This window comes from Mobula birostris, chromosome 6 (assembly GCF_030028105.1).
Source record: "Mobula birostris isolate sMobBir1 chromosome 6, sMobBir1.hap1, whole genome shotgun sequence".
NCBI lineage: Eukaryota > Metazoa > Chordata > Chondrichthyes > Myliobatiformes > Myliobatidae > Mobula > Mobula birostris.
The window spans coordinates 103233722-103377900 of record NC_092375.1 but is presented as its reverse complement, the minus strand read 5'-3'; the positions used below and the strand labels follow the sequence as shown (position 1 = coordinate 103377900).

Sequence of the window (144179 nt, the reverse complement as noted above, 5' to 3'; positions counted from 1 at the left end):
AAATTTGAGGAAGGACACTCTTGCTAATGAGGGAGTGCAGCGGAGGTTCACGCAGTTAATTTCCAGGATGGTGGGACTGTCATATGTTGAAAGATTGAAGCGACTGGGCTTGTATACACTAGAATTTAGAAGGATGAGAGGGGATCTGATTGAAACATATAAGATTATTAAGGGATTGGACACGCTAGAGGCAGGAAACATGTTCCTGATGTTGGGGGAGTCCAAAACCAGAGAGCACAATTTGAGAATAAGGGGTAGGCCATTTAGAACGGAGTTGAGAAAAATCTTTTTCACCCAGAGAGTTGTGGATCTGTGGAATGCTCTGCCTCAGAAGGTCGTGGAGGCCAATTCTCTGGATGCTTTCAAGAAAGAGTTAGATAGAGCTCTTAATGATAGCGGAGTCAAGGGATATTGGGAGAAGGCAGGAACAGGATACTGATTGTGGATGATCAGCCATGATCACAGTGAATCGCAGTGCTGGCTTGAAGGGCCGGATGGCCTACTTCTGCACCTATTGTCTATAACTTAGCAGGTCAGGCAGCATCTATGGAAATTAATAAACAGTTGACGTTTTGGGCCAAGATTTTCTTCAGGGCTGAAAAGGAAGGGGGAAGATGCCAGAATAAAATGCCAGGGGGAGGGGGGGTGGGAAGATGGGAAGGAGGATAGCCAGAAGATGAAGGGTGAAGCTAGGTAGGTTGGAAAGATAAAGGGCTGGCGAAGAAGGAATCTGATAGGAGAAGAGAGTGGATGATAGGAGACAGGGAAGGGGGAGGTGAGAGGCAGGTGAGGAGAGGAAAGAGGCCAGAGTGGGGAATAGAAGAGAGGAGGAGAGGGAATTTTTTTTTAAACCGGAAGGGGAAATCATTATCCATGCCAACAGGTTAGATGGAATAGACCCAGGTATTGCCCCTTCACCCTGAGGGTGACCTCATCTTGGCACAAGAGGAACTCAGGGACCAACATGTTGGAACTGGAATGGGAATCAGAACTAAGATATTCAGTCACTGGGAAGCTCCACTTTTGTCAGATGAAGTGGATGTGCTCGACAGAGGGGTCCCTCAATTTATGACAGGCCCACTAACGTAGAGGACCGGACACATGAGACAACCCCAGCAGATTCGAAGGTGCAATGTTGCATCACCCTGGAAGGACTGTTTGGGGCCCTATAGGGAAATGAGGGAGGTGTAACACTTTAGCTGCTTGCAGGGATAAGTGTCAGGAGGAAGTCCAATGGGGTGGAACAGATGGACAAGGGAATCATGGAGGGAATGTTCCCTGTGAAAAGTGCAGGGTGGGGGAAGGTAAAGGGTAACGATATTTTTAATGGTAGGATCCTTTAGGAGCTGACGGAAGTTGTGGAAGATGATGTGTTGGATGTGGAGGCTCACGGGATGCTAAGTAAGGACAAGTAAGGTTAAGGTGGCAGGAAGATGGGGTGAGTGGGTGTTTAGGAAATGGAGGAGATGTGGTTGAGGGCAGCATCAATAGTGGAGGAAAGGGAAGCCCCGTTCTGTGAAGGAAATGGACATCTCTGATGTCGTGGAAAGGAAAGGTGCATCCTAGGAACAGATCTGGCAGAGGCAAAGAAATTGAGAAAAGGGAATAGCATTTTTACAGGAGACAGAGTGGAAAGAGGTATCGTCAAGATAATTGTGGCAGAGCAGGAGTTGTGGAGCATTCCCAGGGAAAGCCTGGACATGGACTATCCTACGTAGCCAACCAAGAGGCAAGCATAGCTGGAGCCCAGTAACTGCCCATGATTACCCACAGAGTATGGAGAAAGTGTGAGGAGCCGAAGAAAAAATTGTTGAGGGTGAGGACTTGTTTTGCCAGATGGAGGAGGGTGGAAGGGAACTGAGTGGTTGGTTCTTTTATTGAGAAAGAAGCAGAGAGCTTTAAGGCCTTCTTGATGGGGGATAGAGTGTATAAGGACTAGACATCATGGTGAAGATGAGGCAGTTAGGGCCAGGGAACTGAAAGTTACTGAGGAGATTGAGAGCTTGAGAAGTGTTGCAGGTGTAGATGGGAAAGGACTGAACCAAGGGGATAGAAAGGAGTCAAGGTATAAGGACACAGAATCAATAGGACAGGAGCAGGCAGAGACAATAGGCCTACCCGGTCAGTTGGATTTATAGATCTTGGGTAGGAGGTGGAAGCCAGCAGTGTGGGGTAGGGAAACAATGAGTTTGCTGGCAGTGGATGGGAGCTGATGAGGTCAGTGATGGTGTCAGACAGTTTTCTGATGTTCCGGATTGGTGCCCTCTTCAAGGGGTAGGTACGAGGAGAAATCTGAGAGTTGCCACCTGGCCTCAGCAAGGTAGAGGTCAGTGCACCACACCATAACAGTAACATCTTTTGTCTGTAAGTTTGATGGTAAAACAGCAAGGCCTTCCCTGATAATGCTCCACAATGCTTCCTCCGCTACATAGACGACTGCATCCGTGCTGCTTCATACATGCATGCTGAGCTTATCAATTTCATCAACTTTGCCTCTAACTTCCACTCTGCCCTTAATTCACGTGGCCCATTTCTGATACCTCCCTCCCCTTTCTCAATCTCTGTCTCTATTTCTGGAGACAAACTGTCAAAAAGAATCTTTTATAAACATACCATTTCACACAGTTATCTTGACTGTATCTCTTCCCACCCTGTCTCCTGTACAAATGCCGTTCCCTTTGCTCAGTACCTTCGCCTCCATTGCATCTGTTCCCAGGATGTGGCTTTCCTTTCCAGGACATCAGAGATGTCATCCTTCGTCAGAGAAGGATAGGATAGCTACACTCAATTAAGGATTCTGTTATATTGTTATTCATGCTCATTATTGATTCCTATTTATTTATTTCTGCATTTGCACAGTTTGTTTACAGTTTATAGTTCCTGATAGTTACAGTTTATAGTTACTGGTCTACAGATTTGTTAAGTATGCCTGCACAAAAAGAGTCTCAGGGTCGTATATGCTCTAATAATAAATTTTACTTTGAACTTCGATCTAGGTTTCCCTTCCTGCAACTTCGATGCTGCCCTCACCCACATCTCCTCCATTTCCTGAACATCGGAACTCACCCCATCTTCCCACCGCCTACCACCCCACGAGCCTCCACATTGAGCACATCATCCTCCGCAACTTCCGCCACTTCCAAAGGGATCCCACCACTGAACGTATCTTTACCTCCCCCATCTCACCCTGGTTTCTGCATGATTTGCTTCCTCCGTGATTCCCTTGTCCATTCATCCCTACCCGCTGTACTTGTCCCTGCAAGCGGCCTAAATGTTACACCTGCCCATTCATCTCCTCCCTCACCTCCATTCAGGGCCCCAAACAGTCCTTCCAGGTGAGGCACACTTCACCTGTAAATCTGCTGGGCTCATCTATTGTGTCCGGTGCTCCCGATGTGGCCCCCTCTACCTTGGTGAGACTTGTCGTAAATTGAGGGATCACTTCATCGAGCACCTCCACTCCATCCATCAAAAGCTGAATTTGCCAGTGGCCAAACATTTTAACTCTGATTCTCATTCACAATCTGACATGTTGGTCCATGGCCTCCTCTTATGCCATGATGAGGCCACCTTCAGGGTGGAGGAGCAACACCTTATATTCCGTCTGGGTAGCCTCCAACATGGTGGTGTGAATATTGATTTCTCCTTCCTGGTAAAAATGTTTCCCTCCTCTATTCCCCACTTTGGCCTTTAACCTCTTCTCACCTGCCTATCGCCTCCCCACCTCGTCTCCCCTGAGTCCCATCTTCCTTCTCCTCTCTCCTCTCCTAACAGATTCCTTCCTCTCCAACCCTTTATCTTTCCCACCCACCTGGCTTCACCTATCACCACTCACTATCCTCCCTCCCCTCCCCACACCTTTAATTCTGGTGTCTTCCCCTTTCTTTTCAGTCCTGATAAAGAGTCTCAGCCCAAAACATCAATTGTTTATTCCATAGATGCCGCCTGACCAGCTGAGTTCCTCTAGCATTTTATGTGTGTTGCAGTAAGGTAAATGGTTATTGTAAATAGTCCTGTGATTAAGTAGGTGGGTTGCTGGGCAGTGTAGCTTGTTGGGCCAGAAGGGTCTGTTCTGCACTGTATCTCTAAACAAATAATAGAAAATAGAGGCAGCAGTAATGTTCAGACAGACAGACAGACTCCGTGAAGGCAGCACCTGCAGTACTACGCTTTAAAAAAAGATAAATTGCTGCAAGCAACTCCACAGGTCAGACATCAACACCTGCATTCTGTCTGCCAGCTATCTGCAGGTCCTGACTTGCAGCTTTTTTAATTCTCCTTCCCATTTCCAAACCAATCTGTCTGTCCTCAGCCTCCTCCACTGTCAGGGTGAGGCCAAGTGCAAACAAGAGAAAGGGCAGCTCATATTCCACATGGGTGGCCTACAACCTGAAGGTACGGACACTGCAATCTCCAATTACAGATAACTTAGTCCTTGTCTATTTCTCTTCTTCCAATCTACCCAGATCTTCCTGCACACAACAATCGTTGCTTTTTCCCACCCCCTTGCCCACTTTATCCACCTGCCCACTACCTTTCCCAGTGGGTACCCCTCTTCTCATTATTCCCATCTGCCCACATCACCTCCCTTATTTGATTCCATGCTCCACCTTCCTCTCCTATTACATTATCTGTAGAACTTTGTTACCTCTACCTGCTCCAATGCCATGTTTAAGTTTGCTGACAACACCACTATCGTTGGCCAAATTAAAGGAGCTGACGAATAAGCATGTAGGAGGGAGATTGAAAAGCTAGCTGAAAGGTGCCTCAACAAGCTCTCACTCATTTGCAGCAAAACCAAAGAGCTGATCATTGACTACAGGTGGAGGAAACGAGAAGTCCATGAACCAGACCTCATCAAGAGGATCAGAGGTAAGAGAGGATCATTAACTTTAAATTCCATCACCCAGGCCATGCTCTCTTCTCACTGCCGCCATCAGGAAGGAGGTACAGGAGCCTCAGGACCCACACCACCAGGCTCAGGAACAGTTATTACCCCTCAACCATTAGCCTTTTGAAGCAGAGGGAATAAATTCACTCAACTTCACTCACCCCTACACTGAACTGTTTCCACAAACTACCAACTCACTTTCAAGGACTCTTCATCTCTTGTTCTCGATATTTATAGCTTATTTATTTATTTGCTTGTTTTCATTTGTATTTGCACATTGGCCATTTGTCATTTTGGATTCTATTGTGTTTCTTTGTATGTACTGAGAATGTCTGTAAGAAAATTAATCTCAGGTTATATATAGTGACATACGTGTACTTTCATAATAAATTTACTTTGAACCTATCACCTCTAAACCTCTGGTGCTATTTTGACCCTTCCATACCTCAAAAGACTCCATGTGCCAAATAATTCCTCCTCACCTGGATCTTACTCTCACACCCAGTGCAGCCTCCTGTATATCGGAGAGACCTGATGCAGATTGAGTGACCATTTCGCTGAGCACTTACACTCAGTCAGTCAGAAAAAGCTGAACCTCTCTGTACCCACCCACTTCAGTTCCACTTCCCATTGCCATTCTGACACGTCAGTACATGGCTTCCTCTACTGTCACGATGAGGCCACACTTAGGTTGTCAGATCAACTCCTTGTATTCCATTAGGGTAGCCTCCAACCTGATGGCATGAACATCAGTTTCTTGAATTTCCGGTTATTTCCCCATTACATTTACTTCACAATTCCCCATTCTTGTTTCCTTCTCTCACCACCTCCCTCTAGTGCTCCTCTCCATCCCTTTCTTCCATGGACTTCTGCCCTCATCTCCCCCACCTCCAGCCCTTTATCTCTTTCACCAATTAACTTCCCAGCTCTTTACTTCACCCCCTCCCCAGTTTCACCCATCACCTGCCACCTTGTACTTCTTCCTCCCCTCCCCCCCACCTTCATACACAGACTTTTCCTCTTCCTTTCTAGTCCAGAAGGGTCTCATCCTGTAATATTGACTGGTCACTCTTTTCCATAGAAGCTGCCTGGCTTGCTGAGTTCCTCCAGTGTTTTGTGAACGTTGCTTTGTATTTCCAACACCTGGAAATTTGTGATCTTACTTGCCAGCTCTTCCCCATCCCAAATCAAGGGTCTCAACCAGAAAGGTCAATGGCCCATTTCTCTCCACAGATGCTGCCTGGCACAGTAGTTCCTTTTTTTTCTACTCCTGATTCCATTATTTGCAGTCTCTTGTGTCTGCATTATAGAATTACATTTACTTCAGTACTATCGAGTCCTTGAAAGACACAGTGTCTTTGGGAGTACAGTTTCATCAATAGAGAAGGTGCCGAGGAGATTTACCAGGATGCTTAAACACAAGGAAATTTGCAGATGCTGGAATTTCAAGCAACACATATAAAAGTTGCTGGTGAACGCAGCAGCACATATAAAAGTTGCCACCACTAAGCACATCTTTCCCTCCCTCCCTCCCTCTCTCTGCTTTCTGCAGGGATTGCTCCCTACATGACTCCCTTGCCCATTCGTCCCCCCCCATCCCTCCCCACCGATCTTCCTCCTGGCACTTATCCTTGTAAACAGAACAAGTGCTACACATGCCCTTACACTTCCTCCCTCACCACCATTCAGGGCCCCAGACAGTCCTTCCAGGTGAGGCGACACTTCACCTGTGAGTCGGCTGGGGTGATATACTGCGTCCGGTGCTCCCAATGCGGCCTTCTATATATTGGCGAGACCTGACACAGACTGGGAGATCGTTTTGCTAAACACCTACGCTCTGTCCGCCAGAAAAAGCAGGATCTCCCAGTGGCCACACATTTTAATTCCACATCCCATTCCCATTCTGATATGTCTATCCACGACCTCCTCTACTGTGAAGATGAAGCCACACTCAGGTTGGAAGAACAACACCTTATATTCCGTCTGGGTAGCCTCCAACCTGATGGCATGAACATTGACTTCTCAAACTTCCGCTAATGCCCCACCTCCCCCTTGTACCCCATCCGTTATTTATTTATGTACACACATTCTGTTTCTCTCACACGAGGAAATCTGCAGATGCTGGAATTTAAAGCAACACACATAAAAGTTGCTGGTGAACGCAGCAGGCCAGGCAGCATCTCTAGAAAGAGGTACAGTCAACGTTTTGGGCCAAGACCCTTTGCAGGACTAACTGAAAGAAGAGCTAGTAAGAGATCTGAAAGTGGGAGAGGGAGGGGGAGACCCAAAATGATAGGAGAAGACAGGAGGGGGAGGGATGGAGCCAAGAGCTGGACAGTTGATTGGCAAAAGGGATATGAGAGGATCATGGGACAGGAGGCCCAGGGAGCCCTGGCCCCCACTGCTTTATTTTCACCATGGATGTCCAGTCCCTATATACTTCCATCCCCCATCAGGAAGGTCTCAAAGCTCTACGCTTCTTTTTGGCATCCAGACCTCACCAGTTCCCCTCTACCACCACTCTGCTCCGTCTAGCGGAATTAGTCCTTACTCTTAATAATTTCTCCTTTGGCTTCTCCCACTTCCTCCAAACTAAAGGTGTAGCCATGGGCACCCGTATGGGTCCTAGCTATGCCTGCCTTTTCGTTGGCTTTGTGGAACAATCTACATTCCAAACCTATTCTGGTATCTGTCCCCTACTTTTCCTTCGCTACATCGACGATTGCATTGGCGCTGCTTCCTGCACGCATGCTAAGCTCGTTGACTTCATTAATTTTGCCTCCAACTTTCACCCCACCCTCAAGTTTACTTGCTCCATTTTCAACATCTCCATCCCCTTTCTAGATCTTTCTGTCTCTATCTCTGGAGACAGCTTATCTACTGATGTCTACTATAAGCCTACTGACTCTCACAGCTATCTGAACTATTCTTCTTCTCACCCTGTCTCTTGCAAAGATGCCATCCCCTTCTCGCAATTCCCTCCGTCTCCGCCGCATCTGCTCTCAGGATGAGGCTTTTCATTCCAGGACGAGGGAGATGTCCCCCTTTTTTAAAGAAAGGAGCTTCCTTTTCCCTTCCTCCACCATCAACTCTGCTCTCAAACGCATCTCCCCCATTTCATGCACATCTGCTCTCACTCTATCCTCCCGCCACCCCACTGGGAATAGGGTTCCCCTTGTCCTCACCTACCACCCCACCAGCCTCCGGGTCCAACATATTATTCTCCGTAACTTCCGCCACCTCCAATGGGATCCCACCACTAAGCATGTCTTTCTCTCCACCCCCCCCCCCGCTTTCCGCAGGGATCACTCCCTACGTGACTCCCTTGTCCATCTGTCCCCCCCCCCATCCCTCCCCACCGATCTTCCTCCTGGCACTTATCCTTGTAAGTGGACAAGTGCTACACATGCCCTTACACTTCCTCCCTCACCATCATTCAGGGCCCCAGACAGTCCTTCCAGGTGAGGCAACACTTTACCTGTGAGTCGGCTGGGGTGATATACAGTGTCCAGTGCTCCCGATGTGGCCGTCTATACATTGGCGAGACCCGGCGCAGACTGGGAGATCATTTCGCTGAACACCTACGCTCTGTCCGCCAGAGATAGCAGGATCTCCCAATGGCCACACATTTTAATTCCACATCCCATTCTGATACGTCTATCCATGGCCTCCTCTACTGTAAAGATGAAGCCACACTCAGGTTGGAGGAACAACACCTTATATTCCGTCTGGGTAGCCTCCAACCTGATGGCATGAACATTGACTTCTCAAACTTCCGCTAATGCCCCACCTCCTCCTCGTACCCCATCCGTTATTTATTTATACACACACATTCTTTTTCTCTCTCTCCTTTTTCTCCCTCTGTCCCCATCACTATACCCCTTGCCAATCCTCTGGGCTTCCCCCCTCCCCCTTTTCTCTCTCCCTGGGCCTCCTGTCCCATGATCCTCTCATATCCCTTTTGCCAATCACCTGTCCAGCTCTTGGCTCCATCCCTCCCCCTTCTGTCTTCTCCTATCATTTCGGATCTCCTCCTCCCCCCTTCAAATCTCTTACTAGCTCTTCTTTCAGTTAGTCCTGACGAAGGGTCTCAGCCTGAAACATCGATTGTACCTCTTCCTTGAGATGCTGCTTGGCCTGCTGCGTTCACCAGCAACTTTTATCTGTGTTGTTTACCAGGATGCTGCCTAGATTAGAAAGCATGTCTTCTGAGGATAGGTTAAGCGAGCTAGGGCTTTTCTCCTTCGAAAAGAGGAGGATGAGAGGTGACTTGACAGAGGTGTACAAGATAAGAAGCATAGAATGAGTGGACAGCTGGAGACGTTTCCCCAGGGCCAATATGAGGGGGCATAATTTTAAGGTGATTGGAGTATAGGGGAATGGTATGTTTTGTTTATACACAGAGAGTGGTAGGTGCAATCTACTCCCATGTCTTATCGGATATGGGGAGAAGGCTGGAAAATGGGGTTGAGAGGGATAATAAATCAGCAGTGATAGAATGGTGGAGCAGACTCGATGGGCCAAATGGCCTAATTATGCTACTACACCTTATGGAACCTGCTGCCTGGAGCAGTAGTAGAGGCAGATACATTAAGTACATTTAAAATACACTTAGATAGGCACATGGATGTAAGAAAAATGGACAGCGATGTTGTTGGGAAGGGCCAATACCTGAGAATCGGTTGAACATTTCAAACTGTGATTGAGACTTTCATTAAGCAGGGGTAAATTTACATTTATGGTCTTAAAATTAGAGCCAAGTTCCCAGGGTCCTTGTTACTTATTTATTTACTAGGGAGGGGCAAGCATCATTAATAAGGCCAGTATTTACTGCCCGTTTCTAACTGCCAAGGAGTGGAAAATGAGCCAACTGTTTCAACCATTGCGGTCTGTGTGCTGTAGGTACTCCCAGAAATTGGTTCTGTAGGAAAATCCCAGATTCAGACCAAATGATGCTGAATGGTTAAAATATATATAAAAAGTGTTTATCAAGATCAAATTTTCTTGCTCCAACACCACCTCCCCCAGGCATGCCCCAGAAACAAATCTGCCTACAGACATTAGAAATTACTGCTTGAATAGAGAATCAACTTCTGAAGGTTTGCAAATTATCAGGATGGTTATCAAAGGGACTTATTCTAGCTAGTTCCGCAGGGATCTGTACTGGGACCTCTGCAGTTTGTGATGTATAAGAATGACCTGGATGAAAATGTAGATGGCTGGGTAAGCAGGTTTGCAGATGATACAAAGATTGGTGGTGTTATGGATAACGTAGAAGACAAGCAAAAATATATCAGGATATAGATCAATTGCAAATACAGGTGGAGAAATGGAAGATGGAGTTTTAACTCTTTAAATGTGAAGTGTGGCACCTTGGTAGGACAGGTTTGGGTGAGGTGAAGTATCTGCTAAGTTTCTCTTTTTGTTCTTAATTCTTTATTCCTCATCTGTTAGGACATAGTAGTGTACAGAGAATGGCTCCAAGGGCAGGAATGTTATGGGGAGGTTGTATAAGACATTGGTGAGGCCAAATTTGGAGTATTGTGTACAGTTCTGGTCACCTAACTATAGGAAGGATATCAGTAAGATTCAAAGAGTGCAGAGAAGATTTACTAGGATGTTGCTGGGCCTTCAGGAATTGAGTTACAGGGAAAGATTGAACAGGTTAGGACTTTATTCCTTGGAGCTTAGAAGAATGAGGGGAGATTTGATAAGAGATTTACAAAATTATGAGGGGTATAGAGAAAGTAAATGTGAATAGGCTCTTTGCACTTAGATTAGGAGAGATAAATACAAGAGGACAACACACATCAAAGTTGCTGGTGAACGCAGCAGGCCAGGCAGCATCTATAGGAAGAGGTGCAGTCAACGTTTCAGGCCGAGACCCTTCGTCAGGACTAACTGAAGGACTAACTCCTTCAGTTAGTCCTGACGAAGGGTCTCGGCCTGAAACGTCGACTGCACCTCTTCCTACAGATGCTGCCTGGCCTGCTGCGTTCACTAGCAACTTTGATGTGTGTTGCTTGAATTTCCAGCATCTGCAGAATTCCTGTTAAATACAAGAGGACATGGCTTTAGGGTGAAAGGGGAAAGGTTTAGGGGGAACATCTTCACTCAGAGAGTGGTGGGAGTGTGGAACAAGCTGCCATCTGACATGGTAAATGTGGGCTCACTCTTAAGTTTTAAGAATAAATTGGGCAGGTACATGGATGGGAGAGGTCTGGAGGGTTAGGGACTGGATGCAGGTCAATAGGACTAGCAGAATAATGTTTTGGCACAGACTAGAAGGGCCAAATGGTCTGTTCACTGTGCTGTAGTGTTCTATGATTTTGTGCCATGCATGAGATGTGGGAGAACTCCAGTCTCCTGGATAAACACATCTGCACCAGGTGAACTGAGCAGCAGCTCAATGACCTTCGGCTCATGTGGGAGACTGAGGAGGTGATAGACAGGTGCTACAGGGAGGCAGTCACTCCTAGGTTGCAGGAAACAGGTAACTGGGTGACTGTCAGGAAAAGGGAAATGCACAGCCAGTGCAGAGTACACCTGTGGCCATTCCCCACAATAATAAGTATACAACTTTAGGTAGTATTGAGGGAGACAACCTACTGGGGGTAGCGGAGAGCCGCAGTGACCAGGTCTCTGGCACTGAGTCTAGTACTGTGGCTCAGAAGAACAGGGAGGTGACAGGAGATTCCATAGTCAGAGAAACAGAGATGAGATTCTGCAGGTACAAGAGTGACCCCGGGGGGTATGTTGACTCCCAGGTGCCAGGGATATCTTGGATTGGGTCATTGGCATTCTAAAATGGAAGAGTGAGCAGCCAGAAGTCTTGGTACGTATTGGCACCAATGACAAAGGGAGAGGAAGAGAGGAGGTCCTGAAGAGAGATTTGGGGGAGCTAGGTAGAAAGCTGAATAACAGAACCTCCAGGATAAGTAATCTCTGGATTGCTGCCCGTGCCATGAGCCAGTGAGGGTAAGAATAGGATGATCTGGCAGATGAATGTGTGGCTGATGAACTGGTGTAGGGGGCAGGGGTTCAGATTCATGGATCATTGGGATCTACTCTGGGGAAGGTACGACCTATACAAAAGAAACGGATTATACCTGAATCCGAGAGGGACCAACATCGTTGTAAGCAGGTTCGCCAGTTGTTTGGAGGGTATAAGCTAATTTGGCAGGGGGATGGGAACCGGAGTGATAGGGCTGAGGATGAGGTTGTTGCTTTACAAACAGAGGCAGTGTGTAGTGAGACTCCTAACAAGGAGAGGCCGATAATCGCGCAAAAATCGCAGTCAACAGGATGAGTTGCAATGTAAAAGGTAAACATAATCAAAAAGGGTGAATACAGGACTGAAGGTGTTACACTTGAATAGATTCAGACTACGAAACAAGGTATATGAACTAGTAGCACAGTTACAAATTGGCACGTATGACGTTGGGGGCATCACTGAATCATGGCTGAAAGATGAGTGTAGCTGGGAGCTTCATGTCCAAGGATACACATTGTATCGAAAGGACAGGCAAGTAGGTAGGTAGAGGAGTTGGTGTGGCTCTTGTTGGTTAAAAATGAAATCAAATCATTAGAAAGAGGTGACATAGGGACAGAAGGTGTTGAATCGTTGTGAGTAGAGCTAAGGAACCGCAAGGGTAAAAAGACCCTGATGGGAGTTATATACAGACCCCCAAACAGTAGTATAGATGTGGTCTACAAGTTACAACAGGAGATAGAAGTAGTATGCCGAAAGGGCAATGTTACAATAGTCATGGGGGACTTCATTACGCAGGTAGATTGGGAAAATCAGGTTGGTGCCGGATCCCGGGGGTGGGGGGGGGAGTTTCTAGAATGTCTATGGGATGGCTTTTTAGAGAAGCTCGTGGTTGAGCCTACTAGGAGATCAGCTATTCTGGATTGGGTGTTGTGTAAAGAGCCAAAATTGATTAGAGAGTTTAAGGTAAAGGAACCTTTAGGGACAATGATCATAATATAATTGAATTCACTCTGCAATTTGAGAAGGAGAAGCTAAAGTCAGATGTATCAGTAGCTGATTGGAGAGAAGCCAAAATTGTTTGGGAAAGAACACTGACAGGGATGACAGCAGAGCAGCAATGGCTGGAATTTCTGGAAGCAATTCAGAAGGCACAAGATATATACATCCTAAAGGGGAAGAAGTATTCTAAAGGCAAGATGACACAAACATGGCTAATGAGAAGTCAAAGCCAACATCAAAACCAAAAGAGAGTGCATATAATAGAGCAAAAATTAGTGGGAAGTTGGAGGATTGGTAAGCTTTTAAAAACCACCAGAAAGGAATTTAGAAGTTGTAAAGAAGAAAAAGAAGGAATACAAGGGCAAGCAAGCCAATAATATTAAAGAGGATACCATGAGTTTCTTCAGATACATAAAGTGTAAAAGAGAGGCGAGAGTGGATATTGGATCACTGGAAAACAATGCTGGGGAGATAGTAATGGAGGACAAGGAAATGGCAGACAAACTGAATAAGTATTTTGTATCATTCTTCACTGAGGAAGACGCTAGCATTATGCCAGAAGTTCAAGAGTGTCAGGGGGCAGAAGGGTGAGAAGTTGCCAGTACTAGGGAGAAGGTTCTAGGGAAACTGAAAGGTCTGAAGGTAGACAAGTCTCCTGGACCAGATGGTAAAATCCCCAAGTTTCTGAAAGAGGTGGCTGAAGAGATTGTGGAGGCATTAGTAATGATCTTTAAAGAACCAATTGATCCTGGCATGGTTCCAGAGGTCTGGAAAATTGCAAATGTCACTCCACTCTTCAAGAAGGAAGAGAGGCAGAAGAAAGGAAATTAAAGGCCAGTTAGTCTGACCCAGTGGTTGGGAAGACGTTGGAGTCAATCGTTAAGGATGAGGTTTCGGGGTACTTGGAGGCACATGATAAAACAGGCCAAAGTCAGCATGTTTTTTTCAAGGGAAAATCTTGCCTGACAAACCTTGGAATTCTTTTAAGAAATAACAAGCGGATAGACAAAGGAGAATTGGCGGATGTTGTGTACTTAGATTTTCTGAAGGCCCTTGACAAGGTGTCACACATAAGGCTGCTTAACAAGCTACAAGCCCATGATATTGCAGGAAAGATTCTAGCACGGATAAAGCAGTAGCTGATTGGCAGGAGGCAAAAAGTAGGAATAAAAGGAACCTTTTCTGGTTAACTGCCAGTGACTAGGGGTGTTCCACAGAGGTCGATGTTGGGACTGATTCTTTTAAAGTTATATGTCAACTACTTGGATGATGGAATTGATGGTTTTGTAGGAAAGTTTGCGGACGATACAAAGATAAGTGGAAGGGCAAGTAGTTTTGAGGAAATAGAGGCGCTACAGAAGGTCTTAGGTAAGAAGAATGGGCAAAGAAGTGGCAGATGGAATAGTGTTGAGAAGTGTCTGGTTATGCACTTTGGTCAAAGAAATAAAATGGTACATTATTTTCCAAATAGAGAGAAAATTAAAAATTTTGAGATGGAAAGGAACTTGGGAGCCCTTATGCAGGATTCCCTAAAGGTTAATTGCAGATTGAGTCAGTGGTGAGGAAGGCAAATGTGATATAAACATTCATTTCAAGAGGACTAGAATATGAAAGCAAGGATGTAATGTTGAGATTTTATAAAGCACTGGCAAGGCCTTAATTTGAAGTACTGTGAGCATTTGGGGCCCCTCCCCCTCTAAGAAAGGATGTGTTAACATTGGAGAAAGTTTAAAGGAGGCTTGCAAAGATGATTCCGGAATTTAAGGGCTTGTCATATAAAGATATTAAGAGCATATGATGGCTCTAGGCTTGTATTCATTGAAATTCAGAAGAATGAGGGGTGACTTCATTGAAACCCATTGAACAGTGAAGAGACTCGATAGAGTGAATATGGAGAGGATGTTTCTGAAGGTGGGGGAGTCCAGGACCAGAGATCACAGCCTCAGAATAGAGGGGCATCATTTTAGAATGATGATGAAGAGGAATTTCTTTAGCCAGAGAGTGGTGAATCTGTGGAATCTGTTGTCACGGGTGTCTGTGCAGGTGAAGTCATTGGATATACTTAAGGCAGTGGTTGATAGATTCTTGACTGGTCAGGGTGTGAAGGGATACGGGAAGGCAGGAGATTGGAGCTTAGGCCATAACAGTATAAGACCATTAAAATGTAGGAGCTCCCTGAAAGCGAATACACATTGATAGGGTGGTTAAGAAGACATATGAAATGCTTGTCTTTATTAGTCGAGGTATTGAGTTCAAGAGTCAGGAAGTTATACTGTGGTTTTATAAAGTTCTAGTTTGGTCACATCTGGAGTACTGCATGCAGTTCTGGTCGCCCCATTATAGGAAGGATGTCAAGGCTTTGGAGAGGGTGCATGAAAGGTTTACCAGGACATTGCCTAGATTAGAGGCATTGTGCTATAACGAGAAGTTGGACAAACTTGGGTTGTTTTCTCTGGAGCAATTGAGGCAGAGGGGAGATTGGTAGAGGTTTATAAGATTATGAGACATAAATAGAGTAGACAGGTGACATCTTTTTCTAAGGGTTGACATTTCTAAACCCAGAGGGCATGGATTTAAGGTGAAAGGGAGTCATTTCAAAGGGGATGTGAAGGTTCTTCAGATATCTTCAACTAAGACAATATTTTAATAATAATATTAAAACTATGGGAGAGAAAGGTTAAGTCTGATTAATATATTCATTGATGTGTATGAAGGTAATATTAAAAAGAAACTGATAACCAGGTTTTACTTGATTTTGCAATCTAACAGGGGTCTCTCCACAATGTACGTTAAATCAAAATGGGAGAAAGAAGCCAACATAAAATTGACAGAAGATGATTGGTTAAACATATGCAGAACACGTTTGACTACTTCAAGCTCAGGTCCATGGAGGGAATTCACCTGGAATAATACCTGAATATTTTTCATAATGCCAAAAATAATGAAGTTACAAAGTAACAGACCTGAACAAGGTCAATGTTGGAGAAAGTGTGATAATATGTTGGCTGATCATTTTCATATTTTCTGGGAGTGTCCAAAGATTTTGTCTTATTGGTTAGATGTGGTATCAGAGATAAGGTCAATAATCAGCCCAGAGATTAATTTTGACTTTAATGTTATTTATTTGGGTAATGTACCAAATGGGCTCAAAAAACATGAAAGATATTTGTTACAAATACTACTAGCAGCCAGTAAGAAAGCGATTACCAGGAAATGGCTAAGCAAAGAGTCTCCTACAGTCCAGGAATGGATAGAAATAGTTCAAGAAATTTACATTATGGAACAATTGACTTTCTCTTTGAGACATGCCACTAAAAAATTTGAAAGATACTGGGAAAATTGAACATTTTATTTGAGCCTGAAATGACTTCTTCACTGTACATTTATTTGGTTCGAAGAACTTTGTTTTATTTCTCCTTATGAGGGAACCTGCAGAATGGACTTTAGAGTTATGGATCTTAAGTTCCCCTCAGACTTTGAAGGACAGTTATGGACATAAGAGTTTGGTTAACCTTGATACAGCAATGTAACCCATTTCACTATTCATTTTTTCTATTATAAGATATGGATTTTACTTCACCTATGATGACCCTGTCTGTCTATTTGTTTTTATCCTGTTATTGGCAAAACAATAAAAATAAGGTTTAAAAACAAGATGTGAAGGGCTTGTATTTTCTAATACACATTTGCAATTTTTTAATTTCTTCATGCACTTTAGGAAGGGCATTTCCAAGCTGAATACTTTACAACAAAGATGATCTGAAGTGGGAGGGAGAGGAGCCAGAGGTCGTGGTACATATAGGTACCAACGACATAGGTAGAAAAAGGGGAGAGGTCCTGAAAGGAGAATATAGGGAGTTAGGAAGGGAGTTAAGAAAAAGGACCACAAAGGTAGTAATCTCGGGATTACTGCCTGTGCCACGCAACAGTGAGAGTAGGAATGCAATGAGGTGGAGGATAAATGTGTGGCTGAAGGATTGAAGCAGGGGGCAGGGATTCAAGTTTTTGGATCATTGGGACCGCTTTTGGCGCAGGTGTGACCTGTACAAAAAGGATGGGTTGCACTTGAATCCTAGGGGGACCAATATCCTGGCAGGGAGATTTGCGAAGGCTACTGAGGTGACTTTAAACTAGAATGGTTGGGGGGTGGGAATCAAATTGAAGAAACTAGGAGAGAGGAGGTTAGTTCACAAATAGAGAAAGCTAGTAGACAGTGTGTGAGGGAGGATAGGCAGGGAACAGAGATCGGGAGCACTCAGACCAAAGATGTAGGGGAGAAGGAAGAAAAAGATAACAAAGTTGTTTGCTCCATTAAGGATAAACAGAGAGTAAGAGGTGGAGAGTTTCTTAAATGCATCTATTTTAATGCTAGGAGCATTGTAAGAAAGGTGGATGAGCTGAGCATGGTTTGATACTTGGAAATATGATGTTGCAGCTATTAGTGAAACATGGTTGCAGGAGGGGTGGCAACTAAATATTCCAGGATTTCGTTGCTTCAGGTGTGATAGAATGGGAGGGGCAAGAGGGGGAGGTGTTGCTTTGCTTGTCAGAGAAAATATAACAGCGGTGCTCTGGCAGGATAGATTAGTGGACTCGTCTAGGGAGGCTATTTGGGTGGAATTGAGGAATGGGAAAGGTGTAATGATGCTTATAGGGGTGTATTATAGACCACCTAATGGGCACCGAGAACTGGAGGAGCAAATTTGTAAGGAGATAGCAGATATTTGTGGTAAGCACAAGGTTCTAATTGTGGGAGATTTTAATTTTCCACACATAGACTGGGAAGCCCATTCTGTAAAAGGGCTGGATGGTTTGGAATTTGTCAAATGTGTGCAAGATAGTTTTTTGCAGCAATGCATAGAGGTACCAACTAGAGAAGGGGCAGTGTTGGATCTCCTGTTAGGGAATGAGATAGGGCAGGTGACAGAGGTATGTGTTGGGGAGCACTTCGGGTCCAGTGATCACAATAGCATTAGTTTCAATATAATTATGGAGAAGGATAGGAATGGACCCAGGGTTGAGATTTTTGATTGGACACAGGCTATTGGAGAAAGATTGGAGAAACTTGGAGGAGATGGGAAAGGACTTAGAAGGAGTGGATTGGGATAATTTGTTTTATGGGAAGGATGTAATAAGAGAAATGGAGGTGATTTAAAGGTGAAATTTTGAGGGTACAGGATCTTTATGTTCCTGTTAGGTTGAAAGGAAAGGTTAAAAGTCTGAGAGAGCCATGGTTTTCAAGGGATATTGGAAACTTGGTTCGGAAAAAGAGAGGGATCTACAACAAATATAGGCAGCTTGGAGTTAAGGAGGTGCTCGAGGAGTGTAAAAAGAATCTTAAGAAAGAAATTAGAAAAGTTAAAAGAAGATACGAGGCTGCTTTGGTAAGTAAGGTGAAAATAAATCCAAATAGCAAAAGGATAGTGAAGGATAAAATTGGTCCCTTAAAGAATCAGAGTGGATGGCTATATGCGGAGTCAAAAGAGATGGGGGAGATTTTGAATAATTTCTTTTCTTTGGTATTCATTAAGGAGAAGGATATCGAATCGTGTAAGGTAAAGGAAACAAGAAGGGTAGTTATGACGATTAAAGAAGAGGAAGTACTGGTGCTTCTAAGGAATATAAAAGTGGATAAGTCTCCAGGTCCGGTCAAGATATTCCCTAGGACCTTGAGGGAAGTTAGTGTGAAAATAGCAAGGGCTCTGACCGAAATATTTCAAATGTCAATAGAAACGGGGATAGTGCCGGAGGATTGGCGTATTGCTCGTGGTTCCATTGTTTAAAAAGGGTCCTAAGAGTAAACCTAGCAATTATCAGCCTGTGAGTTTAACGTCAGTGGTGGGTAAGTTGATGGAAAGTATTCTTAGAGATGGTATATATAATTATCTGGCCAGGCAGGGTCTGATTAGGAACAGTCAACATGGATTTGTGCGTGGAAGGTCATGTTTGACAAATCTTATTGAATTTTTTGATGAGGTTACTAGGAAAGTTGACGAGGGTAAAGCAGTGGATGTTATCTATATGGACTTCAGTAAGGCCTTTGACAAGGTTCCACATGGAAGGTTAGTTAGGAAGGTTCAATCATTAGGCATTAATATCGAAGTAGTAAAATGGATTCAGCAGTGGCTGGGTGGGAGACGCCAGAGAGTAGTGGTGGATAACTGTGTGTCAGATTGGAGGACGGTGTGTAGCGGTGTGCCTCAGGGATCTGTACTGGGTCCAATGTTGTTTATCATATATGTTAGGTGGGAGGAGAGAAAGCAGCGCGCTGCACGTGTGCAGCCCTCCGGTGAAAAATGATATCTTATCCGTTAAATAGGGGCCGTGGACAATTCTGAATTGATGGAGACGAACGTGAAAGCACAGAGGAACATCTGGAGAAATTTCTGAAATGCCAGTTCGCTGCTGTTGTTACTGTCTGGTTGGGAATCTTCCGGAGGGAAGGCATCAAAATCCCCGGCTTTGCCTGCTGTTGGCGACCGAGATTGAGGTTGAATCTTTCAGACAGAGATGGTGCTCAGTACTCGGTGTCGGAGAGCTGATCGGCAGCTCGAAGTTCTCGGATGACTCCGAGTCGGACTGTGGTCAGCATGGCAGGAAGAGTTTTTCTTCCTTCTCCCATCTGCGTGAGATGTGGGACATTTGAGAGACTTTGAACTTTTTACTGTGCTCATGGACTTCTTCATCAAGCTAAGGTATTGTTGCACTGTTGTAACTATATGTTATAATTATGTGGTTTTGTTAGTTTTTTCAGTCTTGGTCTGTCCTGTGTTTTGTGATACCACACCGGAGGAAATATTGTATCATTTCTTAATGCATGCATTACGAAATGACAATAAAAGAGGACTGCATGTCTTCATAATCTAAATCTAAATATTAATGATCTGGATGATGGGGTGGTAAATTGGATGGGTAAGTATGCAGATGATACTAAGATGGGTGGCGTTGTGGATAATGAAGTAGGTTTTCAAAGCTTGCAGAGAGATTTAGGCCAGTTAGAAGAGTGGGCTGAAAAATGGCAGATGGAGTTTAATGCTGAAAAATATGAGGTGCTACATTTTGGTAGGACTAATCAAAATAGGACATGCATGGTAAATGGTAGGGCATTGAAGAATGCTGTAGAACAGAGGGATCGAGGAATAATGGTGCATAGTTCCCTGAAGGTGGAATCTCATGTGGATAGGGTGAAGAAAGCTTTTGGTATGCTGGCCATTATTAATCAGAGCATTGAGTATAGGAGTTGGGATGTAATGTTGAAATTGTATAAGGCACTGGTGAGGTCAAATTTGGAGTATTGTGTACAGTTCTGGTCACCGAATTATAGGAAAGATGTCAATAAAATTGAGAGAGTACAGAGGAGGTTTACTAAAATGTTGCCTGGGTTTCATCTCCTAAGTTACAGAGAAAGGTTGAACAAGTTAGGTCTTTATTCTTTGGAGCGTAGAAGGTTGAGGGGGGATTTGATAGAGGTATTTAAAATTATGAGGGGGATAGATAGAGTTGACGTGGATAGGCTTTTTCCATTGAGAGTGGAGGAAACTCAAACAAGAGGACATGAATTGAGAGTTAAAGTACAAAAGTTTAGGGGTAACATGAGGGGGAACTTCTTTACTCAGAGAGTGGTAGCTGTGTGGAACAAGCTTCCAGCAGAAGTGGTTGAGGCAGGTTCGATGTTGTTGTTTAAAGTTAAATTGGATAGTTATATGGACAGGAAAGGAATGGAGGGTTATGGGCTGAGTGCAGGTCGGTGGGACTAGGTGAAAGTAAGAGTTCAGCACAGACTAGAAGGGCCGAGATGGCCTGTTTCCATGCTGTAATTGTTATATGGTTATATGACCTGATAATGGTGCTAGTAGTGGATTTCATATACTGGCTGCCTTTGTCCTGCTTTGTGTTTGAGGTCACAGCTTCATGAAACATATTCATTGTTCAAAGTAAATATATTATTAAAGTACATACATGTCACCATACCCTGAGATTTTTGCTGGCATTCACAGTAAATACAAATAAACAATAGAATCAATGAAAGACTGCACACAAAGACAGAGTAACAGTCAATGGGCAGAAGTAAACAAAAAGTGCAAATACAAAAAGAAAAACAAAATAATAAAAAAATTAATAAAAATTGAGAACACGAGTTGTAGAGCCCTTAGAAGGGAGCTCATAGGTTGTGGAATCAGTTCAGAGAAATGAAGTTATCCATTTCTGGTTCAGAAGCCTGATGGGATAATAACTGCTCCTGAACCTGGTGGCATGTTCCTGAGCCTAAGGCTCCTGTACCTCTCTCCCGATGGCAGCAGCGAGAAGAAAGAATGACCTGGATGCTAGAGGTCCCTGATGACATCTTCCTGCAACAGCACTCCTTGAAGATGTGCTCAATGGTGGTAAGGACTTTTCCTGTGATGTACTGAGCTTTATCCACTACCTTTTGCAGGCTTTTTCATTCAGTATAAAATCATGCATGATATGTGGGAGTGAGACATCACCTCCTACTTCTCCATATAAGGTATGTGGAAATCCTGAGTACTTATTTCCAAAAAAATGATAATGGTTGAGGGTCAATTGAAAATTTCAACAAGATTGGTAGAAATTTGTTAGGAAGTTACTAAGGTTTAAATTTAACACCCACCTTAAAGTGTGGGTTGAAATGTTAAAAAGTAGTTGAGGAGATCAAGAAAATTTCATAAAAACTTTCTATTCATTGCATTTACTGGTGAAGGTGGCAAGGACACTCATTTCTGGAGTCTTGGAAAGCGAGTTCAATACACACGGAACAGTCCAGCAGAGTCCAGGTCCTTCAGCCCACAATGTGCCAATCTTTCAATCTACACTAAAATTGATCTTCCCTCCTGCACAGACCTTCTGTTTTCTTCCATCCATGTGCTGGGGTTGGAGGACTGACCGATTGTGTGGCTGGGTGAGAGGAAGGTGAAGGGCTTGTTTTGCAGCTGTTTTGTTGCTGCTATCCTGTTGAACACTATCGGCATGCTTTGCTAGTGCCAGTGACACTTGCAGACTGCCCTGCGGCATATCCTTAGGTTGTGTTGAATGTTTAAACGATGCATTTTCTGTATGTTCACAGTACGTTTCAATGTAGGTGTGATAAATCAATGAATCTGAATCTAAAGGCAGAGATTTGGTATGTCAAAGACTCCAGCAACTTTCTACAGATGTACAGTGGACAGCATTTTGACTGGCTGGTATGGAGGTGCCGATACACAGAATCAGAAGAGGCTGCAGAGCGTTGCAGATTCAGTGAGCTGCAACAAGGGCACAACCCTGAAGGATATCTTCAGAAGGTGGTACCACAAGATGGCGGTGTCCTTCACTAAGGACCCTCATCACCTAGGATGTGGCCTCTCCTCATCGCTAGCATCAGGGATGAGGTACAGGAGCCTGAAGACCCACACTCAACACTTTAGAAACAGCTTTCCTTCTACGATCAGATTTCTGAACGGTCCATGACAACTGTGCTGATATGACATGTAAGAACGTGATTGGAGAGAGTTCTAAGCATGCGCAGGAATGATAGAAAGATCAAGAAACAAGGTATTGTAAAAACGTTGTGGTTGAAGTTAAATAAAAGTTCTATTTCTTCCAGAAGATGGTTCTTTATTAGTAACCCACGGTACGTATGAATATAAAAAACACCACATGATGTCAGAAGTTGGTCCGGAAGAATAATATGTTTCCTAACATGGGAAAATCAAACATAATTTTCTGAAAAAACAAAGAGTTTGAACTGTTTTGGTGTTGCTAACAGTTTTACAAATGGAAGTTTTACAGCCTCCATCCGACACTTCAATTGACGTAGCTGAGAACTGGAGAAAATTTAAGCAACATTTTGAATTGTATTTATCGGCGATCAATGCGGATCGAAAACCAGAAAAAACGAAAGCTGCACTTCTATTCCACGTAATAGGTGATGACGCAATTGAGGTATATAATCATTTTATTTTTGAAAATGGAGATAATTTAAAGTTAAAATCGATATACAAATAAGCATTTTGTGTATCGAAGCGAAATGTGATATACAAGTAGCATAGGTTTTCTACATGTACGCAGAGAGCTGGTGAAACTACTAATCAATATGTTACTGAGTTGAGACACTGGAGTAAAACATGCGAGTTTGGACAACTGACAGACTCTCTCATTAAAGACAGAATTGTTTGTGGCATTCTGGATAAAGGTCGGAGAGAAAGACTGTTAAGAGAACAAGACTTAGACTTGGAAAAAGCTTTATGCTCTGCAAAGCTTCAGAAACTGTGACGTCACAGGCTAAAGAACTTTTCATTCAGAACTGCAACATAGATGCTGTGAGGAAGCACAAGCATATTAGAAAAAATAATAAAACGACAACAAAAACGACAGAGAGCAAGACGTCATACGAGAGAAAAAAAAGCTATGTGATTGCTGAGGGTGGCAGCATCAGCCAAACCAGTGTCTAGCGTATAGGAAAATGTGCAACGACTGTGGTAAGAGTAATCATTTTTCACGCTGTTGCAGAAGTAGAAAGAAAATAAAACAAGTAAATGCAGTGCTCGAAAATGAACTTGAGGAGTTTTATATAGATGTGCTTTGTGAAAACAAAGTAAGAATGACTGGACTATTCTATTGCAAGTGAATCAAAACAATATTCTGTTTAAACTTGATACTGGAGCACAAGTAAATGTTCTTGCAGAATCTGAGTTTAATGCATTAAAGCTAAGACCAAAGTTACATGAGACAAATATAAAAGTGACTGGGTATTCAGGTGCAGACATTCCAGTTAAAGGAACATGTGTGGCAAAAGTATCACACAAGAATATTGTGCACACGCTTTCATTTGTGGTGGTGCCAAGGAATGTACAGTCAATTCTGGGTTTATCTGCCTGTGAGAGACTGAATTTGGTGAAAAGAGATTAGTCCTGGACAGTGACACAGCGTCAGAATATAGTGACTTGATGAAAGAGTATGAGGACTTGTTCAAGGGCTTGGTTGTCTTCCAGAAGAGCACACGATTAAAACTGACAACACAGTGCAACCTGTAGTGCATCCATATAGAAAAGTGCCTTTTGCATTATGTCATCAACTGAAAATAGAGCTTGACAGAATGGAACGGCAAGAGTCACAAAACAAAAAATTGATGAACCTGTTGAATGGGTCAATTCGCTTGTCATCGTTGATAAGTAAAATGGAAAACTAAGGATTTGCTTAGATCCAAGAGACTTGAATCGAGCCATTAAAAGAGAGCATTTCAAATTGCCTACTCGTGAAGAAATTATGTCACAGTTTGCTAATGCAAAGTACTTTAGTAAATTAGATGTATCCCCTGGATTCTGGTAACTTAAACTAGATGAACCGAGTTCAAAGTTGTGTACCTTTAACACTCCTTTTGCCAGATACTGTTTTCTTCGGCTTCCATTTGGAATTGCATCAGCTGCTGAAGTGTACCGTAAAACCATTCACATGTTATATGAGCACATTGAGGACAAGTCTTTGAGGCAACACGCAAGGCAAAGCTGAAGTTGAGTAAAGACAAATGTCAGCTAGGAGTGTCTGAACTTACCTTTGTGGGTGATATCATCAGCAATCAGGGTGTGCGTCCTGATCCATTGAAGGTTTCTGCTATTGAGAACGTGCCAAGACCGCAATGTAAAAAGGATGTTCAAAGGTTCATGGGAATGGTCAACTACATGGAAAAATCCATACCCAATCTTTCGGAAAGCTTGCTCCATTGAGGCAGCTAACAGAAAAGAACATCGAATGAAGCTGGAATCATGAACAGAAGAAGGCATGGCAAAATCTCAAGAAAGCACTCACTAAAGAACCTGTCTTGAAATTTTATGATGCTGACAGACCCATCAAAATCTCATATGATGCATCTCAAGCAGGCTTAGGGGCAGTATTACTCCAGAAACATGATAAGGAATGGCCACCATGGCATAGGCATCTGGGTCATTATCTGATCCAGAAACAAGGTATGCCCACACTGAAAAGGAATTGCTCAGCATTATGTTTGCTTATGAGAGATTTCATCAGTTTGTGTCAGGGCAATCTATTGATGTTGAAACTGATCATAAGCCTCTGTTTGCACTGTTTCACAAACCTTTAAGTGACTGTCCTTTGCGAATTCAGCAAATGATGATCAAATTGCAAAGATATGTATTGAATGTGTCATACACACCTGGAAAATTCATGTACACGGCTGACACACTTTCCACAGCTGTGGATCCAACAACAAAAGACAGCCGTAGGGACACTGTTGATGTTCATGCATTTGTTGATATGATCACAGAGACTGTACCTGTTTCTGCTGAAAAGTTGGAATTGCTGCATCTTGAGACAGAGAAGGACAAAATTCTCAGTCAGGTTATACAAGTGGTGATGGACGGAGGGCCAGATAATAAGCATGATGGTACCTTAGAAGTACAAGGATATTGGAACCACAGATCAGAACTTTCTGTTGTGATGGGATATTGTACAAAGGTAGCAGAATTGTGATTCCTAAAAGTCTCCAAAAAGAAATGCTTGGGAAAATTCATGAAGACCACTTAGGTATTAAAAAATGTAAGAGAAGGGAGCGGGAAGTGATGTTTTGGCCCAGGATGAATCAAGAAATTGCAGAATTGGTGTCTTCTTGTCAAATATGCCTTAAATACCAACCTAGCAACCCTAAGGAGCCACTGCATCCACATCCTAGTCCTCCGAGACCTTATCAGAGGGTAGGCATTGATCTTTTTGTAACTGACAACAAAGATTATCTATTAATAACAGATTACTACTCATTGTATCCTGAAGTGTGTGGTCTGAGCAGAACAACAGCAGAGATTGCAATTACATGCATGAAATCAGTTTTTTCCAGACATGGTGTACCTGATGAAGTTTTCACAGACAATGGTCCACAATTCACTGGTGAATGCATGAGACATTTTGCTCATGAATGGGGCTTTGTTCAATCAACATCTAGTCCATTTTTCCCTCAGTCCAATGGGTTAGTTGAGAAGTCGGTAGGGAATTATCAAGAAACTGATGCACAAAGCAAAAGATAGTGGAGGTGATTTTTATAAAGCTTTGTTATAGCCTATCGCAGTACTCCACTTGAATGTGGATTTTCACCTGCTCAGCTCTTGATGGGACGCCATTTGAGATCCAATCTGCCAATAGATGAGAGCCTTCCGAGAACAGAGGGAGGTGAACAAGTGAAAAGATGGAAAGATGAACACAAAGCAAAGCAGAAAATATACTTTGACAGATGTTCTCGTCCATTACCTGAACTGCACCAAGAAGATGAAGTAAGGATACAAGACAAAATGAACACATGGACACAGAAAGCTACACTGCTTGAAGAAGTACTTGAAAGGTTGGAGGTGTTGTGAATAGTGTGGAGGGCTGTCAACAGTGTGGAGGGCTGTCAGAGGTTACAGCGGGACACTGATAGGATGCAAAACCTGGCTGAGAAGTGGCAGATGGAGTTCAACCCAGATAAGCGTGAAGTGGTTCATTTTTGTAGGTCAAATATGATGGCCGAATATAGTATTAACGGTAAGACTCTTGGCAGTCTGGAGGATCAGAGGGATCTTGGGGTCCGAGTCCATAGGACACTCAAAGCAGCTGCACAGGTTGACTCTCTGGTTAAGAAGGCATATAGTGTATTGGCCTTCATCAACTGAATTGGAATTGAATTTAGGAGTCGAGAGGCAATGTTACAGTTATATAGGACCCTGGTCAGACCCCACTTGGAGTACTATGCTCAGTTCTGGTCGCCTCACTACAGGAAGGATGTGGAAGCCATAGAAAGGGTGCAGAGGAGATTTACAAGGATGTTGCCTGGATTGAGGAGCATGCCTTATGAGAACAGGTTGAGTGAACCCGGCCTTTTCACCTTGGAGAGACAAAGGATGAGAGGTGACCTGACAGAGGTGTATAAAATGATGAGAGGCGTTGATCGTGTAGATAGTCAGAGGCTTTTTCCCAGGGCTGAAATGGTTGCCACAAGAGGACACAGGTTTAAGGTGCTGGGGAGTAGGTACAGAGGAGATGTCAGGGGTAAGATTTTTTACTCAGAGTGCGTGGAATGGGCTGCTGGCAACAGTGGTGGAGGCGGATGCAATAGGGTCTTTTAAGAGACTTTTAGATAGGTACATGGAGCTTAGTAAAAAGTAAACAGCATCTCCTGTTCCAGCCTCTCAGAGTTATTTACCACAGAAACAGTCTCCTTGGCTTATCCATAACGACCAAGGTATCTCCAACTCTTTGATCAGCCTCAAATGACCTAACCTCACAGGACCATCTCCTTTTCCAAACCTATCACTTTGTGACAACTAAAAAAGGTCACCAATTGCCCAAATTGCCCAACAGTGCACATGGGTGCTGTGCCAGGGACAGAGCTGATCATCACGCAGAGGATCTATAATCTCTCCCTCACCCTTGCTGTGGTTCCTGCATGTTTCAAAACCATTGTACCAATCCCAAAACAGTCAGTCATCGGTAACATGCCTCAGCGACCACAGACCAGCTGTATTCACCACCATGGCCGCCGTGCCAGGAGAGACTGGTTATGTCCCTCATTAACATCGCCATCCCTGCTACTCTACAAGGCCAACAGATCGACCGAAGATGCCATCTCCTTCGGTCTCCACATTCTACTGGACACCTGGAGCATAAGGGACTCCTACACCAGAATGCTTTTTAATTGACTACAGTTCTGCCTTCAACACCATACTCCCCACAAGTTAACCATTAAACTACACAGTCTGAGACTCAACACACCAATTTGCAACTGGATTCTGGACTTTCTTACTGATCACACCCAGACAGTCAGACTAGGCAGGAGCACATCAATCTCCCCGACCCTACTCATTTTCACTCTTACTCATCCAACTCCATCCTCAAATCTGCAGAATTATCCACAATGACTGGATAATTACACATAACAACAGAACAGCATCCAGAGAGGAGGTGCAGAAACTGGCTGAATGTTGTAATAACCATAACCTTTCACTCAACATCAGAACAAAGAAATAATTATTGGTTTCTGGAAATCAAGAAGGTATGAACAAGTTCCACTACTCACAAGTGGTGTAGTAGTGGAAAGGGTCTCCAGTTTTAAGTTCTTGGGAGTGAACATCACAGAAGAGTCCTCTTGGACCACCAACACCTCCTTGATAGCAGGGAAGGCTCAGCAGCGCCTGTAGTACCATAGGGGTTTGTAGTACACACTTCAGATTTTAAAGATTTATTTGTCACATGTACATTGAAACATATAGTGAAATGTGTCGTTGTTTACAATGAGCTGGAGGTAGCCCACAAGATTCGCCATGCTTCAAGCACCAACATACCACGCCTACAATTCACTAAGACTATACGACAGGAGCAGAATTATGCTGTTCAGCCCCTCCATTCTGAAATATGGGAGAAAATCAGAGCACCCGAAGGAAATCCACAGGGTAATGATGACAACATACAAACTTCCTTACCGGCAGCAGGGACCAAATCTCAGTCAGAGATCGTTACTGCTGTAAAGTGATTGCGCGAACCGCTACGCCACTGTGCTGTCCACTGATGTACCAAAGCGGTGTGCAATACAATGCAGTGCACATTGCCCTCATCACAGTAACACAGTCGGCATGGATTACCCACCTGGTTTTCTTCACTGTGATGTTGCTGCTGAGCTTTTCAAGCCGATATTCCCCAGTGTCGTGATTTACAATGAGAATACACTCTTTGAGGTATGGTCTCTTTGAGCCCTTAAATACTGACATGGGTGGTGTTGATCCCTGTCCAAACAAAAAAATCAGAAATTCTGGTTTGAAAAGCAAAGGAAATTAAGGCCAGTGTTGATATGCATTATGGCCTGGACAGCACTGCTTAAAAGGGTTTTGGTTTCATGGTCACAGGTACTGAGGAATGTCAAAAGCTGGTCTTGCACTCTGTTCATAAGATCAAATCATTACACAGTGCATTGAAGTATAATAAGGTAAAACAATAACAATGTACAATAAGGTGTAAAAGGTAACACAAAAAGTGCTGTGCAGGTAAACAACAAAATACTAGATCATAATAAGGTAGATTGTGAGGTCAAGAGCTCATCTTATCATACAAGAGGTCTGCTCACGAGTCTGATAACAGTGGGTTAGAAGCTATCCTTGAGCCTGGTGGTAAGTGCTTTCAGACTTTTGTATCTTCTGCCTGATGGGAGAGGGGAGAGGAGAAAATTTTCAGTGAGGGGACTTTGATAATGCTGGCTGCTTTATAAGGCAGCGTGAAGTATAGACAGAGTCCATAGAGGGAAGGCTCGTTTCCAAATACACTGAGTTGTGTCCATGACTCTCTGCAGTTTCAGCGGTGGCTTTACTAAAAAGGATTTGATCTATATACTTGGAGACACAAGAGACTGTTGATGCCTTAACCTGGACCGTGAAATAAACAAACTGCTGGAGGAACTCAGCGGGTCAGGTAGCATCTGTGAAGGCTAGTGCTTCAGGTCAAGACTCTGATGCAGGGACTCAATTCAAAACGTCAACCATTCTTCTGCTCTGCAGTTGCTACCTGACCAGAGTCCCTCCAACAGCTTGTTTTCTGCTGCAAACTGTACCCTTAAAGGAAAAAATTAATTCCAAGGCTATCAGGAAAAAATACAGCAGCAAGATTAAGCTGATAACAGAAAGACCATAGACAGATATGATGGGCTAATTATTGTAGCATCCTGGAAAGCCACGAATTAGCTGTAACTCACTATATAAACTCTCAGATTGGTCACAAGATTCCAGATTCAAGTAAACCTCCGCAAACTCTTTCATAAAGATCATTTCAGTGCATCCCTGTAGGAGTGTTACACTGTTAGAGATGCTGTTTTGCCATAAGACCATAAGTCACAGGAACAGAACTGGGCTATTCAGCCCATCGCATCTGCTCTGCCATCCCATCATGGCTGATTTATTATCTCTCTCATACCTCATTCTCCTACCTTCACCCTGTAGACCTCTGATGCCTGGACTAATCAAGAAACTATCAACCTCCACTTTAAATATATAGAAACATAGAAAACCTACAGCACAATACAGGTCCTTCAGCCCACAATGCTGTGCCAAACATGTACTTACTTTAGAAATTACCTCAGGTTACCCGTTGCCCTCTATTTTTCTAAGCTCCATGTACCTATCCAGGAGCCTCTTAAACGACCCTATTGTACTGTGTGTGTGTGTGTGTGTGTGTGTGTGTGTGTGTGTGTGTGTGTGTGTGTGTGTATATTATACATATTTACACACACATTGCATTTGCCTTCCTTACCACCAACTCACTCTGCAAGTTAACCTTTAGGAAATCTTGCAAGAGATCTCCTAAGTCATTTTGCACCTCTGATTTTTGAATTTTCTCCCCAGTTAGAAAATAATTTATGCCTTTATTCTTTCTATCAAAGTGCACAATACACTTTCCCACACTATATTCCATCTTTCACTTCTTTGCCCATTCTCCCAATCTAAGTCTTTCTGCAGACTCCCTGCTTCCTCAACACCATCTGCCCCTCCACCTAGAATTGCTGTATCATCCACAAATTTGGCCACAAAGCCACCAATTCCATCATCCAAATCATTGACATAATACGTGAAAAGATGTGGTCCCAACACCAAACCTTTCAAAGCACCACTAGTCACCGGCAGCCAACCAGAAAATCAGATCAGAATCTTTATTCTCTTTATTTCCACTCTTTGCCTCCTGCCAGTCAGCCAATCTGCTATCAATGCTAATATTTTTCCTGTAATACCATGGGCTCTTACTTTGAGTAGCTTCATGTGCAGCAACTTCTCAAAGGCCTTCTGAAAATCCAAGTAAACAACATCCACTGACTCTCCTTTGTCTATCCTGCTTTTTATTTCCTCAAACAATTCCAACAAATTTGTCAGGCAAGAAATCTTGCCTATTTTAGCATGTGCCAAGCATCTCAAAACCTCATCCTTAATAATGGACTCCAACATCTTCCAACCACTGAAGTCAGGCTAACTGGCCTATAATTTCCTTTGTTCTGCCTCCCTCCTTTCTTAAAGAGTGCAGTGACATTTGCAATTTTCCCATCCTCCAGAACCATTATGGAATCTAGTGATTCTTGAAAGGTCTAATGCCTCCACAATCTCTTCAGCTTCCTCTTTCAGAAACCTGGGGTGTAAACCTTTCAGCTTCTCAAGCAGGTTCTCCTTAGTAATCACTGCTACACTCACTTCTGCCCCGTCATTTCCCAGCAGTCCAATATCATTCTTGCCTCTTGTACTCTTCTTTTTAAATATCTGAAAACTTTTGGCATCCTCTTTTATATTATTATTTTCACATCAGGCTCTGTCTGCTCTCACTGTTAAATGTCAAAACAGTTACTGTGAAGGGCAGGGAAATCAATTCCTAGTCTCTCTCAACATTATTAAAACATTTTTAAAATTATTGACACCCATAAGAAATTGACCGCACAAATTGACTGCTATGTTTTCTACACTGCAAAAGTGACCACAACAGTATTTTGAGACACACTGGTGGGATGTTCAAGATATTCAATAAGTGCAAGTCCTTTTCCAGGAGGTTCACAAGGGTTTTGAAAATAAGGAGGATAATTATAGGGAGAATGTCAGGGGTATGTATGTATGTAAGTATGTATTTATTTATACATACATACATAATCAGAGAGTGGTAGGTGCATGGAATGCCCTGGTGGTGGTGGAGGCAGATACATTAGGGACATTTAAGAAATGTTTATATTAGCACATGGATAATAGAAAAATGGAGGTGGGGGAAGAGAGGGTTAACAGGTCAGTGCAACTTCATGGGCCGAAGGTCCTGTACTGTGCTGTAATGTCCTATGCTTTAAAATGAAATCAAAGTTGTTTGCCAAATGCAGTCAGAGGAAATCTTTCCTTTGTATCCTGTAATGTACCTACACTAGCCATTTATCCATTGTCCATCCTATGTACTGTCTGAATTCCAAATGGAAGTGTATCAAGTTCCATGCTCATATTTGCAGCCATCTCAAGAAACTTAGCCATCTAGTCGTCTACATTTGTTCAAGTTCTTACCTCTATGTTTGGCAAGGTGATCGTGATTTGTTCCCCTTTGCCCACTTCAAGGTCTCCTTCACATGTTGTGTCAATGGATGCTGGCTTGAAATCATCTGAAACAAAGAACTGGAGCCATTACATAATGACAAAAGATCCTGTCAAACTACAGTGTTGCGTATTAAGTGGCTCTGTGGTGGACACCATTGACTGCCTGTTGAGAAACAAAACCATGCACCTTTGAGGAACCCAAATGTGACACAGCACCTAAATACCAAAGTTGGTCAAACTCAGTGAAGGTGCCTGGACTCTTCAGTCCTTAGGATGAAGGTTTACAAAAAGAGTAAATGCAGATAGAAAACCTGTAACACATCAGCCTCTCATTATCCCACCTCAATTATATTTATTTCTCACATGTACATGTACTACTGGATCATTTTTCTCAGTAAATAAATTAACAAGTGTAATGCTTTTTGTGTTATTTATTTAATTGGGTTCTCATCTAGTTTTAGGACTTACATGAAGATCTGATCACATTTTGGGTCATATTTATGCAGAAATAGAGAAAATTCTACAAGATTCACAAACTTTCTAGCACCACTGTAAGCACTGAGGTGAGTGAAGTTATCTTCAATGATTCAGGTGCCTGATGGCTATAAGGTAATAAATGTTCCTGAATCTGGTGGTGTGGGATCTCAGACTCTTGTACATAGCTAAGTCTGAGCTTTTCCTGATTGGTGGCCTGATTCCCATTCCCAGACCCAGACCCAGCAATCCGAGTTCAATCTGACCTCAAAGTTCTCTGTGAGGAGTCTGCACGTTCTCCCTGCGTTTCCTCCCATGGTCTAACGATGTGTGAGTTGTCGGCTAACTGTGGACTGGAAATTGGCAGAATCTGGAAGAAGTGAAAGGGAGTATGGGGTGGTGGGGGGGGGGAGGTACAAACTGGGATTAGAGTAGGGTTAGTATGAGTGAATACTGGTTGGCACTGAATCAATGGATCATGCAGTCTGTTTCTCTGCTGGATGTCAGGACTCTGAGGAGGAAGGTACAAACACCTTACAGTGACAGACTTGAACCTGAGTCACTGGGTTGTGCTATGCTACATTGTAAAGAATGAGCAACTTCAAGTTCCTGGGTGTCAACGTCTGTGAAGATCTATCCTGGGCCCAATATATTGATGCAATTAGTAAGAACCACATCAGCAGCTATTAGGAGTTTGTAGAGATCTATTATGTCACCAAAGACTCCAGCAAATTTCTACAGATATACCATGGAGATCATTCTAACTGGTTGAATTGCCATCTGTTATGGGAGGGGCCACTGCATAGGATTGGAAAAAGCAACAGGGTTGTAAACTACGCCAACTCCATCACTGACACAAGTCTCCCTACGATCAAGAACATCTTCAAAGGGCGATGCCTCAGAAAGTCAGCATCCGTCATTCAGGACCCCCACCACCCAGGACCTACCCTCTTCGCGTTACTACCATCAGAAAGGAGGTACAGGAATTTGAAATCAAACACTCAACATTTCAGGAACAGCTCCTACCCTTACACCAAAAGATTTCTGAATGGACAATGAACCCAACGAACCTCTCTATTTTTCATTACTTATTAAATTTGAGATATTATATAAAATAAATTTCACAATATATGTTAGTGATAATAAACCAATTCTGATGTTACTGTGCCACCTTTATAACAAGCTTGGTTCGAGAGGACGCCAGAGCTGACCTCCAAACTCCAATGCCCCAATCTGTAATAGCACCACGCTAACCGCTACACTACCATGATGATTGTTATCGATGCACAACAGAAAGCATCACATCTTAATATAATCTTGGCCTTGTATTTCAAGTCCCTCTGTTTCTGAACACTCTTTTGAAGCAAACAGTCCATTGTTTATGTCATCTCAAAAATGCAGCACTTTTCTTCTTAAAGATTAGCTTTATTTGTCAGGTGTACATCAAAACATGAAGTGAAATGAGTCACTTGTGTCAACAACCAACACAGCCCAAAGTTGTGCTGGGGGCATCCCATAACTGCCAGCATGCTTCCAGCGCCAAAATAGCCTGCCCACAACCCACTAACCTTACCTGGAATATGGGAGGAAACCAGAGCACCCAGAGTAAACCCATGAAGTTGTGGGGAGAGCATACAAAACCCTTACAGATAGCTGAGAGAATTGAAACCCAATCGGTGATCATTGGCACCGTACAGCAATTTCATCAACCGCCAATATGCACCTCCTATCAACTGAAGACTCATATCCAGGCTTGGAAATATAATCACTACTCCTTCATTATTACTAGGTTAAGTTTGACCCAACAGCACAATGGGACGAACTTCCATAACGGTTCAAGGCTATAGCTTGGCAAATTAGTAATTGCTAGGAAATGCTGGACTTGTTAGCAACAAAATAAGCAAATAAAGGAAATGAATTGCCAAGAGTGCCCGGAGCCAGCAAATGTAAAACTTACACCCAAAACAGGCAACTCAATATTAATTTCCCCACCTTCGAAATCATCAACAGAAGGCTAATTTGAAATTATAGAAAACAAAGTTGCTGGCATTCAGCTAAAATTGGTGAAATGCAAATAATCCCCAAGATGAATAGTGTGAAACTTCCAGATGGACAAACCCAGCTCACTTTTGAGAATGAAACCAAGGTCCTCACCCAACCGATTCTATTTATTACTAAATATCAAAGCCGTGTAGTTGACCTTATACAATGATACCAACCACACGATCAGCAGGTTGCCTACTGTAACACATTCTCCATCATCTTCCCTGACCCCTCCTGCACAATCATTAAATGAGATAAGCATTTCCAGTTAATTAGTCACAAACAGAAAAGTTGACCCTTTAGTCCACTGAATCCAAGCTACACTAATCCTATCTTTTTTGAAAATTCTACCCACATTGCCATCGATTCCTTTCCCTGCATTCGCTCACACTCAAAGGCCAGAAATCGGGAGTACATGCCAACAGGAGACATGACAGCCAGTCAGTCGACACATCTGGAGTTCAGGGTCCCAACATTGGCTAATGTAGTGATCAATACCAAAGATTGGACAGTAACAAAAGTTATCCAATGCCAGAGATTCTATAGACACCAGTAATCTCCTCAATCTCCCCTTCATCCTCCCATTACTCCTGCTCAATCTCCCTTCCATCCTCCACCCCCTCCTCCTCAAAACCCCTCATCCTTCACACCCTCAGCACCCTTCCATCCCCCAACCACTCAACACCCTTCTATCCACTTCTCATTACCCCTCCAACCTCTTCACCACTCCATCCTCCACCATTCTTGAGCAACACACATAAAATGCTGGTGGAACTCAGCAAGTCAGGTAGCATCCATGAAGCCATGAAAGGGAATAAACAGTCAACATTCCAGGATGAAACCCACATCAAGACCCTCACTCTTCGCAGCCATTTCTTACCAAACATCTACTTTTCAGGAGAATGCAAAGGATCTTATGAAGCTTATACAGAATGAAAATTATAACCACTACCGTAGCCAACATTCGTTCTTCAACTTACAATACTAAAACGAAAGCTACAACCAGGTTTAGGGACTTGGAGTGAGCAAACTGGCATTTCAACTGAACACATTCCAAGTTACCAATTACCATTGGGAAAACTGAAAGGGCCTGAGACTATAAAAGGCAACAAGTAAATATATATTTCTTTACTTACCAAATCACCCAAACGCAGACAAAATCCAACACACATTCTTCTCCTGCCCTTCCAAATTTCCCCTTACCCATGTTCTCTACCAACTGTCAACTCCTATCCATACCTCCCCAAAACCGCATTCACACCTACCCTCCCTATCACTTCACCCCATCACTCTCATCCACTCATACCCATCCCCTGTATGATCTCAATACACAGATCTGATAAAAAAGCAGGCCTACAAAACAAAGTATTTCACTGTAGCTTGAAAGATTTTCCCATTCTGCCCCTCCACCATACCATCCTCCTCCAGTTCCATCTCCCTTCCTACCTCCTCCTCCATCTCTACTCCTTCCTCCACCTCAAACATCTCCATCTCACCATCTCCCTCCTCCTCCACCTCCCTACCATCGCCTTCCTCAATCTCCAACTCCCCTCCTTCCTCCTCCTCAAACTTCATTGCCCTCCTTCCTACCCCATCTCCAACTCACCTGTTATTTCCGCATCCATCTCCCCTGTTCTGTGTCTGCATCTTTACCTTCCATTCCTCCTACACCCTCATCTCCACACCATGCTCTTTCTCCTTGATCTCCCTTCCCTCCTTGTCCTCCATCTCTGTCCCTACTCCATCTCCATCCACACCTTCCACTTCCTCCAACTCCATCCATCAACTCTCCTCCACCGTCTCCGACCCCCTCCGTCCTCCTCCACCGTCTCCGACCCCCACCGTCCTCCTCCGTCTCCAACCCCCTCCGTCCTCCTCCACCGTCTCCATCTCCCCTCTCCGTCCTCCTCCACCGACTCCGACCCCCTCCGTCCTATTCCACCGTCTCCATCCCCCCCTCCGTCCTCCTCCACCATCTCCCCCTCCGTCTCCAACCACCTCTGTCCTCCTCCTCCGTCTCTATCCCCCCATCTCCAACCACCTCTGTCCTCCTCCTCCGTCTCCATCACCCTCCGTCCTCCTCCACCGTCTCCATCTCCCCTCCATCCTCCTCCACCATCTCCCCTCCGTCCTCCTCCACTGTCTCCATCTCCCCTCCCTCCTGCTCCACTATCTCCATCTCCCCTCCGTCCTCCTCCACCGTCTCCCCCTCCGTCTCCAACCACCTCTGTCATCCTCCTCCGTCTCCATCACCCTCCGTCCTCCACTGTCTCCATCTCCCCTCTGTCCTCCTCCACCGTCTCCATCTCCCCTCCGTCCTCCTCCACCGTCTCTGACCCCCTCCGTCCGCCACCACCGTCTCCATCCCCCTCCGTCCTCCTCCACCATCTCCATCCCCTCCGTCCTCCTCCACCGTCTCCATCCCCCTCCATCCTCCTCCACCGTCTCCATCCCCTCCGTCCTCCTCCACTGTCTCCATCCCCTCCGTCCTCCTCCACCGTCTCCATCTCCCCTCCGTCCTCCTCCACCGTCTCCGACCCCCTCCGTCCTCTTCCACCGTCTCCATCTCCCTCCATCCTCCTCCACCGTCTCCAACCCCCCTCCGTCCTCCACAGTCTCCGACCCCCCCCGTCCTCCTCCACCGTCTCCATCCCCCTCCGTCCTCCTCCACCGTCTCCATCCCCTTCCGTCCTCCTCCACCATCTCCGACCCCCTCTGTCCTCCTCCTCCGTCTTTATCCACCCTCCGTCCTCCTCCACCGTCTCCATCCCCCCTCCGTCCTCCTCCTCCGTCTCCATCCCCTTCCGTCCTCCTCCTCCGTCTCCGACCCCCTCCGTCGTCCTCCACCGTCTCCATCTCCCCTCCGTCCTCCTCCTCCGTCTCCATCCCCCTCCACCGTCTCCATCACCCCTCCATCCCCCTCCTCCGTCTCCATCCCTCCCTCCATCTCCGTCCTCCTCCACCGTCTCCATCTCCTTCTGTCCTCCTCCTCCATCTCCAACGCCGTCCGTCCTCCTCCACCGTCTCCATCCTCCTCCGTCTCCAAACCCCCTCCGTGCTCCTCCGTCTCCAACCCCCCTCCGTGCTCCTCCTCCATCTCCATCCCCTTCCATCCACCTCCACCGTCTCCGACCCCCTCCGTCCTCCTCCTCCGTCTTTATCCACCCTCCGTCCTCCTCCTCCGTCTCTATCCACCCTCTGTCCTTCTCCTCCTCCATCTCCATCCACCCTCCGTCCTCCTCCACCGTCTCCATCTCCCCTCCGTCCTCCTCCACTGTCTGCATTGCCCCTCCATCCTCCTCCACCGTCTCCATCTCCTTCTGTCCTCCTCCTCCGTCTCCAACGCCCTCCGTCCTCCACCACTGCCTCCCACCACCTCTGTCCTCCTCCACCGTCTCCATCGCCCCTCCACCGTCTCCATCTCTCCTCCATCCTCCTCCACCGTCTGCATCGCCCCTCCGTCCTCAACAGTCTCCGACCGCATCCGTCCTCCTCCATTTCCGTCTCTCCTCCATCTTCCTCCTCCATCTCCCCTCCATCCTCCTCCATCGTCTCGCCTCCGTCCCCCTCCTCCGTCTCCCCTCCATCCTCCTCCTCCACCGTCTCCCCTCCGTCCTCCTCCTCTATCTCCCCTCCATCCCCCTCCTCCATCTCCCCTCCGTCCCCCTCCTTCACCGTCTCCCCTCCGTCCTCCTCCTCCACCATCTCCCCTCCATCCCTCTCCTCCTCCATTTCCATCTCCCCTCCGTCACCCTCCTCCACCGTCTCCCCTCCATCCTCCTCCTCCACCATCTCCCCTCCATCCCTCTCCTCCTCCATTTCCATTTCCCCTCCATCCCCCTCCTCCACTGTCTCCCCTCCGCCCTCCTCCTCCACCATCTCCCCTCCATCCCTCATTTCCTCCATTTCCATCTCCCCTCCATCCCTCACCTCCTCCATTTCCATCTACCGCCATCCCCCTCCTCCTCCATTTCCATCTCCCCTCCGTCCCCCTCCTCCACCATCTCCCCTCCGTCCTCCCTCTCATCTGTCTTGCTTTACCTCCACTTCAGTCTCTCCATTCTCCTCCTCAGTCTCCGTCTCCCTTCTGTCATCCTCCTCCTCCATTTCCATCTCCCCTCTGTCCTCCTCCACCGTCTCCCCTCTGTCCCCCTCCTCCGTCTCCCCTCCGTTCCCCGTCCCACTGTCTCCCCTTTGTCCACATCCTCAACTGTCCTGCTTTACCTCCACCTCAGTCTCTCCATTCTCCTCCTCCATCTGTCTCCCCTCCGTCCTCCTCCGTCTACGTCTCCCCCCATCCCCTTCCTCCATGTCTCCACCCATCCCCCTCCTCCACCGTCTCCCCTCCGTCCTCCCTCTCATCTGTCTTGCTTTACCTCCACTTCAGTCTCTCCATTCTCCTCCTCAGTCTCCGTCTCCCTTCCGTCGTCCTCCTCCTCCTTCTCCCCTCCATCCACCTCCTCCGTCTCCCCTCCATTCTCCTCCTCCTCCGTCTCCCCTCTGATCCCTCCCCATCCTCCTTCTCCCCTCCATCCTCCTCCTCCTTCTCCCCTCCATCCTCCTCCTCCGTCTCCCCTCCATCCTCCTCCTCCTCCATCTCCCCTCCGACCTCCTCCTCCTCTGTCTCCCCTCTGGCCTCCTCAATACCCATCTCCCCTCCATCCATCTCCCATTCTCTACCCCTTCTTCCTGAATTGCCCCCTCCATCCTCCATTCCCTCTCCATCCCTTCCTCATCAATCCCCCATCCTCCTCCACAACCCCTGCTCTATCCTCCTCCTAGACTCCATCATCCTCCTCAGACCCCCATCCATCCTCATCCTCAATCCCCATCCATCCTCATCCTCAAACCCCCAACCGTCCATCCTCCACAGACCCCCATCCGTCCATCCTCCACAGACCCCCATCCGTTCATCCTCCTCGGACCCCCATCCGTTCATCCTCCTCGGACCCCCATCCGTCCATCCTCCTCGGACCCCCATCCGTCCATCCTCCTCGGACCCCCATCCGTCCATCCTCCTCGGACCCCCATCCGTCCATCCTCCTCGGACCCCCATCCGTCCATCCTCCTCGGACCCCCATCCATCCATCCCTCCTCCTCCACAGACCCCCATCCGTCCTCCTCCTCAGACCCCATCCGTCCTCCTCCTCAGTGCCCCATCCGTCCTCCTCCTCAGTGCCCCATCCGTCCTCCTCAACGTCTCCAACATTCCCCTCGTCCTTTGCCCTCTCCATCCTCAACCTCCTGTCAATCCCCCTCCATCCTCCAATCCTCTCCACAGTACACCCTTCCTCCTCAATCCCCCATCCATTTCCCTCCTCCTCAATCTGCCGTCCGTTGTCCTTTTCCATCCCCACTCTAGCGTCCTCCTCCATCCCGCCTCCAGCCTCCTCCATCCCCCTCCTCTTTGCCCTCTCCATCCTAAACCGCCTATCATCCTCATCCTCTATTGGTCTCCAACCTTATCCCCAAACCCACTTCCATCCTCCTCGTCAATCCCTCAACTAACCTCATTCTCCCTCTTAATCCCCGCTCCATGCTCCTCAGTCCCCCTGCATTCTCCCTCGTAATTCCATTCCATCCTCACTCTTTGCCTCCTTCTCCCCCCATTCACCGGCACTCACACTTCCTAAACCACTTACACCGGATGGTGTGGAAGCCGCACTTGGGTTGTTTGTCAAAGCTGCCGCCCAACTTTAAAACGTGCTCCTTGGTGTCGAACTGAGGGAGAGCTCCTCCATTCATCCTCAAAGCAGCCCGTCGCCCAGCGTCAGCATCAACCCAATCTCCAACGCTCAACTTCAGGGGCGCCGCTCAACCAAACTTTACGGCTCACGAGGGTGGAGACAATAACATGAACCCCGCCCACTTTTCTTTGACTTTTAATTTGCTACTGCTGGCGAATGAAGTTAAGCGGTCCATCTGACTGTCGTTTAATTGGTTTGCTCGGCTGTCCATCAAAGCACGATTGTCAGGGCGATTTTTAATTTTGGTTATGCCTCATTAACGCAGCTCTGCGGTGACGTCATGGGAGGGGGGTTGGGCTTGGGCGGGTTAGGACTCTCCCCCAAATTATTGTGGCAATATTCAATGAAGATCTTAATATGAATAAAAAGTTATTTCACAGTTTTTCAATAGGAATTCACTTTAATTCTTTCATTGATATGAAAGAGAAAATGTTGTTGTTTTGAAGAAACATTTAAGAGCCTAAGACGTTCAGCAGCACTTTTATGGTAATAGTAACAGTTGGAATAAAAGAAATAGGGACCGAAATAGACTTTAAGTATGGATCACATCCCAATAAGATCAAGACTGCTCCTCCATCCCTGCTCCACTGTCATAAGCTTTCCTCTATTTCTCAATTATCTATTCACCTTGCTCTTTTACTGACTTCATCAACTGATTGTGGAGATTACTAGCAAGGCTGGATAGCCTCACAGATGTTTTTAAAACACTGCTGGTCGAGGCAAGTGATGAGTAGGTCCCTGACGTACTTCAGAGATTTTAATGTCTGCCTTCAGGATATTAGGGAGTGAGTCACTCAATCTTAGACCTGTACTGTTGTCACAATATTTATCTGGCTGAAGCAGATGGATTTCTGGTCAATAGCACAGAATATTGCTGGTGGTGGGGGGGGGGGTTCAATTATGGTAATGTAATGCTCACAGAAAACAAACATCCCTTTTGGACCAACTCATTCACGCCAACCAAGGTGCCTATAGTCATATTTTATTGATCCCAGGGGAAACTGGTTTTTGTTACAGTTGCACCATAAATAATAAATAGTAATAGAACCATAAATAGTTAAATAGTAACATGTAAATTATGCCAGTAAATTATGAAATAAGACCAGGACCAGCCTATTGGCTCAAGGTGTCTGACCCTCCAAGGGAGGAGTTGTAATGTTTGATGGCCACAGGCAAGAATGACTTCCTATGACGCTCTGTGCTGCATCTCGGTGGAATGAGTCTCTGGCTGAATGTACTCCTGTGCCCACCCAGTACATTATGTAGTGGATGGGAGACACTGACCAAGATGGCATGCAACTTGGACAGCATCCTCTTTTCAGACACCACCGTGAGAGGGTCCAGTTTCATCCCCACAACATCACTGGCCTTACGAATGAGTTTGTTGATCCTGTTGGTGTCTGCTACCCTCAACCTGCTGCCCCAGCACACAACAGCAAATATGATAGCACTGGCCACCACAGACTCATAGAACATCCTCAGCATCGTCCGGCAGATGTTAAAGGACCTCAGTCTCCTCAGGAAATAGAGATGACACTGACCCTTCTTGTAGACAGCCTCAGTGTTCTTTGACCTGTCCAGTTTATTGTCAATTCGTATCCCCAGGTATTTGTAATCCTCCACCATGTCCACACTGACCCCCCGGATGGAAACAGGGGTCACCGGTACCTCAGCTCTCCTCAGGTCTACCACCAGCTGCTTAGTCTTTTTCACATTAAGCTGCAGATAATTCTGCTCACACCATGTGACAAAGTTTCCTACCGTAGCCCTGTACTCAACCTCATCTCCCTTGCTGATGCATCCAACTATGGCAGAGTCATCCCAAAACTTCTGAAGATGACAAGACTCCAGTTAGATAGATATTTACTTTACTGGTCCCAAAGGAAATTACAGTGTCACAGTAGCATTACAAGTGCCAAGTATAAATATTAGAAGAGAAGTAGAAAAGATAAAAAATAAGTTACCACGAACAGTCCAACAGGAGGGGATCTTCACTTCCCTGGCTATAGGTTCCCTCATTATAGAGCCTGAAGGCGGAGGGTAAGAATGACCTCATATAGTGCTCTTTGGAGCAGCGCAGTTGTCTTAGTATATTACTAAAAGTGCCAAGATGGCATGGAGAGGGTCAGAAACATTGTCCAGAATTACCAGGGTTTTCTGCAGGGTCCTTTGTTCTACAACAGCCTTCAGTGTGTCCAGTTTGACCCCTATAACAGAGCGAACTTTTCTAATCAGTATACTAAACCTGTTGGTATCACCCACGTTGATGCCATTGCCCCAGTACACCACCACAAAGAAGATTGTACTGGTGACACAGACTGATAGAACATGTGAAGGAGAGGGCTGCATTTTGCAAAGGACCTCAGTCTCCTCAGCTTCTGTGTTGGTGCTCTACTCAAGTCTGTCATCCAGGTGCATCTCCAGGTACTTGTAGGTCCTCACCACATTCACATCCTCACCATCAATAGTAACAGGGAGCAATGCAGGCTTAGTCTTCCTAAAGTCCATCACCATCTCCTTTGTCTTACTGATGTTGAGCTGCAGATGATTCAGCTTGCACCATTTGACAAAGTCCTCCACCAGGGTTGTGTATTCACTCTCCCTTCATATACCCAGTTATTGCTGAGTCATGTCTTCAGACATGACTCAGTGTTGTATCTAAAGTCCGAGGTATACAAGGTAAACAGGACAGGAGCCAATACAGTCCCCTGTGGGGCCCAGTGTTGCTTATAGCCATGTCTGACACACAGCTCTGAAGCCACACAAACTGTGGTCTGCCAGTGAGGTAGCCCATTATCCAGGATACAACGGAAATGCCAACCTCCATTGAATGGAGCTTTTCCTCCAGCAATGAGGGCTGTATGGTATTGAAGGCACTTGAGAAATCAAAAAAAAAAAGCCCTCTTAGTGCTGCCTTGCTTATCCAAATGGGAGTAGGCTCTGTTCAGCAGGTAGATGACAGCATCGTCAACTCCAATGTGCTCCTGGTAGGCAAACTGCAGGGTATCAAGGGCTGATCTGACCAGAGGTCAGAGACTCACATTGAAAATATGATGGAGAACTCCACACTGCTGCTCAGCACACTCCTTCAGGACCTTGCAGTTCACACCACCCGGTCCCAATGCATCGTCGTGTGAGTTTCCCCAGAGCCCTTCTCACCTGCTCAGTAGTGAAGGTGAGTCTGCATTGGGACTAATGTTAATGGCAGATGTCTCCCCCTTCTTTTTCTGTCCTAAAGAAGGGTCCTGGCCTGAGATGTCAACTGTTTATTCATTTCCTTAGCTGCTGTCTGACCCGCTGGGTTCCTCCAGCATTTTGTGTGTGTTATTTTGGAGTACCAGCATCTGCAGACTCTCTCATGTTCATATTAAGGGTGGATTGGGTCACTATTATTGGAAATAGGGGAGAATTGTTGAGGGTGGACAATGGTCCTGCTGCAGAATTTCAACCCAAAACATCCACAAATGTTGCTCATCCTGCTTAGTTCCTCTCGCAGATGCTAAAAATGACCAATACCAGGCATTGGCTGGAATGAATGTTGCTTGTTTCTCTGATGCTCTCAGGGCAAATGACATGTCTGTTCTGATCCTAAATATGGGTGTCTCCTACTTCCATATCTCACATTAAAGATTATTTACTTCTAAATACACCAACACACAATCTCACAGTTTAAAGTGTTATATAAATCAACGGATTTACAAGAGCCTAAAGTATTAATTAAATTATAAATGAATAATTATTGAATTGAATTGACTTTATTACTTAAACCCTTCATATACATGAGTAAAAATGTGTACGTTACGTCTCCCTCTAAATGTGCAATGTATAGTAATTCATAAATACAACAGGACAGTCACTATAACATAGAAATACAATTGTATCAGCGTGAGTTCATCAGTCTGATGCCCTGGTGGAAGAAGCTGTCCCGGAGCCTGTTGGTCCTGGCTTTTATGCTGCGGTATCGTTTCCGGATGGTAACCGCTGGAACAGTTTGTGGTTGGGGTGACTCGGGTACCCAATGATCCTTCGGGCCCTTTCTACACACCTGTCTCTGTAAATTATATAAATTTTGCAAGTCGAGAGGACAAAATGAACTGGAAAGATACAAATGCGTTACAAAATTTAAACCTAATAGTAGTATAATTAATGATTTTAAAAGTTGATCATAGAAGCGACCAAAGTGGGAAAAAATAATCGTAGATGGCAATTTCGGTAGCTATTTTAACAAAATGTCTTTAAAATTGAATTCGTTGTTTCGAAATTGATTTAGTTGTTTTAGTCAATAATGCGTATAAATGATTGTGTGGGTATAATAAGGAAAAGTGTACGTTTTGTTGGTGTTATTGAGGACAGGGCAGAATCTTTGCCGAAAGTGCGGCTGCAGAGCTGAGAAGCCTTCGTTGCCATGGAAACTGCAAGCCTCTGCGGCCTAGTGAACGATGGCGATCCGTGGCGACGGCAACTTGGCGTTGGGAGCGGGTGTGAGATCAGGATCGGGATCGCAACGAACTAACCGGTAAGCCAAGGCGAGGATTCGCCTATTCCAGCGGCGTGGCGCATGTATTTACCAGCGAGGATCTCCAGCTCGCCTGGCCCAGGAAAGCCTGTGGTGAGGTACCCACCGACTTACCCCGCGGGAAGTGGGGCTCCCCCCGGCAGCGTCCCCGGGAAGTGCCAGTTAAGCTCCAGCCAGAGACTTTAGGCTCAAGATTTTTTTGTGTGTAGAGCGCCTTTTTTGTATAGGAGCAGAGCTATTTGATCGCCTCCAATAAAAATGATCACCCATCCCGCATCCACTAGGGTGGCCTCAGTTAATGGTTTCTAATGATGCGTGTATCTGAAGCGGAGGACGCTTGGGGGACAGCTCATAGAGATTTGTAAGATTATGAGAGGAATAGAGAGAGGGGATAGCCAGTGTTCCCAAGTTTGAAATGTTTTATACCAGAGGTATTTAAGGTGAGAACAGGTAAATTTAAATGGGATGTGTTGGGCAAATTTTTGCCGTGGTGGGTGCCTGCATGCGCTGCCTGTGATGGTGGTGGAGGCGAATACGATAGAAATGTTCGAGAGGATCTTAGACGGGCACATAGCTGTGCAGGAAATGGAAGGGTATGGACATAGTATCGGTAGAAAGGATTAGTTTAGTTGGTCATTTTAATACTTAATTTTTGGTACAATATTGTGAGCCAAAAGGACTGCTCGTATGCTGTTCTGTTCTATGTTCTAGTGAGCTGTGCATTCAGAATCATTGAATATTTTCAAAGCATGGAATAACATTCATCCTGACGAAGGGTCTCGGCCTGAAACGTCGACTGTACCTCTTCCTAGAGATGCTGCCTGGCCTGCTGCGTTCACCAGCAACTTTTATGTGTGTTGCTTGAATTTCCAGCATCTGCAGAATTCCTGTTGTTTGCATATAAATTACATGTTGAGAAGTAATAAGGAGAGCTCCAGGAAACTGATCCCGAGGCAGGACTGCATCAGCCATGATAATGTTGAATGGTGTACAGGCTGGAGTGTCCATTTGGCCTACTTTTATGTTTTAGCCCACTGACTTTGAGACTGCTGCTCATGAAAGGTGATCCACGAATCCTGGTAGAATTAAGAAATCTGAAAAAAATTACATAGTTCAACTGCAATTTGTTAGTAAAATGTTTACAAGAAGTGAATGCAGTGTTCTAAGTTAAAAATAAATTTATTATCAAAGTACATATATATCGTCATATACTACTCTGAAATTAGTTTCCTTCCTTCCAGGCATTCACAGTAGAACAAAGAAATACAATGAAAATCAATGACACACAAGACTGACAAACGGTTGATGTCCTCTTGCACAATTTGTGCAGACACAAAAATAATAATAAATAAATAAATAAGACTGATAACTTGAGTTGTAGATTTCTTGAAAGTGAGTCCATAGGTTGCTGAATCAGTTCAGCATTGAGGTGAGTGAAGTTACTTCGGGGTCCTGATGGTTGAAGGGTAATAACAGTTCCTGAATCAGGTGGTGTGGGTCCTAAGGCTTCTGTTCTTCCTCCTGACGGTAGCAGCGAGAAGAGAGCATGGCCTAAATGGTGGGGGTCCGATGATGGAGACTGCTTTCCTATGACAGCATTCCTTGTATTGTCTAATGTAATCCCATTGTCAAACATTCAATACAAGAAGTGTGTGACTTTATTCTTCAACCAAAATAATTCTCTTGCAAATACTCTGCTGGAGGAACTCAGTGGGTCGAGCAACATCTATGAAGGGAAAGGAATTGTCAACTTTTGGGGTGAAAACACTGCATGTACAGACTTGTGTTTTCAAATAATTCTTTTACATTGGAAAAATATTTTGTTATTATGATGTGAATACTAGATTAAATTTATCAAACTGTCCTCTTCTGTGCTTTATGATCAGGGCCAGTTTGGATCAAGATTCAGAAGTGAATTCAGAAGTTTATAACTTGGCAGCCGAAGTTGCAGATTGTCCAGATAATAAGATTCCTGTGCTGCTGCTAAAGCTAAAAGGTGAGAAAGAAATGCCTTAGGACAAAATCAAGGACCCACAAGCATTCCTGTATCTTTTTCTTCTCTTCAGTGTGAGCTAACTCCAGCTGGAGTAATGTGCAACATAAAAAAAACACTAGAGGAGCTCAGTGGGTCAGACAGCATCTGTGGAAGCAAATGGACAGTTCATGTACTATGAGCTGAGCTGAGCTGTCTTGCTCTCCCAAATGCTAACTATTTCAATTCTCCTCCTTGTTCCCATACTGACGTCTGTTCTTAGCCTCTAATGCCTAGTTGGGGCTAACCACAAACTAGAGGAACAGCACCTTGTGTCACCTGACCTTTAACAGCATAAACTTATTTTTTCCATTAAGGGCTTGCTTTCCTTTGTGTGCCCTTATTGCTTGCTGTAACTGGAGTTCAGCATTCTGTAGTAGTGCAGTCACTTGTGTTGAGTATAATGTCCTCCTGAGGGGTTGCCTATTGGGTCTTCAGGCGGACGTTGAACCACATATTCTGGTATCACCACAGGACTTAATCCGGGATGTTAAGAGTGGTTTCCCTTAATGGAGAATGCCTGTGTGCGACTTTGTATATACCGAGTGTTAGTTGCTAATTAGTGCTGATATCCAGATATATTTTAGGTTTTATTTAGAGATGCAGCACAGTAACAGGCCCCTTCCAGTCCAACGAGCCCATGTGACCAATTAACCTACTAACCTGTACATCTTTGGAATGTGGGAGGTAACCAGAGTAAACCCACGTGGTCAAGGGGAGATAGCCAAGTTGTCCATGATGCATGGTAATAGAAGTTGTAACTCAAAGGCAAAATACTGGAATGCTGGAAATCTGAAATGAAATAGAAAATTTGAAAAATGCTCAAATCAGGGAGAATCTTTTGAAAGGAAACTCATATCATTTCAGGTCAGTGATCTAATTAACTTGTAAATGATAGGGTCCAATGATCCTAGGTCTTCTCCCCTTTACCACTGAGGTAGATAGTTCTCCTTATACACAAAATCTACATACATTTGCAGAATCACACATTGTTCACTTTTAGAGATTAATTATCTTCATTTGTTACAAGTAATCGAAGCACACAATGAAATCTGTCATTTACGTCAACAACCAGCACAGTCTGAAGATGTGCTGGGGCAGTCCACAAGTGTCACCATGCTTCCGGCGCTAATAAGGCATGCACAAAACTTACAAACCCTAACCAGTACGTCTTTGGATTATGGATGGAAACTGGAACATCAAGATCGCTGGCACAGTAAAGTGTTACGCTAACCACTGTACTGTCGTGCCACTCCACCTCCTGCCACCCCACCCCATACCACACATGTTGCATTGTTAATAGAACATAGAATAGTACAGCACAGTAACAGGCCCTTCAGCCCACAATGTTGTGCCGACCCTCAAACCCTGCCTCCCATACAGCCCCCCTCCTTAAATTCCTCCATATACCTGTCTAGTAGTCTCTTAAATTTCACTAGTGTATCTGCCTCCACCACTGACTCAGGCAGTGTATTCCACGCACCAACCACTCTCTGAGTAAAAAACCTTCCTTTAATATCCCCCTTGAACTTCCCACCCCTTACCTTAAAGCCATGTCCTCTTGTATTGAGCTGTGGTGCCCTGGGGAAGAGGCGCTGGCTGTCCACTCTACCTATTCCTCTTAATATCTTGTATACCTCTATCATGTCTCCTCTCATCCTCCTTCTCTCCAAAGAGTAAAGCCCTAGCTCCCTTAATCTCTGATCATAATCCATACTCTCTAAACCAGGCAGCATCCTGGTAAATCTCCTCTGTATCCTTTCCAATGCTTCCACATCCTTCCTATAATGAAGCGACCAGAACTGGACACAGTACTCCAAGTATGGCCTAACCAGAGTTTTATAGAGCTGCATCATTACCTCACGACTCTTAAACTCTATCCCTCGACTTATGAAAGCTAACACCCCATAAGCTTTCTTAACTACCCTATCTACCAGTGAGGCAACTTTCAGGGATCTGTGGACATGTACCCTGAGATCCCTCTGCTCCTCCACACTACCACATATCCTGCCATTTACTTTGTACTCTGCCTTGGAGTTTGTCTTTCCAAAGTGTACCACCTCACAGTTCTCCGGGTTGAACTCCGTCTGCCGCTTCTCAGCCCACTTCTGTATCCTATCAATGTCTCTTTGCAATCTTCAGCAATCCTCTACACTATCCACACCACCACCAACCTTTGTGTTGTCTGCAAACTTGCCAACCCACCTTTCTACCCCCACATCCAGGTCACTAATAAAAATCACGAAAAGTAGAGGTCCCAGAACAGATCCTTGTGGGACACCACTAGTCACAACCCTCCAATCTGAATATACTCCCTCTACCACGACCTCTGCTTTCTGCAGGCAAGCCAATTCTGAATCCACCTGGCCAAACTTCCCTGGATCCCATGCCTTCTGACTTTCTGAATAAGCCTACCATGTGGAACCTTGTCAAATGCCTTACTAAAATCCATGTCTGAAGCTATGTCCCCACTAAGTTCCTCTGTAGCCTTTCCCCTCTTTCTAAGTAACAAATCTCAGATACTGCTCTGCTCTTTCCAGTTTTGGCCTCTTGCTTGTCCTTGATTTTTTGCTACTCCAGACATGCCTTCCCTGTTGAATCCTTCATCTCTGACATTCTACCTTTCTCATATTTTGAAATGGAAGAAAAAAGACTTTCATTTGTACGTGCCTTTCATAGCCTGGAATCATCCCAGATTGCTTCCAGCTATTAAGGTTCATTACATTTCTAATGTAGGAAACACAATGCCCCATTTGTTCACAACAGGCTTACAAGGCTGCCTTGTGCATCAAAGACCAGATAAACCTGTTTTTGTAATGTTTATTTAGGGTAAACATTTGCCAGGACCCCAGGGGAAAACATCTTTGCTTTGCTTCTAAACACTGCCATGAGTTTGTTTATATACACCTAAGAGATGCAGTATTTCTTCTCTAAGACAGTATCTCCAGCACACTTTCAGAACTATACTAAAGTGTCTAACTCTTGAGTATTGGGCATGAGCATTGTCCACTGAGCCACAGGAAGCATCTGCAAATTCATTCAGTGACTCGACATTCCTTATACTTAAATATAGGTATAGACTTGACTGATCCATGAAGAAATCCAAAATATAGGTACTTAATTTTATTAAATTGGCAATAATCTGAATCCACTAAAATCAAATGGTAGTTACTTTTTAAATTGAAAATAGTTCATAGTGGGTCTGCACAGTTATGATAATATATTTTCTGCATGAAACCAACCTTCGCTATGCCACAGAGAACAAGTGGCATCTGCAAAACGAGACATAACAACCAAAAGTGGCCACTGAATATATGCTCATGGTCTGGTGCTGTAGCTCATCCAATAGAAGTTTTGATGTGTTTATGCATTCAGAAATGCTCTCCTGTACACCACTGTTGTAATGCATGGTTATTTGAGTTACTGGTGTCTTCCTGTCACTTAAGCCAGTCTGGCTCTCCTCTGACCTCTCTCATCAACAAGGTGTTTTCATCCACAGAACTGCCGCTCACTGGATGTTTTTTGTACCATTCTGTGTAAACTCTAGAAACTGGTATGCATGAAAATCCCAGGAGATCAACAGTTTCTGAGATACTCAACCACCCCGTCTGGCACCAATGATCATTCCACGGTCAATCACTTAGATTACATTTCACCCCATTCTGATGTTTGGCCTGAATAATGATGGCACCTCTTGATCATGTCTGCATGTTTTTATGCATTAAGTGGCTGATTAGATATTTGCATTAACATACAACTATACGTAATAAAATGTCCACTGAGTATATATTGTAGCATATTTGAGATTTCATTCCTGATGCGGCTTTAACTATTTTTCTTTTACCTTGCCACATATTTTACAGAAATCTTAAAAGAACCTCCCTTAGGAAGCAAAGAGTTAAAGAAGTTGAAGGAGGACATTTATTATTATGACCTAATTCAGTATTGCATACTAGTGCTTACACAAGACTACCGCAACATCCCAGGGAACTGGTTCACAGCTGTACAGCTGGCAGAGATACTCAGGTAAAGATCAGGGGTCTAATTTCTGTGACTGGTATTCAGCTTTGTTGCTATTGTGGTTCAACTAAGAAGTACTTTGTCTGTTATTGCACATTGCCATGAAAAGTATTTGGAAGAATTACACATTAAATAATGAAGACCGTAAAGACTTAGAAATAGAATTAGAATATTCTGCCCATTGAGTCTGCTCCACCATTCGAAACTTTCCCTCTCAACCCTATTCTCCTACCTTCTCCCTGTAATGTTTGATAACCTTACTAATGAGGAACTAATCAGCCTCTGCTTTAAATATACCCAATGACATGGCCTCCACAGCTGTCTGTGGCGATGAGTTCCACAGATTCTCCACCCTCTGGCTAAAGAAATTCCTCCTCATCTTTATTCTATAGTGATATCCTTCTATTATCTGGGGCTGTGCCCTCTGGTCCTAGACTCTCCCACTGCTACAATAAGCAGCCCACAGGAACTGTTCATGAATCAGAATCAGGTTTATTATCATCGGCATGCGATGTGAAATTTGTTAGCTTAGCAGCTGCTCAATGCAGTACATAATCTTGCAGAGACAGAAAAAAATAGTAATAATAAATAAAATAAAACAATAATAAACAAGTAAATTACACATATTAAATAGGTTATTAAAAATGTGCAAAAACAGAAATACTGTATATTAAAAAAGTGTAGTAGTGTCCAAAGCTTCAAAGTCCATTCAGGAATCGGATGGCAGAGGGGAAGAAGCTGTTCCTGAATCGCTGAGTGTGTGCTTTCAGGCTTCTGTACCTCCTACCTGATAACACTGAGAAAAGGGCATGCCCTGGGTGCTGGAGGTCCTCAATAATGGACGCTGCCTTTCTGAGACACCACTCCCTAAAGATGTCCTGGGTACTTTGTAGGCTAGTGCCCAAAATGGAGCTGACTAAATTTACAACCTTCTGCAGCTTCTTTCAGTCCTGTGCAGTAGCCCCTCCATATCAGACAGTGATGCAGCCTGTCCGAATGCTCTCCACAGTACATCTATAGAAGTTTTTGAGTGTATTTGTTGACATGCCAAATCGCTTCAAACTCCTAATAAAGTATAGCCACTGTCTTGCCTTCTTTATGACTACATCAGTGTGTTGGGACCAGGTTAGAGCCTCAGAGATCTTGACACCCAGGAACTTGAAACTGCTCACTCTCTCCGCTTCTGATCCCTGTATGAGGATTGGTATGTGTTCCTTCGTCTTACCCTTCCTGAAGTCCACAATCAGCTCTTTCGTCTTACTGATACTGAGTGCCAGGTTGTTGCTGCGGCACCATTACACTAGTTGGCATATCCCGCTCCTGTACGCCCTCTCGTCACCACCTGCGATTCTACCAACAATGGTTGTTTCATCAGCAAATTTATAGATGGTATTTGAACTATGCCTAGCCACACAGTCATGTGTATACGGAGAGCAGAGCATTGGGCTAGGCACATACCTCTGAGGTGCGCCAGTGTTGATCGTCAGCGAGGAGGATATGTTATCGCCAATCCGCATAGACTATGGACTCCGGTTAGGAAGTCGAGGATCCAATTACAGAGGGAGGTACAGAGGCCTATGTTCTGCAACTTCTCAATCAGGATTGTGGGAATGATGGTATTAAATGCTGAGTTATAGTCAATGAACAGCATCCTGACGTAGGTCTTTGTGTTGTCTTGGTGATCTAAGGTCGTGTGGAGAGCCATGGAGATTGTGTCTGCTGTTGACCTATTGTGACAATAGGCAAATTGCAATGGGTCCAAGTCCTCGTTGAGGCAGGAGTTCAGTCTAGTCACAACCAACCTCAAAGCATTTCATCACTGTCGATATGAGTGCTACCGGGTGGTGCAATTGGGAACTATTTTATTTTAAAATTAAGGCATTTATATAGTCTCGGATTGGCTCTTCAGCGGACTGAAAACTATAAACAAATTAGATTCCATAATCACTACACTGCAAGAAACTTTTCCCCATGTCAGAGGTTGGATAAAACTATAAGATGTAGGTTTATGGTAAGGGGGAAGAGATTCATAGGTAATATGCTGGGGATCTCCTTCACCCAGATAGTGGTATGTAGCTGGAGCATGCCTCAGAGAGTGTATAAATATGGTCACTTGAATTCCTCATCCCACTCCCACTCTGAATTATTTGTCCATGACTTCCTTTACTGCAACAGTGGAACCCAACACAAACTTGAAAAACAGGTCCTCATTTTTGTTACAGCCCCTTGTATTGAAATCTACGGCTTTAGGCAATTTGATTCTTTTTCCTTTTTTAGCTACTGGGAATGGAGCACTTGCCCAGCCTGGCCCACTGCTCTTGTCCTTGTGTTCTGTATTTCACAATCCCCACATTACTTTGTCCAGATCCAGATGAAGGATCTTGTACTCAGCATTCAGGTTCAATCTTCCAAAGTTTATCAGCTCATACTTCCCCAGATTGAACTCCATCTGCCACTTCTCTGCACCCTGATTATATCTTGTTGTAACACAAATGCTGGAGAAACTCAACAGATCCAGCAGCATCTATGGAAATGAGCAAACAGTCATCAGGGTCTCAGTCTGAAATATCGACTGTTTATTCATTTCCAGAGGTGCTGCCTGACCTGGGTTCCTCTAGCATTTTGTGTGTGATGCTCTGGATTTCAAGCACCTCTTGTGTTTATATCCTGTTGTAAACTATGACAATCTTATTATTATCAACAATACCACAAACCTTGGTGTTATCTGCAAAGTTGCTCCTTCACCCTTCCACTTTCTTTTCCAAGTCACTTATAAAAATTCAGAAAAGTAGGGCTCCCAGAAAAGATACCTGTGGAACACACCCCACCTACTAGCACCTTCTGTAGGAAAGCCAGTTCTGAATCCTTGCAGTAGGTTTCCATGTCTCATGACTGGATTGCCTCTAATCCCTATGGAGAATAGTTTTATTCTGCATAAGAATGTGAAAAGTTACGGCAGGTAGATGCGAATGTGATGAAGAGCAGACGAAGAGCAAAGGAACCTACTTTGCTCCTAATTGTCTTTTGCACGTTGGTTGTTCCACCCTCTTGGTTGTGTGCAGTTTTTCATTGATTGTATTTCGTTTCTTTATATTTATTGTGAATGCCTGCAAGAAAATATATGTACTTTGATAATAAATTTACGTTGATCATTGAACTTCTTGAAGAGGCATAGATCGAATGGACAGCCAGAGACTTCTTCCCAGGCCTGAAATGACTAATACAAAGGGGCATAATTTTACGGTGTTGTGAAAAATGTATAGGGAGGATGTCAGAGGCAAGTGTTTTACAGAGAATAGTAGGTGTATGGAATGCACTGCTAGGGATGGTGGTAGAGGCAGATACATTAGCGACATAAAAGGAGCACTGAGATAGGCTCCTAACTCATGATAGGATGGATGAGAGCAGAGTAGAGGGCTATACGGGAGGAAGGGGTTAGATTGATATTGCAGTAGATTAAAGGGTTGTCACATTAATGTGGGCCAAAGGGCCTGTACCGTTCTATGTTCTATAATGAAATCAACCATATGATCTCTGAATGAAATGTCTTTCTTTGTTAAGTTTCCTTTCACTATCAGCCTGGAACCTGCTCAAGGGTTCTTAAACCAAGCTATGAAAAATATAATGTATTTTGTTTAACAATCATGAATAATGGAATTGAATTGATTTGAATTGACTTTATTTCTTACATCCTTCACATACATAAGGAGTAAAAATGCTTACGCTACATCTCCGGCTAAGTGTGCAATGTGCAATTTATAGTAATTTGTAATAGATAGTATGTACAACAGCACAGTCAATATAGCATAGAAATAAAATTGTATCAGTGTGAATTAATCAGTCTGATGGCCTGGTGGAAGAAGCAGTCCCGGAGCCTGTTTGTCCTGGCTTTTATGTTGAGGTACTGTTTCTGTATGTTAGCAGCTGGAATAGTTTGTGGTTGGGATGACTCAGGTCCCCAGTGATCCTTCGAACACTTTTTACACACCTTTTACTGTAAACGCCCTGAATAGTGGGAAGTTCACAAAAACAGATGCGCTGGGCTGTCTGCACCAAACCCTGCAGTTCTGCCATTGAGGGAAGTACAGTTCCTGCACCAGGCAGTGATGCAGCCAGTCAAGATGCTCTCAATTGTGTCCCTGTAGAAAGTCCTCAGGATCTGGGGACTCATGTCAAACTTCTTCAACCACCTGAGGTGGAAGAGGGGCTGTTGTGTTTTTTTCACCACACAGCTGGTATGTACAGACTAAGTGAGGCCCCTTGGTGATGTGTATACCAAGGAAACTGTTCACCCTCTCAACTCCAGATCCATTGATGTCAATAGGTGTGAGCCTGTCTCTGTTCCTCCTGCAGTCCACAACCAGCTCCTTTGTTTTTGTGACGTTGAGGGAGAGGTTGTTTTCTTGACACCACTGTGTCAGGATGATGACTTCTCTATAGCTGCCTCGTTATTATTTGAGTTAAGGCCAATCAATGTAGTATCTTCGGCAAATTTAATTAGCAGATTGGAGCTGTGGGTGGCGACACAGTCATGGGTATACAAAGGGTAAAGGAGGAGGCTTAGGACATAGCCCTGAGGGACACCTGTGTTGAGGGACAGAGGGGCAGAGGTGAGGGAGCCAACTTGTACAGCTTGCTGGCAATCTGACAGGACGTCCAGGATCCAGCTGCACAAGGCAGGGTGAAGGCTTCTTGTCAAGGCTGGAGGGAATTATGGTGTTGAATGCTGAATTGTAGTCTAAGAACAGCATTCTCACATAAACATCCTTCTTCTCCAGATGTGTAAGGACGGTGTGTAGAGCTGTGGCTATTACATCATCTGTCGATTGGATGTGTCGGTAGGTGAATTGCAGGGGATCCAGTGTGGGTGGTTGCAAGCTGCAGATGTCGTCCTTGACCAGCCTCACAAAGCATTTGCTTATTATTGAGGTGAGTGTGACAGGACACCAGTCGTTCAGAGATGTTACCTTGGTCTTTTTAGGTACAAGGACAATGATGGATGTTTTGAAGCAGGAGGGCACTCTACACTGGGAGAGGGAGAGATTAAAAATGTCTGTAAACACACCTGCCAGTTGTGCCGCACACATCCTGAGTACCTGCCCTGGGACGCTGTCCTGTCCCTCAGCCTTGCAGCTGTCCACTCGTTGGAAACACCTGCATACTTCAGCCTCAGAGATGACCAAGGTGCAGGTCTCTTCGGTGGCTCTCCTCAGGGGCTCCGTGTTGGCGATATTAAACTGAGCGTAAAAATGATTTAACTCATCTGGGACAGAAGCAGCAATGTTGAAACTTTATAAAGCACTGGTGAGGGCTCACTTGGAGTATTGTGAGCAGTTTTGGGCCCCATATCTTAGAAAGGATGTGCTGGAACTGGAGAGGGTTCGAGGGAGGTTCATGAATGATTCCAGGATTGAGCAGCTTGTCATATAAAGAATGTCTGATGGCTCTGGGCCTGCATTCACTAGAATTCAGAAGGAGGAGAGATGACCTAATTGAAACCTATCAAATGGTGAAAACTTTGATAGAGTGGATGTGGAGAGTATGTTTCCTGTAGTATGAGAGTCTTAAGTCCTGAAGGCACCTCCTCAGAATAGAGGGGCATCCTTTTGGAACTGAGATGAGAAAGAATTTCTTCAGCCAGAAGGTGGTGCATCTGTGGAATCCTTTGTCACAGGCAGCTGTGGCGGCCAAGTCTTTTTGTATATTTAAGGCATAGGTTGATAGATTCTTGCTTGGTCAGGGCAAGAAGGGATATGGGGAGAAGGCAGGAGATTGGGGCTGAGAGGAAAATTGGATCAGCCTTGATGAAATGATGGAGCAGACTCAATGGGCCAAATGGCCTAATTCTGCTCCTATACTTTATGGTCCTATGGTCATGGGCGATCTTCTCCCTCTGCACTATCCCCATATTTCCTGATTCTTTACATATCCTCAACCTCTATTCTGAACAAACTGAATGAATAAGCCACCATCGACTTCTAAGATTCCTACCCTCTTTGTGAAGAATGCTGTCATAGATTCACACAGCAAAGAAACAGGACCTTCAGCCCAACTCATCGACAATTGCTTTTAAACATCTTCTCTGCATCCGCCGTGTCAAGCCCAATAAGAATTTAAATAAGATCACCTTTCTTTTTTTTAAATCTTAAAAGAATATAAGCCAAGAGCACTTCATCTCTCATATGCCAAACCTGCATCCCTGCAATGAGACTAGTGAATCTTTGCTGCACTCCCTCTGTAGATGAATTTCCTTTTCTTTTTTATTTCCTTTTTACTTAAGGAATAAAAAAAACTGCACAATTCTCCAGACTGCAGTCTTATAAGAATCCCAAGTAATTGTAGTAGATTCTCTTCATTCCAGCACTCAAATGGTCCTGTAATAAGGTAAAAGCAACATTAACTCTCCTCTTCCTCTTCCCACCCTGTCACTTGTAAAAATGCCATCCCCTTCTTTCAGTTCCTCAATCTTTGCTGCATCTGCTCTCATAGTGGGGCTTTTCGTTCCAGAACTAATGAAATGTCCTCCTTCAAAGAAAGGGGCTTCCCTCCCTCCACCATCAACACAGCCTTCACCCACATATCTTTTATTTCGAGCATGTCTGCCCTTACCCCATCCGCCCACTGCTACACCAGGGATAGGGTTCTTCTTGTCCTCATCTATCAGGTGTAGCACATAATTCTCTGTAACTTCCACCATCTCCAACAGGACCCCATCACCAAGCACATCTTTCCCTCGCCTCCCCCTCCCCATTTTCCACTTTCCACTTTCCACTGGGTTCAATCCCTACCCAACTCCCTTGTCCATACATCCCTCCCCACTGATCTCCCTCCTGGTACTTACCCTTGCAAGCAAAACAAGTGCCCCTACACCTCCACCCTCACCGCCATTCAAAGTCCCAAACAGTCCTTCCAGGTGAGACAACACCTATGAGTTCATTGGGGCCATCTACTGTATTTAGTGCTCCTTGTGTGGCCTCCTGTGTATTGGTGAGACCTGACTTAGATTGGGTGACCTCTTTGCCGAGCACCTACCCTCTGCTTGCCTACTGGGATCTCCCAGTAGCCACCAATTTCAATTCTACTTCTCATTCCCATTCTGACGTGTCAGTCCATGGCACGATGAGGCCACATTCAGGTTGGAGGAGCAACACCTTATATTATGTCTGGGTAGCCTCCAACCTGATGGCATGAACATTGATTTCTTGAACTTCCACAATTGCACCTTCACCATTCCCCGTTTCCCTCTCACACCTTATCTCCTTACCTGCCCATCACCTCCCTCCTTCCCTTTCTTCCATGGTCTATCTCCTATCGGATTCCCTCCCCACCGTTTCACCTATCACCTACCACCTTGTACTTCTTCCACCCCTCTCTCAACCTTTTTACTCTTACTTCCAATCTTTCTTTCCAGTCTTGAAGAAGGGTCTCAGCCCGAAACATCGACTGTTTACTCTTTTCCATAGATGCTCCCTGGCCTGCTGAGTTCCTCCAGCATTTTGTGTGGGTTGCTTGGATTTCCAGCATCTACCAGTTTTCTCGTGTTTGTGATTAACTGTCCTGTTTCAATGAGGATCAGCACTCATGGGGTTTTTTTGCTGCTTATAAAGATAATTCAGTTAAGTGCCTCAAACTTATTTATTTGATTTATATTATTGCTTGGATCCCTTGAATGGATTTGCAAGCCTTAGATTCAACTCTGGTACCTCAGGATGCTGGAGGAACTCAGTAGGTCAGGCAGTGTGTATGGAGAGTCAGCGTTTCCCAGCGAGACTCTTCATCAGGACCTTCATTATTGCTGTCTGAGTTACTGAGTTCCTCCAGTATTTCGTTTGTGTTATTCTGAATTTCCATAATCTGCAGAATGTCTTGCGTGTAAGATTGAACTGTAGCCTCGTAGTTAACTAATATTCTTTGCCATCAGAAACTCCATTTGTGGATACCAGTTATTCTATGCATAACACCTTTGGTTAGATATAGCACCCAAATAAGTTGACCACCATGACTAAAGATCCTTTGTAGTGATACATCACATGGGAAATCTAAATATTTTTGATTGAATGTGTTATAGGGTGAAATATGTCTACTGGAATATTTTGAGGTTTACTGACTTAACAGTAATTTGAATTGCTTTCCCTTAGCACTGCCTGTGTGGGTCTGGATCCAAAGGATGATGCAGAAGAATTTTACAACAAAGTGTTACCATCAGGCACAGACAATCTAATGTTGCTGGCACGGCGTCTACAGGCTCGCTTCCTCAAAGCTGACGAGGTGATTCTATATAGCTTCTATCTGCCTGCTCCATTTACATCATTTGATATGTTTATCTCACTGCACCTTAAGCTAAAAGCACAGTTTTTGATGCCAGTTTCAATATTTTGCATTCAAATGTAAGCATGTACAAATTCTACATGTGCAGAAATTTATTGTTTTAACCACTTAAGGCTTCTGCATACCTCTACATTTTTTGTTGCAAATTTTACAAGTCCTTAGAAGTTGAATTTTCCAATTAGCCCTGCAGTATTTACCCGGACACAAGCCTTTAGTTCAGTTTAGCTTATGCACCATTTTAAGAACTTCAATTTCTCAACCACACTTTGTGTCGTGTCATTTTTTGGGGTTATGATGAACGCATGCTCTCTGCAGCTGTGTTAGTTCCTCCTTGGCAGTACCTATTGTTTCATACACTCAGTGGTCACTTTATTAGGTATACCTGTACACCTGTTTGTTAATGCAAAATTCTAATCAGCCAATCACCTGTCAGTAATGCAACACATAAAAGCATGCAGACAGCTGTTGTTCAGACCAAGCATCAGAATGGGGAAGAAATATGACATAAGTGATTTCAATAATGGAATGATTGTTGGTGCCTTATGGGATGGTTTGGGTATCTCAGAAACTGCTGATCTCGTGGGATTTTCATGCACAGCAGTCTCTAGAGTTTACAGAGAATTGTGTGCAAAACAAAAAAAGATCCAGTAAGCGGCAACTTTGGGTGTAAACACCTTGTTAATGAGAGAAGTCAGGGAAGAGTGTCCAAACTGGTTCAAGCTGACAGGAAGATGACAGTAATTCAAATAACCACGTGTTGCAACAGTGGTGTACAAAGAGCATCTCTGAACGTACAACAAGTCAAATCATGAAGTGGATGGGCTACAGCAGCAGAAGACCACACTGGGTTCCACTCCTGTACCTACTAATTTTTATAAATGCTTCAGGGTTTCCAGCAGAATTGCTCACAGGACTTTTGTCATCTGGCATTTAACAATGTGACTCCAAGAGATGCTTTTTCAACCAGCACTCTCCTGCTATAACTTCATATTTTCGGTGGCCTATCTCTAATCCTAGCCTTAGTTACTCCATCTACTCCCTGGAGTTATGACTGAATTTACCTAACCCATCGTTATTTCATTTTCTCCTTATCATGTCACTTGTAACACAATGGCATAGCGATTAGCACCAGTAATCACTGATTGGAGTTCAATTGCCGCCACTGTCTGTAAGGATATTATACGTTCTTCCTGTGACTGAGTGGGGTTCCTCCGGGTGGCCTAGTTTCCTCCCACATTCCGAAGATATACGGTTAGGACATGCTATATTGGCACTGGAAGCTTGGTGGTGCTTGCTGGTTGCCCCAACACAATCCTTGGACTGTGCTGGTTATTGACACAAATGACACATTTTTCACTGTATGTTTCAATGTACATGTGACAAATAAAGCTAATCTTTAAATGCAGTTTTGAATGGAATAATTGAAAAGCTTCAAAAATCAATCCTTGTTTTGGGTAGGTTACTATGCACACCACTGGGGAAAAAATATTTCACCGAACGTGACCTGGGGATGCCAATGAAACGTTATATTGTGATGTGAAGTATACTGCACATCCACTCAGTTTTCTTACTCCCTACAACAATGATAATTTTCCATATTAAATAAAGCATTTATTGACCATGTTGTTCTTCAGCTCCTAGATTCCTGATGATGCCCTTGAGAAATCGAGTAGGTTGATCTGGCCTGCCCATGGGGTTGGGCTGCATTATTTCCCCATTTGACTACACTGAACGTAGAACATCAAACAGTACTGCTCAGGAACAGGCCCTTCAGCCCACAATGTCTGTGCCAAACACCATTCCAAATTAAACTAAATCTCTTCTCCTACGCATGATCCGTATCACAAAGTTGCTCCTCAGCCCCCATTCTGCTCACTGTACACCCATGACTGTGTGGCCAAATTCTGCTCTCATTCCATCTACAAGTTTGTAGATGATACCACCATAGTGGGCCATACCTCAAATAACAAGTACAAGAAGGAGATAGAGATCTTGGTAACATGCTGTCATGACAAGAACCTTTGCCTCAATGTCAGGCAAATAAGAGCTGCGCATTATCTTCAAAGGGTGACAGTGCACATGCTGTGCTTACATCTACAATGTTGAGTTTGAGATCTTTGAAAGCTTCAAGTTCAGCACATCACAGAAACAAACCTGCCTTCCATGAACTCTTATCTACGCTTTTCGCTGAGGCAGTAAAAGCAGCCAGCATAATGAAAGACCCCACCCACCCTAGGCATACTCCTTTCTCCCCTCTTCTATCGGGCAGAAGATGGAAAAGCCTGAAAGCATGTGCCTCCAGGCTCAAAGGCAGCTTCTACCCTGCTGCTATAAGACATTAAGTGGTTTCCTGGTATGATAAAGATATATTGGACTCTTGACCTCACGATCTGCCTCATTAAGATCTTGCATCTCATTGTTTACCTGCATTTCACTTGCACTAAAGCTGTTACACTGTTGTTTTACCTTGTTCTAGCTCAGAGCACTGTGTAATGAATTGATTGGTATGAACAGTGTGCAGGACAAGCTTTTTACTGTATCTCGGTAAATGTAGTAATAATAAACCAATTGCAATTCCAATATCCTCTGTTCCCGGCATATTCATGTCTCTATCAAATAGCCTCTTAAGAGTCATATTCTATCTGCTTTCACGATTACCCCTAGCAGGCCATTCCAGGCACCTACCACTCTGTGTGGAAAGGAAAATTTGCCCCATACATCTCCTATAAATTCACTCACCCTTGTCTTAATTGCATGCCCCACAATATTAACATTTCATGGAAGAAAGGTTCTGGCAGTTTACCCTATCAATGCCTCTCACAAAGTTATAAACTTTCCCTCAGCCTTAGACACTCCAGAGAAATCAGTCAGAGTTTATCCAATCTGCCCCTATAGTTTATAGTCTTTTATCCAGGCAGAATCCTTTTTAAACCTCTTCCATACTCTTCTCAAATCTTCCACATCTTTCCTATATTTACACACAATACTCCAAAAACAGCGTGATCAAAGTTCTATATAGATGCAGCATGATTTCCTTATACTAAGAGTTAGTACCTTAACCATGAAAGCAAGCATCAATAAGCTATCTACTTGCATGACTACTTTCAGGGAGCTAGGAACTTGGATCCCAAATCCCTCTGTTCATCACGCTGGATGTCAAAGACTTTCAATTGTACAAGTACCAGCAGCCAATAAAACTTAAAAAGTTGAGTCTCAACTGTCACATCCAATCAATGTCAACATTACAAATACTACATGTAAATAAAATGTATTTAATGAATGAATGGAATTTTTTTAAACACTTAAAAATACTGCAACACTTTTTCTGTTTCAAGGATGATGATAAACAAGATTTTCTGTGCTATTTCCACAATGTGACAGACTCCCTTTGCCTGCTTCTGAGTGGCCACATTCAGTTGATTCAGCATGGTAAGTACCATAATGGAGAATAATGTCAGAAGGTACAGAGAGGAGCGTAGTCGGATAAAAACACAGTGAGCCAAAGGAGGAGTTAGGAAGGGAGACCAAATAGCTTTGATTCAAGTTGATTTTTATGAAGAGGCTTAAAGCAGAAGAGGTAGAAAAGGGTAACAAAACAAGGAGATGCATAGTCATGGAGAGATACAGCATGGAAATAGGCCCACCAAGTCTGCTCCAACCATTTATGCTAATCCTACATTAAAGTAAAATTTATTATCAGAGTACATACACGTCACCACATACAACCCTGAGATTCTTTTTCCTACAGGCATATTCAGCAAATTTATAGAACAGTAACTATAAACAGGATCAATGAAAGAGCAAGAGTATAGAAGACAACAAACTGTGCAAATGCAAATATAAATAAATAGCAATAAATAACGAAAGCATGGAATAACAAGAGAAGGAGTTCTTAAGTGAGATCATTGGTTGTGGGAACACCAGAAATAGAATGAGTGTGGTTATCCTCTTTGGTTCAGGAGCCTGATGGTTGAGGGGTAGAAACTGCTCTTGAACCTGGTGGTGAGAGTCCTAAGGCATATGTTTCTTCTACCCGATGACAGCAGCAAGAAAGAAGCATGGCCTGGGTGGTGAGGATGCTGCCTTTCTATGACAACATTTCATGTAGATGTGCTCAGTAGCTGGGAGGGGTTTACCCATGATGTACTGGGCTGAATCCACTACCTTTTGTAGGATTTTCCACTCAAAGGCATTGGTGTTCCCATACCAGGCCGTAATGCAGCCAGTCAGCACACTTTCCACACACATCTCTGGAAGTTTGCCGAGGTTTTTGATGACATGCTGAATTTCCTCAGACTCATAAGGAAGTAGAGGCTCTGTCATGTTTTCTTTGCGATTACTTTTACGTGATGGGATCAGGAGAGGTCCTCTCAGATTCAGTAGGTTTCAATCAGATCCCCACGCATTCTTCTAAATTCCAGTGAGTACAGGCCCAGAGCTGCCCAACACTCCTCATATGCTGACCCCTTCATTCCCAGAATCATCCTTGTGAACCTCCTTTGGACTCTCTCCAATGACAACACATTCCTTTTGAGAAAAGGGGCCCAAAACTGTTGACAATACTCCAAATGCGGCCTGATTAGTGTCTTATAAAACTTCAGCATTATCTCCTTGCTTTTATGTTCTATTCCCCTTGAAATAAATGCCAGTATTGCATTTGCCTTCTTTACCACAGACTCAGCCTGTAAATTAACCTTCTGGAAGTCTTGCACAAGGACTCCCAAGTCCCTTTGCACCTCTGATGTTTGAATTTTTTCCCATTTAAATAATAGTCTTTTACCAAAATGCATTATCATACATTTCCTAACACTGTATTCCATTTCCCACTTTTTTGCCCATTCTTCCAATTTGTCTAAGTTCTGCTGCAATCGCATTGCTTCCTGAGCACTATCTACCCCTCCACCTATCTTTGTACCATCTGCAAACTTTGCCACAAAGCCATCAATTCCACTATCTAAATCATTAACAGACAATGTGAAAAGTACAGTCTCAATACTGACCCCTGAGGAACACCACTAGTCACTGGCAGCCAACTAGAAAAGGCCTCCTTTATTCCCACTCGCTGCCTCCTGCCCATCAGCCATTCCTCTATCTATGCCAGTATATTTCCTGTAACACCATAGGATGTTATCTTGTTAAGCAGCCTCACGTGAGGCACCTTATCAAATGCCTTCTGAAATCTAAGTAAGTCACATGCACAGCCTCTGCTTTGTCCACTCTGCTTATTACTTGCTTGAAGAATTCCATAAGATTTGTCAGGCAAGATTTCCCTTTACAAAAACCATGCTGACCTTGACTTATTGTGTCATTCGTCTTCAAGTATCCCGAAGCCTTGCCCTTAATATGGACTATGGACTCCAAATAGTACCACTGAGGTTAGGCTAAAGGCTGATAATTTCCCCTCTTTTGTCTTCTTCCCTTCTGAAAGAGTGGAGTGACATTTGCAATTTTCCAGTCCTCTGGGGCCATGTCAGAATCAAGTGATTCTTGAAAGATCATGACCAATGCATCCATTATCTCTTCAGCAACGTCATTCAGGACTCTGCGATGTAGTCCACCTTAAGAACTTTCAGTTTGCCTAGCACCTTTTTCTTTGTAATAGCAATGGCACTCACTCCTGCTCCTTGACACTCACAGACCTCTGACATACAGCTAGTGTTTTCTACAGTCAGTGGGTGCCGTCCCGAATCCGGGGTTGGCGGCTATGCATCTTCATCTTCTTTGATCTTACAACAACACCAAGTACAGCCTGTCCTCCAGCTTGTTCTCGCCGGCCGCCTTGGCACCGCCTGCTGCTGCCCCCGCCGAACTGGAGGCCGTGTCGGCCTCCAGCCATGGCCGCTTCTTCGAGCTCGGCCCTTCCTTAGGCGAGGCCTTGGGCAGGTCCAGGCACACGGTGCAGCGCCCAAGTTCATCGTGTTTCTTCTAACTAAGCGCATAGCATACGATTCGTAGATATGTGGTGAGGCTTTAATCTCTTCCACGGAAGATGGCCATTGGCTTACAAGGAGCTCATCTGCCCTTTGTCAGGTCTTGTTTTTTTTAGGCCTGCTGGGTGTCCTCACACCCTCTTCACCAGTCCGGTGGGGGAGCCGGCCCAAGTCGCCAACCACAGTAAAAACAGAAACAAAGTACTTATTAAGTTCATCTCTTTGTCCCCCAATACTACCTCACTAGCATCATTTTCCAGTGGTCCAGTATCAACTCTCACCTCCCTTTTACTCTTTATATTACTTATAGTATCCTCCTTCATATTATCAGCTAGTTTGCCCTCAAATTTCATCTTTTCCCTTCTTATAGCTATTTTTGTTGCCTTTTGTTGGATTTTAAAAACTTCTCAATCATCCGACTTCCCACTTACTTTTGCTCACTTATATGCCCTTCCTTGGCTTTTATGCAGTCCTTAACTTCCCTTGTCAGCCATGGTTGCCTAGCCCTGCCATCTGAGAACAACTTCTGTGGAACATATCTATCCTGCATATCTAACATATCTATTATGAACTATTCCCATAAACTTCAGCCTGTCTCTGTGCTGCAGTCACCCCCGCTAGTATCCTCCTCCAATCCACCTGGGCAAACTCTTCTTTGATGCCTCTGTAATTCTCTTTATTCCATTGTGATACAGATACATGTGACTTATGCTTTACCCTCTCAAATTGCAGTATGAATTCAATCATTTTATGATCATTGCCTCCTAAAGATTTCTTTACGTTAAGCTGACTAATAAAATCTGGGTTATTATACAACACCCAATCTGAGATAGCCTTACCCCTAGTAGGCTCACACACAAGCTGCTCTAAAAAGCCATTTCATAGGCATTCAACAAATTCCCTCTCTTGTGATCCAACACCAACCTGAATTGTCCCCTTACATATTGAAATCCTCCATTACTATTGTGTCAATACCCTTATTACATGCCTTTTCCAGTTCTCTTTGCAATCTCAACCCTACATCTCGGCTACTATTTGGAAGCTTAAATATGATTCTCATAATTTTTTTTTACTTTTGCAGTTTCTTAACCCCACCCACAAAACATTCTCTGATCCTATGTCACCTCTTTCTAAAGATTTAATTCCATCTCTTGCCAATAGAACCACACCACTTTCCTGCCTGTCCTTTAGATACAAAGTACATCCTTTGATGTTAAACTCCCAACAATGGCCTTTTTTCAGCCACAACTCAGTGACGCTCACAATGTCATACTGACCAATTTCTAATTGTGCCACGAGTTCATTCACCTTATTCTGAATGCCACAAGGATTTAAATACAGCACCTTCAGTTCTGCGTTCTTCGCCCGTATGAATTTTGCCTCTGTGGTGCAACTTAACTCTTTGCTCTGTCTGCAGTTGTACTCTAGCATTGGCTTGTCCTACCTTACATTCATGTTACATATTACATTATCTACTTGTAAACCTGCTTGTTCATCCGCAGCACTATCTTACTGGTTCCCAACCCCCTGCAATATTAGTTTAAACCACCCCCACAGCTCTAGCAAACTGGCCCGCAAGGGTATTAGTTCCCCTTGGATTCAAGTGCAACCTGTCCCTTTTGTACAGGTCACTGCTGCCCCAGAACAGGTCCCAATTTCCAGAAATATGAATCCCTGTCCCCTGCTCCAATTCTTCAGACACACATTTATCTGCCACCTCATTCTATTCCTATCCTCACTGTTGCGTGGCACAGGCCGCAATATCAAGATTACTACACTTGAGATCCTGCTTCCTTCCTAACTCCCTGTATTCTGTTCTCAGGACCTCCTCCCTTTTTCTACCTACGTATCGTTGGTACCAATACGTACTGCAACTTCTGTCTGCTCACCCTCCCTTTTCAGGATATTGTGGGCATGTTCAGAAACATCACAGACCCTGGAACCTGGGAGGCAAACTACCATCCGTGTTTCCATTTCGCATCCACAGTCACCTGATTGTCCCCCTAACTATAGAGTTCCCTATCACTGCTGCCATCCTCTTTAGTTTCCTGCCCTTCTGAGCCACAGGGCCAGACTTAGTGCAAAAGGCGCAGCCACTGAAAATGGAATACATTGTTGAGGGGGGGCGGCCACAGGGGGTGCTCTCCACTATCTGACGTTCTCCCTTCCCTCTCCTGACAGTCATCCATTTATCTGTCTTCCTGTCTAGCTCCCGTCTATCACTTCTTCACTTTCCCAATTTATTATCCCTATCAAACCTATTCTCCTGCCTTCTCCCCATAACCTTTGACACTAATCCAGAATATACCAATCTCCACTTTAAATAAACCCAATGATGGCCTCCACAGCCATCTGCGGCAATGAATTCCATAGATTCAACACCCTCTGACTGAAGAAATTTCTCCTCTTCCTTGTTGTAAGGGACATCTTTGTATTCTGAGCTGTGTCCTCTGGTCCTTAACTACCCCATTATAGAAATTATCCTCTCTACGTCTGCTCTATCTAGACCTCTCAATATTTGATACATCCACTTGTGATGATGTAATGGGTACTTGCATAACAGGATGTATTTAAGGGGGATATCACATAATTGTCCTTTTGGGGAACATTGTCAGATTTTTGGAAGCTGTACACATTGGGTGCTCTGAGGGTCAATACCAGAAGGAATTAAAATGGTGAATTTTTACAGTCACATGTTATGGACAAGTGACTGTTTATTAGAACCAAGAAGTTATAGAACAAGAATTGGGAAGCTTTGTTGACAATGTATATATTCTCTGGCTAACAGTGTGCATCAGATTTACGTAGCTCACTCCATTTATAAGATCCTGCAAGCTGCTGAAATAGAAAGTAACACATACAGAATTAGCTGGCTGCTGGTCTTTTAAAAATACCAAGGAATGTATGAAGGGAGAAAATATTCCTAGAAAGGCAAATAAAGAAGTAAAAGAATGGACTTAACATTTAAAATACCCCTTAATAATGCCTCCAAGTCTCTCACTGTGAATTATGTAGTTTTCGAGTTAAGTCACTCCTGATAATTTGGGAAACTTGAAGCCATATTGTGCACTCTGAGGTCATTCAAACACCACTGTAATTATCATCTTTTTTTTTATTAATGCTAAGAGATAGATGTTGCTCAGGAAGCCAAGGATACCTCCAGTGCTTTTCAATTTAGTGCCAAGATTAGGCTTTGGCTTAAAAGTCAACTGAAACTTAGTACATCCAGCAAGGCAGCACTTTTCTCCAAGCTCAAGGCTCTGGGGTTGGATTTGAACACATGGCCTTTTATCTCTGAGATGCAGGTGCTATGCACAAAACCATCGGAAACTGTCAAACTGTTTTAAAAATAGATAAATAGCCTAATTTTAATAACTCGTTTTCACTACAGATGGCTGTGCACCTGTGAAACATGAAACTTTTGTTCTAACATCCTGTCCCCATCTCTAATATCAGTCATCATCTGCAGCCCTTTCTTGTCTCCATTTATCACCTCCCAGCATCTGTTGCTATCGCCACCTGACTCCAGCTGCCAATCAACTCCTTCTCATCTGGTTCCACCTATCACATGCCAGCTTTTGCCCCACCCATCCTTCTCACCTCTTTATACTGGCTATGTCCCCTCTACTCTCTCAATTCAGATGAAGGGACTATTGGATGCATTGAGTCCCTCTAGCAGCTTGCCTTTTACTGTAATAATCAACTACCCTTAACGTAAGATGGCTAGGTTTGCAGATTTTTGGATTCTACGTAGAATTTGTCTGACTCTACCCTTGTTAGAGCCATTGGGTAATGCCATTTCAGGGATTTCAAGAATTGAAGAGGCAATGTGCCACCTAGTTCTTCATCTGCACCACCACTATTCCCTCCAATCCTCTGCTCCTCTTTACAGACACATAGTTGGTGCAAACCATTGGTTCATTGGGTAAGGACAAGGTTAATAAGTACTTCACTAGTAAAGGTGTCAAAGGCTACATGGATAAATCAGGAGAATGGGGATGAGAGGGATATTAAATCAGCTGTGTTGGAATGGCAGAGCAGACTTAATGGGCCAAATGACCTAATTCTGCTCCTATGTTTTATGGTCTTATGTTATGCTTATTTTCAGCAGATCTATTTGTTAATGGTAATGATGCACCTGTTTCTGAAGCCAATGCTTTTTAAAAAACCTTTGCATTTTATCAGTCTTTTAAGCAAGTTATTTTTGTACAATTTTTGTACAAAAGAGAATTGCAAACATAGCACTGATAGTTGAGACGTGTTTAAAAAGAGCAGTTGGGGATGTCCCATTGATTCTGATAGACCAGTAAGTCATTTTTATTTAATTCTCACAAGCACCACATTAAACATGGTAGAGCTCAAATTAATTTTAAACAATTTTGATTAAAATTAAAGTCTGTATGTAGTTTACTTCTCACAGATTAGAAACAATGATAGATATATTAGAAAGTCACCAATCACCTTGGAATTAACTGGTTCCATGAACCTACAAATCTGTCGATATCCAACTAAAGGTCAGAATTGAATTAATCGCATCTTTGAAATACCTATGTTGGAGTCTATATCTGATGATCAAGTTAACAGGGGAAATGAGTCCAGATTTTGACAGATCTCATCTTAATTATGACAACTAATTCTAAACTGATAGAGAAATCAATAGTTTTGTTGATAGAGAGAGGTGTATAATTATTTATCCAGCCAACGCGGACATTATTCGAAGCCAGTTTTGTTTTCAGAACTTAGCCGCATTTTGATGGCCCCAGACACAATTTATTAGACAAGGTTGTTTGTCATATATATTAATGATCTGGATGATGGGGTGGTAAATTGGATTAGTAAGTATGCAGTTGATACTAAGATAGGTAGCGCTGTGGATAATGAAGAAGGTTTTCAAAGCTTGCAGAGAGATTTAGGTCAGTTAGAAGAGTGGGCTGAAAGATGGCAGATGGAGTTTAATGCTGATAAATGTGAGGTGCTACATTTTGGTCGGACTAATCAAAATAGGACATACATGGTAAATGGTAGGGCATTGAAGAATGCAGTAGAACAGAGGGATCTAGGAATAATGGTGCATAGTTCCCTGAAGGTGGAATCTCATGTGGATAGGGTGGTGAAGAAAGCTTTTGGTATGCTGGCCTTTATAAATCAGAGCATTGAGTATAGGAGTTGAGATGTAATGTTGAAATTGTATAAGGCATTGGTGAGGCCAAATTTGGAGTATTGTGTACAGTTCTGGTCACCGAATTGTAGGAAAGATGTCAATAAAATTGAGAGAGTACAGAGGAGATTTACGAAAATGTTGCCTAGGTTTCATCTCCCTAAGTTACAGAGAAAGGTTGAACAAGTTGGGTCTTTATTCTTTGGAGTGTAGAAGATTGAGGGGGGACTTGATAGAGGTATTTAAAATTATGAGGGGGATAGATAGAGTTGACGTGGATAGGCTTTTTCCGTTGAGAGTGGGGGAGATTCAAACAAGAGGACATGAGTTGAGAGTTAAAGAGCAAAAGTTTAGGGGTAACATGAGGGGGAACTTCTTTACTCAGAGAGTGGTAGCTGTGTGGAACAAGCTTCCAGCAGAAGTGATTGAGGCAGGTTCGATGTTGTCGTTTAATTTAAATTGGATAGATATATGGACAGGAAAGGAATGGAGGGTTATGGGCTAAGTGCAGGTCGGTGGGACTAGTTAAGAGTAAGAGTTTGGCACGGACTAGAAGGGCCGAGATGGCCTGTTTCCGTGCTGTAATTGTTGTATGGTTATATGGTTATAAGGTGTTAAACCAAGGTCCAGTCTGCACTTTCAAGTAAATATAGAAGATTCCATGGTACTACTTTGATGATCTAGGTATAGATTTATCCCTAAAATTCATGTGGGCAGCATGGTAGTGTTACAGTGCCAGCGCTCAGTAATCAGGGTTAAATTACAACCTGTCTGTAAGGAGTTTGTATATTCTCCCTGTGACTGTGTGGGTTTCCTGCAGGTGGTCCGTTTCCCCCCTATGGTTAGGGTTATTAAGTAGTCGGCATGGTATGTTGGTGCCAAAAGCATGGCGACACTTGCAAGCCCTAGCACTGTCCTCACTGATTTTATTTGACCAGTGAACGCATTTCAATGTACATCTGACAAATACAGCTAGACTTTAAAAGAAAATAACTTAAAAACGTAATTGTTTAATTATCAAATAGGATCTTGCTATGAATGAATATGCAGTTGTAATTCCAATATGCCACATTAACCAATTTTATAAACACCTTCAATGACTGAAAAGTTCTTTAGTTTGTGCAGAGACAATGAAAGAGTCTTTCTTTATGGTATTGGAAGAGCAACAATTGAAGTCAACTACAGATGGGTTTCATTTGTAGTCTATTTAGACATGTTTCTTTGCAGTATGTGAAAAAAATCCCTGAAACATTGGTGATAGCAATATTAAATAGTGAATTATACACTCCTAAAGGCTGTTTTGAGTGATATAGTAGATTGCAAAGCATGACCCAAGATGATATTTTCATTAGACATAGGAGCTGATTTAGGCCATTCAAATCATTGAGTCTGCTCCACCATCATGGCTGATTTATTATCCCTCTCATACCCATTCTCCTGCTTTCTCCCCATAACCTTTGATACCCTTACTAATAAAGAACCTATCAGCCTCCACTTTAAATATTTCCCAATGAATTTGCCTCCACACCCATCTATGACGATGAATTCCAAGTGACTCTTCACTTGTGAGTCGGCTGGGGTGATATACTACGTCTGGTGCTCCCGATGTGGCCTTCTATATATTGGTGAGGCAGACTGGGAAATCATTTCGCTGAACACCTACGCTCTGTCCGCCAGAGAAAGCAGGATCTCCCAGTGGCCACACATTTTAATTCCATGTCCCAATCCCATTCTGATATGTCTATCCACAGCCTCCTCTACTGTAAAGATGAAGCCACACTCAGGTTGGAGGAACAACACCTTATATTCCGTCTGGGTAGCCTCCAACCTGATGGCATGAACATTGACTTCTCAAACTTCCACTAATGCCCCACCTCCCCCTTGTACCCCATCCGTTATTTATTTATATACACACATTCTTTTTCTCTCCTTTTTCTCCCTCTGTCCCTCTCACTATACCCCTTGCCCATCCTCTGGGTTCCCCCCCACCTTTCCTTCTCCCTGGGCCTCCTGTCCCATGATCTTCTCATATCCCTTTTGCCAATCAACTGTCCAGCTCTTGGCTCCATCCCTCCCGCTCCTGTCTTCTCCTATCATCTTGGATCTCCCCCTCCCCCTCTCAAATCTCTTACTAGCTCTTCTTTCAGTTAGTCCTGACGAAGGGTCTCGGCCCGAAACGTGGACTGTACCTCTTCCTAGAGATGCTGCCTGGCCTGCTGCGTTCACCAGCAACTTTTATGTGGAATGCTCATCTCTTGCACATTTTGTTACCTATGGAAGTTTGGGAATAAGCCATAACCTGCATTTCCATTTCCCTCATTTCTTATTGTCTCTACTTTCTACATCCTGTGGTACTGGAGACGGCAAGGAGCAGTTGTGCTGCTTTTAACAACAAAGGATTGCAGAATTATTACAACACGGGAAACCACTTGACCAAAATTGATGGCAGTTCCCTTCATCAATCCTATTCTACTGCTCTTTCTCTAAAATGCCTAAGTGTGAGTGTGTTATGATTATGTTCTTTGTAAATATCTCCATTGCTTTTTATTGAACAGGAGAAGCCCATTGATGAAGTGAATAAGATTTGAAAGGAAGTACAGGATTCTGCTCTACCATGGAGCACATTTGCAAGGAGCATGCCACAAGAAAGCAACATCCATCATTAATGACCCCCACCATCCAGGCCATGCTCTCTTCTCACTGCTGCCAATGAGTAGGAGGTACAAGAGCCTTAGGTCACACCCCACCAGGCTCAGAAACAATAATTACCCTTCAATTCTTCAGACTCATGACCCATTGTGGATGACTTCACTCACCTCAACTATGAACTGATTCCACAACTAACAGATTCACTTTCTAGGACTCATGTTCTCAGTTCTATTTATTTCTCTCTTTACCTCTTTGATTGTTTGTTTTTGTAGTTTTTTGTATGTGCACATATTATCTTCTTTTGCGAATTGGCAGTCTCTGTGTGTAGTTCTTCATTGATTATATTGTACTTCTTTGTTCTATTGTGAATGCCTGCAAGGAAATGAATCTCAGGGTAATATATGGTAACATATACGTACTTTGATAATAAATTTACTCTGAACCTTGAGGCTTGCAGTCTTGCTACAGTTGTTTCACAACAGAAACTAATTTCTCAGTAACATGAGCAAGGGAAGAGTAGTAACTCATTTCAGTGGATCAATTAGTTCATAAATGTAACCTAGCAATTCAGAATCTCCTCACGTACTCCCAGTTTCTCACTTCATCACCCTCCGCCACCTATTCACCGTCCCCCTCATCTGGTCTCATCTTTCACCTGCCAACTTGTACTTCTTTCGCTCCTCCCACCTTCTAATTCTGGCTTCTTCCCTCTTCCTTTCCAGTCCTGATGAAAGGTCTCAGTACAAAACATAGAAGGTTCATTCCCCTCCATAGATGGTACCTGACCTACTGAATTCCTCCAGCATTTATGTGTTTTGCTCTGGATCTCCAGTATCTGCCGAATCCCTTGTGTTTATTCTCCGCAAGTACTCCCATTAGATATGAGATGGAAGAAAGCTCAGATCTTTTTTAAAGTTTTGTTTATTTCTCCTACAAAACACAAAATGTTGGAGGAACTCAGCAGGCCAGGCAACATCGAAGGGTCTTGACCCAAAATGTCGACTGTACTCTTTTCCATAGATATTGCCTGGCCTGCTGAGTTCCTCCAGCATTTTGTGTGCGTTACTTGGAGTTCCTGCATCTGCAGATTTTCTCTTATTTCGCCTATCTTTTGTATTCCCTGGTTCCAGAAGTGGTCATTTTCCTGACTGTCATATTGTTACAGAGCATGGACAACTTCTAATGATCACAGTTTACAAATTGTGTGTTTCAACTAGCTCTATGCCACCTCTAGTGGAGAACCACAAGAACTTCTGTTTCCAAAAGATTCTGGAAATTTGAATTACAAAAGGTATCCTGGGGAGAGAGACCAGAAGGCATGGAGACAGAATTAGATCATTTGGCCCATTGATTCTGCTCCACTATTAGATTATGGCTGATTTATTTCCCCCTTTTAACCCCATTCTCCTACTTTCTTCCCATAACTTATGATGCTCTTAATAATCAAAACCTATCAGAAAAGCACTGATATAACACTTAACATCATTGACCTTCCATCGGAACTTTTATTTCTGTTGCTTTCCTGAGTACTTCTGTGTATGTTACAGCAGGGGACCTTTCAGAGCCAAAGTTGAGTTTATTGTCATATGCACAAGAACATTCAAGAACATGCAATGATAAACTTCAACGCGAGGAATTCTGCACATGCTGGAAATTCAAGCAACACACATAAAAGTTGCTGGTGAACGCAGCAGGCCAGGCAGCATCTCTGGGAAGAGGTACAGTTGACATTTCGGGCTGAGACCCTTCGTCGAAGGAAGAGCTAGTAAGAGATTTGAAAGTGGGTGGGGGAGGGATGGAGCCAAGAGCTGGACAAGTGATTGGCAAAAGGGATATGAGAGGATCCTGGGAAAGGAGGCCCAGGGAGAAGGAAAAGGGGGAGGGGGGAAACCCAGAGGATGGGCAAGGGGTATAGTCAGAGGGACAGAGGGAGAAAAAGGAGAGAGAGAGAGAAAGAATGTGTGTATATAAATAAATAATGGATGGGGTATGAGGGGAGGTGGGGCATTCGCAGAAGTTAGAGAAGTCAATGTTCATGCCATCAGGTTGGAGGCTACCCAGACGGAATGTAAGGTGTTGTTCCTCCAACCTGAGTGTGGCTTCATCTTTACAGTAGAGGAGGCCGTGGATAGACATATCAGAATGGGAATGGGATGTGGAATTAAAATGTGTGGCCACTGGGAGATCCTGCTTTCTCTGGTGGACAGAGCGTAGGTGTTCAGCAAAACGATCTCCCAGTCTGCGTCAGGTCTCGCCAATATATAGAAGGCCACATGGGGAGCACCGGACGCAGTATATCATCCCAGCCGACTCACAGGTGAAGTGTCGCCTCACCTGGAAGGACTGTCTGGGGCCCTGAATGGTGGTGAGGGAGGAAGTGTAAGGGCATGTGTAGCACTTGTTCCGCTTACAAGGATAAATGCCAGGAGGGAGATCAGTGGGGAGGGATGGGGGGGACGAATGGACAAGGGAGTTGCGTAGGGAGTGATTCCTGCGGAAGGCAGAGAGATGGGGGGAGGGAAAGATGTGCTTAGTGGTGGGATCCCGTTGGAGGTGGTGGAAGTTACGGAAAATAATATGTTGGACCTGGAGGCTGGTGGGATGGTAGATGAGGACCAGGGGAACCCTATTCCTAGTGGGGTGGCGGGAGGATGGAGTGAGAGCAAATGTGCGTGAAATGGGGGAGATGCGTTTGAGAGCAGAGTTGATGGTGTAGGAAGGAAAGCCCCTTTCTTTAAAAAAGGAGGACATCTCCCTTGACCTGGAATGAAAAGCCTCATCCTGAGAGCAGATGCGGCGGAGATGGAGGAATTGCGAGAAGGGGATGGCATTTTTGCAAGAGACGGGGTGAGAAAGAGGAATAGTCCAGATAACTGTGAGAGTCAGTAGGCTTATAGTAGACATCAGTAGATAAGCTGTCTCCAGAGATACAGACAGAAAGATCTAGAAAAGGAATGGAGGTGTCGGAAATGGACCAGGTAAACTTGAGGGCAGGGTGAAAGTTGGAGGCAAAGTTAATGAAGTGAACGAGCTCAGCATGCGTGCAGGATTCAGCGCCAATGCAGTCGTCGATGTAAGCGACTTATCCTTGTAAGCGGAACAAGTGCTACACATGCCCTTACACTTCCTCCCTCACCACCATTCAGGGCCCCAGACAGTCCTTCCAGGTGAGGCGACGCTTCACCTGTGAGTCGGCTGGGGTGATATACTGCATCCGGTGCTCCCGATGTGGCCTTCTATATATTGGCGAGACCTGACGCAGACTGGGAGATCGTTTTGCTGTATGCCAATGCTCTATCCACCAGAGAGAGCAGGGTCTCCCGGTGGCCACACATTTTAATTCCACATCCCATTCCCATTCTGATATGTCTATCCACGGCCTCCTCTACTGTAAAGATGAAGCCACATTCAGGTTGGAGGAACAACACCTTATATTCCGTCTGGGTAGCCTCCAACCTGATGGCATGAACATTGACTTCTCTAACTTCTGCTAATACCCCAACTCCCCTCGTACCCCATCCATTATTTATTTATATACACACATTCTTTCTCTCTCTCTCTCCTTTTTCTCCCTCTGTCCCTCTGACTATACCCCTTGCCCATCCTCTGGGTTTCCCCCCCTCCCCCTTTTCCTTCTCCCTGGGCCTCCTGTCCCATGATCCTCTTATATCCCTTTTGCCTATCACCCGTCCAGCTCTTGGCTCCATCCCTCCACCTCCTGTCTTCTCCTATCATTTTGGATCTCCCCCTCCCCCTCCCACTTTCAAATCTCTTACTCACTCTTCCTTCAGTTAGTCCTGACGAAGGGTCTCGGCCTGAAACGTCAACTGTACCGCTTCCTAGAGATGCTGCCTGGCCTGCTGCGTTCACCAGCAACTTTGATGTGTGTTGCAATAAAAAACTTACTTGTAGCAAAATTACCTCAGCAGCATTCACACAAAAAATATAAATTAAGCATAAATTATACACAATTTTTACAAGAAATATCACAATTAAAACAAAAGGGGGAATAAAGTGAGAAGCTTAGAGGGGACAGGTTGAAAAGGTAAAGGGCTGAAGAAGAAGGAATCTGATAGGAGCCGAGAGTGAACTATGGGACGAAGGGAAGGAGGAGGGAAATCATAGGGAGGTGAAGAAAAGAAAAAGAGTAAGAGGGGAGCTAGAATGTCCAATGGAAAAAGTGAAGGGAGAGGGGGGAGAAATTACTGCAAGTTAGAGAAATCGATGTTTGTTATTCTTCCTGCCAAAGTGGATATATTTCCAATTGCACAGAAACTTTCTTTCCAAATATTTCTTCATTTTTAAACAGTTGTTACCAGCCATTGAACGCTTCCAGTAGCATCAGCTACATTCCTCCAACCCATCTATTGCTATAGATCAAGAATTCTGTATTCCAGCAGAGCAGTCCGGTGGCAAAACTAGTCGCTGTCACACTGCTCCAGAGACCCAGGTTCAATGCTGACCTTGGGTGGTGGGTGGGTGTGTGTGTGTGTGTGTGTGTGTGTGTGTGTGTGTGTGTGTGTGTGTGTGTGTGTGTGTGTGTGTGTGTGTGTGTGTGTGTGTGTGTGAAGTTGCACATTGTCCTTGTGATTCCTGTCCCCCCCCACCCAAAGGGTTTTCTCTAGGTGCTGTAGTTTCCTCCACAGATGTGCTGTTTGGATGGTTAATTAGCTACTTTAAATTGGCCTTAGTGTGTTAATGAATAGTAAAATCTGAAGGGAGCTGACAAGAATGTGGGGAGAATGAAATGAGATTTGCATCAGATAGGCATAGTGTACGTACCAGTGAATGGGTGCTTGATGGTCACAGTGGACTTAGTAAACTGAAAGGCCTTGTTACTATGCTGTATGATTCTGAGCTCTAAGAACAGTTGACAGCAGGTATCTGAGCCTTTGTTAAATATCTGCTTATGAGATTGTAAACGCTGAACAAATGAAGTCCCAAAGCTGAAATTGACTGTCTCTTTAGTGTTACTGGACAGCACAGCAGGAAAGGATTCCTAAGATCATAGCAGTTTAAACAAAAAATGCAATCCTGTTTAAACCAATAGTACATTTTTATTTGCCTATTCACCTATTCCAAACTGACCTGTTTCATTTATTCCATTAGCATTAAAAGACATTTTTATAAAAATATTTTGTACTGTATTTATATTAGAGCTTTCAAAATGCCCCACAAATGGTATATTAAATTGCATATCAAACTGTAGTAAGGTAAATGATCAGATATTGATGATGTTGTTTAGGGAATAAACATTAGCCAGAATAAGAGAAGAATTATTGCTTGTTGAGAAATATCCCATGGTAAGTTACAGACTCCTGAATAAGATCATAAGACATAGGAGCAGAATTAATCCATCCTATCATGTCTGATTTATTATCCCTCTCAACCCCATTGTCCTGCCTTCGCCCCATAACCTTTAATGCCTTACTAATGAAGAACCTATCAACCTCTGCTTTAAATATATCCAGTGACCTGCCTCCACAGCTGTCTGTGACAGTGAATTTCCGCAGATTCACCACCTCTAAAAGAAATCCCTCCTCATCTCTGTTCTAAAGAGATGTCCTTGCATTCTGAGGCTGTGCCCTCTGTCCCAGATTTCCCATGTGTTGGGAACATCCTCTCCACGTCCATTCTATCTAGGCCTTTCAATATTTGGTTGGTTTCAATGAGATTTTCCTCCTCATTCTTCTGAACTCCGTTGAGTACAGGCCCAGAGCCATCAAGCACTCCTCATAGATTAACCCTTTTATTCCGAGAATCATGCACTGAACCTCCTCTGGGCCCTCTCCAATCCCAGCACATCTTTTCTTAAATATGGGGCTCAAAACAGCTCACAGCATTCCAATGCAGTCTGACCTTTGCCTTATAAAGGGAACGTCGACTCAGACCATGAGAGGCCTGCATTGGGCATTTTCATGCCTTATAAGGCACAGATTGGAAGTCTTTGTGGGGCACCACTCCTCGCACAGACTAGAGCAATGAGTGATTAAGTGCCTTGCTCAAGGGCACAAACATGCTGCCACAGCTGAGGCTCAAACTAGCGACCTTGAGATAACTAGACAAACGCCTTGACCACTTGGCCACGTGCCTTATAAAGCCTCAGCATTACATCCTTGAATTTATATTCTAGCCCTCTCAAAATTAATACTAACATTGCATTTGCCTTTCCTATACTGAAACAAACGTAATTCATGTTTTAAAAGTTATACATGTACCAAAAAATTGTATAATGTTGGGGTCTAGAGGATAAATGGAAAAATATAAATTGCAGTTTCTCAGATATAAGACATAACTGCTATTCACAGAAGTTGAGGTTACATGGTTCTGCTAGGTGACATTAATAATTAATTTATCCTTTTCAATACAGTCTTTCAGTCTGATCACCTCCTACAATTGTTGCTCACTGATGACGTGGAAACTGCGACTATTATGGTGTCTGTCCTGCTCGTTATTCTTCAACTGAACAGGTAAAATGCTTTGAACTGTCATGTAAAGTCGAAATATTATATGGCTGCCTAATTAAAAGCAAAGTAATGTATGCCCTCTGAAAATTTGTATTGTTTTCCATTTTTAACCATTGAAATTTGCTATTTTAACATCATAATTATCCACATCAGTGAAAAGCAAATTAAAATTAACTACCAGTGAAGTAACACACAGCAAAGTTGCTGGTAAACGCAGCAGGCCAGGCAGCATCTATTGGAAGAGTTTCAGTCGACGTTTCAGGCCGAGACCCTTCGTCAGGAAGAGTTAGTCCTGACGAAGGGTCTCGGCCTGAAACGTCGACTGAAACTCTTCCAATAGATGCTGCCTGGCCTGCTGCGTTTACCAGCAACTTTGGTGTGTGTTGCTTGAATTTCCAGCATCTGCAGAGTTCCTGTTGTTACGTTTTTTCAAAATTCACTACTGCGAAGCCTCTTGCGGTGATGCCTACACCAAAGAAGTTTAGATCCTCTCTTCGACGGGAGTTCAGTGAAACCATCTCTCACTGCTCCCCATCTGTAATTTCTTCGGCTCGTCAACTTTTCGACCACATTTTGACTCAGACTCACTATCACAGCCATATATCCTTTCTTGGAACGTGCCTCCATCGCCAACTTACTCCAGTTGGCTTCAGGATGCGTTTCTGAGCCTCTCAATTTGGCCCTTCTGAGGATCCCAGGTACTCACATTTTATTGACTCTGCCTCTCGCCGCTTCTCCCGTCAGGCTCTGAAAGCGACTCTCTCCGCCATGAGGAGGTACTTGGTGTCCCTATCCTAGACCCTTCCACACCTTCGGGACACTTTCTTCGCCGTCTGTAATGGTCCTACCCGTTATTTCATCCTCCGTCGGATTCACGCCTGCAATCGTCGTTTTTTTTGACTTTGTCATGTTAGGCAAAGATCCTACATCTACGGACTCCAGAGCCTGCCGGCCCTGACGCTAGCAGGCACGAACTTCAGACTGTGGCTCCTGCCACTGATCTCACCGGCTCCAACACCCCAGGGCATATTCAAAACCCGGACTCCAGCAACGACCATGGACACCTTCACAGCGATTGCGCAACCACCAACTGCGACTCCAGCCTTGAACTCCAGGCCGGGTCTTTACGTGCTGCTGTTGTGACTCCCGTCTCCCCTTCCCCCATCACCACTCTACAACCCCGTCTCCTTCAGATCCCATCGTCAGCTCCTGGGTCCTCAGAGGCTCCATCTTCCTCTCACCCCAACCCTCCCCTCTCCACTGACACCCCCAGCCTCCCCCCTCCCCCCTCTGATCCCAGCTGTCATCCATGCCAGGTCTTTACTATCCCCTCTGACCTTCAACTGTCGGAGGCAGAACGCTGTGTCCTCAGTAAGGGCCTCACCTTTCTCCCCCTTCGCCCACACCTCAATGAGTTCCGTGTTCGCCACGATGCGGAACTCTTGTTCCGCCGTCTCCGTCTCCGAGTTTACTTCTTCGGCAAGGACTCTTCCACCCCCACCGATAACCCCTTCTCCCATCTTCAACCCTCCTCTTCTTCATGGACACCCTGCTCTGGTCTTCTGCTCCCACTTTCAAATCTCTTTCTAACTCTTCCTTCAGTTAGTCCTGACGAAGGGTCTCGGCCTGAAACGTCGACTGAAACTCTTCCAATAGATGCTGCTTGGCCTGCTGCGTTTACCAGCAACTTTGATGTGTGTTGCCTGAATTTCCAGCATCTGCAGAATTCCTGTTGTTACCAGTGAAGTAAATGGATTGTCCCTTTTGTTGCACATTTAAGTAAATTACTTATTTGCATTAAAATTTTTAAAAATTGTGATTTATAAATTTCAGAACTCCTCAAATCAAATTAATTTTCAACTAAAGCAATAATAAATATCAGTAATAAATATTTACAATCACAACAAGAATATTACCAGGTGTCCTGTGTAAGCTAACAGGTCCTGTGCAAGAACTCCATAATTCTTTCCTTGGACCGTTGAGAGAGATTTGCGTTTTCAGAGTTGACATTTTTTTGTTGATTGATTTAAAACAAAGCTTCATTTACTCTCCCAGATAGACATAGCAGACTTCTAAGAAGAGTACAAAGTTGTTCTGTTATTCTGACAAATATTTATCCTTCAGTTTGGTAGATTATCTGGTCATGTCACATTGTTTTTTGTAGAAGTTTGCTGTACAAAAATAGGCTGCTGCATTTTTATTGGGAAGCTTTTAGAAAACATGTTTCCATAAGACATAGGAGCAGAATTAGGCCATCTGGCCCATTGAGTCTACTCTACCATTCCATTTTGGCTGATTTATTATCCCTATTAATGCCATTCTCCTGCCTTCCCTCCCCCTGCCCCATAACCATTGACACCCTTACTAATCAAGATCCTATCAACTTCCACTTTAAATATACCAATGACTTGATTTCCACAGCCGTCTGTGGCAATGAATTCCACGGATTCACCACCCTCTGGCTAAAGAAATTCCTTCTCATCTCTGTTCTAAAGGGACATCCTTCTATTTTGAAGCTGTGCCCTCTGGTCCTAGACTCCCACACTGTAGGAAACATCCTCTCCATATCCATTTTATCTAGGCCTTTCAATATTTGTTAGGTTTCAATGAGATTCCCCCTCATTCTTCTAAACTCCATTGAGTAAAGGCCCAGAACTATCAAATGTTTCTTATAGTTAACCCTTTCATTCTTGGGAGCACTCTTGTGAACCTCCTCTGGAACCTCTCCAATGCCACCACATTCTTTTTTAGATAAGGGTCCCAAAACTTATCTAAGGTAAGTGGATAAAGTGCTCTGACACATCCTGAAGTTGTAGGAGATTCATTTAAGTGTAGATTTTATTTTATTTTTAGTTTCAGTATATGAACGTACACGAGGAAATGCAGACAAGCCCCTGAACACTTGTGCTGATTGCGTTGCTGCTTTTATATGCTCCTTTACAATTGTAGTCCTTGGAAAAGTCAAAAGATTGTAGAAATTTTAATTTAAAAGTTAATGGAAATTATTATCTTAGGTTAGAGATTACTGGTGAACATGATTATTCTAATTCATCTTTTGCCATAAACACAAGAGATTCTGCAGATGCTGGAGGAGCTCACCAAGTCAGGCAGTACCTTTGGAGAGGAATATGGTTTTACCCTAGAATTACAAGAAAGCACACAAATATAACAATTGAGATGAAATCCATTGTTGTGCAAAGTGATCAAACTGTTGCTATTCTGAGGTAGCCATTAAGGTCATGCGTGATGGTTCAAGAACCAAGTGGTTGAAGGGAGGTAGCTATTCTTGGACCTGGTTTTGTGGGACTTTATTTTTCTGTATCTCCTGTCTGACAGTAGCTACAAGAAGTTAGCATGATCTGGATGGTTGGGATCTTTGGTGATGGATATTGCCTTCTTGAAGCAGCACTTCACTTAGATACTCCCAGTGGTGGGGAGAGATGTGCCAGTGATGTATTGGGCTGAGTCCACTAACCTCTGTAGCTTCTTGCATTCTTGTGCATTCATATTGCCATACCAGACCATTATGCAACCAGTCAGGATACTTTCAACAGTACATTTGTAGAAATTTGTTTAGAGTATTCAATGATGTGTTGAACATCCTTAACCTTCTAAGAAAGTAAAGATGCTGCCGGATCTTCCTTGTGATCACATCAATGTACTGGGTCATCCAATATGTTAATGTCCAGGAATTTAAAGATGTTGACAATCTCCATCACTGATCTACCAATGTAGACAGGCACACTCTGTTCACCCTCCTTCCCCTTCCTGAAGCCAACAATTAGTTTTATCCTTAGATGTATTAGTTATTAGGCACAGACAACAAGTAATGAGCCTGTGCCTCCCAGTTACACCCACATGACCATTAACTTGCCAACTTATATATCTTTGCAATGTGGGTGGAAACTGGAGCACTCAGAGGAAACCTTAGTTTTACTTATATTGAGTGAGGGGTTGTTGTAGTAGAACCACTCAACCAGGTGCACTATCTCACTCCTGTACGCTGACTCATTGTCCAATAACAGTGGTTATTGTGAATTTGTGTATGAGCTTGGAGCTGTGGTCAGCTATTCAGTCATCTGTGTATATGGAGTAGAGCAGGGGCTAAGCACATAGCTTTGAGCTGCACTTGCATTGATGATCTGTGAGGTGGAGATGTTGTCACCAGTCCTTACTGATTGCGGTCTGTCAGTGAGGAAGTCAAGGATCCTTTAGCAGAGCGAGGTAAGCACAGGTCTTGATAATGAGTTTGAATAGGGCAGTTGTGTTGAATATCGAGCTGTAGTCAATAAACAGAAACTTGGGCTCTGTGTTCCCCCCTGTCTAAAAGGTCCAGAGCAGATTGAAGAGTCAGATAAATCACCTCTACCGTTGACCTGTTGTGATGGTAGGCAGAGTGAAGTGACCCAGGTCCCTTCTGAGCCAGGCTGTGCTTTATGAGTGAAATTGGGTAGTAACTGTTGCAGCTGAGCCCAGTTCTTTTCTCATCTGATATCCATTGCTGTGCAGTTTCTACTAAATCATTTGATAGTGTTCAGGGGATGGAAGTCTGGCAAGTTTTTCCTTTATAAAGCAAAGATGAAGAGATCAATACAAGATTCAAGATTGTTTAATGTCATTTCCAGAAGGCAAATGTAAAGAAGAATGAAATAATTGTTATTCTGGATCCAATGCAGCTCAAAAAACCCAAATAAGATAAACACAATAATTAGCAACATAATAAATGTAAATATAAATATATAAGATCTTATATATGTAGACTTATGGAGAAGAGGAGTTTGGTGGGTAATATAATGGACGAGTTGACGGCGCTAGCCAGGAGTCAGAGAACATTTCGGGGGAGCAGTGTTATGTGTTTTACTGAAACGTGGCTGCACGAGGACATACCCGACCAGAACTTTTCCATGGAGGGCTTTCAGACCGTTCGGGCTGACCAGAGGTGCGCTGAGAGTGGTAAGCGTAAAGGAGTTGGGGGCTTGCTGTTCTGGTTAACAACGGATGGTGCAATCCTGGTCATATTACAATCAAGGAACGTGTTTGTAGCCCAGATATTGAACTTCTTGCTTTTGGACTCCGGCCATATTCCACCGAGATACAACACCGGGTGTCATGGGAGGTTGTTCCTGCCTGTGGCCATCAAACTTTGCAGCTTCTCCCGTGGAGGGTCAGACACCCTGAGCCAGTAGGCTGATCCCGGACTTATTTCCAACTGGCATAGTTTGCATATTGTTGTTTGATTGTTTGTGGTTTTTGTATTGCTATATTTATGCTCTATTCTTGGTTGGTGCAGCTGTAACGAAATTCCATTTCCCTTGGGATCAATAGAGTATGTCTATCTATCTATCTATTGATTGTATGCCCATAAAGTGATGCTTGGGCACAGGACTGACTCTGACAGGAAGTGAGTAAGTACTGGTGGTGGGAGGTATGGTGGAGTGGGTTAGTGGGTGGAGGTACTGATGAGCTTTACTGCTTTGGGAAGGTAACTGTTTTTGGGTCCAGTTTCTTTTTGAACTGTTCCACTGCCTCTGTTGCAGTTAGAGTCATAGAGCATGCAGCACAGAAATAGACCCTTTGGCCCATCAACCTGCACCTGGACCATAGCCCTCCATACCACTCTCTCCCATATATGGGTGCCTCTGTAGTGTAATGGTTAGTTCAATGCCATTACAGTTTGAGGCTTGGAAGAATTCCAGCATCCTCTTTAAGGAGTCTCTGTACATCTTTCCCCATGGAATGCGTGGGTTTTACCTGGGTGCTGCGGTTTGTTCCCTCAGTCCAAAGATGTACCGGGTAGGTTAACTGCTCATTGTAAGTTGTCTGTGATTAGGTTAGAGTTAAATCCGGGTTGTTGGGGATTGCTGAGAGAGTGCAGCTCAAAGGGCTGGAAGGCCCTTTTCTGCGCTGTATCTCTAAATAAATAGACAGACAGATAAACTTCTCTTGAATGTTGAAAATGAATCAGCATCCACCACTTTCGCTGGCAGCTCATTCCACACTCACATCACTCTCTGAGTGAAGAAATGTTTCCCTCCCCTTAAATATTTCACCTTTCATCCTTAGCCCATGACTTCTAGTTCTAGTCTCACCCAACCTCAGTGCTAAAAGCCTGCTTGCATTTGCCCCATCCATACCCCTCATAATTGTGTATACCTCTATCAAATCTTATCTCATTCTCCTATGCTCCAGTTGAGATGGGTTATCACTAGGCACCCAGATAATAATCACTGAATTCTGATAATCACTTGCCTTTCAGAACAATATTGCTCACTGTGGAAGAGAGGAACATTCGATTAATCCTGGATGAAATAATTTACAAGCTATTTGAAAGCACCAATCCAGTTATAGGAAGGGCGTCTATTAAAGTCATGCTGTTGATAGTGGAATCTCATCCTCCTACCTTACAAATGCTCCATACTTCCTACAAAGGTATGAGTATTAATTATTATATGTTGTTCCTGATATCCAGCTATTCCATGGAAAAGATAAAGCAGCTTAATTTATTTAAAAAAGGTGATGGAACTTTCAGAATTTTTTGCATAGTAACAGTAGTGCATATTGTTGGTATGTGCTAAATATGTTTGCCATATTCAATAAGAAATGGATAACCCTGTGCTGGGGTTAATTTGATTTAAATTAAGCCATGATAGTGTTCCCATTACAAATCATGGTGTCGGAGTTTGGAGTTCAATTCTGGCGCCATCTGTAAGCAGTCTGTATGTTCTACCAGTGATCACATGGATTTCCTCCGGGTGCTCCGGTTTCCTCCCACAATCCAAAGACATAGCAGTTAGTAGATTATTTGGTCATTGTAAATTGTCTTGTCATTAGGCTAGTGTTAAATAGGTGGGTTGCTGGCTAGCATGCCTCATTGGGCTGCAAGAGCTTGTATCTCTGAATTTAATAAAATTTCAAAAAAATTGGTATTCACTTATCTCATCTGTAATGATACCACATATATCCTGACTCACCCTCCTCGCTAAAGCAAAAGTCCTGATCCATGCTTTCAATACAACCATGTTTTAACATTTCTTTCCAGTACTCTCCTTCCCAGCCACTAGCAGGTCTTTTCTATAAATATCTTATTCAATACTTGATCATTTGAGTAACAACAATTGAGTGCACAACCGCTTTCTGCCTCGACCTGTGAAGCTGTCTTTCCCAACAGACTGAAGTTGAATAGCACCCACCAGAAAGAATTAATTGAAGCACCAGACAAGTCAAAATATATATTTTTCCAAGACTTGTGCTCGTTCTTTAGGTGGCTAAAGAGGAATACAGGAGAGAGCTGGAGAATGAGCTTCGGCAGAGTAGCACGTGGGAGGTGTGAAGAACATCACTGACTTCACTCAGCCGAAATGTAGAACATCAGAGTGCAGCCGTGAATGAGCTAATGAGTTAAACCAATACTCTTAATAGGTTTGTTAATTGCCCTCCTGTTCACACCCCCCTCAGCACACCAGTCCAGGTGCCAAAGCACCCAATGCTCCTTCAGTGTCCTCCCCCTGCCCCCCTCCAGTTCAACATGTGGATGAACAACACAGGCTACCACTCTCTACATCCCTTCCTGCACCTACTATCCGCACCTCCAGATACCAACTGCTATTGTCCTGATCTTCACCTCTCCCAGCCTCCACCTTCCACCTTCCACAACCTTCCCAGTCATCATGGACTCGCCTTCATGACTGAGCAGGTGAGTAGGGCTCTGGGGAAACTCAAACACGGCAAAGCATTGGGACCGGATGGTGTGGACCCCAAGGTCCTGAAGGAGCGTGCTGAGCAGCTGTGTGGAGTTCTTCACCGCATTTTCAATCTGAGTCTCAGCCCAGAAAGGGTCCCGACAGTGTGGAAAACATCATCAGTGGTCCCGGTACCCAAGAAAGACCAACCAAACGTCTTCAATGACTCAAACACGAGGAAAACTGCAGATGCTGGAAATTCAAGCCACACACATCAAAGTTGCTGGTGAACTCAGCAGGCCAGGCAGCATCTCTAGGAAGAGGTACAGTCGAAGTTTCAGGCCGAGACCCTTCGTCAGGACTAACTGAAGGAAGAGTTAGTAAGAGATTTGAAAGTGGGAAGGGGAGGGGGAGATCCAAAATGATAGGAGAAGACAGGAGGGGGAGAGATGGAGCCAAGAGCTGGACAGTTGATTGGCAAAGGGGATATGAGAGGATCATGGGACAGGAGGTCCGGGAAGAAAGACAATGGGGGGGGGGAGGAAACCCAGAGGATGGGCAAGGGGTATAGTCAGAGGGACAGAGGGAGAAAAAGAAGAGAGAGAGAAAGAATGTATGTATATAAATAAATAACGGATGGGGTACGAGGGGGAGGTGGGGCATTAGCGGAAGTTTGAGAAGTCAATGTTCATGCCATCAGGTTGGAGGCTACCCAGACGGAATATAAGGTGTTGTTCCTCCAGCCTGAGTGTGGCTTCATCTTTATAGTAGAGGAGGCCGTGGATAGACATATCAGAATGGGAATGGGATGTGGAATTAAAATGTGTGGCCACTGGGAGATCCTGTTTTCTCTGGCGGACAGAGCATAGGTGTTCAGCGAAACGATCTCCCAGTCTACGTCGGGTCTCTCCAATATATGGAAGGCCACATCAGAAGTACTGGACGCAGTATATCGCCCCAGCCGACTCACAGGTGAAGTGTCGCCTCACCTGAAAGGACTGTCTGGGGCCCTGAATGGTGGTAAGGGAGGAAGTGTAAGGGCATGTGTAGCACTTGACTGTACCTCTTCCTAGAGATGCTGCCTGGCCTGCTGCGTTCACCAGCAACTTTGATATGTGTGTCTTCAATGACTACTGTCCAGTGGCCCTGACCTCACACATCATGAAGACTTCAGAGAGGCTGGTCCTGGCTCACCTCCAACCCCTGGTCAAATCAGCCCTCGATCCCCTGCAGTTTGCCTACCAGGGGCACATTGGAGTCGATGATGCTAATATCTACCTGCTGAATAGAGCCTACTCCCATTTGGATAATCAGGGCAGCACTAAGAGGATCATGCTTTTTGATGTCTTAAGTGCTTTCAATACCATACAGTCCTCGTTGCTGAGGGGAAAAGCTCTGTTCAATGCAGATTGGCATTTCCATTGTATCCTGGATAATGAACTACCTGACTGGCAGACCACAGCTTTTGTGGCTTCAGAGCTGTGTGTCAGACATGGCTATAAGCAGCACTGGGCTCTACAGGGGACTGTATTGGCTCCCTTCCTGTTTACCCTGTGTACCTCAGATCTTAGATACAACACTGAGTCATATCATCTGCAGAAATTCTCTGATGACTCAGTAATAGTTGGGTGTATAAAGGGAGGACAGAAAGATGAATACAGGGCCCTGGTGGAGGACTTTGTTGAATGGTGCAAGCTGAATCATCTGCAGCTCAACATCAGTAAGACAAAGGAGATGGACTTTAGGAAGATTAAGCATACATTGTTCTCTGTTACTATGAATGGTGAGGATGTGGATGTGGTGAGGATCTACAAGTACCTGGGGGTACACCTGAATGACAGACTTGAGTGGAGCACCAACATAGAGGCTGTGTACAAATAGGGCCAGAGTTGCCTCGACTTCCTGAGGAGACTGAGGTTCTTTGGAGTATGCAGACCTTTCCTTCACATGACCTACCAATCTGTTGTCACCAGTACAATCTTCTATGCGGTGGTATGCTGGGGCCATGGCAGCAACATGGGTGATGCCAACAAGCTCAATAAAATGATTATGGAAGTCAAACTGGACACACCAGAGGCTGTGGTAGAACAAGACCCCAAAGAAAATCCTGCCAATTCTGGACAATGTTTCTCACCCTCTGCATGCCATAGTGGCTGAACAGAGGAGCTCTTTTGGTAATAGACTGAGACAGCTGTGCTGTTCCAAAGAGTGTCATCTGAGGTCATTCTTACTCTCAGCCATAAGGTTCTATAATAAACAAGAGAAAATCTGCAGATGCTGGAAATCCAAGCAACACGCACAAAATACTGGAGGAACTCAGCAGGCCAGTCAGCATTTATGGAAAAGAGCACGCTTGACTTTTCAGGCCGAGACCCTTCAGCGGGACTGGAGGAAAAAAAAGATGAGGAGTGGGATTAAAAGGTGGGGGAGGGGAGGGAGAAACACAATGGGATAAGTGAAACCGGGAGGGGGAGGGTGAAGTAAAGAGCTGTGAAAGAGATACAGGGCTGGAGAAGGGGCTGTCTAATAGGAGAGGACAGACGGACATGGAAGAAAGAAAAGCGGGGAGGAGAACCAGAGAGAGGTGATGAGCAGGCAAGGAGATAAAGTGAGAGAGGCAAAAGGGGATAGGGAATGGAGAGGTTGAGGGATAGGGATATTACCAGAAGTTTGAGAAATTGATGTTCATGCCACCAGGTTGGAGGCTACCCAGACAGAATATAAGGTGTTGTAATGGAATATAAGGCCCCCTCCTGTTAGACTGTTTAAGGTAAATTATTTTTTATTTATTCTTCTTAATTCTCTTATAGTATTATATATCTGTGCACTTGTAATGCTACAGTGACACTGTAATTTCTTTTTGGAATCAATAAAGTATTTATCTATCTATTTTCGTTCTACCTGGGGAGAATGCAGCCACACTTACTCTGAACAACCCTTCACAAAACCCCTAGCAGCATTTTACCTGAAGTTTTGCAAGTGGTTCCTTGTCAGATAGTGCTCCAAACCTATCTATATTAAGGTACTTTTTTTCACTGGCTACATTACTTTTGGATGTCCTGGGGTCATGAAACTGGCTATTAATTTTCTTTTTTCCAAGAAGATGTGTAGCAGCATTTACTCAGCTCTTGGAATTCCCACAAATTCTTCAAGAGAAATTATCTCACTAGGGTGACTTTCTATTGGAAATCTCACCTAAATTTAAAATCTTCCCCTACCTCTACCAGCAGATCTGGAAAGTTACAAGTCCTTTGAACTCCTACAGCATAGTACAAGCCTTTCGGCCCACAATGTTGTGCCAACATTTTAACCTCCTACTCTTAAGATAAATCTAACCCTTCCCTCCTACATTGTCCTCCATTCTTCTATCATCCATGTGCCTATCTAAGAGTTTCTTAAATGTCTCTTACGTACCTGTCTCTCCCACCACCCCTGGCACTGTGTACCATGCACGCACCACTCTGTTTAAACAACCTATCTCTGGCTCTCCCTTTACTTTCCTCCAATTATCTTCAAAATATGCTTCCTAGTATAAGCCATCTCTTCCCGGGGAAAAGTTCTCTGGCTATTCACTCAATCGATGCCTCTTATCATCTTGTTCGTCTCTGTCAAGTCATCTCTCATCTCCTTCACTCCCAAGAGAAAAGCCCTAGCTTGCTCAATCTATCCTCATAAGACATGCTTTCTAATCCTAGTAAATCTCCACTGTGTCCTCTCTAAAGCTTCTACATCCTACATCTGGTGTAGGAAACTGTTAACTATTTGATGCCGGGAGAAATGGCAGTCTTTTGAGAGTGTTTCTTAAGTTTATTTAGATTTTTTTTATTGAACATAAATCTTAACCCAGCTTTGCCATACTTGGAGATACTGCTTATTTTAGTAAATTTGAATCTGGAATTTGTCATGTACAGCTTGGGAAGCATCTCATCAGCTACTGGCAGGCAGAAGTTGAGGAGGGCTGCATCTTGGCAATGAACATTTTTGTGACAAACAGCAAACAAATCTCTTATGCAATTATTACAATTGAATCTGGGAGAAGAAAAGACTATCTTCCTAACTACTTTCCTGGAGACAAACTTTGCTTTCCTTACTCCTTGCCAATATTGCTTTTCCGGTGGCCTGAGTCTTTTCCAATCCTGTCCAGGAAAATTAGTTCCTTTTCTTCTGGGATTGGGGCCAGGATTTTTTTTCAAGGACAGTGCAAAAGTCTTCTTTGGCTTGTATCCATAGTTTCCATCATTGGACATATGTTCAGATGATCACAGCATGCTGGTTCCACAGCAGAATGAGCAAGAGGGTGATTGATTTTCATGTCACCAAGATGCCAAATTGTCCATTCCTAATAAAAAAAAAATCACCCTAAATAGACAAATGTTCCTTTCCTGCTTTGTCCTAAAGGTTGTTAGAACATAGAACATAGAACACTACAGCACAGTACAGCCCTTCAGCCCACACTGACCTATTAACCTAAGATCAAGCTGACCCTTCCCTACTACATAGCCCCTCATTTTTCTATCATCTGTGTGTCTATCTAACAGTTTCTTAAATGCCCTTAATGTATCTGCTTCTCCCAGCTCTGGCAGGATGTTCCACACACTCCCACTCTCTGTGTAAACAGCTTACATCTGTCATTCCCCCTTTCCTCCAATTTCCTTAAAATCATACCCCTAGTATTAGCCCTGGTATTTGTGTTCTTTGAGCTGGCCTGCTCCTGCTCCTCATATCTCATTCAGATGGCAATGTCGATGACAAAGCAATGTTTTCCCAGACTATGAAAGTGAATTCAGTCCTATCACTTTTGGGGCTGCAAACGAATATCCAACTTTCCAGGCCCTGGACCTCATGAGGAAATTTGGAAATTGATTTGTTATTGTCACATGTACCGAAGTATAGTGAAAAACTATGTTTCCATGCAGATTGTTTCATTGTAGTGGTTTATTGAGGTAATATAATAATAGAATGCAGAAGAAAGTGATACAGTTACAGAGAAAGTGCCATGCAGACAGACAATAAGGTGTAAGACCATGATGAGGTAGACTGTGAGGTCAAGATTCCATCTTATCATACTAGGAGGTCTGTGTAGTAATTTTATAACAGCAGTGTAGAAGTTAACTATATGTGAATTCGTTTTAGATAGGATTGTCAAGATGAGCTGACATAGACTTGAACTGAGGATCTTGGTCTGGTGGTAAGAGATGAAGATCCAAGATAACTCAAGACCTTGCTCTGTACAAATAGGACCATGTGGTCATTAACTCACGTGCTCAAAAGTGGACAGGAACAGACACGTCATCCCATACACACTCTTGCCTACAAAATGGGTGCGATCATGCACCGTCATCCAAATCCACCTTCTCCTCACCTTTGACCTTCCTCCCCATCCCTGTGACTCTTTCCCTTCCCCATTTAACCTTCTCCCACCCTTCTCATTTCCATCCCTCTCTCTTCTGTACTCAACTATATGGCTCCCTCCCCTTATCCCCTCACTTTTCTCTCTTTCTCACAGTAGTGAAGTGTCAGGCTAATTTATGATCTAGTCTCTGGAATGGATCTTGAACTTGCAAGCTTCTGACTCAGGAGAGAACACCAGTAATAGATGCATGAATAAAGAAACAAGAAAGAGGTTCTTAAAATAGTATAAGCTCATGTTTACAAAAGGCACAAATTGCATTGTGAATGGGAACAGAAAATAGTGACATTTAAAAGAATTATCTTTACTTAAGTAATCTTCTTTTGTATGCACCACTACCTAACCTTGAGATGTATTGAAATTATAAGCCAATTTGTATGCAAAGGGAATTGCTTTAGTATAGGGAAGGTAACAGAATTTCTAATTTCCTGCATTATGATACACATATTTAAAAATAATTCAAAAGAAGGTAACTGCTTCTTCTAACTAGCACTTAGTGCCATTACAAAGAAGGTACAACAGAGCCCCTCTTTGTACCCCTACTAGAAGATTGCACAGATTTGGCATATCATCTAAAACTTTGTGAAACTTCTATAGGTGCACAGTGGAGAGTATCCTGACTGGTTGCATCACTGTCTGGTATGGAAAGACCAATGCTCAATAACAGAAACACAACAAAAGTGGTGGATACAGCCCAGGCAAACCCCCACCATCCCGTCACACTCTCTTCTCGCTGCTGCCTTCAGGAATAAACTACAGGAGCCTCACAACCCCACCACCAGTCTTAGGAATAGTTATTACCCTTCAACCATCAGGCTATTGATTCAGTGTGAATAACCAGCTCAAAACTGAACTGATTCCACAACCTATGGACTCACTTTCAAGGACTCTACAACAGGATTATTTATTTGCTTCTTTGATATGGCATTTGAAAAGGTACCCCATGCAAGGCTTATTGTGAAAGTAAGGAGGCGTGGGATCCATGGGGACCTTGCTTTGTGGATCCAGAATTGACTTGCTCGCAGAAGGCAAAGAGTGGTTGTTTGTGGGTCATATTCTGCATGGAGGTTGTTGACCAGTGGTGTGCCTCAGGGATCTGTTCTGGGACCCCTTCTCTTTATGATTTTTATAAATGACCTGGATGAGGAAGTGAAGGGATGGGTTAGTAAATTTGCTGATGACACAAAGGTTGGGGGTGTTGTGGATAGTGTGGAGGGCTTTCAGACATTGTTACAGCAGGACATTGATAGGTTGCAAAACTGGGCTGAGAAGTGGCAGATGGAGTTCAATCCATGTAAGTGTGAGGTGGTTCATTTTGGTAGGTCAAATATGATGACAGAATGTAGGATTAATAGCAATGTGGAGGATTAGAGGGATCTGGGGTTTGGGTCCATAGGACACTCAAAGCTGCTATGCAGGTTGACTCTGTGGTTAAGAAGGCATACGGTGCATTGGCCTTCATCAACTGTGGATTGAGTTCAAGAGCCAAGAGGTAATGTTACAGCTTTATAGGACCCTGGTCAGACCCCACTTAGAGTACTGTGCTCATTTCTGGTCACCTCACTACAGGAAGGATGTGGAAACTATAGAAAGGGTGCAGAGGAGATTTACAAAAATGTTGCCTGGATTGGGGAGCATGCCTTATGAGAATAGGTTGAGTGAACTCTGCCTTTTCTCCTTGGAGCGGCAGAGGATGAGAGGTGACCTGATAGAGGTGTATAAGATGATGAGAGGCGTTGATTGTGTGGATAGTCAGAGGCTTTTTCTCAGAGCTGAATGAGAGGGCACAGTTTTAAGGTGCTTGGAAGTAGGTACAGAGGAGATGTCAGGGGTAAGTTTTTTACGCAGAGAGTGGTGAGTGCATGGAATGGTCTGCCGGCAACAGTGCTGGAGGTGGATATGATAAGTCTCTTAAGGGACTCCTGGATAGGTACATGGAGCTTAGAAAAATAGAGGGCTATGAGTAACCCTAGGTAATTTCAAAGGTAAGGACATGTTCGGCACAGCTTTGTGGGCTGAAGGCCTATAGTGTGCTGTAGGTTTTCTATGTTTCTGTGTTTCATTTATTATTATTTATGTTTGTGTTTGCACAGTTTGTCTTTTGAATATTGTTTACTTGTCAAACTTCGTGTGTCATTTTTCATTGATTCTATTGCATTTTTTTTGTTCCACTGTGATTGTAAGAAAATGAATCTCAGGGTAGTAATATGTATACTTTGCCAATAAATTTACTTTGAACTTGAACTTTGAAATATGTTGGTTGTCTCTCGGAAACGGAGGAAGACTACATTGTGCAGGTGGCAGAGTTTCTTTTTAACGAGGTCGAGTTGCAAGCTCTATGTCAACCCGGCACCGATGGAGAGCGTGCTTGGGGGCAGTCTTATCACTGGATTGAACTCAGGAACCTCCATTCTCGAGCCCGGCGCTGATCTCACTGCGCCACCAGCTGACCTGTTGCACAATGTGACCAGTGCGTGAAAGATATTGAAGTGGAAAACCCTTGCACAGAGACGATTCCACTCTCTCAGCCGCAGAAGTCAGGATTCAGTGGCACGAAGAATCGTTACGTCTGGCAACTTCCTTGACTGCATTGGATGGCCGCGTCTTCTAAAGTGCTGTGCCGTGCCCTACGCACTCCACAATGCGCTGCTGCAACGTCTTCTCGGCCATTGAACCCCCGGGGTTTCCTCCGCCTGATCCACCGAAGCAGCCTTCACATGCTGGGATGAGAAAATTCCTATCGCACCAAGGGTTTCAGACCCATTGGCTACCCTCACCTGGTTTAGCCGGCCTGACGAAGCCGTTGACCGGGATGTGGCCGCTGTCGCATGCAAACAGCTACGAGGAGCCACAGATGAGAGCTGGGCATTGGTGGAGACCAATAGATGGCAAGCCACTCCAAGGAGTGTGACAAGCCCCCCATCTAGAGGTGCTACCCCTCTCATGCACCCCAAAATGCTTGGGAATTAATCCATGAATGATTTGCTTTCCAGGTTTAAGTCGACTTTTAAGTAAACTGTGGACAGGAAGAGGTTTTGACAAGGACCTGAATCAGCTATTGGAACTACTGAGTGTTGGGTCCATCCAAGGAGTAAAGGAGCAGGTAGGCATTGTCTGTTTCTGTGAAGTACTCATAATAGTAATATTTTAAGGAGAACTGGATAAGCACTCGAAAGGACAATTTTATAAGATTATAGAGAATGATCAGCATTGGACAACTTTTCCATCAGGTCAACAAAGACACTAAGTGGGTTTAATTCAAGGGGTGGCGGCACAGTAGGGTAGCACTTAGTGAACTGAACTGAATTGACTTTATTTCTTACATCCTTCACATACATGAGGAGTAAAAATCTTTATGTTTTGTCTCCGTCTAAATGTGCAATTTGTAGTAATTTATAATAGATAGTATGTACAACAGGACAGTCAATATAACATAAAAATACAATTGTATCAGCATGAGTTAATCAGTCTGATGGCCTGGTGGAAGAAGCTGTCCCGGATCCTGTTGATCCTGGTTTTTATGCTGCGGTACCATTTCCCAGATGGTAGCAGCTGGAACAGTTTGTGGTTGGGGTGATTCAGGTCCCCAATGATCCTTTGGGCCCTTTTTACACACCTGTCTTTGTAAATGTGTGTGGCACATGGCCAAGTGGTTAGAGCGTTGGGCTCACAATCTGAAGGTCGTGGGTTCGAGTCTCGGCCAAGGCAGTGTGTTGTGTCTTTGAGCAAGGCACTTAACCACACACTGCTCCAGTCCACGCAGCTGAAAATGGGTACCGGCAAATGCTGGGGGTTAACCTCACAATAGACTGGCGTCGTATCTGGGGGCGGGGGGTCTCGTACTCTCAGTTGCTTCACGCCACAGAAACTGGCATAAGCACCGGCCTGATGGGCCACAAGGCTCGGGACAAGACTTTGACTTTGTAAATGCACTGAATAGTGGGAAGTTTACATCTACAGATGCGCTAGGCTATCCGCACCACTCTCTGCAGAGCCCTGTGCTTGAGGGAAGTACAGTTCCCATACCAGGCAGTGATGCAGCCAGTCAGGATGCTCTCAATTATAATATTAATGGTAATAGTCCTGGCAGTGTGGAAGATCAGAGAGATCTTGGGGTCCATGTCCATAGGACACTCAAAGCTGCTGCACGAGTTGACAGTGCTGTTAAGAAGGCTTATGGTGTGTTGGCATTCATCAACCAAGGGATTGAGTTCAAAAGCTGTGAGGTAATGTTACAGCTATATACGACCTTGGTCAGACCCTACTTGGAGTATGATGTGGATACTGTAGAGAGAGTACAAAGGAGGTTTACAAGAATGTTGCTTGGATTGGAGGGTATACCTTATGAGAATAGTTTGAGTGAACTTGGCTTTTTCTCCTTGGACCGACGGAGGATGAGAAGTGACCTGACAGAGGTGTGTAAGATGATGAGAGGCATTGATCGTGTGGATAGCCAGAGGCTTTTTCCCAGGGCTGAAATGGCTAACATGAGGGGACATAGTTTTAAGGTGCTTGGAAATAGGTACCGAAGGGATGTCAGGGGTTAAGTTTTTCACAGAGAGTGGTGGGTGCGTGGGATTCACTGCCGGCGGCGGTGGAAGTGGATACAATAGGGTCTTTTCAGAGACTACATGGAGGTTTGAAAAACAGGGCTATGCACTGGAATCATCTGAGGTGAGAGGCGCTGTTGTGCTTTTTTCACCGCACAGCTGGTATGTACAGATCAAGTGAGGTCCTCGGTGATGTGTATACCGACGAACTTAAAGCTGTTTACCCTCTCAACCCCCAAATCCATTGATGTCAATAGGAGTGAGCCTGTCTCTGTTCCTTCTGTAGTCCACAACTAGCTCCTTTGTTTTTGTGACATTGAGGGAGAGGTTATTTTCTTGACATCACTGTGTCAGGATGATGACTTCTCTGTAGGCTGCCTTGTTATTATTTGAGACAAGACTAATCAATATAGTATCATCTGCAAATTTAATTAGCAGATAGGAACTGTGGGTGGCAACACAGACATAGGTGTACAGAGAGTAAAGGAGGGGCTTAGGACGCAGTCCTAGGGGGCTCCTGTGTTGAGGGTCAGAGGGCTAGAAGTGAGGGAGCCCACCTTTACCACCTGCTGGCGATCTGACGGGAAGTCCAGGATCCAGCTGCACAAGGCAGTGTGAAGGTTCAGGTCTCTGAGCTTCTTGTCAAGCCTGGAGGGAATTATGGTGTTGAATGCTGAATTGTAGTCTAAGAACAGCATTCTCACATAAACATCCTTCTTCTCCAGATGTGTAAGGACGGTGTGTAGAGCTGTGGCTATTACATCATCTGTCGATTGGATGTGTCGGTAGGTGAATTGCAGGGGATCCAGTGTGGGTGGTAGCAAGCTGCAGATGTCGTCCTTGACCAGCCTCACAAAGCATTTGCTTATTATTGAGGTGAGTGTGACAGGACACCAGTCGTTCAGAGATGTTACCTTGGTCTTTTTAGGTACAGGAACAATGGTGAATATTTTGAAGCAGGAGGGCACTCTACACTGGGTGAAGGAGAAATTAAAAATGTCTGCAAACACACCAGCCAGTTGTGCCGCACACATTCTAAGTAGCCGCCCTGGGATGCTGTCCGGTCCCGCAGCCTTGTGGCTGTCCACTCATTGGAAACACCTGCATACTGCAGCCTCAGAGATGACCAAGGTGTAGGTTGCATCAGCAGCTCTCCTCGGGGGCTTAGTGTTGTCAATATCAAACTGAGCGTAAGAAAGATTTGGATCATCTGAGAGAGAGGCAGCAATGTTGGCAGCACCACTGCGCTTGGCTTTGAAGTCTGCAATGGTGTGCAGACCTTGCCATAAGCCGCGTGTGTTGTTGGTGGAGAGTTGTGTCTGAATCTTGTCCCTGTATTGTCATTTTGCTGCCTTGATGACCTTGCGCAGGTCATAGCTGCATTTCTTGAATTCCTGGTGGTTACTGGCAGTGAAAGCTCTGTCTCACACAGTGAGTACAGCACACACGGTACTATTGATCCAGGGTTCCTGGTTTGGATAGACCCTAACCGATTTTTGGAGGACAACATTGTCGATGAATTTCCAGATGAAGCTCATGACCCCTTCCGTGAACTCGGAGACATCCTCATCACGAAAGACATTCCAGTTGACGCAGTCAATGCAGTCCTGTAGTGTGGAGACTGATTGGTTAGACCAACAGTGAATGGTTTAACTATGGCTGCCTCTTGTTTCAACTTCTGCCTGTTCACGGGCAGAAGCAGGATGATAGAGTGGTCAGACTTCCCAAGCGGTGGACGGAGGAGCGCTCTGTAAGCATTGTGGAAGGAAGAGCAGCAGTGATCGAGTCTGCTGTCTCCCCATGTGCTCACCTGGATGTGTTGACAAAACTTCGGAGAAACTTTAGTCAGCGATTTTTGATTAAAGTGTCTGATGACAATGAAAACAGCCTCTGGATATACAGTCTCCAGGGTGCTGTGATCCTCATACAGTTCCCTGAGAGCCAGGTCAGTATCAGCCTGTGGCAGAATATACGCAGCTGAGATAATAACAGCCGTAAACTCTCTAGGTAGCCAGAAAGGTCTACACAGCAGTACAAGGTACTCCAGATCCAGGGATCAAAATGATTTGAGGGCATGCATATTCCAGGGGTCGCACCAAGCATTACTGACCATGAAGCATACACATGAAGACGTGCAATGCTTTACAGTGTCGATGACCCTGGTTCAATACTGCTGCTGTCTGTAAGAAGTTCTTACGTTTTCCTCTGGGTATTCCGGTTTCCTCCATGTTCCAAAGATATACAGGTTCACAGGTTAATTGGTCACATGGGTTTAATTGGCCAAAGTGGGATCGTTGGGCTGGACGGGTCTGTTACCATGCTTTATCTCTAAATAAAATAGTTTCTGTGACTTGCCTCTGAAAGTTCAAACTTCAAGGTACATTTATTATCAAAGTATGTATGCAGTATACACCCCGAGATTCATCTGCCCACAGACAGCCACGAAACAAAGAAGAACCATGGAACCAACCCATTCAGAGAAAAAATATCAACACCTTCCCTCACACAACAAAAAAATCGAGTGGAAACACATAATATAAAACACAAAATTAAATGGCATATTTCAGTTCCCCCTTTAGAAAAAGCTATAATAAAAGGCCAAAACAATGTTCTTGCAGCTACTCTAGGAAGAGGTACAGTCGACGTTTCGGGCCGAGACCCTTCGTCAGGACTAACTGAAGGAAGAGCTAGTAAGAGATTTGAAAGTGGGATGGGGAGGGGGAGATCCAAAATGATAGGAGAAGACAGGAGGGGGAGGGATGGAGCCAAGAGCTGGACAGGTGATTGGCAAAGAGGATATGAGAGGATCATGGGACGGGAGGCCCAGGGAGAAGGAAAAGGGGGAGGGGGGGAAACCCAGAGGATGGGCAAGGGGTATAGTCAGAGGGACAGAGGGAAAAAAAAGAGAGAGAGAGAGAAAGAATATGTGTATATAAATAAATAACGGATGGGGTAAGAGGGGGAGGTGGGGCATTGGCGGAAGTTAGAGAAGTCAATGTTCATGCCATCAGGTTGGAGGCTACCCAGATGGAATGTAAGGTGTTGTTCCTCCAACCTGAGTGTGGCTTCATCTTTACAGTAGAGGAGGCCGTGGATAGACATGTCAGAATGGGAATGGGATGTGGAATTAAAATGTGTGGCCACTGGGAAATCCTGCTTTCTCTGGTGGACAGAGCGTAGGTGTTCAGCAAAACGATCTCCCAGTCTGCGTCGGGTCTCGCCAATATATAGAAGGCTGCATCGGGAGCACCGGACGCGGTATATCACCCCAGCCGATTCACAGGTGAAGTGTCGCCTCACCTGGAAGGACTGTCTGGGGCCCTGAATGGTGGTAAGGGAGGAAGTGTAAGGACATGTGTAGCACTTGTTCCGCTTACAAGGATGAGTGCCAGAAGGGAGATCATTGGGGAGGGATGGGGGGGACGAATGGACAAGGGAGTCGCGTAGGGAGCGATCCCTGCGGAAAGTAGGGGGGGGGGGGAGGGAAAGATGTGCTTAGTGGTGGGATCCTGTTGGAGGTGGCGGAAGTTACGGAGAATAATATGTTGGACCTGGGGGCTGGTGGGGTGGTAGGTGAGGACCAGGGGAACCCTATTCCTAGTGGGGTCCCGGAGTTGATGGTGGAGGAAGGGAAGCCCCTTTCTATAAAAAAGGAGGACATCACCCTGACCATGAGGCTTCCCTTCCTCCACCATCATCTCTGCTCTCAAACGCATCTCCCCCATTTCACGCACATCTGCTCTCACTCCATCCTCCCGTCACCCCACTAGGAATAGGGTTCCCCTGGTCCTCACCCACCAGCCTCCGGGTCCAACATATTATTCTCCGTAACTTCCGCCACCTCCAACGGGATCCCACCACTAAGCACACCTTTCCCTCTCCCCCTCTCTCTGCTTTCCGCAGGGATCACTCCCTACGCGACTCCCTTGTCCATTTGTCCCCCCCATCCCTCCCCAATGATCTCCCTCCTGGCACTTATCCTTGTAAGCGGAACAAGTGCTACACATGCCCTTACACCTCCTCCCTCACCACCATTCAGGGCCCCAGACAGTCCTTCCAGGTGAGGCGACACTTCACCTGTGAGTCGGCTGGGGTGATATACTGCATCCGGTGCTCCCGATGTTGCCTTCTATATATTGGCGAGACCTGACGCAGACTGGGAGATTGTTTTGCTGAACACCTACGCTCTGTCCGCCAGAGAAAGCGGATCTCCCAGTGGCCACACATTTTAATTCCACATCCCATTCCCATTCTGATATGTCTATCCACGACCTCCTCTCTTGTAAAGATGAAGCCACACTCAGGTTGGAGGAACAACACCTTATATTCCGTCTGGGTAGCCTCCAACCTGATGGCATGAACATTGACTTCTCTAACTTCTGCTAATGCCCCACCTTCCCCTCGTACCCCATCCGTTATTTATTTACATACACACATTCTTTCTCTCACTCTCCTTTTTCTCCTTCTGTCCCTCTGACTATACCCCTTGCCCATCCTCTGGGTTTTTCTCCCCCTCCCCCTTTTCCTTCTCCCTGGGCCTCCTGTCCCATGATCCTCTCATATCCGTTTTGCCGATCACCTGTCCAGCTCTTGGCTCCATCCCTCCACCTCCTGTCTTCTCCTATCATTTCGGATCTCCCCCCCCCCGCCCCAACTTTCTAATCTCTTACTAGCTCTTCCTTCAGTTATTCCTGACGAAGGGTCTCGGCCCAAAAAGTCGACTGTACCTCTTCCTAGAGATGCTGCCTGCCCTGCTGCGTTCACCAGCAACTTGGATATGTGTTGCTTGAATTTCCAGCATCTGCAAAATTCCTCGTGAAAACAATGTTCTTGCTAAGTTGGTGAAGTCATTAAACTTAAGCGGAATTAATGAGTAGTGGGAAGCATGGATGGGTGAGTGGAAACACACTTTTGATGAATGACTTTTAATATCAATAACCTTTCCTTTATTTATTTCTTACTGCTTTAGGCTTATGTAGTGTAGCTTAAAATAAAAGTGTGATTCTTTTGTGCCTAGAGATTCTACCGAGCTGCATGCTTGATCCAAGCAGCATGGAGAGCGTATCGGACAAGAAAACGAGTGAAGAAACTTCCAAAAGTAGTGACAAATTTACAAAGGAATTTCAGGTAAGGTTTTAAATCAGATCATTTATATATACAGTGGCTGTAAAAAGTTTTTAAGCCCCGCCCCACTCCCCTCCCCAGCCTTGGAAGTTTACATGTTTTATTGTTTTACAACATTGAATCGCAGTGAATTTAATTTGGCTTTTTTGACACTGGTTAACAGAAAATACTCTTTCATGTTAATGTCAAAGTGAAAATAGATCTCTACAAAGTGATCTAAATTAATTACAAATATAAAACACAAAATAATTGCACAAGTATTCACCCCCTTCAAGTTAGTATTTAATAGATGCACCTTTGGCAGCAATTACAGCCTTGAGTCTGTGTGGGTAAATCTCTATCAGCTTCGTGCATATGGACACTGCAATCTTTCCCCATTCTTCTTTACGAAACCGTTCAAGCTCTGTCAGGGATCGTAAGTGAACATCCCTTTTCAAGTTCAGCCACAATTTCTCAATTAGATTGAGGTCTGGACTCTGACTTGGTCATCCTAGGACAATAACTTTGTTGCTTTTAAGCCATTCCTGTGTAGCTTTGGCTGTATTCTTGGGGTCATTGTCTTGCTGGAAAACAAACCTTCTCGCAAGTTGCAGTTCTCCTGCATTTTGCTGCATTCATTTTACCCTCTACTTTAACAAGTCTAAAAGAGCCTGCTGCAGTGAAGCATCCCCATAGCATAATGCAACCACCACCGTGCTTCACGGTAGGGATGGTGTGTTTTTGATGATGTGCGGTGTTTGGTTTACACCAAACATGGCGTTTAGTCTGATGGCCAAAAAGCTCAATTTTGGATTCATCAGTCAATAGAACCTTCTTCCAGCTGACTTCAGTCCCCCATATTCCTTCTGGCAAAGTCAAGCTGAGATTGCACGTGAGCTTTTTTCAACAGTAGCTTTCTCTTTGCCACTCTCCCAGAAAGCTGCGACTGGTGAAGCACCCGGGCAACTGTTGTTGTATACACAGTCTCTCCCCTCTCGGCCACTGAAGCTTGTAACTCCTCCAGAGTTGGCATAGGTCCTTTGGTGGCCTCCCTCACTGGTCCCCTTATTGTACAGTAACTCATTTTTTGAGGGCAGCCTGCTCTGGACATATTTATAGCTGTGCCATATTCTTTCCATTTCTTGATGATTGACTTAACTGCACTCCAAGGGATATTCAGTTTCTTGTATCCATCTTCTGACTTGTGCTTTCTCCCTGGGCCTCCTGTCCCATGATCCTCTCATATCCTCTTTGCCAATCACCTGTCCAGCTCTTGGCTCCATCCCTCCCCCTCCTGTCTTCTCCTATCATTTTGGATCTCCCCCTCCCACTCCCACTTTCAAATCTCTTACTAACTCTTCCTTTAGTTAGTCCTGATGAAGTGTCTCGGCCTGAAACGTCGACTGTACCTCTTCCTAGAGATGCTGCCTGGCCTGCTGCGTTCACCAGCAACTTTGATGTGTGTTGCTTGAATTTCCAGCATCTGCAGAATTCCTGTTGTTTGCATTTTGTGTTTTATATTGTAATTCATTTAGATCACTTTGTAGAGATCTATTTTCACTTTGACATGAAAGATTCTTTTTCTGTTGATCAGTGTCAAGAAAGCCAAATAAAATCCACTGTCAAGCAATTTTGTAAAACAGTAAAACATGAAAACTTCCAAGGGGAATGATTACTTTTTACATGCACTGTACCTGCATTCTCCCAAGTAAAGATCATTTGGAGAAGATTTAACAGACATTGATCATGTCTTGCCGAATTTAGAAAGGATTGCTGGACATTTCAAGATGGGCTCAAGATAAATACAAGCAGGCTTTTTCTACAGGGTTGGATGGGACTAGAACTAGAGATCATAGGTTAAGGGTGAAAGGTTAAATATTTAAGGGGAAACTGAGGGGGATCTTCTTCACTCAGAGGGTAGTGTGAGTGTAGAACAAGTTACCAGCAGAAGTGGAGGATGCGCTTTCAGTTTCACCATTCAGTAGAAGTTATGATACATACATGGATGGCAGTGAGGTCTATGGCCCAGGTGTGGGTCGATGTGACTAGGCAGATTAATTATTCAGCACAGACCAGATGGGTTGAAGGGCCTGTTTCTGTGCTGTAGTGCTGTATGACTATCCCAATCTACCTCAAGATGGTCCTTGCATTTTATTTGTTTATCTGCACCGCACTTTCTCTGCAACTGCAGCAGTATATTCTGCAATCTGTTTTTCTTTATACTATCCCAGTGTACATATGTACCTTTTGATATGCCTGGAAGGCATTTCACTGTATCTAGATACATGTAACATGTAAGACTTTATAAGGCATTGGTCAGACCACACTTGGAGTATTGTGAGTAGTTTTGGGCCCCTTATGTAAAAAAAAATGTGCTGGCATTGGAGTGTGTTCAATGGAAGTTCACGAGAATGATTCCAGGAATGAAAGGGTTAATGTGTAAGGAGTGTTGATAGCTCTGGCTTGTATTCATTGGAGTTTAGAAAATGGGCAGGATCTCGTTGAAACGTATCGAATATTGAAAGGCCTAGATAGAGTAGATATGGAGAGGATATCTCCTATAATGGGGGAGTCGGGGACCAGAGTGCACAGCTTCAGAATAGAAGGACGTCCCGTTAAAACAAAGATGAGGAATTTCTTTAGTGAGACATTAGTGAATCTGTGGAATTTGTTGCCACAGACGGCTGTAGAGGCCAAATGTTGGGGTAGATTTAAAGCAGAGGTTGATAGATTCCTGATCAGTAAGGACATCACAGGATGCAGGCAGAAAGCCGGAGAATGGGATTGAGAGGGGTAGTAAATTCTTCAGATATATAAAGTGTTAAAGAGATGCGAGTGTGGATATTGGACCTCTGGAAAACTATGCTGGAGAGGTAGTAATGGGGGACAAAGAAATAGCAGACGAACTGAATAAGTATTTTGCATTAATCTTTACTGTGGAAGACACTAGCAGTATGCCGGAAATTCAAGAGTGTCAGGAGGCAGAAGTGTGTGAAGTCGCCATTACTAGAGAGAAGATTCTTGGGTAACTGAAAAGTCTGAAGGTAGATAAATCACCTGGACCAGATGGTGTCCAGCCCAGGGTTCTGAAAGAGGTGGCTAAAAATACTGTGGAGGCATTAGTAATGATCTTTGAAGAATCACTAGATTCTGGAATGGTTTTGGAAGACTGGAAAATTGCAAATGTCACTCCACACTTCATGAAGAGAGAGAGACAGAAGAAAGGAAACTATAGGCCAGTTAGTCTGACCTCGGTGGCTGGGAAGATGTTGAAGTCAATTGTTAAGGGTGTGGATTCGGAGTACTTGGAGGCACATGATAAAACAGGCTGTAGTCAGCATGGTTTCCTCAAGGGAAAATCTTACCTGATGAATCTGTTGGAATTCTTTGAAGAAATAACAAGCAAGATAGACAAAGGAAAATCAGTGGATGTTGCATACTTGGATTTTCAGAAGGTCTTTGACAAGGTGCTGCAGATAAAGCTGCTTGACAAGTTAACAGCCCATGGTATTACAGGAAAGATAGTAGCATGCATAAAGTAGTGGCTGATTGGCAGGAGGCAAAGAGTGGGAATAAAGGCAGCCTTTTCTGGTTGACTGCCAGTGACTAGTGGTGTTCCACAGGGGTCGGTGTTGGGACTGCTTCTTGTTACATTATATGTCAATGACTTAGATGATGGAATTGATGGCTTTGTTACAAAGTTTACCAATGATACAAAGATAGATAGAAGGGCAGGTAGTTTTGAGGAATTAGAGAAGCTACAGAAGTTCTTAGACAGATTAGCAGAACAAGCAAAGAAGTGGCAGATGGAATACAATATCAGCAAGTGTATGGTCATAGGAGTGCTTGTGCAGCATTCCCTAAAGGTTAATTTGCAGGTTGAGTCGGTAGTGAGGAAGGCAAATTTCATGTTAACATTCATTTCAAGAGGATTACAATAAAAGCAAGGATGTAATGTTGAGGCTTTCCAAAGCACTACTGAGGCCTCATTTGCAGTACTGTGAGCAGTTTTGGGCCTCTTATCTAAGAAAGGATGTGCTGAAACTGGAGAAAGTTCAAAGGAGGTTCATGAAAATGACTCTGGGATTGAAAGGCTTGTCATATGAAGAGTATTTGATGGCTCTGGGCCTGTACTCACTGGAATTCAGAAGAATGAAGGGTGACCTAATTGAAACCTTTCAAGTGGTGAAAGGCTTTGATAGAGCAGATATGGAGAAGATGTTTCCTATGGTGGGAGCGTCTAAGACTAAAATACACTGTCTCAGAATTGAGGAGCGTCCTTTTAGAACAGAGACGAGGAAGAATTTCTTTAGCCAGAGAGTAGTCCTCATTAGGTGGTCTATAATACACCCCTATAAGCGAAAGGTGTAGTGACGCTTATAGGGGTGTATTATAGACCACCTAATGGGGACCAAAAACTGGAGGAGCAAATTTGTAAGGAGATAGCAGATATTCGTAGTAAGCACACGGTTGTGATTCTGGGAGATTTTAATTTTCCACACATAGACTGGGAAGCCCATTCTGTAAAAGGGCTGGATGGTTTGGAGTTTGTCAAATGTGTGCAAGATAGTTTTTTGCAGCAATACATAGAGGTACCAACTAGAGAAGGGGCAGTGTTGGATCTCCTGTTAGGGAATGAGATAGGGCAGGTGACGGAGGTATGTATTGGGGAGCACTTTGGGTCCGGTGAATAAATACCATTATTTTCAATATAATTATGGAGAAGGATAGGACTGGACCCAGGGTTGAGATTTTTGATTGGAGAAAGGCTAACTTTGAGGAGGTGCAAAAGGATTTAGAAGGAGTGGAATGGGACAATTTATTTTATGGGAAGGATGTAATAGAGAAATGGAAGTCATTTAAAGGTGAAATTTTGAGGGTACAGGATCTTTATGTTCATGTTAGGTTGAAAGGAAAGGTTAAAAGTTTGAGAGAGCCATGGATTTCAAGGGATATTGGAAACTTGGTTCGGAAAAAGAGAGGGATCTACAATAAATATAGGCAGCTTGGAGTTGAGGAGGTGCTCGAGGAATATAAAGAATGTAAAAAGAATCTTAAGAAAGAAATTAGAAAAGCTAAAAGAAGATACGAGGCTGCCTTGGCAAGTAAGGTGAAAATACATCCAAAGGGTTTCTACAGTTATATTAATAGCAAAAGGATAGTGAGGGATAAAATTGATCCCTTAGAGAATCAGAGTGGATGGATATGTGCGGAGCCAAAAGAGATGGGGGAGATTTTGAACAATTTCTTTTCTTTGGTATTCATTAAGGAGGAGGATATTGAATTGTGTAAGGTAAAGGAAACAAGAAGGGTAGTTATGGAAAGTATGAAGATTAAAGAAGAGGAAGTACTGGTGCTTTTAAGGAATATAAAATTGGTTAAGGCACTGGGTCCGGACAAGATATTCCCTAGGACCTTGAGGGAAGTTAGTGTGGAAATAGCAGGAACTCTGACAGAAATATTTCAAATGTCATTAGAAACGGGAATGGTGCCGGAGGATTGGAGTATTGCTCATGTGGTTCCATTGTTTAAAAAAGGTTCTAAGAGTAAACCTAGCAATTATCAGCCTGGGAGTTTGACGTCAGTGGTGGGTAAATTGATGGAAAATATTCTTAGAGATGGTAAATATAATTATTTGGATAGACAGGGTCTGATTAAGAACAGTCAACATGGATTTGTGCGTGGAAGGTCATGTTTGACAAATCTTATTGAATTTTTTGATGAGGTTACTAGGAATGTTGATGAGGGTAAAGCAGTGGATGTTGTCTATATGGACTTCAGTAAGGCCTTTGACAAGGTTCCACACAGAAGATTAGTTAGGAAGGTTCAATCGTTAGGCATTAATATCGAAGTAGTAAAATGGATTCAGCAGTGGCTGGATGGGAGACGCCAGAGAGTAGTGGTGGATAACTGTGTGTCAGATTGAAGGAGGGTGTGTAGCGGTGTGCCTCAGGGATCTGTACTGGGTCCAATGTTGTTTGTCATATATATTAATGATCTGGATGATGGGGTGGTAAATTGGATTAGTAAGTATGCAGATGATACTAAGATAGGTGGAGCTGTGGATAATGAAGTAGGTTTTCAATGCTTGCAGAGAGATTTAGGCCAGTTAGAAGAATGGGCTGAAAGATGGCAGATGGAGTTTAGTGCTGAAAAATGTGAGGTGCTACATTTTGGTAGGACTAATCAAAATAGGACATACATGGTAAATGGTAGGGCATTGAAGAATGCTGTAGAACAGAGGGATCTAGGAATAATGGTGCATAGTTTCCTGAAGGTGGAATCTCATGTGGATAGGGTGGTGAAGAAAGCTTTTGGTATGCTGGCCTTTATAAATCAGAGCATTGAGTATAGGAGTTGAGATGTAATGTTGAAATTGTATAAGGCATTGGTGAGGCCAAATTTGGAGTATTGTGTACAGTTCTGGTCACCGAATTATAGGAAAGGTGTCAATAAAATTGAGAGAGTACAGAGGAGGTTTACTGAAATGTTGCCTGGGTTTCATCTCCTAAGTTACAGAGAAAGGTTGAACAAGTTAGGTCTTTATTCTTTGGAGCGTAGAAGGTTGAGGGGGGATTTGATAGAAGTATCTAAAATTATGAGGGGGATAAATAGAGTTGACGTGGATAGGCTTTTTCCATTGAGAGTGGGGGAGATTCAAACAAGAGGACATGAGTTGAGAGTTAAAGGGCAAAAGTTTAGGGGTAACATGAGGGGAAACTTCTTTACTCAGAGAGTGGTAGCTGTGTGGAACAAGCTTCCAGCAGAAGTGGTTGAGGCAGGTTCGATGTTGTCGTTTTAAGTTAAATTGGATAGATATATGGACAGGAAAGGAATGGAGAGTTATGGGCTGAGTGCAGGTCAGTGAGACTAGGTGAGAGTAAGAGTTCGGCACGGACTAGAAGGGCCAAGATGGCCTGTTTCCATGCTGTAATTGTTATATGGTTATATGTTTATAGTGAATCTGCGGATTTTGTTGTCATAGGCGGCTGTGGAGGCCAAGACTTTAGGTATATTTAAGGCAGAGGTTGATAGATTCTTAATTAGTCAGCGCAGGGAGAAGGCAGGAGGTTGGGGCTGAGGGACAAAATGGATCAGCCAAGATGAAATGGCGGAACAGGTTTGATGGGCCGAATGGCCTAATACTTCTCCTGCATCTTATGGTCTAACAATAATAAACCAATAACAATTTTGTTTCATGGAGGTATTAAAACATTTGTATTGTATGGGATATATTGTGCATCTACGTGAAACGATAAAGTCAGAGTGGGATGTCAAAATAATGCGATGTCACAGATGCAAAATATATTCCATTCTACTTTTGGTCCATTACTGATTATTAACCATATGAAATGTTGCTAGGGCAAAGCGTGAACAGGACATACACCGGCAGGAGAAGGAGAAAGAGGAAGAGGAGCTAAAGCACCAGCTACAGCTTCGGCGACATCGAACTCTTCGAGCTTTTCGACAGCGGCAGCTGAGCATACTGGAAATAGTACCAGCAAGTAAAGTAACTTTCCAGAAAATCAATCACTTTTGTCCATGTACACCTGTAGGTTGAATCAACACAACCTCCCAATTTATCTGCTGAGCTTCTGCACCAAGCTATTGGGTTAACTGCTTGCCCTGATGGAGGGTTTCGGCTTGAAACGTCAACCCTTTATTCTTCTCATTAGATGCTGCCTGACCTGCTGTGTTCCTCCAGCATTTTGTGTGTGAGTTTCCAGCATCTGCAGGATCTCTTGTGTTTATGTTTACCCATTCTATTTGCTGACTTCCATTATCTCCACTTCAGGTTCACTCTCTTGTATTGATATCCCACTGTGACCTTACTGTTTCTTATCTCTGCCATCTACAGCACTAGATTTCCAAGAACTGTGCTTATCCTCTTCCGGCCTCTCCTTGATTTCCAAAGCTGTACCTTGGGTAACCTTGTGCTCAAAGTCTGGAATTCCCTCCTTAAACCTCTCCATTCTCTAAGATGCTCTTTATAACCATCCTCTTTGACCAAGCGTTTGGTTGCTTAGTTCAGTTACCTCTTACATAGTTTGATGTCAAGATTCATTTATTTAGCTGTGTACATTGAAACACAAAGTGAAATGTGTTCTGTGCAGTATCAACTAACTCACCCAAGCATGTGCTGGGGCAGCCCACAAGTGTTACCACACTTCCTTTCGCCATCATAGCATGCCCACAATGTGCAGCAGAACACAACACACAAGCAACAGATGACAACAGCAAAACAAGCCCCGTTCCTCCCTCCCACCCACACATATACATAGTGCTTTAACCCCTGGACAGGCTGTCTCCAGCCTCCAGTGGACTCAGATTTGCAGACATTGGGCTTCAACTTTTGTCAAGTCAACCATTGTCTGCAAAGCCTCGAAATATTATATTACATTGCAGATGTAAGTTGATATTGTTGCCTTTTTCTTGAAATTGGAGTTCTGCATGAATTGTGTCACTGAAGGGAGTGACTCTTTCGAACCTCCTTTAGCTGGATGAATATCAGGCACCAGTCAGATCTCTAAGAGTAAGCAAGGTAGAATTTATTTTGGACAAAAACAGCAGGATTGGGACATACACTGTACTTTTTTTAAACCAAACACTGAACTTTGTTATCACCGGCAAGGCCACAATATATTGCCCTTCCCTAATTACCACTGAATTGAATGGCTTGCTGGGGCACTTCAGAGAAAACTTAAGTTCAAGCACATTTCTCTAAGTGTGGAATCACTGGTAAAAGGACTTTAGTGAACAAGATGAGTTTTAGAACATAGAACACAGCACATTACAGGCCCTTCAGCCCACAATGTTGTGCTGACCCTCAAGCCCTGCCTCCCATATAACACCCCACTTTAAATTCCTCCATATACCTGTCTAGTAGTCTCTTAAACTTCAGTAGTGTATCTGCCTCCACCACTGGCTCAGGCGGTGCATTCCACATACCAACCACTCTCTGAGTAAAAAACTTACCTCTAATATCCCTCTTGAACTTCCCAACCCTTACCTTAAAGCCATGTCCTCTTGTATTGAGCAGTGGTGCCCTGGGAAAGAGGCGCCGGCTATCCACTCTATCTATTCCTCTTAATATCTTGTACACCTCAATCATGTCTCCTCTCATCCTCCTTCTCTCCAAAGAGTAAAGCCCTAGGTCCTTTAATCTCTGATCATAATGCAAACTCTCTAAACCAGGCAGCATCCTGGTAAATCTCCTCTGTACCCTTTCCAATGCTTCCACATCCTTCCTATAGTGAGGTGACCAGAACTGGACACAGTACTCCAAGTGTGACCTAACCAGTGTTTTATAGAGCTGCATCATTACATCGCAACTCTTAAACTCTATCCCTCAACTTAAGAAAGCTAACACCCCATAAGCTTTCTTAACTACCCTATCTACCTGTGAGGCAACTTTCAGGGATCTGTGGACATGTACCCTGAGATCCCTCTGCTCCTCCACGCTACCAAGTATCCTGCCATTTACTTTGTACTCTGCCTTGGAGTTTGTCCTTCCAAAGTGTACCACCTCACACTTCTCCGGGTTGAACTGCCACTTCTCAGCCCACTTCTGCATCCTGTCAATGCCTCTCTGCAATCTTCGACAATCCTCTACACTATCTACAACACCACCAACCTTTGTGTTGTCTGCAAACTTGCCAACCCACCCTTCTGCCCCCACATCCAGGTCATTAATAAAAATCACGAAAAGTAGAGGTCCCAGAACAGATCCTTGTGGGACACCACTAGTCACAACCCTCCAATCTAAATGTACACCCTCCACCACAACCCTCTGCCTTCTGCAGGCAAGCCAATTCTGAATCCACCTGGCCAAACTTCCCTGGATCCCATGCCTTCTGACTTTCTGAATAAGCCTACCATGTGGAACCTTGTGGTTTTTAACCACAATTTAGCAGTTTCATAGTTACTGTTTCTGATTATAGTTTCTTATTGAGAAATCCAAATTTATTTAATTAGTTTGAATGCTAGGTGTTAGGATGTAAAATCTTATCTAATCTCTATAACATGTTCTTGTTTCTGAGTAACTATCAGAATTTTATACACGAGATTGTGGTGCTACTCCAGTCCATGCAAAACAGATATTTACAATGCATGTGGTACAGTTTAATAAAAAAAACAATTCCCATATTTACATGCAACAAGTGACTATGGTAGTCCATAACACTCAAAGGCCATTGGCAGGCCAAGGTGTAGCATTATTCAGCTGCACAAATGCCCTCTGTTTTTCAGTTAAGTTGTCTTGGCGAATCATCTTCTGTATCTCCTACCAGATGGCAGGAGATTGAACAGATTGAACTGGGATGGGAAGGGTCTTTAATGATGTTACAAGCCTGTCATAGGCATCGAGAGTTGTAGATTGTCTCCAAGTCCAGGAGTTGAGTTCCAGTGATGTGCCGAGCCGTCCAAATCACCCATTGGATTGCTTTGTGATCCGACTCACTGCAGCTAGAGTATCACGCTGTCATTGCATATGCCAGTATGCTTTCTATCGCACATCAATATAAGTTGGCCAACAATTTTTGAGGCAGATTAGCTTTCCTTAAGCCCCCCAGGTAGTATAGTTACTGTTCTGTCGTCCCTTCCATCGAGGTTGTATTCATGGACAACGATCTCCTTGGTGATGTTCATCCCCAAAAACATGAAACTGGAGACCCTTTCCACTACTTTCAAAAGTCGATAGATTCTGGCATGGTTCCGGAGGACTGGAAGATTGCAAATGTCACTCCGCTATTTAAGAAGGGGACAAGGAAGCAAAAAGGAAATTGTAGACCTGTTAGCTTTACATCAGTGGTTGGGAAGTTGTTGGAGTCGATTGTCAAGGATGAGGTTACAGAGTACCTGGAGGCATATGACAAGATAGGCAGAACTCAGCATGGATTCCTTAAAGGAAAATCCTGCCTGACAAACCTATTACAATTTTTTGAGGAAATTACCAGTAGGCTAAACAAGGGAGATGCAGTGGATGTTGTATATTTGGATTTTCAGAAGGCCTTTGACAAGGTGCCACACATGAGGCTACTTAACAAGATAAGAGCCCATGGAATTACGGGAAAGTTACATACGTGGATAGAGCATTGGCTGATTGGCAGGAAACAGATAGTGGGAATAAAGGGATCCTATTCAGGTTGGCTGCCGGTTACCAGTGGTTTTCCACAGGGGTTCGTGTTGGGGCCGCTTCTTTTTACATTGTACATCAACGATTTGGATTATGGAATAGATGGCTTTGTGGCTAAGTTTGCTGACGATACGAAGATAGGTTGTTGTTGTTCGTCCATCGTTGACGTCGAAGGGGACCTCGACACCATAATGATGGTGTCGAGACTAGCGCGTGATTTGGACTTAAGTGAGGGAGAGTTGTGCAGCGTCAGCCTCACTCTCTCTTCCCAATTCCCATCTGGATCCAGTGGCAAGACAGAGTCTAGACGGCTGGAGATGGGACTAGGCGCAGTGGATGACCAGGACGTCTTCTGTGTCTTGTCCTGCTCTACATGTTCCACGACGCTTGCAGAGACCGCCTTCTTGACCGTTGGACCTTCCGCTGGTCTCGTCCGCTCAATCCGCCGGAGACAGGTAGAGGGGCTGGTAGTGCTGAGGAAATGGAGAGTCTGCAGAGAGACTTGGATAGATTGGAAGAATGGGCAAAGAAGTGGTAAATGAAGTACAATGTTGGAATGTGTATGGTTATGCACTTTGGCAGAAAAAGTAAACGGGCAGACTATTATCTAAATGGGGAAAGAATTCAAAGTTCTGAGATGCAACGGGACTTGGGAGTCCTCGTACAGGATACCCTTAAAGCTAACCTCCAGGTTGAGTCAGTGGTGAAGAAGGCGAATGCAGTGTTGGCATTCATTTCTAGAGGAATAGAGTATAGGAGCAGGGATGTGATGTTGAGGCTCTATAAGGTGCTGGTGAGACCTCACTTGGAGTACTGTGGGCAGTTTTGGTCTCCTTATTTAAGAAAGGATGTGCTGACGTTGGAGAGAGTACAGAGAATATTCACTAGAATGATTTTGGGAATGAGAGGGTTAACATATGAGGAACGTTTGTCTGCTCTTGGACTGTATTCGTTGGAGTTTAGAAGAATGAGGGGAGACCTCATAGAAACATTTCGATTGTTGAAAGGCATGGACATAGTGGATGTGGCAAAGTTGTTTCCCATGATGGGGGAGTCTAGTACGAGAGGGCATGACTTCAGGATTGAAGGGCGCCCATTCAGAACAGAAATGTGAAGAAATTTTTTTAGTCAGAGGGTGTTGAATCTATGGAATTTGTTGCCACGGGCAGCAGTGGAGGCCAAGTCATTGGGTGTATTTAAGGCAGAGATTGATAGGTATCTGAGTAGCCAGGGCATCAAAGGTTATGGTGAGAAGGCGGGGGAGTGGGACTAAATGGGAGAATGGATCAGCTCATGATAAAATGGCGGAGCAGACTCAATGGGTCAAATGGCCGACTTCTGCTTCTTTGTCTTATGGTCTTATGGTCTTCACCATTTATGAATAGTGGGACTTGTTTGGGACCTCTTGCCTTCTAGAAGTCAATTATCATTTCTCTTGTCTTCTTGCTGTTGAGTGATAGGTTGTGATTCCTGCACCAATAGGACAGTTTCAGCACCTCCTCCCTATATGCAGATTTATTACTATTTGTGATAAGGCCAATCACAGTTGTGTCATCTGCAAATTTGATGATTGAGTTTGTAGCATGAGCAGGTGTGCAGACCTCTGGGGACAGAGTAGAGAAGTGGGCTCAGTTCACCCTTGTTCAGGGTTGGGAGTGGGGTTGATGTGCCAAGACCTCAATTGTGGAGCTTGTTCAGTAGTGTTAGTTTGATATTAAAGGCCAAGCTGTAATCAATGAAAAGCATACTTACGTAGGTGCCTTTGTGCTCCAGGTGTTCCAAGGCAGAATGAAAGGCGATAGAAATGGTGTCTTCAGTTGATCTATTCAACTTGTAGGCAAACTGGTGCTAGTCTATGGTCACAGGGATTACGTCCTTGATGTGGGACATGACCAATCTTTACAAGCACTTGGCAAATATGGGAGTGAGTGCCACTGGCCTGTAGTCATGTTCCCTCAGGTGTCTTGGGGATGGTGTGACAGTTGCTGCTTTGAAGCATGCATGAACTATAGACTGAGACAGCAAGTGGTTGTAAATACCCGTCAGAATTTCAGCCATCTGGTTGGCACAGTTGCTGAGGACCCATCTGCGTACCCTGGGGTGGCATGGTAGCATAGGAGTTAGCATTATGCTATTGCAGCACCAGCAACCTAGGTTTATTTCTCACCACTGTCTGTATGGAGTTTGTATGTTTTCCCCATGGCTGCATCTGTTTTCTCTGTGTGCTCCAGTTTCCTCCCACATTCCAAAGACATATGGATTAGTAGGACCATTGGTCACATGGGCTCATTGGGCCAGAAGAGCCTGTTATATGGCATGAGAGAGGAACTGCCCAAAGCTGACTGGAAAGGGACACTGGCGGGAAGGACGGCAGAGCAGCAGTGGCTGGAGTTTATGCGAGAAGTGAGGAAGGTGCAAGACAGGTATATTCTAAAAAAGAAGAAATTTTTGAATGGAAAATTCATGGCTGACGAGAAGTCAAAGCCAAAGTTAAAGCAAAGGAGAGGGCATAAAAAGAAGCAAAAATTAGTGAGAAGGCAGAGGATTGGGAAGTTTTTAAAAGCTTACAAAAGGAAACTAAGAAGGTCATTAAGTGGGAAAAGATTAACTATGAAAGGAAGCTAGCAAATAATATCAAAGAGGATACTAAAAGCTTTTTCAAGTATATAAAGAGTAAAAGACAGGTGAGAGTAGATATAGGACTGATAGAAAATGATGCTGGAGAAATTGTAATGGGAGATAAAGAGATGGTGGAGGAACTGAACGAGTAATTTGCATCAGTCTTCACTGAGGAAAACATCAGCAGTATACCGGACACTCAACGGTGGTAGGGAAGAGAAGTGTGCGCAGTCACAATTACGACAGAGACAGTACTCAGGAAGCTGAATAGTCTAAAGGTAGATAAATCTCCCAGACCAGATGGAATGCGCCCTCGTGTTCTGAGGGAAGTAGCTGTGGAGATTGTGGAGGCATTAGTGATGATCTTTCAAAAGTTGATAGATTGTGGCATGGTTCTGGAGGACTGGAAGATTGCAAATGTCACTCCGCTATTTAAGAAGAGGGCAAGGAAGCAAAAAGGAAATTATAGACCTGTTAGCTTGACATCGGTGGTTGGGAAGTTGTTGGAGTCGATTGTCAAGGATGAGGTTACAGAGTACCTGGAGGCATATGACAAGATAGGCAGAACTCAGCATGGATTCCTTAAGGGAAAATCCTGCCTGACAAACCTATTACAATTTTTTGAGGAAATTACAAGTAGGCTAGACAAGGGAGATGCAGTGGATGTTATATATTTAGATTTTCAGAAGGCCTTTGACAAGGTGCCACACATGAGGCTATTTAACAAGATAAGAGCCCATGGAATTACGTGAAAGTTAACATACGTGGATAGAGCGTTGGCTGATTGGCAGGAAACAGAGAGTGGGAATAAAGGTACTATTCTGGTTGGCTGCAAGTTACCAGTGGTGTTCCACAGGGGTCCGTGTTGGGGCCACTTCTTTTTACATTGTACATCAACTATTTGGATTATGGAATAGATGGCTTTGTGGCTAAGTTTGCTGACGATACGAAGATAGGTGGAGGGGGCGGTAGTGCTGAGGAAACAGAGAGTCTGCAGAGAGACTTGGATAGATTGAAAGAATGGGCAAAGAAGTGGCAAATGAAATACAATGTTGGAAAGTGTATGGTTATTCACTTTGGCAGAAAAAATAAACGGGCAGACTATTATCTAAATGGGGAGAGAATTCAAAGTTCTGAGATGCAACGGGACTTGGGAGTCCTCGTACAGGATACCCTTAAGTTTAACCTCCAGTTTGAGTTGATGGTGAAGAAGGTGAATGCAATGTTGGAATTCATTTCTAGAGGAATAGAATATAGGAGCAGGGATGTGATGTTGAGGCTCTATAAGGTGCTGGTGAGACCTCACTTGGAGTACTGTGTGCAGTTTTGGTCTCCTTATTTAAGAAAGGATGTGCTGACGTTGGAGAGAGTACAGAGAATATTCACTAGAATGATTTCGGGAATGAGAAGGTTAACATATGAGGAACGTTTGTCCGCTCTTGGACTGTATCCCTTGGAGTTTAGAAGAATGAGGGGAGACCTCATAGAAACATTTCGAGTGTTGAAAGGCATGGACAGAGTGGATGTGGCAAAGTAGTTTCCCATGATGGGGGAGTCTAGTACGAGAAGGCATGGCTTAAGGATTGAAGGGCGCCCATTCAGAACAGAAATGTGAAGAAATTTTTTTAGCCAGAGGGTGGTGAATCTATGGAATTTGTTGCCACGGGTGGCAGTGGAGGCCAAGTCATTGGGTGTCTTTAAGGCAGAGATTGATAGGAACCTGAATAGCCAGGGCATCAAAGGTTATGGTGAGAAGGCGGGGGATTGGGACTAAATGGGAGAATGGATCAGCTCATGATAAAATGGCAGAGCAGACTCGATGGGCCGAATGGCCGAATTCTGCTCCTTTGTCTTATGGTCTTACCATGCTGTTTCTAAATATAAAACCATTATTTCTAGCTTCAAAAACAATAAATTGAACAGTAAGGACAAATTTGCCAGAGTTACTTGAGCTGTGTCCTTCTTAATGTTACTGCACCCCTTAACAACACCCTATTGCAAGTTTAATTTGTGAGGAGAAACTGGTTAGGCTAGTGTTTTTCATGAAGCAGAGGAGGACCTGACAGAGGTATACAAAATAATAATGCATATTGAGGGGGTAGATAAATCTACAAGGCACAAGCCTAGGGTAAGAGGTTAAAGAGTGATGTGAAGAAGAACTTTTTCACCCTCAGGATGGTCCAAATCTGGAATGCAGCTCATAAATGTTACCAATTACCCCCGATACGGGAAGTACCTTGTTTTTATTTTGTGATTTTACTATTACAAGACCTAATGATAGAAAAGGACAGAATTGTCCATGGAATGCTTTGAATTTTTATAGCTGCAGAAGAGAGAGTGAATTTTGCACAGAGAATGGCTTTTCAGCTCTGCACTCCTTGACAGATTTTATACTCCATACCAACCTTCTATAATCTGGACTCAACTGTCTAGTGTAACCATAGTGAACAGAGAATACTGGAAAAGGACCATCCACAGAATTGTTGAGTCGGTGATGAAAGCAGAGACTCTCACAACATTTAACAATTTAGTGAAACACTTGAACCTTACACCAAGGTATAGAAGGCTGCGGACCAAGACCTGATAGAGGGATTAGTATTGATGGATGTGTGATGTTTAGGGCAGAGGTTGTGGGCTAAGGGCCATTTTTGGTATTGTATTGCTTTATAAAAGCTGCATCATGTCCACTGTATCATTCATTCAGTGTATTTGAAAGTGCTTCATCCAAAAGTGCTTATTCATCGTATGGAGTATAAAATTTGTCAAGGAGTGTAGAGCTGAAAAGCCATTCTCTGTGGAAAACTCACTCTCTCTTCTGCAGCTATAAAAATTCAAAGCATTCCATGGGCCCCTCATCTTAGAAAAGATATACTGGCATTGGAGAGAGTCCAGAGGAGGTTCACAAGGATGATTCCAGGAATGAAAGGATTTCATACAAAGAACGTTTGATGGCTCTGGGTCTGTACTCGCTGAAATTCAGAAGGATGAGGGAGGATCTCATTGAAACCTTTCGAATGTTGAAAGGCCTAGACAGAGTAGATGTGAAAAGGATGTTCCCCATGGTGGGAGAGGCTAGGACAAGAGGGCACAGCCTCAGAATAGAGGGGCGCCCTTTCAAAACAGACATGAGGAGAAATTTCTTTAGCCAAAGGGTGGTGAATTTGTGGAATTTGTTGCAACATGCAGTTGTGGAGGCCAGGTCATTGGGTGTACTTAAGGCAGAGATTGATAGGTCTTGATTGGACATGGCATCAAAGGTTATGGGGAGAAGGCCAGGAACTGGGGTTGAGGAGAAGATTTAAAAAAAGGATCAGTTGTGATTAAATGGCAGAGTAGACTCGATGGGCTAGATGACCTAATTCTGCTCCTATGTCTTATGGTCTAAAACTGCAGAGACATTGGGATAATTGCACTGTACATTCAGTGGTCACTTTATTAGGTATGTTCTGTCCCTATAAAGTGGCCACTGAGTGTATATTCATGGTCTTCTGCTACTGTAGCCCATACACTTCAGGATTCGATGTGTTGTGCATTCAGAGATACCCTTCTACACACTGCTGTTGTAACACATGGTAATCTGAGTTAACTTCCTGTTGGCTTGAACCAGTCTGGCCAATCTCCTCTGTTCTCTCATTAACAAGGTATTTTCACCCAGAGAACTGCCATGCACCAGATGTTTTTTTTTGTTTCTCACACCATTCTCTGTAAACTCTAGAGACTGTTGTATATGAAAATCCGGACATCTGCAGTTTCTGAGGTACTCAAACCACTCCATCTGGCACTAACAATCATTCCATTGTCAAAGTCACTTAGATCACATTTCTTCTACATTTTCATGTTTAATCTGAACAACAACTGAATCTGTTGACCATGGCTGCATGCTTTAATGCACTGAGTTGCTGCCACATGATTGGCTGATTAGATATTTGGATTAATGAACAGATGTACAGATGTATCTAATATAAAGTGGTCACTGAGTGTATGTTGCAATAAGATGTCTTATGTTCCTGCTAATGTTATCCTCCAGTATTTGAATCTACACTTTGCTTTGATTCTGGCATATTTTGAGCTTTAACACAGAGTTCTTCTGAATTCTTAAGAATTCAATGATGAGAGGCATTGATCATGTAGATAGTCAGAGGCTTTTTTCCCAGGTCTGAAATGGCTAACACAACAGGGCACATTTTTAAGGTGTTTGGAAGTAGATACAGAGGAGAGTCAGGGGTAAGTATTTTTTACGCAGATTGGTGAGTGCGTGGAATGGGCTGCCGGTGACGGTGGTGGAGGCGAATACAATAGGGTCTTTTAAGAGATTCCTGGATAGGTACATGGAGCTTAGAAAAATAGAGGGCTATGGGTAACTTATTTATTCTTAAATAAGTACATGTTCGGCACATCATTGTGAGCCGAAGGGCCTGTGTAGTGCTGTAGGTTTTTATGTTCTATGTTCTAACAGTATCCTTCTTGTTCCAATTCTGATTAAAAGAAAACCCATCCTCTTCTGTCTGCAGGTGAAATTGCCAAATACCTGCATCAGGAGAAGGAACAAGCAGCGTTGTTGATTCAGAAAGTCTGGCGTGGATACAGGCAGAGAAGCTGCTTCAGACAACAGAAGCAGGCCCTTAAGGAATTCAAGGCAGCTGTCATTGTCCAGAGAGCTGTGAGTGCCTTTTAATAGGTTCAAGAACCTTTTGGTTAACTGTGTATAGTCATAGTTGTTTTATTTCTAGGATCAGCAGCATTTTGTATTGGGGAGACAAACACAAAATGCTGGATGAACTCAGCAGGTCAGGCAGCATCTTTGGAAAGGAATAAGCAGTCGGCATTTTGGACTGAGACCCTTCTCCAGGACCGAAAAGGAAGAGAGGAAGAAAGCGGAATAAGAAGATGGGGGAGGGGAAGGAGTGCAAGCTAGAAGGTGATAGGTGAAGTGTGGGGGGGGGATGAAGTGAGAAACTGAGAGATGATAAGTGGAAAAAGTAAAGGGCTGAAGAAGAAAGAATCTGGTAGGAGGAGAGAGTGGACCGTGGGGGAAAAGGAAGGAGGAGTGACCCCAGGGGATGATAGGCAAGTAAGAAGTAGTGAAGAGGTAGGATGAGAGCCAAAGTATTTTGCACTGGAGATATTGAGCAGAGATTGTAGGGAACCCTTATATTGCTGCACATCTGCTTGCTATAGGTAATACTTCAAGAGCAACGTTCATTTTATATTAAAAATAAACATCATTTTATGGTTATATTTGGCAAGATTTAACATTTATTGCCCATCACTGTTTGTCCCCAAAGAGGTGATGGCTGCAGTTCTAGTGCATGATGCTCCAAATTTTGACCAAGAAGATCCACCCCTGTTTAAGTCAGGATGGTGGGTGACTTGGAAGGGAGCTTGATGGGTATGGGTGGGAGATGTTGTGGGCTTAGGAGCTCATTTTGACTTCCATTGCCCTTTGATTTGCAGTCATGTGTACCTTTTGTGACCAAAATAAGTGTTTTAACTTAGAGTTTTATGAACTGATAGGTGGTACACAACCGAAAGCCATTGTGGCAGTTTTATTTGTAACACCACAAAGTGACTAATCTGTAGTGTTCTGTGACTATGATTGGTCATGCAGGGTGTTGTATTGAATTTTTTAAGAGGCTATGACATTATATTGTGATTATTTTGGAAAGCCTAATCAGTGACCATAAAGGAATTTTTTTATATCTTTGAATAAAGAAGAAAGGAGGTAGGAAGAAGACTTGCATCGTCTGTCTTTCACAACTCCAGTAAGAGCTGAGTTTTTTTTTGAAATATGTAAATACAAAATGTTATGAAGTAGGAAATCCAACAGCTAATTTACTCAAGATTAACAGAGCAAACTTACACAAACAAGAACCTGACAATAACTATATAGTCTGATTTGTTTATAAGTTAAAACAGAATACTCAGCAAATCAGGCAGCATCTGTAAGGAAAGGAACAGAGTTATAATTTATTGATGACCTTTTGTGTTTTTAATTATGTTGGTTGAGGGATAAATGTTGGTTAGAATACAAAAGGGACGTCTCTGCTTTCTGTCAAATTAGTGGCAAAGAGTTTTTTTACCTCTATCTCAAAAATCACCTCCAAAATGCAGTGCTATCCTAAATTATTCTGCTCAAGGTTTTACAAGTTCCAATTCATCTGGGTCAGAGATGTGAGTATTACTAACCAAGATACAGCTTAAACTGGAAATCTGAGGATAATCGAAGCACATGATAGATTCGATGTTAGATTTATTCAGATTCATGTTAGTTTATTGTCATATACACTAGGGTGAAATGAAATTCCTTGCCTGCATGAAACTCACACTAAACAGAATGCATAATACGTACAACAACAAATATACTCTGCATACTGTGACACTTTTTGAACTGATTTGAAGATAGAATGGTCAATAATCCATCAGTGTAAACAGTGAGTCTCAGAAAAATAACATGAAATATTTCTCATTGTTTCAGGTGCAGAAGTTCCTTGAAAAACGTAGAAATCTGAGAAGAGATATCCTTGCCTGGCAGGGACCAAAGGGTTTGACGGATACACAGAGACAAGAACTGCGTTCCAAAGTTAAAGAGTATGTCAAACATCATTCGGTGAGTTTTGGTTTGACTCCTAAAACTTACTTGTAAAATCGGAATGAAATTCATTGATCTCTTTAAAAAAAAGAGCATACCTGTAAATCCTCTCAACCCAACCAGCCCACCCTATCCAGGAATTTAATTCCAGTTATTTTGTTATGTCTGTATACCACACTCACTTATCTTATCAAGTATAAAGTCTCTGGAGAAAAATATGCAGCGTTAATAGTGCCTACAGTATCCGCATAGGAACAAATTAATCTAATTGATCCAAGGTTTACAGTATTTCAAATATAGCAGCCTACCTGAATATAGTTAACCACACATCGAGGAACTAGAGTGGTGCATCCAGGAAATGGCCCATGAAGGCAAAGCCTAAAATCTGAGAGATCGGAACAATTTGCCACCATTGTAAAATGCTTGTCTAGAAAATACTGACTAGTATAAGGCATGCTGATTTTCATTCATGTATTTTCATTATGGGTTACTATAATTCTAATTGAGTGATCACCACTCCAAATTTTAGAAACCTATTCAAGATCCAATATTGCTTATTGTCATGCTTCAATAGATGAGTGTAAAGGAGAAGAAAATGATTGTTATTCTGGATCTGATGCAGCAATAAGCATAAAGAACACACAATAAATATAAATATAAAAGCAATCCTATAAAACACAATATACAGTAAATGTTTAAGTGTGGCCATATATACATACATTAGCTTATATACAGTATGTAGGCTGATTGTACAATACATAACATGATGCTAAGTGCAGGAATATCTGTACATAAGATGACTGACAAGAAAATCTTCCCCTCCGCCATCAGGTTTCTGACTGATCCATGACACAACTTTGTTATTCTATTTTATTGCACTATCGATTTATTTTCTAATCTATAGTCAGTTTTTCATCTTTGCACTGTACTGCCACCCCAAAACAGCAATTTTGATAGTGTATAGTTCAATAATAATAAACCTGATTCTGATTCTGAGTTACATTTTCACACAAATCATTTTACTACTGCCTCTCCATGTTTTGTGTTAATTTATTAACTGATATGCATTGACTGACAATCAAATCATTACTGAATATTGGAGCATCTTCAGTTGAGTTCAGCAGCAAACAATCATCCTTGTCTCTCAATTCAAATCTGCCTTTAACCTGCAAGGCCACATTACTGTTTGATCCTACTTAATTACTGTGGGTTATCAATAGGACACCTTCACTACGTGTTCTAGTTAATAAGTTAGTGCACCTAAAGTTGATGACAGCATTTTAGCCCATGTCTACTTGTAGGTTCCTCATGTGTCAGAGGAAAGAACAAGGGAACGACATGCCCAGGCCCAGGAGATGCTGGGTCAATACCTCAGGAGAAGAAATCTGGAAAGAAAATCAGAGCTGCGCCAGGAGGCACTACTGGCCCAGATTAGCACAGACATTGAACTCCTGATGAGTAAGTAAGAACACAGAAATATAGAGCCAGTATGTGTCTGTTTAGGTCCCATTCATCTATTCCATATAAATGCTGTTCCCCGTATTCTTAACACGTCTTAACAAAAATGATTGATTGGTTGTCCATTGTATCCAATGATGACAGTTAGATTTGTTCAGGTCTTTGATGATGTGACCTGCATGAAGAAACTTGTGCGAGAGAGCTTTTAAAGTGGAAAGGTCATTGCAGTGGCTCAGTTCCAGACTTTTGACCTGAGAGGTCTGTGTCCAGTGGTAGGATATTCATCACAACTGGGGTCTTCCTCAGTTGCAGTGGATGACCATGGCTTCTGTGCCTCATCATGTTCTTTGCTCTCTACAAAGCATTGCAGATCTGCCTTCCTGGCCATTGGATTTCACTATTCATCTCATCCGCCCAGTCTGTCAGAACTGACTTTACATGCTAGGTCAGACATGTCCCTATCTCACGGGGTATAAGGCCTACTGACTACCCTCAACTGGTTTAGTCTACCAGTACAAAAATACGCCAATCTAAAAAAAAAACAGTTGATTATTGGAGATAATCGTCAAATATGAATTGAGAGTTAGTTCATAGACAGGAGAACAATAAATACAGTGCCCTGTAAAAGTATTCAGCCCCAACCCTTTGTTCACATAAATGAGTATTACCCAAAGGATTTTGATCAATTTAACTGAGAATTTTTATTTGTGAATTACGTGCTCTTTTTTCACGGTGGAGCTCAAAAAATAGGGGAAATAATTAAGCATGAAAAACTAAAAATTCAAAACCTGAAATGTCATCTATTCAGAAGTATTCATCCCCCTTTCCTCAGTACTTAGTTGAACTATCTCTCGCAGCTATTACACACAGTAGTCTTTTTGGATAAGTCTGTATTAGCTTTACACAAATTGATTTGCCCATTCCTCCTTGCAAAATTGCTCAAGCTGTGCCAGGTTAGTTGGAGAGTGACAGTGAACAGCAATCTTGAGGTCTTGCCAGAAATGTTAGATCGGTTTAAAGTCAGGACTTTGACTGGGCCACTCAAGGACATCAATTTTCTTCATTTGAAGCCACTCCACGGTTGCTCTGGCAGTTTGCTTTAGGTCATTGTCCTGCTAAAAGATGAACTTCCTCCCCAGTTTAATCTTCTGGCAGAGGCTAGCAGATTTTAATCCAGGATCTCTCTGTATTTAGCAGCATTCATCTTCCCATCAATCCTAACCAGATTGCCAGTCCCTGCAGCTGAAAAGCATTTCCATAGCATGATGCTACCTCCACCGTACTTTACAGTAGGGATGATGTTATCCGGTGATGCGCTGTATTAGATTTACACCACATGTACAGTGGTGCTAGAAAGTTAGTGATCTCTATTTCTGCATAAATATGACCTAAGATGTGATAAGATCTTCACGTAACTCCTAAATCTAGACAAAGAGAACCCAATTAAATAAATAACACAAAAACATTATACTTGTTCATTTATTTCTTGAGAAAAATGACCCAATATTACATGTATTTGTTGGAAAAAGTATGTAAACCTCTAGGGTAATGCCTTCTACAAAAGCTGTTTGGAGTCAGGTATTGCAATCAATGAGATAAGATTAGAGGTCTGGGTTGTAGAGATGGCCTGCCCTATAAAAAGATACACAAAGTCAGGTTTCTGACAGAGCCTGCTCTTCTCAAGAAAGATCTGATTATGTGCCCTGTGCCTTGATCAAAACAGCCTTCAGACGACCTTTGGAGAATAATTGTAGAGATGCATGAAGCTGGAAAGGCTACAAAAGCATTCCTAAGATGTGAGTGTTCATCAGTCCATGGTCAGAGAAACAGTCTACAGATGGAAGGAACTCAGTACTGTTGCTACTCTCCCTAGAAGTGGACATCCTGCAAAGATCACACCAAGAGCACAGGGGAATAGGGGAATTCCCCTATTCCTTCTTCACCTTTCCTACCTATCACCTCCCTGCTTCCCCTCCCCCACCCCTTTATCCTTCCCCTTACTGGTTTTTCACCTGGAACCTACCAGCCTTCTCCTTCCCACCCTCCCCCCACCTTCTTCATAGGGCATCTGCCCCTTCCCTCTACAGTCCTGACGAAGGGTTTCGGCCCGAAACGTCGACTGATCGTTTCCACGGATGCTGCCCGACCTGCTGAGTTCCTCCAGCATGTTGCGAGTGTTACACCAACACCAAAATCTCATCCCAACTATGAAGCATGGTGGAAGAAGCATCGTGGTTTGGGCTGTTTTGCTGCCTCAGGGCTGGACAGCTTGCAATCGTTGAAGGAATAATGAATTCAAAATTCTATCAAGACATTTTACAAGAGAATATCAGAGTAGCAGTCCATCACCTGAGGCTTAATAGATGTTGGATAATACAACAAGACAATGATCCGAAAGACGAGTAAATCAACAACAGTTTGGTTTAAAAATAGAAAATCTGTGTTTTGGAATGGCGAAGTCAAAGTCCTGATCTCAATTCTAAAGAAATGCTGTGGAAGGACCTGAAGCAAGCTGTTCATGCAAGGAAGCCCACCAGTATCCCAGAGATGAAGCTGTTCTGTAAGGAGGAATAGCCTAAAATTCCTCCAAGCCAATGTGCTGAACTGATCAACAGTTACTGGAAACATTTGTTTAAAATTATTGCTGTACATGGGGGGGGGTCACACCAATTACTGAAAGCAAAGGTTCACATACTTTTTCCAACAAATACATGTAATATTGGATCATTTTTCCCAATAACTAAATGAACAAGTATAATGTTTTTGTGTTATTTATTTAATTGGGTTCTCTATCTAGCTTTAGGATTTGCGTGAAGATCTGATCACATTTAGGCCAAATTTTTATGCAGAAATAGAGAAAATTACACAGGTTCACAAACTTTTTTTTTGAGGCCTAAAAGTTCTACTTTAGTCTCATCGGAACACAAAACCTTCTTCCACATCTTTACTTATCTTCAAAGTGATGCTTTGCAAATCCTTTACAGGCAAGGGTATGTTCTTTTTTTTTCGCCAAGGCTTCTTCCTTACCACTCTTCCATAAATACCCCTTTTTGTGCAAGACCTTAGAGATTGTGGAGCCATGAACTTCATCTCCAATTGCAGCCACTGACTTCTGCGGCTTACTCAGAGTGACTGTTGGTATCCCAGTAGCCTCTCTGATAAGCGCCATTCTTCTCCAGCGATGAAGTTTAGAGGGTGGCCTGACCTAGACAGTGTAGCTGTGGTTCCATATTTTTTCCAGTTTTTCACAATGGACTGCACTGAGCAGGTATGGTGAGTGCCTTTGAGGTGGTCTTGTATCCTTCCCCAGATTTATGCTTCCTATGATTATTTTCATATTAAAAGGCCGGGACAGTTGAGGAGCTACAAGGATAAGTGCTGAGATCCCAGCTGTTCATTATCTGTGATTTATGTGACGGTTGGTGTAACAAAGAACATAGAACAATACAGCACAGTACAGGCCCTTTGGCAAATGATGTTGTGCCAACCTTTTAACCTACTCCAAGATCAATTTAACCCTTCCCTCCCACACAGCCCTCTATTTTTTCGTTATCCATGTGTCTAAGAGTCTCTTCAATGTCACTGCCTTTACCGCTATCCCCAGCAATGTGTTATCATATTAACTTCCATGCACTTAATATATTCAAGAGCAAATAAATCCAGATGTTGAAAATCACAGCAAGTAATGCTTCCTTGTATTTTTGTGAAACTACCTCATGCTATCTACAGTTCTGGATGCCCTGCTGTAGGAATGATGCCATTAAACTGGAAAGGGTGAAAAGAAAATTTATGGAGATTTTAGTGGAACTGGAGAATTTGAGTTACAAGGGGAGATTGGATAACAGGGACTTGAGGTATAGGAAGCTGAGGGGCGATCTTACAGAGGTTTATAAAATCATAAGGGGCATTGATAAAATCAATAGCCACAGTCTTTTCCCCAGAGCAGGGGAGTCCAAAATGCAAGGGATAGGATTAAAGTGAGAGAAAAAATGTTAAAAAGTGACCTGAGGGGTGACCTTTTCCCACAGAGGGTGATGGGTATATGGAATTAGCTGCCAGAGGAACTGGTAAAATTATGAAATTTAGAAGACATTTGGATAGGTACATGGATAAGAAAGGTTTAGATCGAGGGTTGTGATTTCAGGATTGCTACCTGTGCCATGTGCTAATGAGGCCAGAAATAGTAAGATTATACAGTTTAACACATGGCTGAGGAGAGAGGGTGTCAGATTTTTGCATCATTGGGCTCTCTTCCTTGGAAGGTGGGATCTATACAAAAGAGATGGCATGCCCCTGAAGTAAAGGAGGTCTGATATCCTAGTGGGAAAGTTTGCTAGTGCTGCATGGGGGGGCGGAATTTGAACTAGAGTTACAGGGCAGTGCAAACTGGAGTGCCAGAACAGATATTGGAGACATTGTAGAGACAAATGTTGTTAAGACCTCAGACAAAGCCAGGAATCAAAAGATTGATCATGGTGCAACTAATGTCCTGAGCTGCAGATATTTCAGTGCAGGAAGTATCGCAGGAAAGGCAGATGAGCTCAGGGCATGGATCAACACATGGAATTGTGATATTGTAGCCATTAGTGAGACTTGGCTGCAGGAGGGTCAGGACTGGCAGCTCAATTTTCCAGGGTTCAACTGTTTTAGATGTAACAGAGCAGGTGGGATTAAAGGAAGAAGGATGGTGTTACTAGTCGGGAAAATGTCATGGCAGTGTTTGGTCAGAACAGACTGGAGAGCTTGTCTAGTGAGGCATTATGGGTGGAAATGAGGAATAAGAAAGGTATGACCACGTTATTCGGGTTATATTACAGACCACCCAACAGTTCACAGAAATTAGAGGAACAAATTTGTAGAGAGATCGCTGACATAAGGTTGTTATAGTAGATGATTTTAACATTCCACATATTAACTGGGACTCCCATACTGTAAAAGGACTGGATAGGATAGAGTTTGTCAAATGTGTTCAGGAAAGTTTCCTTAATCAGTTCATAGAATTCATAATGAGAGAGTGATACTTAATCTGCTGTTAGGGAATGAGACAGGGTAGGTGAAAGAAGTTTGTGTAGGGGAACACTTGGCATTTAGTGATCACAATGCCATTAGTTTCAAGGAAAATATGGAAAAAGGTAAGTCTGGTCTTCGGGTTGAGATTCTAAATTGGAGAAAGGCCAATTTTGATGATATCAGTAAAGATCTGGCAAGTGTGGATTGGGACAGGCTGTTTTCTGGAAAAGGAGTACTTAATAAATGGGAGACCTTCAAAAGTGAAATTTTGAGAGTACAAAGCTTGGATGTGCCTGTCAGAATAAAAGATAATAGGGAACCTTCTAAGAAATATTGAGGCCCAGTTTGAGAACAAAAAAGGAGGTGCACAGCAGATGTAACCCTCTCATATACAAACTCATCCATTTGAAAATGGAAGTAACATATCTCACTGTCGGGATGAAGGCAACACTCTGTTTCCCCAGTGCATCAGATGCCAGCCTGTCTGAGGGTTTCTTTACTCTGTGAGACCTTCTTATCTCATCATCATCTTCATCAGCCTCTGTCTATGAGGGGATGCTTCCCCGGTCTGTCAATCATACCTTCCGGTGGCTCAGGTCCCCCTGCCCATGATTAACTTAGCTTCCTTCAGTTTAAGCAGGTGCTTATGGACATCTCACTCTCCACCGGTGCTAACTGGTGAGACCCCTCTGGGAAAGGTATTTCCTCTGTCATGCTAGTAGTGTGGCAAATACTCTTGTAACAACCAAAATCAAACTCATCAGTAAAAAAGACACCTTCGTACTCCAACATCTTCACAGTTAATCTCCTTTTCGATTCCTCGGGTATTGGAGAATCAACAAAGTTGAATGACCTCGATGTCAACTTCCTCGATCCAGGAGACTGTTTCTCTTCTGTTTTCCCTGGAAAACTAGACACTACTGTCACTGGAAAAAGATGGGGAATCGGCATTCCACAGGCTAACATCTCTTCCAGAGGTGTTCCCGACAATCACTTTCATCTGTTTGCATAGATAGCTGAAGATTTCTGTAGTTCAGGTCTCACCAACACTCCTGCAGGTAAGCCGTGACTCTTCCTCCTGATCATCAGGAGCATCCACCTGGATGGCCAAGATGTTGAGCATTCCGGTGAAATTGGGAGTTCCCGTCACTCTAGCTACTCCTCCAGGACATAACACAACAGGTTTAGCCTGGGTGTATCACACCATTCCTCGTTTCTGTTCACCATCCTGCTTAGGAGGAACTTGCACCTTCTCAAAAGCAGCTCTGAATACAGGGTGAATGGACAAGGCTTTCAAACAGTTCTCTGCTTGCATGCTCCCATGAGCCTTCTCACAATGGAGTATTTGTTCTCACAAGAATTGAAGCTTCACCCTTTTCAACCTGATCCGAGCAGATCAACACTGGTTAATAGTCTCAGTTACTCCAATATCTGCTTCTGAAAATTCCTGTTTCAATAACAAGTAACCATTATTACGGGTACTCATCAGTACTAAGCCCCCAGATCTCAAGGGCACTGAATGGCATCATTGATAAATGCGTCAAAAACTGGTCGTAAAATTATCTATGAATCAAAGTAACTTGAGAACTTGTGTCAAGTATGGCTTAGCATAAACACCTTCAATCCGTATGATCAGAGCTTGGTCCCACTAAACCTTCAGGAGTAGTGTTTTGCAGTTGATAAACTGATAAGGAACTTATTCTCTCTGAGACCCCAGCCCTTTCCTTTACTGGGTCCCTCCATAGATTTGCCTCTTTTCTTCTGTTTGATTAACTGCTGACTTACTTTTCAAAGATTCTCCTGTCCTTCACAGCTTGAAACGTCCATCTTCTCCATAGTTGTAACAAAAGATACTGGTCGCCTCTCTAATCAAAAGACCCTTTTCAACAGTATTCCTGTGTGCCGCAAGTCCTCCAGGTGGGTCAGGTTTCCCAAGGGATGTGTCACATTTAGCTAAGACATTACCAAACATCCACTGAGTCAGCTCAGCTTGGAGGTTTTCCACCTCATTCCTCAAAATCTCTTTCTCTGTGGCATCAGGGATCATGTTAGCAGTAGATGTTACCACTGAAGTCACTACTCAGCTTTTGGAAATGTTCTGCTTCTCAATCATGTTTTCCTCCTCTCTAACTTCTCTGAATAACTCAGTAAAAGATGGAGGCGGGCACATCTTGTGGGTCATTTGACTATGTAGAGCAATCCCATCATGTGAAATGCGCCCTACGCAATTTGCTCCATCCTCAAGCAATTTCTGTCAGACAGCTGAATGCCCCCTTTGTGGCACAAACAGTGCAGCAGTTTCTCCAACCTGAAAAAGTCGGCAGACAGCTTCTCTCCTTCCTCCTGGAACGTGTGTCTAAATTTCATTCTAAGATGGGCTTCACTTCCGGCAGTTCCAAAAGCATCTTCCAGAGTTTGCAGATAATTAGCTGACGTGGCTAATGGAGTTTCTGCCTTGAGGAACCTCACTAAATCAACTGCCAGACACATTTAAACTCTCTACCAGTCTCTGTTTTTTCATATTATCTGAGCACTACCACTCAACCATTAACTGAGATATCCCAGAGAACACTCCCAGCCTACGATAACTTTGGCATTTATCAACCAGTAATGTAATAGCCAAAACCAGCTCAGAATTTCTGTCAAAGACCCATTAGACCTTTCACATCAGACAACTCCATCCACTCACTTCACAGAAATGAGAACTACTTGTCTTTGAAGACTTTACCCTCAGCTATATGCCCCCTTCTGTAAAAATAAGGACTGCCTATGACCCCGCCTCTCCAGTGTCTCCCAACCTATCAGGCAGCGCAACTTTAGTTATGTCACTGCTAGTCTGGACTAACATGACATCCTTACCAGCTGATTGGTCAAAACACCATTCAATCAGCAGAACTTCTCCCAAAACTTTTAAATGACTCAGCACTCTCAGTAGCAGTTTGTCGGGAATTCAGACATCCACCCTACTCAGAACACAAGCATTATTTGTAGATAACTGCTTTAAATCACACCAAACCTTTATCCCTGTGGCATCCATAATAAAGTACTTTAATTACTTTCCCCAACACTAGTCTAACCACTGGCTTAAAAACACAAACCTCTTAGTCAACCCTAAAACAACAGTTACACAGCATCTGAAATCGCCGGACAATGGCCCCTATAAATGTAACCCTCTCACCAGGGCTCATATATAAACTCAGCTCATTAGCTAACTCTGCTAACAGTCATGTGCCTCGGTGATGAGAAGGCCACCTTTCATAAACAATATACGTCTAGGGTTGGCATGATTTTGGGATTCAACCAAACAAGAACGCCGTGATGTTCTGATTAAAGGAACCTTGATTTGAACGGATGCAGTGTAAGTATTGCACCTACACAATTATTGGTCGGTGAGAAATAACAGATCGTACACTGCATAAAATTATAAAGAAAGTATATTTACCAATTTCAACTTTATCAAGCAATTAATAGGAAAAAGAAAATAAAATAAAAGGGCATATTACAGTTAAACCAGTCCAATGTGCACATGACTGTTGAGCTCATACTGGAGTATTCAAAGTATATATCTTATGCACGCTCTGGACCCACGGTTTGTGTGAAAGTACCCGCCACATTCCAAACTTCCTTCAAAGTTCATCTTGAACAAACTGGCTCTCTCGGAAGTATTGGCACTTCCTCAATGCTGCCATTCATCTGCAAATAGCACTTCTTACATCGGGGAATTTCCTTCCAATGGCGTTCTGCAGCATCTTCCCTTGTGCTCCACTCCACAGCTCCCACCAAGAGACCCTAAAACAGACTACTGTTCTTCAGAAAACACTTCACCACAGCTCTCTAGAACATGCTCTCACATTTTACCATCCTGATTGGCCGACTCACATTCCTAAATTAGACAACATGGATCCTTATCCTAGCCGAAGCCATAGCATGCTTTCCAGCATGGCACACTGCTTTTACAGAAATCTGCTGATATAAACTACCTCATAGCATAGCAGTAGAAATCTGTACTAGGGCATTACTCAGGTAAAGGCAGGTAGGAACAAATGAAGTATTTATGTGATATTAGAAATGGAAGAGAACACTTAAGAAAGAAATCAGGAGGGTTAAAAGAAGACATGAGGTTGCCCTGGCTGACAAGCCCCAAGAGATTCTACAGATATTTTAAGAGCAAAAGGATTGCAAGGGACAAAATTGGTCCTGTAGAAGATTGGAATGGTAACCCATGCATGGAGCCAAAAGATTTGGGGGAGATCTCAAATGGATTTATTGCATCTGTATTTACTCAGGAGAGGGTCACAGAGTCTATAGAAGTGAGGCAAAGCAGCATTGACTTCATAGACCCTATACAGATTACAGAGGAGGAGGTGCTTGCAGACTTGAGGAAAATTAGGGTGGATAGATCCCAAGAGCCTGACAAGGTGTTCCCTCTGATTCTGTGGGAAGTAAGTACAGAAACTGCAGGGGCCCTGGAGAGATATTTAAATCATCTTTAGCAACAGGTGAGATACCACAATGTTCTTCCGCTGTTTAAGAAAGGCCCTAAAAATAAACCAAGAAATTATAGGCCAGTGACCCTGACATCAGTAGTGGGATAGTTATTGGAAGGTATTCTGAGGGACCAGACAGACAAGGACTGATTAAGGATAGTCAGTGTGACCTTGTGCATGGTAGATCATGTCTAACCAATCTTATAGAGTTTTTTGAGGAAGTTGCCAGGAAATTGATGAAGGCAAGGCAGTGTATGCTGTCTGCATAGACTTTCGTAAGGCAGTTGACAAGGTCCTGCATGGAAGACTTGTCAGGAAAGTTCAGTCGCCTGGCACTCAGATAAGGTAGTAAACTGGATTAGATATTGGCTTTGTGAGAGAAGCCAGAAATTGGTAGTAGAGTGTTGCCTCTTTAACTGGAGGCCTGGGACTAGTGGTGTGCCGCAGAGATCGGTGTTGGGTCCATTGTTATTTGTCATTTATATCAATGATTTGGATGATAATGTGTTTAACCGGATCAGCAAATTTGTGGATGGCACCAAGATTGGGGGTGTAGTGGACAGTGAAAAAGACAATCATGGCTTGCAGCGGGATCTGACAGCTGGAATAATGGGCTGAAAAATGGCAGATGGAATTTAATGCAGACAAGTGTAAGGTGTTGCACTTCGGTCAGATCGATCTGGGTAGGTCTTACATAGTGAATGGTTAGGGCACTGAGGAGTGCTGTAGAACAAAGGGATCTGGGAATACAGATCCATAGTTCATTGAAAGTGGTGTCACAGGTAGATAGGGTCAAAAAGAAAGCTTTTGGCACATTGACCTTCATAAGTCAAAGTATTGAGTACAGGAGATGGGATGTAATGTTGAAGTTGTATAAGACATGGTGATGACTAATTTGGAGTATTGAATGCAATTTTGGTCACCTACCTACAGGAAGAATGTAAATAAGGTTGAAAGACTGCAGAGAAAATTTACAAGGATGTTGACCTGAATTTTAAGGAAAGATGGAATAGGTTAGGACTTTCTACCTTGGAACATTGAAAACTGAGAGGAGATTTGATAGAGGTATACAAAATTATGAGGGGTAGAGAGAGGGTAAATGCAAGCAAGCTTTTTCCACTGAGTTTGAATGGAACTACAACCAAAGGTCATAGGTTAAAGGTGAAAAGTTTAAGGAGAAGATGAGGAGAAGCTTCTTCACTCAGAGGGTAGTGAGTGTTGAATGAGCTGCCAGTGCAAGTGGTGCATACAAGCTTGATTTCAACATTTAAGAGAAGTTTGGATGGGTACATGGATAGTAGAGGTATGGAGGGCTATGGTCCTAGTGCAGGGCAATGGGAGTAGGCAGTTTAAATGGTTTGGCATAGACTGACTGGGCCAAGGGGCCTGTTTCTGTGCTGTATTTTTCTGTGACTATGACTCTAACCGTCAGGGTCCTGAAGCAGTGTGAATATTCCATTCACTTCAAATCTGAACTGATTCCACAGCTTACAGACTCACTTCCAAGGACTTTAAAACTTAAGTTCACAGTTTTATATATTTGCTTGTTAATTAATTTGTTTGTTCTTTCATTCGTTCATTCATTTATTTATCTATTTTTATTTGGCATGATTTGACTTCTTTTGCACATTGGTTCATAAATTCTATTTCATAAATTCCATTTTTTTTATTTTCCTGTAAATAGATGGTGGCATACAGCATATACTTTGATTATAAAATTAGTTTGACTTTGATCAGGGTTATGCAGATTGGTTCAAGAACTAAGTAGTTGAAGCTGTTCTTGAACCTGGAGGTGTGGAACTTCAGGTTTCTCTACCATCAGTCCAAAGTTAGCTACGAGAAATGGCATGGCCCGGGTGCTGAGGGTCTTTGATGATGGATGTTGTCTTCTTTGGGCAGTACCTCCTGTAGATGCTATCAATGGTGGGGAGGAATGTGACTGTGATATTTTGGGCTGTGTCCTGAGGTTGAAGTCATTTACAGTTCGAATGATTGATTTTGTGGATCTTTGTATACATGTTCACTTGCTTAACCTGGATTTCATTTGCCTTTTGCATCCAGATGCTCCCAGATTAGAGGAGGCCACAGAGAAGGATATAGAGCTTTTTAACTGCAGATCTGCTCCTGTTGCAGCAAGAGCCAGACAGTCACACAATGCAATGCTGCAGTTCACACGGGGGCCCTGGTGGAAGAAACTGGGCGACGAGCTCCAGGACCCTGAAGTGATCTATACCGACGATGCAAATTTTGATCTTGTGCTGTGATCATAAAGACATGAGCAGAGAACATCTCACACTAGTCTAATATGTGGAGAAATAGGATGCGCAAGGCTTACAATGTTGTCCCATGTAGTTGGCAGGCACGTACGTATGGAAATTGTAAAGTGAATGGGGCGCGGTCAAAGAGCCCAAGAGGGGTGGGGTGCAGTGCGGCCATGGTTGGTTAGTTCATTGGGATCGGACAGCTGAGATTCATGGGAAAGGTTGATGGAATGTGAATCTGGAAAGGGTTAGGGAACCTGTGAAATATTTCTTCGTGTGTGGATTGGTGAAGAGCCATGGAAAGGAAAGTATTTATATAGAACAATACACAAAGTTGCTGGAGGAACTCAGCAAGTCAGACAGTGAATAAGGAGGGGAATAAACAGTTAACATTTTGGGCTGAGACCCTTATCAAGGCTGTTGACTGTTTATTCCCCTTCATAGATACAGCTTAACCTGCTGCGTTCCTCCAGCATTTTACGTGTGCTATTCAAAATTTCCAGCAACTGCAGAATCTTTTGTGTTTATTTTATTCAAGGGCAAATATGGAGCAGGAAAGGTGACCCAACAAACTCCCTCAAGCAGCAACTGTTCCTTTTTTTTTGGAGTTAATTAGGAGGCAAAGGTTATCTGGGAGAGCTTCCTTTCTCCTTCTCCCTCTGTGATAGTAGATGTTATATAAATATGCAACTTAATGACAGCTGGGGACTCTGTACAATTCTCAACCAGAAGTGAGCACCTCTTTCAACATCTCATAAACCACAAAGCAATGTCCTGACGAAGGGTTCCAGTCCAAAACGTTGACTAGTCATTTCCACGGATGCTGCCCGACCTGCTGAGTTCCTCCATCGTGTTGTGAGTGCCACAAAGCAATAGACAAGTTATTCTTTTGGCAGAAGGATACGTGTTAATCTCTGTCATTGGGCACCAAGTTTAACCAATGACTAAGTTGATTCAGCCACAGGCTCCGCCACTGCCAGCTTGGACCAAGGTCCTGACCCTCTCCAGACCAGGACTGCTCTTACTGCCGCTGGGTCCTACCGCTCATCTTATTCCTCCACTACCCTCTATCCTCCCTGCGACTCCCAAACTTCCTCTATACCCCTCATTGCCCCTCTATTCCTCTGATTCCTCATCCTCCCCTAACCCCGCTCTCCCTGAACATCCCAACCCCCCTCCCTCCTTTGACCTCCCACTCTTTACCCTCCTCTGACCCCAGCCCCAATCCTTGCCGTGTCTTCACCATCCCCTCTGACCTTCCCCTCTTTGAGGCAGAACATTCTGTCCTTAGCAAGGGCCTCACTTTTGTCCCCTCCATCCACACCTCAGTAAGTTCCGTGCCCACCATGACGCTGAACTCTTCTTTCATCGCCTACATCTCCGAGCCTACTTCTTTGGCAAAGATTCCCCTCCCCCTACTGATGACCCTTTCTCCCGTCTTCAACCCTCCTCCTCCTCTTGGACATCCCACCTGGGCCTTCTACCTGCATTCGATCTTTTCATCTCCAACTGTCGCTGAGACATCAACCGTCTCAACTTCACCACTCCTCTCTCCTATTTCAACTTCACTCCCTCTGAACGCACTGCCCTCCACTCGCTCCGCACTAATTCCAACCTCACCATCAAACCCGCAGACAAAGGTGGTGCCATAGTAGTCTGGCGGATGGACCTCTACCTCACTGAGGCCAAATGGCAGCTCTCTGACACCTCCTTTTACTTACCCCTGGAACAGGACCCCACCAAAAAACATCAAACCATTGTCTCCCGTATCATCACCACCCTTATCAACTCTGGAGACCTTCCATCCTCAGCCGCTAAACTCATAATTCCCACACCCCGTACTGCTAGGTTTTACCTCCTCCCCAAGATCCACAAACCTGACTGTCCCGGTAGACCCATAGTTTCTGCCTGCTCCTGCCCCACTGAACTTGTATCTGCCTACCTGGACTCCATTTTCTCACCCATAGTTCAGTCCCTCCCCAGCTACATCCGGGATATATCCCATGCCCTCCACCTCTTCAATAACTTCCAGTTCCTCGGTCCCAACCGCTTCATCTTCACTATGGATGTCCAATCCTTATACACCTCCATTCCCCATCAAGAAGGCCTCAAAGCCCTCCGCTACTTTCTGGACAATAGACCTCACCAGTTCTCCACCCACCACTACCCTCCTCTGGTTGGCGGAACTGGTACTCACACTTAATAACTTCTCTTTTGGCTCTTTCCACTTTCTTCAGACTAAGGGTGTAGCTATGGGCACTCGCACGGGCCCCAGCTATGCCCGCCTCTTCATTGGTTATGTGGAACAGTCTGTGCTCCAAACCTATTCTGGTACTGCTCCCCAATTTTTCCTTCGGTACATTGACGACTACATTGGTGCTGCTTCCTGCACCCATGCTGAGCTCGTCAATTTCATCGACTTTACTTCAAACTTCCACCTAGCCCTCAAATTCACTTGGTCTATCTTGGACACTTCTCTCCCCTTTCTCGATCTCTTGGTCTCCATCTCTGGAGACAGACTGTCCACTGACATCTTCTATAAGCCCACTGACTCTCATAACTACCTCGACTATACCTCTTCCCACCCAGCCACATGCAAGTATGTCATTCTCTATTCCCAGTTCCTCTGTCTCTGCTGCATCTGCTCCCGGGATGAGGCTTTCTGTTCCAGGACATCTCAAATGTCCTCTTTCATTAAGGATCGTGGTTTCCCTTCTGCCGTCATCAATGATGCCCTCACCCGCATCTCCTCCATTTCCCGCACTTCGGCCCTCATCCCATTCTCCCACCACCACAACAACAGGGACAGAGTTCCCCTTGTCCTCACCTACCACCCCACCAGCCTCTGGATCCAGTACATTATCCTCCGCAACTTCCGCCACCTTCTACAGGACCCCACCACTAAGCACATCTTTCCGCAGGGATCGTTTCCTCCGCGACTCCCTGGTCCACAAGTCCTTCCCCACGGATCTCTCACCCGGCACTTATCCCTGTAAGCATAAGTGAAACCCGATGCACATTGGGGGACTGCTTCGTCAAGCGCCTCCGCTCCGTCCGCCACAACAGACAGGATCTCCCGGTTGCCACCCACTTCAACTCTGCTTCCCATTCCTATTCGGATATGTCCATACATGGCCTCCTCTACTGCCATGATGAGGCTAAACTCAGGTTGGAGGAGCAACACCTCATTTACCATCTGGGAAGTCTCCAGCCCCTTGGTATGAATATTGAATTCTCCAACTTCCGGTAATTCCCTCCCCCTTCCTTCCCCTATCCCAGTTTCACTCTGCCCCCTCCCCCAGCTGCCTATCACCTCCCTTATGGCTCTGCCTCCTTCTACTATCCATTGTGCTTCCCCCTATTCCTTCTTCACCTTTCCTGCCTATCCCCTCCCTGCTTTCCCCCCCCCACCCCTTTAACTTTCCCCTTACTGGTTTTTCACCTGGCACCTACCAGCCTTCTCCTTCCCACCTTCCCTCCACCTTCTTTATAGGGCCTCTGCCCCTTCCCTCTTCAGTCCTGATGAAGGGTTCCAGCCCGAAACATTGACTAATTGTTTCCACTGATACTGCCCAATCTGCTGAGTTCCTCCAGCGTGTTATGAGTGTTGTTTTGACCCCAGCAACTGCAGAATATTTTGTGTTTTTGATTCAGCCATGCATGGCTGGGGATTTAATAGAGGTTCTCACAATGACAGAGATGCAGACATTATAATTACAGGCAACATTCTATATTAATATAGATTCAAGCAAGCAAACAGCACAATTTGCACTGACATAAGATTTCAAAGAATGATACACATCTGGAATAGGAAATGGAGTTGCAGCCTTGACTTTAGAATCATTGTGGGTTTCTGTGACAAGGAAAATATGTCTGGGTGAACTTTAACCAGTTGAGTGACTTTCTATGTCCATATGATTTTATACCTCAATTAAAATAAAAGTACTCACTAAATTTCATTCTATTTCTCCTATCTGTAGTGATGTCATTAATCTAGTAAACTGAAGAACTCAGGGAGTTCTGATTAAAGACTGTATTGGATAGGGCTCATGCTGCCCACCCAAGAGCACAGCATTTAATGGTATATTTTGACTGTGCGACTGTGCAACTGTTTTGGCTGTTTTCAGAAAACTAATTATTGTGGCGAATCCCAGTGGAGAGAGCAAACTGGGAATGTTCCCAGGAATTTACTGCTTCAAGGTATTCTAGCCAGCAAGTGTGCTGGAAGGAGATGGGTGAATTACACTATTCATTTCCTCCTCCCTTCTATATGGAATAACATTGATCTCTTCATGGTATTCATGTACAGAACAGTAGTGTCACGATTAGCATAATGCTTTACAGTGCCAGAGACTTGGGTTCAAATCCCACCACCATCTGTAAGGAGTTTGTCTGTTCTTCCCATAACCGCATTTCCTCTTGGTGCTCCGGTTTCCTCCCACTTTCCAAAGATATGCGAGTTAGTAAGGGTTAGTAAATTATAGACATGCTATGTTGGCACCAGGAGCATGGTGACATATTTGGGCTGGGCCACAGTGTGTTGGTCATTGACAGAAATGACACGTTTCATTGTATTTTTCAATGTTTCAATGAACATGCGACAAATAAAGCTAGTCTTCACCTCCATCTCCTTTAAATTCGGTGTAGTCCAAATTACATCTGGTGAGTAGCCTATCAACAAGTAATCTGTTGGTCCTCCATTTAACCTGTCACTCGGATGTCCGATGGGAAGTCTTGAAAAGACTACCCATAATTAATTTGCCAATGTTAGTCACCCCAAACAACAGCAAGAGCTGGGAAGGGGAATTTGAGAACTTCATTGATGATTAACCCAGAAACTGGAAGCTGAGAAACAGCTATGTGAGCTGACAATGGTAGAATCTTATGTTACAATGAGTTTGGCAAGGCAGGCTGACACCACCATCAAGAGAGAAGACATTGTTAAATTTCAAGTTTGTGCACAAAGTTAACCCCACTAAACTGTTGAGGCCAGAAGTCCAAGACCAAAGAAACATGAAGGAAATAAAAAAAATTCTGGTCCCCTTATTATAGGAAGGATGTAGAAGCTTTAGAGGAGATTTACCAGGAAGCTGTCTAGATTAGAGAGTATGTTTTAAAAGACTAGATTGAGTGAGCTAGGGCAGGTTTTTTTTGGAGCAAGGAAGAATGAGAGGTGACTTGATAGAGCCATACAAGATGATAAAAGGCATAAATAGAGAAGACAGCCAGAGACTTTTGCCCAGGGTGAAAATGGCTAGTACAAGGGAGCACAATTCAAGGGGAATGTCAGAGGTAGGTTTTTTTTCCCCACACAGAGTATGGTGAGTGTGTGGAACACTACCAGGGGTGGTAGTAGAGGCAGATACATCAGGCACATTAAGAGACTTAGTCACATGGATGAAATAAAGGTGGAGGGCCTTGTGGGAGGGAAGGGTTAGATTGATGTTGAAGAAGGTTAGAAGGTCATCACCATATTTTGGGCTGAAGGGCCTGTACTGTGCTGGACTGTTCTGTGTTCTATACATGCTCCCTGTTCACTGCCTCTGTGCCCATCAGTACAGCACAGAGCTGGCTGGGGCTATGAACCTGGACTTAGGTGCAGAGGACTAGAATCAGGCTAGGCATAGTCCCTGACATCTCATTCCTGGCCTCAGACATAGTTGGGTTGTCCCTGTGGCATGGCTTCAAGAGGGTTTCAAGCTCGTTAGGTAGCCCACAAAGCCCAGCGTTAGTACAGAGCCGAAGTCTAGCATTGAAAGAGATCAGGGGATGCAGGCAGGTAGGGCTTAGTGGGATGTGAGAACAATATGTGTGGCCCATCCCATGGTCTCCTTGTGCACCATGTACACAGATGCTTTCAAAAGAAAATTAGAGAAGGGAAAGATAGAGTTAGGGGTATGCAACCTTAGCTGGAATATCGATTCATTAAGCCAATTGGTCTGTGTATTACAAATGTTGTGTTCTAGTGGAGTGTCTAATTTCTGGTAGTGTAATGGTTAAGATACTGGTCCAGTAACCAGAAATATGGATTACTGATTCAGAAAAAAAATCCTTCCTATCAAGGCAACTGAGAAATTTAATTTCAAATAATTAAATTTAGGATAAAAAGTTGTACCATCATGATTGTATGGCCATACTTTGATCTAACTCCATCTCAAAGTTCAAAGTAGATTTATCAACATCACCATATACTACCCTTAGATTCATTTTCTAATGGGCACTCCCAGTAAGTACAAAAAAAAACACAATAGAATCAATGAAAAACTGCACACAAGATGGACAAACAACCAATTTGCAAACTACAAATACAAAAAAAAACAAATAATAAATAAATATGCAATAAATGTTGGGAACATGAGATGACAAATCCTTGAAAGTGGGTGTATAGGTTGTGGGAATTGTTCCATTTTGGGGTGAGTGAAGCTATCCCCTCTGGTTCAAGAAACTGATGGTTGAGGGGTAATAATTGGTCCTGAACCTGGCAGTGTGGGTCCCGAGGCTCCTCATACCTCCTTCCTGATGGCAGTAGCAAGAAAAGAGCATGACCTGGATTGTGGGGTTCTTGATGATGGATGCTGCTTTATGCAAAAGCAGTCCTCCTCAAATCTCAAAGAATGATGAGTTGGAATACAGGAAGAGTATAGAGATCTTAGTGACATGATGCTATGACACCAACCTTTCCTTCAAAGTCAGAAAATCAAAAGAGCTGGCCATTGACTTCAGCAAGGAGCATGATGTCCATGTTTCTGTCTACAGCAACAGTGCTGAGGATCAGACCTCAAGGTTTCCTGAGCCTGTCCTGGTCCAACCACAGTAATATTACAGCCATGAATGCTCACCAACTTTCTCAGGAGGATAAAGAAATTTGCAATGTCCCTGTCATCCCTTGCCAATTGTTATTGATGGCCCATAGAAAGCATCCTTTCTGGATGCATAGTTGCTTGCTATGGCAACTGCTCTGCGCATGACCACTAGAAAATGCAGAGTTGTGGACACAGCTTGGAACATCACTATAACCAGCCTCACCTCAGATGGATTCTGTCTATACTTCTCACTACCTCAGCAAAGTAGCTAATCTAATCATTGACCTCACCTACGCTGGACATTCTCGCTTCTCTGCTCTTGCATTTGGGCAGAAGACTCAAAAGCCTGAAGGCATGTACTACCAGTCTTCTACCCCTTTATTATGAGACTACTAAGTAGATCTCCGATACAGTAAGTTAGACCCCTGACTTTACAATCTATCTCATTATGATCTTGCAACTTATTGTCTACCTGCACTGCATTTTCTATGTTGCTGTTGCACTTTATTCTGCATTGTTATTGTTATACCTTGTTCTGCCTCAATGCACCATACAACGATCTGTATGAACACTATGCAAGACAAGCTTTTTACTGTATCCTGGTACATGTGATGATAAACAAATTCCAATTCCAAAGCTAAACTTCAAGACATTCAGCTCTGGAGTAACTAAGAACCAACAACAAAGTTGGTCAAGCCTGCAACACCCACAATCCCTGAGCATCAAACTGCACCTGTGAATGGCTGCAATGAATTACAGGAAGCCAGCTCCATCACAGGTGCAACTCTCCCCACCATCGAGCACGTTTTCAAGAGGCGGTGCCTCAAGAAGGTGGCATCCATCATTAAGGACTCTCAGCATCTGGGACACGTTCTCTTCTCATTTCTACCATCAGGGAGGAGAAAAAGGAGCCTGAAGGTACACAATCAATGCTTAAGGAACAGTTTCTTCCCCAATGTCACCAGATTTCTACACAGTTCATGAACACTACCTCATGATTCCTCTATTTCATTATTTATTATTTTTTATTCGTTATGTAACTTGATTTTTTAATGTCTTGCACTAAACTATTGCCACGAAACAACAAATTTCACAGCATATGAATGTAATAATTAAACCTCTTCTGATTCTGAAGAAATAAAAGTAGAAAGTTAGACCCATTGCAAGGGGATTTGATGATTCACCAAATGGAACTAAGAATAAACTAAGTCAAATATTTCAGCTCGGATCAGCAGCTCAATCTGCTGAACACAAAAGGAAAAGAAAGTCTAAAGTTTCATGTATTGATCATTGCTCATCTGTTTATCTCCAAAAACAAAGCAAAAATGCTTAACTGTCACTTCTCCCAGGATTGTCACCTTGTCGTGATGGAGAGGCTTGTGAGTTCCTGAGATGTCTCTGGAGTTTAGCCATCTAGCACTTAGCTCCTGGTAGGGTCACCCATGGTGCTAAGGTCAATGGGCAGCATCCAAATAAAGAGCAATCCAACCAAGACCTCAGTGGAGGAACTGACAGAAGATGATGACACATCACAATGGTAGCGAAGGTGGAGGAAGGCTGCAGCAGTGAAGGGTCCCCAGTCATCTTGCATTGTATGCCCAGACTTTCCAATGACCCTGACCCCAATCTGTCAAGGACCTCATAGTAGCTGCCCATGCATCCCTAATGCACATTAAACAAAGTCACAAACAAGAATTATCTATTAAGGGAATGTGCTCCTACATGTTGGTGTGGATCCCATATTGTGCTCTTTAGCCAGCT

General features: G+C 43.8%; 2 protein-coding genes across 3 annotated transcripts in view; one reads left to right on the top strand and one right to left on the bottom strand.

The window, feature by feature from the left end:
* Positions 1-40275, bottom strand: part of eaf2 (ELL associated factor 2) — a 74907-nt gene extending 34632 nt beyond the window's left edge. For both annotated transcript variants that reach the window (XM_072260957.1, XM_072260958.1), the window contains exons 1-3: positions 40111-40275; positions 31922-32016; positions 28506-28642 (exon numbers count right to left, since the gene is read on the bottom strand). In XM_072260957.1, the coding sequence (XP_072117058.1) occupies positions 28506-28642; positions 31922-32016; positions 40111-40213 (335 nt within the window). In that variant the 5' untranslated portion in view covers positions 40214-40275. The remainder of the gene's footprint in view (positions 1-28505; positions 28643-31921; positions 32017-40110) is intronic.
* Positions 40276-44641: 4366 nt separating this feature from the next.
* Positions 44642-139558, top strand: LOC140199243 (IQ calmodulin-binding motif-containing protein 1-like). The gene is made up of 14 exons (XM_072260955.1): positions 44642-44731; positions 46618-46727; positions 50627-50789; positions 58922-59051; positions 62447-62540; positions 79219-79318; positions 85572-85744; positions 95398-95507; positions 101972-102081; positions 109420-109562; positions 120322-120470; positions 122286-122417; positions 123701-123857; positions 135416-139558. The coding sequence occupies exons 1-14, from the start codon at positions 44655-44657 to the stop codon at positions 135616-135618; spliced, it is 1851 nt and encodes a 616-aa protein (XP_072117056.1). The 5' UTR covers positions 44642-44654; the 3' UTR covers positions 135619-139558.
* The last annotated feature ends 4621 nt before the right edge of the window (positions 139559-144179 follow it).

Excerpts from the sequence above, each read along its gene's own strand:
- LOC140199243 (XM_072260955.1), top strand. The coding sequence starts at position 44,655 with ATGGCGATCCGTGGCGACGGCAACTTGGCGTTGGGAGCGGGTGTGAGA. Across the intron at positions 59,052-62,446 it reads GCTTCCTCAAAGCTGACGAG|GATGATGATAAACAAGATTT; the intron begins GTGATTCTATAT and ends TTCTGTTTCAAG. Across the intron at positions 62,541-79,218 it reads CATTCAGTTGATTCAGCATG|TCTTTCAGTCTGATCACCTC; the intron begins GTAAGTACCATA and ends TTTTCAATACAG.